This window comes from Hemiscyllium ocellatum, chromosome 49, assembly GCF_020745735.1.
Source record: "Hemiscyllium ocellatum isolate sHemOce1 chromosome 49, sHemOce1.pat.X.cur, whole genome shotgun sequence".
In the NCBI taxonomy this organism is placed as follows: Eukaryota; Metazoa; Chordata; class Chondrichthyes; order Orectolobiformes; family Hemiscylliidae; genus Hemiscyllium; species Hemiscyllium ocellatum.
Window position 1 is genome coordinate 8,853,106 of NC_083449.1, and position 103,071 is coordinate 8,956,176.

The following is a 103,071-nucleotide window of genomic DNA, read 5'->3' on the forward strand; positions in this document are numbered from 1 at the left end:
AAAGGCAGATCCCCCTCAAACTGCCTTTCTGCAGCCATTATACCATGTCTAATTAGCAACGCCACACCCCCTCCTTTTTTACCACCCTCCCTAATCTTACTGAAACATCTGTAACTAGGAACCTCTAACAACTATTCCTGTCCCTCTTCTATCCACGTTTCTGTGATGGCCACAACATCATAGTCCCAAGTACTAATCCACGCTTGAAGTTCACCCACCTTATTTCTAATACTTCTTGCGTTAAGTATACACATTTGAGCCCATCTCTGTGTCCACAAGTATTCCCTGTCAGTGCTATCTTCTCCACAGCCTCCCTACATTCTTGGACATCCTGAAAAACAGCTAACCTACTTGCTGGACTACAAGTCTGGATCCCATCCTCCTGCCAAATTAGTTTAAACCCCCCCAAAGAGTGCTAGCAAACCTACCTCCCAGGATATTGGTGCCATTCTGGTTCAGGTCCTGCTTGTACAGGTCCCACCTTCCCCAGAATGCAGTCCAATTGTCCAAATACCTGAAGCCCTCCCTCCTGCACCATCCTTGCAGCCACGTGTTCAACTGCACTCTCTCCCTTTTCCTTGCCTCACTGTCACGTGGACTGGCAACAACCCAGAGATGACGACTCTGTCCGTCCTAGCTTTTAGCTTCCAGCCTAACGCCCTGAGCTCCTGAATGACCTCCCCGACCCCTCTTCCTACCTATGTTGTTGGTGCCAATGTGCACCATGATTTCTGGCTGCAAACCCTCCCCCTTAAGGATTCTGAAGACACAGTCCGAGATATCTCGGACCCTGGCACCCGGGAGGCAACAAACCATCCGAGAGTCTCGTCCATGTCCACAGAACCGCCTGTCTATCCCTCTAACTATAAGAGTCTCCTATAACTAGCGCTCTCCTCCTTTCCCCCTTTCCCTTCTGAGCCTCAGAGCTGGACATCGTGCCAGTAACCCGGTCACTGCAACTTACCCCTGCTAGGCCGTCGTCCCCAACAGTATCCAAAGTGGTATACTTATTGTTGAGGGGAACGACCACAGGGGATTCCTGCATTGCCTGCTTCCTCCCCTTCCCACCTCTAACTGTTACCCAGCTACTTCTGTTCTCTGGCGTAACTACGTCCCTGTAGCTTCTATCTATCACCCCCTCAGCCTCTCGAATAATTCTCAGTTCATCCAACTCCAGCTCCAGTTCCCTAACGCGGTCTGTGAGGAGCTGGAGCTGGCTGCACTTCCGGCAGATGAAGTCAGCAGGAGCATCGATGGTCACCCCTACCTCAAACATCCTGCAGGAGGAACATTTCACTGCCTGCGCTGCCATAATTTTACACACAGTCTCCAAAACAAGAACACCAAGTAGCTTACCTTTTATTTTAGGTTAGAGGAGGAGAGAGGGTGGGAAACACTACACGTGTAGTGTCTCAGGTTCCTTCTCAACTCAAATATCAACTACTTAGCTTCCCGATCAGCTTTGCGCCCCGACCCCACCTCTGCCCAGCTCCCACCGCTCTCCGCTGTGAAAAGACCTTACTTGTTATGACCTTATGACCTCATGACTTCTTGATTATGGTTTGTTCTTGTTTTTGCAGAAGCGAGAAACAGATGCTTACACTACTGTTTGTACAGGCATATCTAGCTTAACCCCCTCCCCTCACAGCACCTTATTCTATTTGTCTGTAACATCTATCATTCTTTGCAGGCACATTTCAGCTAATACAAAAACAATTATGTACTTCCTTCACATAGTTTCCATTCTTGTTGACTCTGCTCTTGGCTGAAACAATTATACACTGGTGCGAGTTAATTTACCTTGCATAAGTAAATATGATTGCAGAAGTAACACTGCTTTACCTATATCCCACACATTGAAGAACGATTTAGATGTGTACTAGTAATCCAAGGCTAGACTCAGATTAAGTGGCCTTTGATGTTTCATCTGTAAATTGCTGCAGAAATAGGGGCTTGGATAAGGTGAATAGTCAAGATCGTTACCCTAGGGCAGGGAGTCCAAAACTAGAGGGCTTTGTGAGAGGGGAAAGATTTAAAAGCACCTTGAGGGGTAAGTTTTTCATACAGAGAGTGGTGCGTTTTTGGAATGAGCTGCCGGAGGAAGTAGTAGAAGTGGGTACAATAACAATCTTCAAGAGACATTTGGAAAGATACATGGATAGTAAAGATTTTGACGGATATGGGCCAAACACAAGCAAATATAGGTAGTTCTGTTTGGAGACTTGCTTAGCATTGATGTGTTAGGCCAAAGGATCTATTTCTGTTCTGTGACCTTACGACTGGGAGTGTGGAAACAGGCCCTTCGGCCCAACAAGCCCACACCGACCCACCACCCACCCATACCCCTACATTTACCCCTTACCTAACACTACGGGCAATTCACCTGACCCGCACATCTTTGGACTGTGGGAGGAAACCGGAGCACCCGGAGGAAACCCACGCAGACACGGGGAGAACGTGCAAACTCCACACAGTCAGTCGCCTGAGTCGGGAATTGAACCCGGGTCTACAGGCGCTGTGAGGCAGCAGTGCTAACCACTGTGCCACCGTGCCGCCCACAATGGTATTAGAGAACAGAGAGGTGGTTGCTTTTGACTGGCATGGATGATGATCAAAGTGAGGTGCGGGATGGGGACAGTGATGGCAACCCCCAGGATGTTGACAGTTGGTGGGTATGGGAACAATGACAGAAACCCCTAGGATGTTGACAGTGTTGGGGGTGTGGGGGTCAGTGATGGTAACTCCCAGGATTTTGACAATGTTAGAGTGGGGGTGGACTGTGACAGTAACCCCCAGAATGTTGACAGTAGGGCGGGGATCTGGAATGTGACGGTAACTTGCAGCATATTGAATGTGGTGTGGGGGCGGGGATAATGGCATTAACTCCCGGGATGTTGAAACTGCGGGAGGTGGGGACAGTGACAGTAATACCATTGAATATCAAGAGGGCAGTGATTGGATGGTGTTCCATTTGACCATCCATAGTTAACACAAATCTGTCGAAGTGTAGATTTTAGAACAGATGGAAACTTTGCAACGATGTGAAATCTCAGTTGTTTTATTTCTCCTTTCTGTCAGTTATTATCCGATCAAAGAAGATAACATCTGCGAAAAGAAAGACAATTTCAACATCCAATCTTTTATTTCCTCTTTGTCTTGTTTTGTTCCAGTTCCTGTTGCCAGGGTTTTCCTCACCCCCAGAGTCAATAAAATGGAGGTTCCGCTTGGAAATCGACTTGTTCGAGAGTGTGTATTGTGTCAAGGTACAGGACCGTACTTTCAATGGTACTTTCAAAGGTAAGCCTTAAATAATGCCAGCAGGAAATACAACTTGAGCTCAGACAGGAGAGAGCTGGCCATTGAATCCTTCCAGCCCCAGCACCAAGGCAGATACCAGTGCGTCGCGATCAACAGGGGTTGGAACGATATTTAATGTGACCAGGAATTCCATCAACCTCACAGAGCCAGGTAATTTATTCTTCATCTTTGATCTGCGCTCGTTCTTCACTGGGGTCCAGCTGAAGTCTTGGCATGAACACTCTAAAAAACTTGCTTCAGAAGCTCAGCAGGTCGGCAGCATCTGTGCGGGTAAGGGAGAGTGAGAGTAATATCCTTTGTCAGATAAGGGAGGCCTTCATAGCGAGAGGATTCAAGTCCAAGTGCAGGGATGTCTAGTTATAATTGAATAGGGTGAGACCAAACCCTGGAGAACTGAGTGCGCAGTTTGGGGTTTCCTTATTTGAGGAAGGATATTGTGCCTATGGAGGGAGTGCAGCAAAGGTTTCCCAGAATGATTCCTCAGATGGCAGGACTGACAGATGGAGAGAGACTGAAATGGTTAGGATGATATTCACTGGAGTTTAGAAGAATTAAGGGGGAATCTCATGGAAATTTGAACAAGGACGAGACAGAGTAAACATGGGGAGGGTGTTCCCGGTGATCGGGCGGAGAGTCCAGAACCAGGGAGTGACAGTCAAAAGGAAATGGAGTGGGACTGAGATGGGGAGAAATGTCTTCACGCAGAGAGTGGGGAGCCTGTAGACTTCTCTGCCACAGAAGGTAGTCAAGGCCAGAACACTGAATGTTGTTCAGGAAGGAGTTGGATAGAGTTGTTCGGTGCTAAAGGGAGAGTGCAGGGAGACGGGACTGTGTTGGGTGATCAGCCATGATCCCTTTGAATGGACGGAGCAGGCTGGAGGGGCCGAATGGCGTCCTCCAAATGGTATTTTTGATGTTTCTCTGTGAATGGCCCAGTTGCCGCTGATGGGTGGAGGACAAGGGAAGTTTTGCCTCAATAAATGCAGGCCGTGAAAATGAGGGACAGTCATTTCTAATCGACAATTGAGAGAGAGTGGGTGCAGAGCGATCTTTTGAGTTTAGCATCGAATAGTTTGGGTTGGATTGGTGGGATATTATTAATGAGAGAGGCTGCACAGAAAAAATGATGTTACTGCAATGGTGGGGGGTTGGGTGGAATTTTACAGACACGAGTGTTGGCAGGGGGTCAGGGCAACAGAACAGGAAACACTGGGGTTGGCGTTTGCTGAAGAGATGATGTTATTGACAGGAAATCCCTCTCTGAATCCAGCACAGGAGCACAGCCATGAGATGGCAATACTCATTATCCCACTGTTTCTGATCCTTTCTCTTCTCACATTGCTTCCCATTGAACTCCAGAATTGAAAACAAGGTGAGTGAGACTCTCTAGCAGGTAACACCAGTGATCGTTCCCCAATCGGCACTCTATGTGGGTTTCAAACTGACGTTGCTCACATAGTATATGGGTGTGTGTGTATGAGACAGTATGTGTGTGAGTGCGTTTGAGTGAGAATATAAAAGTGTACATGTGTGTGAGAGAAAGAGAGAGAGAGAGATACTTACACATACTTTCACGTGTGCGCACACACACACACACACTCTCAGTCACTTCTGCAGTGCACCTTGTCGACCACACTTGAGAAGCCGAACACCATCCAGGGACAACACAGGCCCTGCTTAATTGGCATCACATCCACTCCCTCCACTACCTGCGCTCAGTAGCAGCTACGAGATGTCCTTCAGATATTCACCAAAGATCCTCAGGCAGCACCTTCCAAACACACAACCACGTCCATCCAGAAGGACAAGCACAGCAGATACATGAGAATACCACCTCCTGCAAGTTTCCCTCTGAGCCACTCACCACCCCAACTTGGAAATACATCAGCCATTCATTTTGTGTTGCTGAGTCAACATCCTCTAGTTCCCTCTCTAATGGTATCATGGGTCTACCTACAGCACAGGGATTACAATGGTTCATGAAGGCAGCTCACGACTTGGCCCCTTGATAAGGAGCTAGGGATGGATAATAAATTCTCGGCCCAGCCGGTGATTTCCACATCGCTCAAGTGAATTATAAAAGAAATAAAGCACTATTTGGGAACGTGCTTTGTGAGGATATGGGCAGGCTGAACAAGAGGCAGACAAAAATTACTTGGGGAGACATACAAAGTAATGTGCTGTGTTCAGAGGAATGGTCAGCATAGATATAAACTAAAGGGTAAAATTGGAATAATTGTTGCTTGCGCATCAAAGAATCCAGATTAATTTGTTAGCAGGAGAAACTGAATATTTACAGTAAAACTTTCCTATGTTCTTTCTCTCTTATTTTTTCCAGCTGATTCTTCTGGCATGTTTGCGGTGGCACATGTAAATTAGTGAGGTAGTTAGCATCTTAGAATAGCGTTCAAACACTGTCCGAATGGGCTGAAAATCACTCTGGGGTGCAAACTCAGCAATTTTATATTGTTAGAGAAATTGGAGCAAATGAACCATTGTGTCTGACTCGTTTGCAAGTCAGCACAGCAGTTCAAATCGAGGACACATTCTCAATTTCTGTTAGACAGTGAACTGAGCACTGATCAGTCCCATTGGTGGTGAGGACATCCATCGTAGTTAGAAGAATTGAAAAAAGGCAACTTATCATCTGAATAGGAGAGGAAAGGTCAAAATGTCAGTGCAAAGGCTACAGCAGGTCACAAGGAAGACATTTATTGTGAACGGAATGGAGTATGAAAGTAGGTAATTGTTACTGCAACTGTACAAGGGTTTCCACATCCGGAGTACTCCAGATAGTTTTGGTACCCTTCTTAGAGGAGAGATGGAGTTGATTTGGAGGGAGTTCAAAGGAGATCACTGAATTGATTGCCAAGATGAAAGGTTAGTCTTATTAGAAGAGACTGGTACAATTTTGATCTCTTTACTTGAGGACAGATGCAGTTATCCTGGAGTTAGTTCAGAGGAGATTCACTCAATCATTTCCAGAGATGGAGGGTTTGTCTGAGATGAAAGATTGAGCTGTTTCTCTGGAGTTTGTAAGAGAGGAGATCTAACTGAAGGTTATAAGATGCTAAAGGGGGGATTGACAAGGAGTTGGAGAGAGGATGTTTGCTCATGTGGGAGTATCTAGAACGAGAGGTTATCATTTCAGGATAAGGGCCTAGGCAGACTGAAAACAGGGGGAATGAATTCTCTGAAATGAGGAGAGGGTTGTAAATCTGTGGGATCACTCCTCCCAACCCCTACCACTCAGGACACTGCGTCAGTTGGAGGAAGGGACATACAGTTTGTTAATCAGTGATGGGTCAAAGGGAGTGTTTGCAGAAAAGTGAAGTTGAGGCTGAGATGGGATCAGCTACAATTGTATGGAATAGTGGAACAGGTTTCTGATCGGCCAGATTGACTCAACCTGATCCTAGCCTGCGTGTTCTTGTGGAGTTATGTTATTAGTTAGTAGCAAAACTACTAGGAGGGAGAAAATGAAGTTTGATTAACAAAATAGCTTTTAATTCGTGAACATTGGAAAATAAAGACAAAAGTGATTTAACACAAATTTGATGAAGGATATTGGTTGAAAGAAACGAAAAGACAATCCAAAATATGGGGTAAAATTCTAAAGGAGGTGCAAGAGCAGAGGGAGTTGGGGGTATATATCCACAGATAAGTGAAGGCGACATAAAAGGGGGGAGAGCAGTGAATAAAACAATCAGCATCCTCAGCTTTATTAATAGGGGCATAGAGTCCGAGAACAAGGAGGTGATGCTGAAATTGTAAAAGACACTAGTGGACCTCAGCTGGAGTGTCAGAGAGAGGGGGAGTGATAACTGGTAGATGGTGGTTCAGCCTGCGGGTTACCATGCTTCTCACACAAGGGAAGGAGTGGAGGAGGACAGTCCTTCATGGTAATCTCAGTCAGCGGGAGATTCAAACCCACGCTGTCGATGTTACTCCACATTCCAAACTAGCCATCCAGCCAACTGAGCTAACCTGACACCCGACACAAAGCAGAGAGCAGAAAAGAAATTAATTCCAGTGACTGCACAAGTATTGAATATAGAATATTAGATCATATTGGAGATACATCTATGATCTGTTGGGTATTTCTTTGTATGTGTGTAACACCTTACCTTCACAGGCAACAGTAGCTGAATTTAGAAATACATTTGATAAAAGGAGTTGGCACTCTATTACCCAGGCTGGTTTTGTTCTGTTCTGGACACCTTACTTAAGGAAGGAGGTTCAAACCCTGGAGACAGTGTGAAGGAGATTTTCGAGAATGATCACAACGATGAGGGATTTTAGATTCCGGGAAAGGTTCAAGAGATTGAGCTTATTTTCTTTCGAGCAGAGAAGATGAAATGTTGACCTTCTTGAGATGTTGAAAGTTTGAACAATTCTACGGGAAAGCAAGTTATTGTTTCCCACTCATTGATCTGTTACTAACTGGCTGGTCAGAATTTCAAGATTGTCAGTGAGAGAGTGAGATGAGGAGAAATTTATTTAGGTTGTTGGATTTGGAATGTGCTGCTTGGGACAGTGGTGGAGACAGATTCATTAGGAGGTTCGAAAAGAGAACTGGATATAAATTTGAAAGGGATGATGGTAGAGGGCTACGGAGATAGGGCTGGAGAGTCGGACTAGCTGGGTAGCTCTTTCAGGAGCTGGTACAGACACAAATGGCATCTGTCCGTACAGTAAAATTTTATGATTATATGAATATACAAGTTCTGAGCCGCATTCCAGACAATTCCAGGAGGTCAGTCCTTGGGACCTTGGCTCAGTGACCTCGTTGCCAGGGGTTTTTGTACGCATACAGCAGCAAATTGTTGTCATGAGCGGGATTGGAACTTGGTTGGGTAATGATCTGGAAATACTTCATGGGAGGTGATGGAAGATCAAGCTGAGGGCACGAGTGAGAACAGACCTGCAAGAAATTTCAAATACACAGATCGGGTCAAGTCGATTGAACGGTGAGTATGATTCTGTGAGCTGCTAATCCTACACTGTCACATATTGGTCAGCGTTCATGCTGGTATTTATCTGACTGGGAAGATCCGCAAAAACAAATCTCTTCCTGGAAGTGTTGGAGGGAAGTTTGGGTTGTTTCCTTTACAACAGAGAAGGTTGATGGGGGAGGACATGACAGAGGTGTGTAAGATTGGTAGTGTTGTCGAGCAGAGCGCCCGAGGGTTTCAGGACTATAATTCTTTGGAGTTTGTGTCACAGGTAGACAGGGTGTTTGAGAAAGTGTTTAGAACACTTGCCTTCATTGCTCAGCCCATTGAGTGTTGGAGTTTGGACACCCTTTTGTGGTTGTACAGGACATTGGTGAAGCCTGTTCTGGTGTATTGTGTCCAGTTCTGGTTGCCCCGTTAGAGGAAGGACATTATTAAGGAGGAGAGGGTTCAGGAAAGATACATCAGGATGTTGTTTGGAATGGGGAGTTTGAGTTATAAGGAGAGGCTGGATGGACTGGAACTATTTTCACTGGATCGTAGAAGTTTGAGAGGTTTATGAAATCTTGATGGACATGGATGAGGTGAATGGCAGGTGTCATTTCCCTAGGATGGGGGACTTCAAGACCAGGGGACCTATTTTTCAGTTGAGAAGAGAAACATTTTTGAAAATGACATGATGGGTAACATTTTTTGACGAAGAGTGGTTCACATGTGGATTGAACTTTCAGAGGAAGTGGCGGATATGGGGTCAGTTACAATGTTTAAAAGACATTTAGATTAGTACAAGAATAGGAAGGGTTGGAGAAATAAGGGCCATGTGCAAACAAGTTGGACTGTTTAGTTTGAGATTATGAATGGCATGGATTAGTTGGACCGAAGGATCTGATTCCTTGCTGAGTGACTCTATGACTCTATTATGAGGGACATGGACAGGGAGGACAGGAAGCAGCTGTTTCCCTTAGTCGAAGGGTCAGTAACAAAGGGATATCATTTTAATGTGAAGGGTAAGAGGTTTAGAGAGGGATTTGAGGATTGTTTCACCCAGAGGGTGGTGGTGGTAGGGTTCTGGAATGTGTGAAAATAAAATATTTGGACTTTCAGTTTCTATTTGAAATCACTAATTGCTCCGGTGTGTGGAAATGCCACTTTGTAACTGCAGGTGGTTCCATGATTTATTAATGTGGAATATTCGTATTAAGGAGCAGGAGGAGGCCATGGAGGAGGCCCCTGAGCCTACTCCACCATTCAGTGCCTGATCTGTGACCTGACTCCATAGACCTGCCTTTGGCCCCTATGTCCTTCATAACTTTGCTGAACAAAAAACTTCTCTCTCAGATTTAAAACTAACAACTGATCCAGCAATGCCTGCTGTTGTGGAAGAGAGTTCCAATCCTCCCCCTGCCTCTGTGCGTATTAGTACTTCCGAACATCTCTCCTGAACAGTCTGGTCCTAATTGTCCGGCTATGCCCTCCCAATTTCTAGGATCCACAAGCAGTGGAACCGTGTAAATTCTGGACAGAACAGGCTAAATTTGTGTAATCTCTCCACGTAACTTAACCCCTGAAGCCCAGGTATCATTCTTGTGAACTCACGCTGTACTCCCTCCCAGGCCACTCTATCCTTCCGCAGGTGTAGTGCTCCAAGTGGGGTCTAACCAGGGTTTTGTATAGCTGCAGCATTCCTTCTGCATCCCTGTACTCCAGTCCTCTCGATATAAAGGCCAGCATTCCATTAGCTAGCTTCAGGCAATGAATGTCAGAAATAAAAAGAAACACAGAAATTGTTGGAAACATTCAGCAGGGACAAATTGTTTGCCACCTGGGAACTGTTGAAGACAACTGTCCATCCAATGCGTGTCTATCTACAGCACATGGACTGCAGCAGTTTAAGAAAGCAGCTCAACTCTACCTTCTCAACGGAACAACTAGGGATGAGTTGGGCAATAAACGCTGGGTGCAGTGGGTGATGCCCATGTGCCATGAGTGAATAATAATAAAAAAACATAATTTACCCCAGGGCCTCCACCTTCCCTATGTGAACTTGTCCTGAGAGGGGAGGTGCCAACTTTGTAGTGAATGTTGATGCACAATACCCATGAGTTTATTGATTCACCTGGTTCATGAACTGCTTTGAAAATGTCGATATATCGCCAAGAGCTTAGGTTTGTATTCCTGCTGGGTTGGGGCTGTGACCTAAATTATCACTCCATATTTAATTTTGAGGCATCGTTTGCTGTTGGTTTAACATTCTGATCTCTAACCTTTCGGTTCACTTTGCTTATTGTTTCTTGATTGTAGATGACTCCGAAATAGACAGCAGTTTGGTGAACTCAGTTTTCATCTCCAAACCAAGAAACGAAGGTACAGGATACAATATATATATACTTTTATAACATTTCTGGTTCAGTGAAAGATGGAGATTTTCTCTCGTTTATCTTAACCTTGAAAAACCCAGCCACCTTTAAACATCACTGGTGTTTCTCTTGCTCATGACATGGAGTGAAGGTCCATGAATCTTTTTACATCATTTGAATTTATTAATAATCAATAGTGTTGGCAATCGTCTAAATCGTAGAGATGTTCCATCTACGTCAACTAAATTAACAACAGGACAATGTTATTTGGAAGAGGAAACATTACACTGATGGCAAATTGATCTGACATCTTGTTGTGAGGGGATGCCCCAGTACAACAGCTTAATGTCTGAGAGTGGCCCCTTCTGGCCTTGGTCTTTGGGGCATGGAGCCATTCACTATAGGTCTAGCATCATTCACATGAGGAGCATTGCCATTTCATTTTCCTGAGTGTTTCTTTGATGATACAAAGATAGGTGGAAGGACAGGTAATGTTGAGGAAGCAGAGATGCTGCAGAAGGATTTGGACAGGCGAAGGGTGTGGGCAATGAAATGGTTGATGGAATGCAATGTGGGAAAGTGGGATATACTGCTGAGGCTGTATAAGGCTGTGGTCAGACCACATTTGGAACATTGTGAGCAGTTTTTGGCCCCCTGTTTAGGGAAGGATATGCTGAACTCGGAGGGGGTCTGCAAGAAAGATTCCAGGGATGAAGAACTTGTCATATGAGGAGAGGTTGAGGACTCTGAGTCTGGACTCGGTGGAGTTTAGAAGGATAAGGGAGAATCTGATTGAAACTTGGAGAATACTGCGAGTCCCGGATCGAGTGGACATGGAGAAGATGTTTCCACGAGATGGAGAGACTAGGACCCGAAGGCGCAGCCTCAGAGTGAAGGGAACTCCCTTTTGAACTGAGATGAGGAGGAATTTCTTCAGTCAAACAGTGGGGAATCTGTGGAAAACATTACTGCAGACGGCTGTCATTATGTCTTTAAGACAGAGATAGATAGGTTCTTGATCAGTAGGAGGATCAACCGTTACAGAGAGAAGGCAGGAGAATGGGAGTAACAAACATATTAGCCATGATGGAATGTCAGAGCAGACTTGATGGGTTGAATGGCTGCTATATTTTATGGTCTTTGCACTAAGTGACTAATAGATTGTGATGCATCACACAGTTTAGTCCCTCAGATTCAGAGCTTTCTGAGCACATGCTATGAGTTACCCACACTAAAAAGTGTTCAGGCAGCTGGACAACCAAGACAACATATGGGCTAGGAGCCCTCTGGAGCCTGCTTCCCCCATTCTATACAGCTGTGACTCACCTCATCCCAGTCTTAGCCCCAATTTCCTCCCCTCACTCCCTTTAACCCCTCACTGATTAACAATCTGTCAGTCCCTACCTTTAATTTATTTAGTTTCCCTGACGTGCCTCCACATATTCGGAGGGAGAGAGAGGTGAAGTCCCAGAGATTCCCAACCCCCTCTCCCATTTCTCAGCGTAGCTGTTTTCAATCTGTTCCATCCTCTTCTCCTGAAACAATGACCCTCTCGTTCTAAATTGTCCCACATGAGGAAACACCCTCCCTCTGTTTCCTTTGTCAATCCCACCCCCATATCCCTCAGTTGGATCTCCTCTCATTCCTCTAAACTCCAGAGAGTATTGGTCTTAACTAATCAATCTGTCTTTTGAAGATAAACCCCTCCTCTCTGAACATGAAATGTACAAAATCACATTGCAATTGGATGGTATCTTGGATGTAGAATACACATCACAAAGTGCGTTAGTCATAACTTCTGAGAGATCTACAGCCAAGGAAAAAGTCCATCGAATCTGTGCCGGTCAGAAATAACCACTTCACTATTCTCTCATCCCATTTCCCCAGCACCTGACCCTATAGCCCTGGCGTCACGAATGCACATCTAAACTCTCCTTCAATGTGATGAGTGTTTCATCTTCTCCCACCCTTACAGGCAGTGAGTTCCAGATTCCCACCACCTTCTGGGTAAACAAGATTTTCATCACATCCCCTCGAAACCTCCTGGCACTTACCTTCAATCTGTGCCCCTCCTCCACCTCTGTCAAGGGGTGAAAGTTCCTTCCGATCTTCACCCCTCATTGTTTTATACATCTTTCTCTTTCAAACTACTCTGCTGTAAGGTCAACAACCCCAGTCTGTCCAATCTCTCTCAGTAACTGAAACTCTCCAGCCCCCAAGGCAACCTGCTGGTAAATCTCCCTGTGCATCCTCTCAGTTCATTTAGATAAAATGCCTTTTCTTTTATTTATAGCTCACTCCAATGGTGCTTCAGGAAAGAAACACATAGGTTATTTTGTAGTGAAAAAGAAGGCCATTAATTTTTAATCAGCAAAGTTATGTTTTTAGCAGGCGGTTAATGTAAGTTCGCTATTGTCTCATTAGAGAGAGGGAGAGGTGTGGGGGAGAAAGAGAGAGTAAAAGCAACAACTGTTTATGGTTTAACCTGAGGGTCGCCACATCTAAGACACAGGGAACGATCATTCACAGCAATCTCAACCAGACCAGCAATTGAACTACAAGCTGTCAACGTGACTATATATTGTAAGCCAACTATAGAATCAGCTGAAGAAACCAATCCCTACTTGACCAAAGGCAAGAACATTAGGTGGCTCAGTGGCTGAATGGTTAGCATTGCTGTCTCACAGCACTAGGGACCCAGGAACAATTCCAGCCTCGGGGTGACTGTCTGTGTGGAATTTGCACATTGTCCCCTTCTCTCCATGGGTTTTCTCCGGGTGCTCCGGTTTCCTCCCAAAGTCCAAAGATGTGCAGTTTAGATAGATTGGCCATGCTAAGTTTGACCATAGTGTGAGGGATAAGCAGGCGAGGAGCGCTAGCCAATGCAAATGCAGTGTTACAGAGATATGGTAAGGGCAGTGTGTCTGGGTGGGATGCTAATCAGAGGGTCAGCATGAACTTGATGGGCTGAAAGGCTGACTTCCACACTGTAGGATTCTATGATATGCAGGTTAGGGGGATTGGATATGGTTAATGCAGGGTTACGGGGATCGGGTCAGGGTTTGTTTGGGATGCTGTTCACTGGCTTGGGGTGGACTGGATGGGCTGAATCCACACTGTATGGATTCTGGCGACATCAGTGTTTAGCACAAAGATGTGATGAAATTTATTCTGAAATTAATTTTGATGAGATTCATTTTCAGTTTCTGAAATAACGGGGAGCAAATTCCTATGTTTTCAGCTCCCCAGGGTATGCCCTGCAGATGTGAATTTGAATCTTGCTGTGGCAGGTGATGGATTTGGAATTTGATTTTAAACAAAAACAGATCTGGAGTTAAGACTCTAATGATGACTGTTGTCAGGAACAAACGACCATCTGGTTCAAAATTGAAGACAGAGATGATGAGAATTCTCTTCTCTGAGGGTTGAGTGTGTTTGGAACTCCTTGCCACAGAGATCTGTGTGTGGGGACAGGGAACAGGTTTAAAGCTGAGATAGATAGATTCTTGATCAGTTGGGGATTTGAGGGTTACATTTTAAGTGCAGGAAAGTGACCGTGAGGAATGGTGCATCAGCCATGTTGCTATTGAATGGCTGAGCAGGCTCGAGAGGCCAAATGGCCTTCTCCTGTTCCTGTCTGTGATGGTCCTTCAGGGAATGAAATCTGCTCACCTCACCCTGTCTGCTCTACACATGATTCCCAATCCTTTCCAAACTCACCTCCTTTTGGCTGAGCAAGTCGATTGGTTCAAGGACATTTCGGAATTGTATCCACTTCCCACCTTGACATAGATTACCGCATCCTGTTCAGAGTACAGAGAAATAACGTTTGTCAGGGTCAGTTTAGGCTTGTTGCAATCACAGGCTTTGCCAAGAGAAATTGGTCTGTATAATGACCCCAGATATTTACAGCTCCTCCAGTACATTCTGATTGTCTTTCAGGCAAAGGTTGTTCTTCTCATCCATTTTCATACAGCACAGAAACAGGCCCTTCAGCTCAACACGTCCAAGCTGACCAGGTTTCCCAAACTCAACTGGGCCCATTCGTCTTCATTTGGAGCATATTTCTCAGAACCGTTCTTATCCATGTACCTTTCCAAATGTCTTTGAAATGTAATTGTATCTGCCACCACCACTTCTTTTGGCAGCTCATTCCATATACGCACTGCCCTCTGTGTGATAAATTTGCCTTTCAGATCCCTTTTGAATCTGTCCCCTCTCACCTATGCCCACTTAGAACATAGAACAATACAGCACAGAACAGGCCCTTTGGCCCACGATGTTGTGCCGAACATTTGTCCTAGCTTAAGCACCTATCCATGTAACTATCCAATTGCCGCTTAAAGGTCACCAATGATTCTGACTCTGCCACTTCCACAGGCAGCGCATTCCATGCCCCCACCACTCTCTGGGTAAAGAACCTACCCCTGACGTCCTCCCTATAACCTTCCATCCTTCACCTTAACTTTTTGCCTCCTTGTAACACTCTGTTGTACCTGGGGAAAAAGTCTCTGACTGTCTATCTATTCCCCTGATCATCTTATAAACTGCTATCAAGTCACCCCTCATCCTTCGCCGTTCCAATGAGAAAAGGCCTAGCACTCTCAACCTATCCTCGTACGACCTATTCTCCATTCCAGGCAACATCCTGGTAAATCTCCTCTGCACCCTCTCCAAAGCTTCCACATCTTTCCTAAAGTGAGGCAACCAGAACTGCACACAGTAATCCAAATGTGGCCTTACCAAGGTCCTGTAAAGCTGCAACATCACCTCACGACTCTTGAATTCAATCCCTCTGCTAATGAACGCTAATACACCATAGGCCTTCTTACAAGCTCTATCCACCTGAGTGGCAACATTCAAAGAGCTATGAACATAGACCCCACCTCCACCTTACTAAGGTGCTCCTCTACCTTACTAAGAACCCTACCGTTAACCCTGTATTCCGCATTCTTATTTGTCCTTCCAAAATGGACAACCTCACACTTGACAGGGTTGAACTCCATCTGACACACTTCAGCTCAGCTCTGCATCATATCCAAGTCCCTTCGCAACCGACAACAGCCCTCCTCACTATCCACAACTCCACCTATCTTCGTATCGTCTGCAAATTTACTGACCCACCCTTCGACTCCCTCTTCCAAGTCATTAATAAAAACTACAAACAGCAGAGGACCCAGAACTGATCCCTGCGGAACTCCACTTGTAACTGGGCTCCAGGCTGAATATTTACCATCTACCACCACTCTCTGACTTCGACCGGTTCGCCAGTTCTCTATCCAACCGGCCAAATTTCCTATGCCTCCCGACTGAATAAATTGTATTTTGTCCCTGTGAGGACTATCCCATGTCTCCTGACTTCCACATGAGCCTACCATTGGGAACCTTATCAAATGCCTTACTAAAATCCATGTACACTACATCCACTGCTCTACCCTCATCCACATGCTTGGTCACCTCCTCAAAGAAATCAGTAAGACTTGTAAGGCAAGACCTACCCCTCACAAATCCGCGCTGGCTGTCCCTAATCAAGCAGTGTCTTTCCAGATACTCATAAATCCTATCCCTCAGTATCCTTTCCATTACTTTGCCTACCACCGAAGTAAGGCTAACTGGCCTGTAATTCCCTGGGTTATCCCTATTCCCTTTTTTGAACAGGGGCACAACATTAGTCACTCTCCAGTCCCCTGGTACCACCCCCGTTGACAGTGAAGACGAAAAGATCATTGCCAACGGCTCTGCAATTTCCTCTCTTGCTTCCCACATAATCCTAGGATATATCCCGTCAGGCCCGGGGGACTTGTCTATCCTCAAGTTGTTCAAAATGCCCAACACATCTTCCTTCCTAACAAGTATCTCCTTTAGCTTACCAGTCCATTTCATACTCTCCTCTTCAACAATACGGTCCCTCTCATTTGTAAATACTACTTGGTTTGGACACCCCTACCCTGGAGAAAAGTCCATAACTATTAACCTTATCTCTGCCCCTTATGATTTTATAACCTGTATAAGGTCACCCCGTCAGCCTCCAATGCTCCAGAGGAGAAAAGCTCCCCGCTTATGCAGCTTCTTGTTATAATTCAAACTCTGTATTTGTGGTCACATCTTTGTAAATATTTTCTATACCATTTCTAGCTTCAGAACATCCTTTCTACGGCAGGTTGACCAGAAGTGTACACAGTATTCTAAAAGTGGCCTCACTAAATCTTAGCACTGCTGCCTCACAGCATCAAGAGACCCGGGTTCAGTTCCCGCCGAATGTGGAGTTTGCACATTCTCCCCGTGTCTGCATGGGTTTCCTCTGGGTGCTCAGGTTTCCTCTCTCAGGCCAAAAATGTGCAGGTTAGGTGAATTGGCCATGCTAAATTGCCCATGGTGTTAGGTGAAGGGGTTAATGTAGGGGTGGGGTGCACTTCGGCAGGCCTGTGTGGACTTGTTGTGCCGAAGGGCCTGTTTCCATATTAAGTCATCTATAGCTGTAACATGATGCCCTAACTCCTGTTCTGACTTTGGAAGGCAAGCATGGCAAATGCTGCCTTCACCAGTGTCTTGCTGCAATGCCACATTCAAGGAACTATCCACCTACACCCTGAGTTCTGTTCATAAAAACACTTCCCAGACCTTGCGTTTTTTTCTCATTCAACTTTACCTGCCATTCCCTGGCCCAGTTGATCAAATTTCCATTGTACTCTTAGATAAGCTTCTCTGTCCACAATGACACCAATGTTGGTCCTGCTCCTATCTACTACGTTTCTGTGTTGACCTGTTTTCAGGCTGACCAAGCAGTGCAGCAACCACCCTGCATCACATACACCACCCTGAGGCACACAGATACAGGAAGGAATGAGGAACCAGGTCAAGAAGAAGAAGGAAACGTTAATGCCAACCTTCCACGTTCACAAATCGATCAGTAGCAATCCTACCTTCCAGCAAATAAGGAGGACAAAGAAGAGAATGCAGAGAAATGTCACATTTCTGTGACTAGGCTAGGCTTTGTCTCAACTCACTCAGCAAGATGTTAGTTCCAAAGATGGACTTGTTTTGAGAAACCGTCTGTTAATTGTCTCTCCCACAACCCTCAGGGTGTCAGTTTATCTCACTGTGGCACAATCTAACAGTCAATGGCAGAGATTTGAGATTTTATGCTGTTCCTTCCGAACTTGAGCATCCAGTTGATCTCCTGGTGAATGGGTCCAGGCAGACGTGCCAATGAATTGAATGTACTCTCCATGTTTTGTTTAAATTGTGTGATCTGGAAATAATTCAAGATGGGATTGATTTCCAGCCCTATCTTCATTGCCCTCTTCGTCACTGCCAATACATATCCAGCTCTCTTCTCATACCTCATATGGAATCTGCCATCTGGCTCTAGGCTGGATCTATGATCCCAGGCTGCACAATCCAAAATCCTAATAATTCTGAGGAAAGACATTTCTCCTCATCTCACTCCTCGCTCTCTTGCTGACAATTTTGAAATTGTAACCTTTAGTTACTGACATATCAGTAAGTGGTAACAAAATATTCCTCTTTCCCCTGGCAAACTTTTTCATAATTTTGATCACTTCCATAAGGTTCCCCTCTTAATCTTCTCTACTTCAAGGAAAAGGAGCCTGATGCCACTAATCCTTCTTTGTATGTAAAATTCTTCATTCCTGTTATCATTCCAGTAAATCTTCAATGAATGCTTTCCAATATTAATCTGTACTTGTCAATTTCTCCGATATCAATATGTGAATGCAGTTACCAATCCATGCTCCTCAATCTCTGCCTTGTTAATGTGAATTTAAATATCGATTCTACCTGTCAGACCCCGTTTGATGAATGTGAACACTGCAGGTACTAATATGTACCTGCGAGATTCTGCTCTGTGAATATGAGTGTCATTGTCAGAGTGTACTTGTCAGATTATGCTGTGTGAAACTGGGAGTGTAGTTGTAATTCTGTTCCTGTCACTTTTAGCTTTGTGAATGTAGTTATTAATCTGTCCCTGACAGATACTGAAATGCGAATGTGTGACTTGTTAACAGAAACTGACTGATGGAGACTGATAGTCACACATTTGCATCACAGTAACTGTGTCGTCATTATTTGTTTGTCTGTTTCAGCAACATGAATGAGTGTGTAGTTATCAGCCTGTACTTGTCAGGTTCTACTGTTGTGTATCAAAGTGGAAGCTAGTAATATTCTGTGTGTCCATGTGATGCAATCTATGATATTTGTTATGAGGGTGTTGAGACTGGATCTTAATCTTTTCTGCATTTTGTGATTTTTTTTAGTTGATTGTCAGTTGGTCGGGGTGAGTGGGGGAGAGAGGAGAAAGGGCGATAGCAGAAGGGAAACTGCTTTATTCTGAGAACCATTCTGACTTATGATTACACATTTCCTGTTTGGGGAGAGAGTCTGGGATCTGTGGTATCACTGAGACATTTAATTTTAATTTGTACCCAGACATTGTTGGTGTTTCTTTTGTAAAAGAGAGTTTTATTCTGCATGTCAGTCCATCTCTGTATGATGTTTTTTAGACCAACACAACAGCATGTTATCTCCTTTCTCATCAAAATCAGAATCACTGGTATGGTACAGCTTGGAAGCAGATCATTCAGCCCATTGTGTCTGTACTAGGACATTCTCTTATGCATCAGATCTGCAGTAAATATTGGGGAATGTGAACTTCATCGACTCATTGTCAGCGTCTGTATGAAAAGGACAACTTGACATCAGTTCTGCTGTCATTTGACTTTTAATAACTATAGTGCTAGTTTTGATGTTTCCCATAGTCTCAGGTCAAGTATATTTATTTCATTCATTTATCTCAGTTCATGTCTCCTGTAGTGGATGGGCGACAGCTGAAATTATTTAATTGTTAGTGTCTGAGGGAATCACATGCAAGTGAAAACGTAACACACTGCGACAGAAAGGATTCTTTTTTTTTTAGATTAGATTTACAGCGTGGAAACAGGCCCTTCGGCCCAACAAGTCCACACCGACCCACCGAAGCGAAACCCACCCGTACCCCTACATTTACCCCTTACCTAACACTATGGGCAATTTAGCATGGCCAATTCACCTGACCCGCACATCTTTGGACTGTGGGAGGAAACCGGAGCACCCGGAGGAAACCCACGCTGACACGGGGAGAACGTGCAAACTCCACACAGCCAGTCGCCTGAGTCGGGAATTGAACCCAGGTCTCAGGCGCTGTGAGGCAGCAGTGCTAACCACTGTGCCACCGATTCTGTGCTGCTCTTCAGAGTCAAGGTAGGAAACAATGAACCTTTTGTATCTTGTATAGTGCAGAATCTAACAAGCAGTAATGAGATGTAAAATGTTTGTATTCAGAATGCCGTTAGTTTTTGTTTCAGTGCATTTTGATGTACTTTTCTGAAAACTGCTGAACTAACAATCAATGTAAACTGAATCCATTTGCAATGAAATGAAAGGGTAACAAACAGTTCAACTGCATTGGAGCTGACTGACCATAATGTTCCTGGTACAGAAAAGACAATTGGCTAATTCACTTCTACTTTCTGATGTAGACAGAGCATTACCCTGCCCTGTAGTGTGATGATGCACCATTAACAGTACTCTTGTGTTACTCTATAGTAGGGAGGAGGAAAGGAAAAGGACTCTCGTCATGCAGTGCAGAATATGTAAACTGTCAAATTCAATTTATGGAATAATCAACACTGTTCAACTCTGCTTGAAAATAAAACAAGCAGTTTTACAAACTTACCAATTTTGGGGTTTTTTTCTCCTTTCTCCACTGCTTTGAAGGGTAGTTGTTAGATTCCATTGATGGATAGTGAAAATTGCAGCCAGATTTCATGCTTTTTTGTGATACATCAGAGGGAGGGGGAAGAGGAATGCAGAGCTCGTTGTAGATATTTGCAACTAATTTTGAAAGATGTACAAAATTATCTTAAAAAAGGTTTCTGGTTGGACTGAAACAGACAAAACAAAGTCTTCTATTACAATACGAAGAAATGGAGAATGATGTTGTGATAAAGATGGGGATGGCAGCTTCTCTGCTACCATGATACATTTATGCAAATAGGTGTTGGCTGATCAGGATGAAAATTGTTAGCTGGTTGTTTCTGATCAGATCAGACTCTAAAGTTTCAAAGGGCCTGATTCTGTGCTGTCAGCCTCTCACTCTCTGACAAAGGATCTGTGGGTAGAAATCATTTTGAATGTAATATTTTCTGTTACTTGCAATGATATTGGAACTGCAAGGTGCTTAGACTTTGTAATATGTGTCAGGATGGTGTAAGTCAGAGAGAGAGAGAGACAGACAGAGAGAGACAGACAGAGTCTGTGTGTTGGGGAGGGGTGGGGGGCAACGTTTGGTTACGTATCTACACAGTAATCATTCTATGTCAGGCTTTGACAGAGAATGTGCATGTGGAATTCATGTTATTTGATTGCTGTGTCCATATACATGACAAAAGATTAATTCTGTCATTCTTAATTCCTGAGAGCTGAAATGTTCCCTTCAATATAAATTTGAACTCCATACCTAGAGTCATAGAGATGTACAGCATGGAAACCGACCCTTCGGTCCAACCCATCCATGCCGATCAGATATCCCAACCCAGTCTAGTCCCATCTACAAGCACCTGGCCCATATCCCCCCAAAACCTTCCTATTCATATACCCATCCAAATGCCTCTTAAATGTTGCAATTGTACTAGCCTCCAGCACTTCCTCTGGCAGCTCATTCCATACCCGTATCATGCTCTGTGTGAAAAAGTTGCCCCTTAGGTCTCTTTTATATCTTTCCCCTCTCACCCTAATTCTATGTCCCCTAGTTCTGAACTCCCCGACCCCAGGGAGAAGGCTTTGCCTATTTACCCTATCCATGCCCATCATAATTTTGTAAACCTCTATAAGGTCACCCCCCAGCCTCCGATGCTCCAGGGAAAACAGCCCCAGCCTGTTCAGCCTCTCCATATAGCTCAAATCTTCCGACCCTGGCAACATCCTTGTAGATCTATTCTGAACCCTTTCAAGTTTCACAATATCGTTCTGATAGGAAGGAGACCAGAATTGCATGCACTATTCCAACAATGGCCTAACCAATGTCCTGTACAGCAGCAAAATGACGTCCCAACTCCTGTACTCAATACTCTGACCAATAAAAGAAACCATACCAAATGCTGCCTTCAGTATTCTATCTACCCGTGACTCCACTTTCAAGGAGCTATGAACCTCCAGTCCAAAGTCTCTTTGTTCAGCAACACTCCCTAGGACCTTACCATTAAGTGTATTAGTCCTGCTAAGGTTTGCTTTCCTAAAATGCAGCGCCTCACATTTATCTGAATTAAACTCCATGTGCCACTTTGGCCTATCTGGTCAAGATCCTGTTGTAATCTGAGCTAACCCACTTCACTGTCCACACACCTCAAATTTTGGTGTCAGCTGCAAACTTACTAATTGTATTTCTTATGCTCGCATCCAAATCATTTATGTAAATGACAAAAAGTAGAGGACATAGCACCGATCCTTGTGGCACTCCACAGGTCACAGGCCTCCAGACTGAAAAACAAGTCTCCACCACCACCCTCTGTCTTCTACCTTTGAGTCAGTTCTGTATTCAAATGGCTAGTTATCCCTGAATTCCATGAGATCTAACCTTGATAATCATTCTCCCATGGGGAACCTTGTCGAACGCCTTACTGAAGTCCATATAAATCACATCTAACGCTCTGCCATCATAAATCCTCTTTGCTACTTCCTCAAAAAACTCAATCAAGTTTGTGAGACATGATTTCCCACGGACAGAGCCATGTTGACTATCCCTAATCAGTCCTTGCCTTTCCAAATACATATACATCCTATACCTCAGAATTTCCTACAACATTGCATCCACCAAGTTCAGGCTCACTGCTCTATAGTTCCCTGGCTTGACCTTACCACCCTTCTTAAACAGTGGCACCATGCTAGCCAACCTCCAGTCTTCTGGCACGTCAACTGTGACTATTTCTTATACAAATATCTCAGCAATAGGTCCAACAATCACTTCTGTAGCTTCCCATAGGGTTCTCGGGTACACTTGATCAGGTCCTGGGGATTTATCCACCTTCATGCATTTCAAGACATCCAGCACTCCCTCCTCTGTAATCTGAACATCTTGCAAGATGTCACCATCTATTTCCCTACAGTCTACATCTTCCATATCCTTTTCCACATTAAATACTGATGCAAAATACTCATTTAGTATCTTCCCCCATTTTCTGCAGCTCCACACAAAGGCCTCCTTGCTGATGTTTGAGGGGCCCTATTCTCTCCCTAGTTACCCTTTTATCCTTAACGTATTTGTAAAAACCCTTTGGATTCTCCTTAATTCTATTTGCCAAAGCTATCTCATGTCCCCTTTTTGCCCTCCTGATTTCCCTCTAAAAGTATACTTTAAGGATTCACTTGATCTATCCTGTCTATACCTTTACATATGCTTCCTTAAAGGGGGAGAGGAGGAGAACGCTAGTTATTAGGAGACTCTCTAGTTAGAGGGACGGACAGGCGGTTCTGTGCACATGGGCGAGACTTTCGGATGGTTTGTTGCCTCCCGGGTGCCAGGGTCCGAGACGTCTCGGACCGTGTCTTCAGAATCCTTAAGGGGGAGGGTGTGCAACCAGAAGTCGTGGTACACATTGGCACCAACGACATAGGTAGGAAGAGGGGTGGGGAGGTCATTCAAGAGCTTAGGCAGTTAGGCTGGAAGCTAAAAGCTAGGACAGACAGAGTCGTCATCTCTGGGTTGTTGCCGGTGCCACGTGACAGTGAGGCAAGGAATAGGGAGAGAGTGCAGTTGAACACGTGGCTGCAAGGATGGTGTAGAAGGGAGGGCTTCAGGTATTTGGACAATTGAACTGCATTCTGGGGAAGGTGGGACCTGTACAAACAGGACGGGTTGCACCTAAAACCCGAAGGGCACCAATATCCTGGGGGGTAGGTTTGCTAGCACTCTTCGGGGGGGTTTAAACTAATTTGGCAAGGGGATGAGATCTAGACTTGTAGTCCAGCAAGTAAGCTAGCTGTTTGTCAGGATGTCCAAGAATGTAGGGAGGCTGTGGAGAAGGTAGCACTGACAGGGTATACTTGCGGACACAGAGATGGGCTCAAGTGCGTATACTTCAACGCAAGGAGTATCAGAAATAAGGTGGGTGAACTTAAGGCGTAGATCGGTACCTGGGACTACGATGTTGTGGCCATCACGGAAACGTGGATAGATGAGGGACAGGAATGGTTGTTGGAGGTTCCTGGTTACAGATGTTTCAGTAAGATTAGAGAGGGTGGTAAAAAAGGAGGGGGGGTGGCATTGCTAATTAGAAATGGTATAACGGCTGCAGAAAGGAAGTTTGAGGGGGATCTGCCTTTGGAGGTAGTATTGGCTGAAGTCAGAAATAGGAAAGGAGCAGTCACCTTTTGGGTGTTTACTATAGGCCCCCCAATAGCAGCAGAGATGTGGAGAAACAGATTGGGAAACAGATTTTGGAAAGGTGCAGAAGCCACAGGGTCGTAGTCATGGGCGACTTCAACTTCCCAAATATTGATTGGAAGCTCTTTAGATCAAGTAGATTGGATGGGGCGGTGTTTGTGCAGTGTGTCCAGGAAGTTTTTCTAACTCAGTATGTAGATTGTCCAACCAGAGGGGAGACCATATTGGATTTGGTACTCGGTAATGAACCGGGACAAGTGATGGGCTTATTAGTGGCTGAACATTTTGGTGATGGTGACCACAATTCTGTGACTTTCACCTTGGTTATGGAGAGAGATAGGTGCGCACAACAGGGTAGATTTTACAATTGGGGGAAGGGAAATTACGATGTTGTAAGACAGGATTTGAGGAGCATAAGTTGGGAGCATAGGTTGTCAGGGAAGGATGTGGTGGAAATGTGGAACTTTTTCAAGGAACAGATACGACGTGTCCTTGATATGTATGTACCTATCAGGCAGGAAAGAAATGGTCGTGTGAGGGAGCCTTGGTTGACGAGGGAGGTTGAATGTCTAGTAAAGAGGAAGAAGGAGGCTTACATAAGGTTGAGGAAACAGGGTTCAGACAGAGCAGTGGATAGGCTCTGATAGGATAGCCAGAAGGGACCTGAAGAAAGGGATTAGGAGAGCTAAGAGAGGGCATGAAAAATCCTTGGCGGATAGGATCAAGGATAACCCCAAGGCATTTTATGCGTATGTGAGAAACATGAGAATGACGAGAACGAGAGTAGGTCCGATCAAGAACAGTAGTGGGAGATTGTGTATTGAGTCGGAAGAGATAGGAGAGGTCTTGAATGAATACTTTTCTTCAGTATTTATGAACGAGAGGGACGGTATTGTTGAAGAGGAGAGTCTGAAACGGACTGGTAAGCTAGAAGAGATACTTGTTAGGAAGGAAGATGTGTTGGACATTTTGAACAACTTGAGGATAGACAAGTCCCCCGGGCCTGACAGGATATATCCTAGGATTATGTGGGAAGCAAGAGAGGAAATTGCAGTACCGTTGGCAATGATCTTTTCGTCTTCACTGTCAACGGGGGTGGTACCAGGGGACTGGAGAGTAGCGAATGTTGTGCCCCTGTTCAAAAAGGGAATAGGGATAAGCCCGGGAATTACAGGCCAGTTAGTCTTACTTCTGTGGTAGGCAAAGTAATGGAAAGGGTACTGAGGGATAGGATTTATGAGTATCTGGAAAGACACTGCTTGATTAGGGACAGCCAGCACGGATTTGTGAAGGGTAGGTCTTGCCTTACAAGTCTTATTGAATTCTTTGAGGAGGTGACCAAGCATGTGGATGAGGGTAGAGCAGTGGATGTAGTGTACATGGATTTTAGTAAGGCATTTGATAAGGTTCCCCATGGTAGGCTTATGCGGAAAGTCAGGAGGCATGGGATAGAGGGAAATTTGGCCAATTGGATAGAAAACTGGTTAACCGGTCGAAGTCAGAGAGTGGTGGTCGATGGTAAATATTCAGCCTGGAGCCCAGTTACAAGTGGAGTTCCGCAGGGATCAGTTCTGGGTCCTCTGCTGTTTGTAATTTTTATTAATGACTTGGATGAGGGAGTCGAAGGGTGGGTCAGTAAATTTGCAGATGATACGAAGATTGGTGGAGTTGTGGACAGTGAGGAGGGCGGTTGTTGGCTGCAAAGGGACTTAGATATGATGCAGAGCTGGGCTGAGGAGTGGCAGATGGAGTTCAACCCTGCCAAGTGTGAGGTTGTCCATTTTGGAAGAACACATAAGAATGCGGAATACAGGGTTAACGGTAGGGTTCTTAGTAAGGTGGAGGAACAGAGGGATCTTGGGGTCTATGTTCATAGCTCTTTGAAAGTTGCCACTCAGGTGGATAGAGCTTGTAAGAAGGCCTATGGTGTATTAGCGTTCATTAGCAGAGGGATTGAATTCAAGAGTCGTGAGGTGATGTTGCAGCTGTACAGGACTTTGGTTAGGCCACATTTGGAGTACTGTGTGCAGTTCTGGTCGCCTCACTTTAGGAAAGATGTGGAAGCTTTGGAGAGGGTGCAGAGAAGATTTACCAGGATGTTGCCTGGAATGGAGAATAGGTCGTACGAGGATAGGTTGAGAGTTCTCGGCCTTTTCTCGTTGGAACGGCGAAGGGTGAGGGGTGACTTGATAGAGGTTTATAAGATGATCAGAGGAATAGATAGAGTAGACAGTCAGAAACTTTTTCCCCGGGTACAACAGAGTGTTACAAGGGGACATAAATTTAAGGTGAAGGGTGGAAGGTATAGGGGAGATGTCAGGGGTGGGTTCTTTACCCAGAGAGTGGTGGGGGCATGGAATGCGCTGCCCGTGGGAGTGGTAGAGTCAGAATCATTGGCGACCTTTAAGCGGCAATTGGATAGGTACATGGATGGGTGCTTAATCTAGGATAGACGTTCGGCACAACATCGTGGGCCGAAGGGCCTGTTCTGTGCCGTATTGTTCTATGTTCTATGTTCCTTCTTTTTTTTAACAAAACCCTCAATTTCTTTTGTCATCCAGCATTCCCTATACCTACCAACCTTTCCTTTCACCCTAACAGGAATATAATTTCTCTGGATTCTCGTTATCTCATTTCTGAAGGCTTCCCATTTCCCAGCATTCTATTACCTGCGAATATCTGCCCCCAATCAGTTTTCAAAAGTTCTTGCCTAATACCATCAAAATTGGCCTTTCTCCAATTTAGAACTTCAACTTTTAGATCTGGTCTGTCCTTTTCCATCACTATTTTAAATCAAATAGAATTATGGTCGTGGCCCCAATGTGCTCCTCCACTGACACCTCAGTCACCTGCCCTGCCTTATTTCCCAAGAGTATGTCAAGTTTTGCACCTTCTCTAGTAGGTACTTAATATACTAAATCAGAAAATTGTCTTGTACAATTTCTTGTACTTCACAAATTCCTCCCCATTTAAACCCTTAACACTATGGCAGTCCCAGTCTATGTTTGGAAAGTTAAAAACCCCTACCATAACCACCCTATTATTCTTACAGATAGCTGAGATCTCCTTACAAGTTTGTTTCTCAATTTCTGTCTGACTATTAGGGGGTTCTATAATACAATCCCAATAAGGTAATCATCCTTTTCTTATTTCTCAGTTCCACCCAAATGAGTTCCCTGGATGTATTTCCAGGAATATCCTCCCTCAGCACAGCTTATCAGAAACGCCACTCCCCCTCCTCTCCTGCCTCCCTTTCTATCTTTCCTGTAGCATTTATATCCTGAAACATTAAGCTACAAACTTGCCCATCCCTGAGCCATGTTTCTGTAATGGCCATGATATCACAGTCCCAGGTTCCTAACCATGCCCTGAGTTCATCTGCCTTCTCGGTTAGGACCCTTGCATTGAAATAAATGCTGTTTAATTTATTAGTCCTACCTTGTCCCTGCCTGCCCTGACTGTTTGACTCGTTTCTGTTCTCAACTGTACCAGTCTCAGATTGAGCTCTTCCCTCACTATCTCCCTGGGTCCTACCTTAATAGTTTATATCCTCCTGAGCAGCTCCATCAAATCTCCCTGCCTGTATCTTAGTACCCTTCCAGTTTAGGTGAAATCCGTCCTTCTTGTACAGGTCACTTCTACCCCAAAAGAGATTAAAATAATCCAAATATGTGAACCCTTCTCCCATACACCAGCTCCTCAGCCATGCATTCATCTGCTCTATCCTCCTATTCCTGCCCCCACTAGTTCATAGCACTGGGAGTAACCCAGACATTACTACTCTCGAAGACTCCTTTTTAAATTCCTGCCTAACACTGTGTAATCTCCCTTCAGAATCTTAACCTTTTCCCTTCCTATGTCGTTGGTTCCAATGTGGACAATGACCTCTTGCTGGCCCCATTCCTCGGTGAGAACATTCTGCACCCTCTCAGACATCCTTGATCCTGGCACCAGGGAAGCAACACGCCATTATTCTTTTTCACTGCTGGCCACAGAAACATCTGTCTGTACCTCGGACTACAAAATCCCCCAATTGATCTCTTGGAAGCCGACGTACCCCTTGTTGCATTCGAGCCAGCCTCAATATCAGAAACTTGGCTGTTCGTGTTACATTCCCCTGAGAATCCATCACCCCCTACATTTTCCAAAACAGCATACCTGTTTGAAAGGGGTATGTGCACAAAATACTCCTCACTAGGTGCCTACCTCTCTTACCTTTCCTGGAGTTAACCCATCTATGTGACTGTATCTGAGACATCCTCCCCTTCCTATAACTGCCATCCATCACATAATGTTGCAAATTCCTCATCGCTTCTAACTTTCTCTCCAACTGATCCATTCGATCTGATAAGATTCACATCCAACAGCATTTATGCCAGATATAATCCGCAGTAACCCTTAAACTTTCTTTTAACTCCCACATCTGACAGGAAGTACATATCACTGGACTAAAGGCCACTTTTGCTCCTTCACAATCTACAGACCCAGAAAATAACACCGTCTTATTCCTCTAAACAAAACACTGCCACAAGTTAACTTAATAGTTATGGCTTATATTTTAAGTTTAATCAAGAGACATGTCTCCAAAAACATATAATCAAAAAATAAGCCACTCTAATCACTACTACAGCCTTTCTGTTGAATCCACTTAAAACAACAATTAACTTATCTGATTCTGTGCTGTGAACTTTGCCCAAAAAGGTTCCTCCAAGATTACTTGTGAAATTCACTGTTTGTTAATTTTCCCGGACGCACTCCGATGTCCAGCGATACATGAATTCAAAACAGCAAAAGCAGTAACTGTGTAGGTTCTCTCTCTCTCTCTCTCTCTCCTGCACCGTCCTCACCATGTGCTTCCTTAGTCTGTTCTTCTCCCTTTTAAAACTGCTGTTGTTTTGACATTTTTTCCCAAAGTTCCAAAACAATGCAACAGCAGATAAAACAGTAATTGCTGCTCCTGGAATTCGAGGAAATCACCTCCAACACCTCAATAAAGGAATAGCTGTTACAGCCAGAAATTTTTCCCGTCCTCCATCTTGGATTACTACTTTACAAATGGTTGCTGAAAGTAATCACATCAGCTATTTTTTTGCCTTGATTGTAACTTTAAATTATTGTTAATAAATGTAGACGATATAAAGACTGGTGGACTTGTGTAGAAGCTTGTCAAAGGATACAGCAGGATATGGCTGGAAAAATAGCAGATGGAGTTTAATCTGGCAAAGTGTAAGATGTTGGACTTTTGGGAGATCAAATGTTAAGGAAAGGTATACAGTAAATGGTTGGACTCTGAAAGTCATTGATGTACAAAAGGATCTTGGGGTTCAAGTCTCTAGCTCCCTGAAAGTGGCCAAGTAGATAGGGTGGTATCTAGAAGAAGGCGTATGGCATGCCTGTCCTATTGGTTGGAGCATTGAGTACAAAAGTCAGGATGTCATATTGCAGCTTTATAAGACTTTGGTTAGGTCATTGTGACAAAAGATTAATTCTGTCCTCCTCAGTTACCGATAGCTGAAATGTTTCCTTCAATATCTGTACTCACGATCTACTTCATATATGGTTGCTCAAACTAACAGCATTGTCGATTTGTTCACCTCTATTGTAACGTGAAAAGTATCCTTACTGAAGTTGAGAACCCATGAGGACAGCCTCAAATTGGGATCCTGTCATACTACACACACACTCACTCAGACACATACAGACACACCCATGCAGACCCTCTCTCATCCACACACTTCCCCTCATACACACACACCCCACACTACACCCATCACACTCATAACACACTTTATCAAGCATGCACACACAAACACACATGTTCACATATGTACTCACACTCACATGCTCTCTCTTTCACTCACTCACTCATCTCTGGGGTGAATTTGCATTTGCAGAATTATATTTGCAGATACATTCTATTTTGCTCAAAAAGAGCACAATCTGTAGGCAGTCAATCCATGTAATGTTTTATATATTCCTACTTTGGCAATAGAACTAGTCTGACTCAAAACTGGGACACAGATAGACTCTAACCTCACATATTTAATACATTGGCTGAGCTGAGCTGAGATGTCACCCTTTTTAAAATAAAACCTGAAGTCATCTTCAGAATGTGACTTAAAAGTAGTTCTGGGATGTATATATTAATGGAGTGAAACCTGCAACCCATTCTAAAAGATGAAAGACTTAACAATCCCGATTCGTTCAATATATCGTTTCAGTTGCATGACACTGTAATCTTTTGCTATAAATTCTGTGCCTCATGATCTTATTTCACAGCCACCCGATGAAGGAGCAGCGCTCTGAAAGCTAGTACTTCCAAATGAACCTGCTAGACTATAATCTGGTGTTGCGTGATTTTTCAATTGTGGTCGCCACATTCTAGGAAGGACATGGAGGATTAGAGAGGGTGCAGAAAAGGTTTGCCAGAATGTTGTCTAGAGGTTACAAGCTATAAAGAGAAGCTAGAAAAACCCAGGTATATTACTTCTGAGCAGCAGAGACTGAGGGTAGACTTAATAGAAGTCTATAAAATTTTGAGAAGAGTTGTAGCTCAGGTTGAGGTTTTAGACCTAGGTTTTCTCACTGAGCTGGAAGTTCCATTTTCAGATGTCTTGTCACCATATTAGGTAACATTATCAGTGAGCCTCCCGATGAAGCACTGGTGGTATGGTCCGCTTTCTATTTATGTGTCCACACATTGGACAAACAGGCAGAAAACTAGCCATAAAAAGACATAAGACCATAAGACATAGGAGTGGAAGTAAGGCCATTCGGCCCATCGAGTCCACTCCGCCATTCAATCATGGCTGATGGGCATTTCAACTCCACTTACCCACATTCTCCCCGTAGCCCTTAATTCCTTGTGACATCAAGAATTTATCAATCTCTGCCTTGAAGACATTTAGCGTCCCGGCCTCCACTGCACTCTGTGGCAATGAATTCAACAGGCCCACCACTCTCTGGCTGAAGAAATGTCTCCGCATTTCTGTTCTGAATTGACCCCCTCTAATTCTAAGGCTGTGTCCACGGGTCCTAGACTCCTCGCCTAACGGAAACAATTTCCTAGCATTCACCCTTTCCAAGCCATGTATTATCTTGTAAGTTTCTATTAGATCTCCCTTTAATCTTCTAAACTCCAATCAATACAATCCCAGGATCCTCAGCCATTCCTCATATGTTAGACCTACCATTTCAGGGATCATCTGTGTGAATCTCCGCTGGACACGCTCCAGTGCCAGTATGTCAGTCCTGAGGGGACCAAAACTGGACACAGTACTCCAAATGGGGCCTAACCAGAGCTTTATAAAGTCTCAGTAGCACAGCGGTGCTTTTATATTCCAACCCTCTTGAGATAAATGACAACATTGCATTTGCTTTCTTAATCACGGACTCAACCTGCATGTTTACCTTTAGAGAATCCTCGACTAGCACTCCCGGATCCCTTTGTACTTTGGCTTTATGAATTTTCTCACCATTTAGAAAGTAGTCCATGCTTTTATTCTTTTTTCCAAAGTGCAAGACCCTGCATTTGCTCACATTGACTTCCATCAGCCATTTCCTGGACCACTTTCCTAAACTGTCTAGATCCTTCTTCAGACTCCCCACTTCCTCAGTACTACCTGTCTGTCCACCTAACTTCGTATCATCGGCAAACTTCACTAGAATGCTCCCAGTCCCTTCATCCAGATCTTTAATATATGACGTGAACAGCTGCGGCCCCAACACTGAACCCTATGGGACACTGCTGGTCACCGGCTGCCATTCCGAAAAAGAACCTTTTATCCCAACTCTCTGCCTTCTGTCAGACAGCCAATCCTCAATCCATACCAGTAGCTCACCTCGAACACCATGGGCCCTCACCTTGCTCAGCAGCCTCCCGTGCAGCACCTTATCAAAGGCCTTTTGGAATTCTAGATAGACCACATCCACTGGGTTTCCCTGGTCTAACCTACTTGTCACCTCTTCAAAGAATTCCAACAGGTTTGTCAGGCATGACCTGGCCTTACTAAATCTATGTTGACTTGTACTAATCCGACCCTGCTCTTCCAAGAATTTAGAAACCTCATCCTTAATGATGGATTATAGAATTTTACCAACAACCGAGGTTAGGCTATAATTGGCCTATAATTTTCCATCTTTTTTCTTGATCCTTTTTTGAACAACAGCGATCTTCCAATCAACTGGGACTTTCCCTGACTCCAGTGACTTTTGAAAGATCTCAACCAATGCCTCCGCTATTTCTTCAGCCACCTTCCTCAGAACTCTAGGATGTAGCCCATCGGGGCCAGGAGATTTATCAATTTTAAGATCTTTTAGCTTTTCTAGCACTTCCTCTTTTGTAATGGCAACCATACTCAACTCAGCCCCCTGACTCCCTTTAACTGTTGGGATATTACTCATGTCTTCCACTGTGAAGACTGACGCAAAGTACTTATTAAGTTCTCCAGCTATTTCCTTATCTCCCATCACTAGGCTTCCAGCATCAGTTTAAAGTGGCCCAATGTTTACTTTTGCCTGTCGTTTGTTTCTTATATATTGAAAGAAACTTTTACTATCATTTCTAATATTACTGGATAGCCTACCTTCAGATTTGATCCTCTCCTTCCTTATTTCTCTCTTTGTTATCCTCTGTTTGTTTTTGTAGCCTTCCCAATCTTCTGATTTCCCAGTACTCTTGGCCACTTTATAGGATGTCTCTTTTTCTTTAATACATTTCCTGACTTCCTTTGTCAGCAATGGCTGTCTAATCCCTCCCCGGATAATCTTTCTTTTCTTGGGGATGAACCTCTGTACAGTGTCCTCAATTGTACCCACAAACTCCTACCAATTTTGCTCTACTGTCTTCCCTGCTAGGCTCTGCTTCCAGTATATTTTCGTCAGTTCCTCTCTCGTGCCCTCATAATTACGTGGGTTTCCTCTGGGTGTTCCGGTTTCCTCCCACAGTCCAAAAATGTGCAGGTTAGGTGAATTGGCCATTCCAAATTTCCTGTAGTGTTAGGTGCAGGGGTAAATGTAAGGGAATGGGTCTGGGTGGGTTGCGCTTCGGCGGGTCGGTGTGGACTTGTTGGGCCAAAGGGCCTGTTTCCACACTGTAAGTAATCTAATCTAATCTAATTACCTTTATTTAACTGTAACACCATTACATCCGATTTTGCCTTCTCTCTTTCAAACTGCAGACTGAACTCTACATGACCCACTTGCACTAGTATCCTTACATACAGATGAGGAAGGACACCACTTCGACTGGGACAACACATCCATCCTAGGAAAGGCCAAACAGAGACACACATGAGAATTCCAGAAGCATGGTATTCCAACCAGAACTCCATCAAACAGCACATTGACTTGGATCCAATTTATCACCCCCAGAGAAAATGAACAGGAAATGACATCACCACAGGAAATGCCCTCACAAACCAAGGAAACCTAAACACATAACTAAAAAGCGGGCCATACCAGCAGTGCTTCATCCAGAGGCTCACTGATGATATTACCTCCGTATGGCAATGCAACATCTGAAAACAAACTTTCCATTTCAGCCAGCAAACCTATATCCAGAAAACTATAAAATTAAGATGCGTGGTTAAGGTTGATGGTTCGAATCTTTTTCCAAGAGCTGAAATGTCTAAAACAAAGGGGCATGCATATAAGGTGAACGTTCAAGAGAGACCTAAGGTGCAGTTTCTTTTAATGTAAAGAGTGCTTGGAGTGGAACGCACTGCCAGGGGTGGTGATGGAGGCAGATACAATAAAGATATTGAAGGGACTTAAAAATAAGCAAATTAACATGCAAGAAATGGTGGGATATGGACCAAAGGGAGGCAGAAGGGATTAATTTCATTTGGTGTCAAGTTCGGCACACCATTGTGGGCTGAAGGACCCATTCCTGTGCTGTATTGGTCCAGTTCAGATTTAATGCAGTGTATATTTCAGATGAGGATTCATTCAAATTGATTGGAACTGGGTCGCAAGCATTGATAATATAGATAAAAAATACAAACTTCTATTTCCTTGATGGTGTTTGACTCTTGTTTTGAACGTATCTCTCTGGGAATGGAGCTCAATGTAAGTCTGACTCAATCCACTCTGTGACTGTGGAAAGGATGTTCTTCGCTCTGACAGCAGTAACATACCTGCTGTTTGTTCAAAGCAGCTGGTCACACTTGGCTCTGTACCGAGGGAATATTACATTATCTTGGTCCTTTGAGTACTTGCCTGGAGGAAGACAGAAGAGATACCTCCTGTAAATCAACATCAGCTGTGATTGGCAACATCACTGTAACATTCAGTTAATGATCATTAGGATTTTTTGTTTAAAGCCTGAAATTCCACTCCTGCTCTGATCTGCTCCTTGTCCACTTTTTCTGAAAATTCTAACACCAATTGAGTGAGATTCAGAAACTAAACAACACCCATACAGCTCCATGAATGGGGACACCTGATGCAAGTGGGTATGTGGATGTGTGAGTTTAGTTATTGATCTATACTTGTCAGTTCCTGCTCGGTGAATGTGTGGGTGTAATTATCAAACCATAACTTTTGCTATATGGTAAATAAATTTACATATTCACATAGCATTAACTGGTCTGGTCTCATTGATAACTAGAGAATCATAAAAATAATACAGCAGTGGGGAGGGGGGCCATTCAGCCCACCTTGTCCATGCCAACGCCAACTCACCCAGGTGTCCTTTCTCAACCCACCATCCTGCCACAGCCCGTAACCTTGCTGTTTATAACACTCGAGGTGCAGTTCCAGGAAATTTTTGTTCAAAAAAAATGTAAGATCTCTGCCTGCACCACCAAATCAGGCAGCAAATTCCAGATATCCACCACTCTCTACATTATGAAAAAAAAAAATTCTCATATCATCTAAACCTACATCCACTGAGCTTGAATCTGTGATCCCTGGTTTTTGAACTCTCTGTCAAAGTAAACAGGTTCCTCCTGTCTAATGTCTCCCTCTCACTAGTTAGTTAAAAGTCACACAACATCATGTTATGATGTTTGGGCAGCACGGTGACACAGTGGTTAGCACTGCTGCCTCACAGCGCAGAGACCCAGGTTCAATTCCCGCCTCAGGCGACTGACTGTGTGGAGTTTGCACGTTCTCCCCTTGTCTGCGTCGGTTTCCTCCGGGTGCTCCGGTTTCCTCCCACAGTCCAAAGATGTGCGGGTCCGGTGAATTGGCCATGCTAAATTGCCCGTAGTGTCAGATAAGGGGTAAATGTAGGGGTGTGGGTGGGCTGCACTTCAGCGGGTTGCTGTGGACTTGTTGGGCTGAAGGGCCTGTTTCCACACTGTAAGTAATCTAATGAATCAACAGGTTTATATGGAAGTGCAAGCTTTCAGAGTGCTGCTCCTTCATCAGGAAGCTCACTATTTAGTACTGTAGACCATCCCCCACCTGTATCCGTGGGGGACATGTTCCAGGACCTGCAGCGGAAACGCAAAACCGCAGATAGGTACAAAATCATTAATTTACATGGGAAATATGCCTTCCCGGCAGCCTACTTGTCCTTGGTTCTGGAGCATTTCTTTTTATACACTTGGACCATGGTAAACCGCAATAACCGTGAATACTGGGTCACCCTGTATTCCTTAATCGTGGCACCTTTGTTACAAGGAATACAACCCCAACCTCTCCAATCTCTCCTGATAGCTACAATTCTGGCAATATTCTAGTAAATCTCCTCTGCTTTCTCTTCACATCGATGATGTTCTTCCTGTAATGTGGTGACCCGACTGCACACAATACTCCTTTGTAGCCACCAGTGCCTCATACAGTTTCATTGTTATTTCCCTATTTTTGTGTTCACCCCTCTGCCAATGAGGGAGAGCATTCCATGTGCCTTCTTTACAACTCCATGTATCTTTAGGGACCTGTTCATTTACACACTCACTTCACCTGCCCCTCTCAGTATATTCCCATTTATTGTCTATTTCCATTTATTGTCTGACTTCCCAAAATGCATTTCCTGACACTTATCAGAGCTGAATTCCATCTGCTACTTTCCTGCCCACTCCAGCAAACCATCTATATAATTTGAGCTTACAGCTACCCTCCACACTATCCACTACACGGCCAATTTTTGTGTCGTCTGCAAATTTCACAAATTTGCCCATCAAATTCAACTCCAAATCATTAGTGGATAAAACAAACAGTTCTGGTCCCAACACGGAGTCATGCAGAGCTCCACTTCAAACAGCTTTCCATTCACAATGGCCATCATTGACCATTGTCCTGTCTTTCCTGTGACCAGCCAACTTTGGATCCAATTCAACACATTACCCGGTATCCCATGGACTTTTAGATTAGATTAGATTACTTACAGCGTGGAAACAGGCCCTTCGGCCCAACAAGTCCGCACCGACCCGCTGAAGTGCAACCCACCCATTCCCCTACATTTACCCCATCACCTAACACTATGGTGTAATTTAGCATGGCCAATTCACCTGACCTGCACATCTTTGTGACTGTGGGAGGAAACCCACGCAGACATGGGAGAATGTGCAAATTCCACACAGTCAGTCGCCTGAGTCGGGAATTGATCCAGGGTCTTTGGCGCTATGAGACAGCAGTGCTAACCACTGTGCCACCATGCCGCCCATTTCTTCAACCTGCTGTGATGCTGCTGCTCCTTTAACAGGCTTCAAAAAGTCGAAGTTGATGGGTTTGAAGGCCATTTTGATTAGAGCTAACATGTCATGCCTCAGGCAAAAGTCTCCCACATTTTTAAAAAGAACACTTATTCAATGAAAGGGGTGTATCCCAGTTTTCCCAGCTCAAGTTATCTCTGGTTTGATTTGGTCTTTAGCTGACTGGCTATTGACTGAAAGCAGTCAGGTAATTGAAAAAGCTGCTGAACCCAAAGAAGCAGATCCATGATAGTACTCTCTCTCTCTGACATCTCTCCTGTAAGACCCTGTGTTTGATTTTACCTTTTGTGCCAAGGGGTATTTATGGGGATTGTTGTAAATGTTGGGAACACCATCATTAAGTTGGTATAGTCTGTTGGGTTTTCAGATTTTTAAATTATTTAGTATTCTGTTCTCTTTTGTTTGTGTATCATTCGGTAAATTGGTAAATCAAACTCTTTTCTTTAAAATTACTAGTTTGACCAGCTGCATCCCTCCTGGAATATCTTTGTTACTCCCACTTAAAACAACTAGCAAAGTTAGGGTCTGGAAATATTTGGAGGGGGTCTGGCCTTTTCCATAACAGACTGAGAGCTGTTTGCAGAACTTATTCTGTAGTTCTGATTTGGGATTCGGGTTGTTGGACTCAAAGGCAGTAAATGGTAAATATTAGCGTCTTTTGTTCCGAGTGTTGAATTCAATTGGTTTAAACAACACTTGGAGAAAGTGAGGACGGCAGATGCTGGAGATCAGAGATGAAAGTGTGGTACTGGAAAAGCACAGCAGGTCAGGCAGCAGCTGAGGAGTAGGAGCAATGTTTTGGGCATCAGCCCTTCATCAGGATACAGTGTTTGGGATAGCAACGGCTCTTTGAGTCATCAAGTGTGTTCTGGGGGTGGAAAAAGTAACTTCAGATTTTTGCAAAAAGTGATTATTGCCAAGCTGCTGGAATTATCAGACAAGCTGGAACTTGACCTGCCTCCACCCATGAGGAAAAGAGCAATAATTACAGTAATAGCTCAACACGTAAATTTGCCAGAAATGCCATCATAATCTTTAGATAATGAAACAACTTGAGTTAGACGCAAAAGTCAAGGAAAGGGCAACAGAAACAAAACAGTTTGAATTACGATTAAAAGCAGAAAAGGGAGAAGAGGAAAGGAAGGAGAGGGAGTTTGAACTTTGGAAATTCAACAATTCACTTCCTGAAGTAATGAGAACTCGCGTGTAAGAGCAGAGAGTTAAAACAGCAAGACTGGCATCAGAAATGGCTGATGATTGAGTTGATCAATAAATCAAAATTGGGCTGCCAAAATCAATTTCAATCCATGAGGGATAATAATTGTGGATAAGAGAAATTCTCACATGGAAAGTAAAAAGTAGATCTCTGTGAAGATCACAAAGATAATTTACCACAGGGTAAAAAGAAAATCCTTGAAGGGGAAAGAGAAGTGAAAAAACTCTGGTGTTTTCAATAAAGTAGGCCACATGGAATCAGTATTAGCAGGTTAGGAAAAGCACTGAGAAGCCAGATGTAGGAAAACAAGATAAGCCAGTGAATTTTGTTGGAGTGGAAACAGAGAGCGCTGTGGAGACTAGAAAACTGCACCAGAATGTACAAACTGGTCGGAGGTTGTTTATGGAGGAAGTGCCAGATCTTCTTAAACCATACACTGTGAAGGTAAATTTTACTCATATAGGCCAGGAGCAGCAGGTGAAGAGGTAACAATATTAAGAGATATAAGGATCCTCTCAATCTGTGATGCTAAAAGATGAGGAGGACTACTGCCAGAAAAGGTACGAGTAATGGGAATTCACATTGAAATAAGAAATGCTGAGTTGTAAGAAGTGAGGTTAGAGTGTCTCGTGAAGAGGGCAGAAGTCATAGTAGGAGTACTGGACAAACTTTCAGCTCCAGGAATACAATTTGTCCTTGCTAATGATGTTGCTGATTCACTGGTGGGAGTGCTGCTGACTGTGGTTGAAAATCCAGGCAACTGAACTATTGCTGGATACATATCCTGGGATTTTTCCTGACTGTGTGGTAACGAGGTCACAAAGTCACCAGTTGAAACAGGAAAGATCAAAGAGTACAGATAAGGAAGTTGAAGGGAAATTAGCAGAGACCCTGTTTGATCAGATAGTTGAGACAAACCAGGAACAGATAGATAACAAAACAGACATCTTTAGCTCAGGTAAATTAACCGAGTTACAGCAGAGAGATGAAAATTTAAAGCAATTCTATCAAAAGGCATACACAAAACAAATCCAAATGTATCCCTGATTGTTGTTATCTTTAAAATGATGTCTTAATGAGGAAATGGAGAATATCACATTCAGGCAGATGAGAAATGGGCAGAATTTTATCAAGTCCTATTGCTAGTGTGTTATAGTAAGGACATGCTGCGAGTAGCGCATGAGCTACCTGCATAGATTGTCTGTTTGAAATTCACATTATTTAATTATCCTCTCTTTATGTGACTGCTCCTTGGATGCTGCCTGAACTGCTGTGCTTTTCCAGCACCACTCTAATCTAGACAGATAAACTCCATGTAAATATACTTCATCCCGGTTGGAGAGTTTGAGTTGTAGGCAGGGGCTGAATAGGCTGGAACTGTTTTCCCTGGAGAGTGACCTTATAAAAGTTTATAAAATCATAAGGTGCATGGAGAAGTGGTGGAGCCTGGTAAAATTACAACATTTAAAAGGCATCTGAGTGGGTACAATGAGAAAGCCTTAAAGCTTGTCCTTAAATACTTAGACTAAATGTAATATTGTATTACAGAACACAAGAAAATAAACAGGACAGGCAGGGAGGCATCAGGCCACAAAAGGGGGAACCTCAGATTTACAGAAGATTTTTAAAAAATCTGTTCTCACCATTCTCACAGGATGCTCTAAAGTAATTAAGAACATTTGCCTTAACATCAATGAATCTGTGTAAAAAGGACACAGACTGATAACATTCACAGATGTTAACTTACGAAATTAATGACAATGTTTGAACGTGATCTCGGAAACTCAGTGTTATCTCAGAAGCATGTCAAAAGCCTTGTAATAAACGGTCAGGTCCTATCAATTATAATGGATTCTGTGTGTGTGTGTGTGAGTGTGAGAGAGAGAGAGAGAGACAGAGAGATGAATGTTTTGAATTTATTTGCATTTTGGGACTTTATGATAATTTTGAGTAGCCATCGCTGATTATGAAATGCAAACTCTAAAATGTAATATTGATGAAGCTTTAACTTACTTGGTGTTCTTACACGCCATGACTGCCCCACTGTCAATTCGAACTCGTCAGATCTTCGATCTTCTTTGAATTTGCATCACAACCTTGAAAAGAAAGCATGTTTAATTTGAAACTAATGAATCATTTAAAATGTAACCTTTCAGCCTCAGGCACAGAATGATTTTGTGTTTAAGATAAAAAGCAGGAGTCTGCTCCCAGCTTAAAAATTAGTCTAAACCTATCATTGAAGAGATTCTGACACAATCTGTCACAAAGCCATTTTATGATCAAAGCTTGCCCTCCTAAGATGCTATTTTGTAAAACAACGATATCTGACATGCAAGCTGTGCAAGGTTACATTTTGACCTCTCCCACATAGTTTGGACTGATACCTCTTTATGATTGGGACTTACCTCACCAATACGCGCTGACTCGACTGGATCTGTTTTTCCCACCTGATGGATGGCTAAGGGCCTACAGGAGCGATCAGCTAAGCGCACATAGACCTGTTAAATAACTTCTTCCTTACAAAGTATTGCCTTTACACTGTCTGTCTAATTAAGGACATGCAGTGCTTTTTGTAAAAAGGAAGTCTATTTGAGATAGAAGAGTGGAGTAGCCTGCAAGGGCTCTTAAAGGAAGAGCTGGTATCCTATGTTTTAAAGGTTTTAGATGTCAATGTTACGTTGTAACAGTGATGCTATTGATAAATAAAGGGGAAGGCTAACAATGAACTAAACTGTTTGCAAGAAGTTTTTATTCCAGACTACCAAAGAGTACGATCTCCAGGACGAACCAAGAGATAGGTCTGAGTCCACAAGGGATTCCCTGGGCCATCTCAAATCTGTACTTTAACAATATGAATAGGAAAGGTTTAGAGAGGGATGGGCTAAGTGCTGGCAAATGGGACCAGATTATGTTACGATATCTGATTGGCATGGACAAGCTGGACCGAAGGGTCTGTTTCTATGCTCTCTGTCTCTATGACTCGATGACTGTTCAGTAACTCTTGCCCTGTCAGTGAGCACAGTTTCCTTCCATCTCTGTACTTCACTGATGGTAATTGAAACGATGCAACAATGTGGCCTATTTGTCTGTCTTCATTGTAACTTTGAAAATTCTGTTAATAACTGCAGATTTTAATGGTATTCCTGAATGAGGATCAACACTGGTGTGTGTAAACATCAATGGGCTACATACCTTCCGTTTATTAGAGACAGCTGGTCGCTATTTGCTTTGAACTGAGGAAGTATTACAGTGTCTTAGTCCCTCAGGTGTTTTTCTGGAGGAAGATACAGGGGTACCACTTGTAAATCAACATGAGGCTAGTCTGGCAATATTGAATTGTCACATTCATTGCATATTAATTAGAATGTATTTTTTTTATTTAAAGCCAACAACTTAACCAGAACCACTGATCTGGTTCCATTGTTGCCCTGAGCTGTTCCTTGTCTGGGGATTGTGTTTGTTTTTCATGTGATTCGATACCAGTTGAGGTGATGTTGGTGTGGGACTGGGGTGCAGAAAGTTACACACCAAGTGCTTCCAAAACAAAATCTGTTGGACTATAACCTGGTGTTGTGCGATTTTTAACTTTATTTCAGCTGAGTGAGATCCAGAAAGTGAGCAACAACTGCCCAGCACCATGAATGGGAGTACTCAATCACCAGGATGCTTACACAGTTCAATATCCAACTCCCCAACTACCTGCTGGAAAGAGGGAAAACGGCGATATTTGATTAGATTACTTAGTGTGGAAACAGGCACTTCGGCCCAACAATCTACACCGACCGTCCGAAGAACAACTCACCCAGACCCATTCCCCTACATTTACCCCATCACCTAACACTACGGGCAATTTAGCATAGCCAATTGACCTAACCTGCACATTTTTTCGGACTGTGGGAGAAAACCGGTGCACCCGGAGGAAACCCACGCAGGGAATGTGCAAACTCATGGGGAGAATGTGCAAACTCCACATGGAATTGAATTGAACCCGGGTCTCTGGCGCTGTGAGGCAGCAGTGCTAACCACTGTACCACCCACAAATTTCTAAATGTTTTTTTAACCAAGACCCCAGTGTATGTCCTTTTACAAGAGTATCACATTCCTACAGTTGGTCTACCCAATCTCAAGAAAAAGCGGGAAACAGCTTGAAATTAAAACAGGATTCAGAGGATTGCAAATCACAAGAATGTCCCACAGCAGCTTCTTCCCGCTCTGCCTCCCTCAGCAGGCCCACACACAGCCCGAGAAAGGCCTCTCTCTTCCCCCCAGCCCGCTCACTTCAAGTTCCGGGACCAGTTCCTGCTCCGCCCGGCCTCTTACAAACAGCCCCCGGCTCTCCCTGAACTCACCCCGAATCAATCCCGGTCTCGGAGCCCCCTCTGTGTCCCAGGCTCCCATCCCGATGTGCTGCTAGAAGGAGCCTGCAGTTCCCTCGCTTCCCTGGGCGCTGATCTCTCCATTGCGGTCTGTTTCAAACAAACCTCTTGCACTCACTGAGTAAATGCTCCTCAATGGCAGCGCGGGGGGAGGGTCTCACGCATGCGCTCCTCTGGTCAGGAACAGTCAGCTTTGGGGAGAAAAGATTTGGAGATGCCGGTGTTGGACTGGGGTGTACAAAGTTAAAAAAATCACACAACACCAGGTTATAGTCCAACAGGAAGCACACTAGCTTTCGGAGCGACAGTTGATTGTCACCTGACAATGACCTGATGAAGGAGCGTCGCTCCGAAAGCTAGTGTGCTTCCAATTAAACCTGTTGGACTATAACCTGCTGTTGTGTGATTTTTAACTTTGGGGAGAAAAGGTTCAGTCCCAGATACAGTTGGGGCTGGAGTGAGCTGGAGGCGGAGCTGGATGATCAAAGCCATTTCCCTGCTCTGTCTGTCACTCAGTTTCCTCTCCGGATCCGCCTCTCACTCTCTGTCAGCTCATTCTCAGCCAGGTCGGGTCGGGCTGTATAAAAAAGGAAGGGGAGGCAGCTCGGCTCTCATTCAGCAGCGATTGAAGTGAAGAAGCGTGATGTCTGGACGAGGCAAAGGCGGTAAAGGGCGGAGCGAAGCGGCACCGCAAAGTGCTCCGTGATAACATCCAGGGCATCACGAAACCAGCCATCCGGCGCCTGGCTCGCCGTGGCCGGGTCAAGCGTATCTCGGGCTTGATCTACGAGGAGACCCGCGGAGTGCTGAAGGTTTTCCTGGAGAATGTGATCCGGGATGCGGTCACCTACACTGAGCACGCCAAGCGCAAGACGGTCACCGCCATGGATGTGGTGTACGCTCTGAAACGTCAGGGCCGCACTCTCTATGGATTCGGTGGCTGAGGATAAAATGACCCTTTTCCAACGAAACCAAAGGCTCTTTTCAGAGCCACCCAAATCCTCCGATAGAGAGTGTGAGACCTGAGGGTGGGGAAGGCAGTACACAATGAGGGGATTGTTACTGTAGCCGGTTATTTCGCGTTTACCGCGACTTTTCAACTTTGTTGCTGTTTACCGTGGCGGTTGATTTTAAAATTGCAAGTATTTCTAGTGTTGACTATTCGGCCAATCGAGACCCTATTGTGGAACATGATTATTCCATGTAAAAATGCGCATCGTAACTTGTAATTGTAAGATGGAGCAACAGCATTAGGCTATTCTGTCCATCTAGCTTCTTCCGCCATCTCTGCCTGATATTTCTCAAACTTGCCGCACCCTTCGACCCTTTTTTTTGTGAATACCTATCCGTCTCAATCATATCAATGTGTACTTGGCTGTCCATGCCATGAATAACAATTTGATTTTATTTATTGTGGAACTCAGACATTAACGTTACATATTACGGTATTTACATTTCCCAGGCATAACACTCTGGGAGCCTGCGGCTGTGTTATGTGGCGCATTCTTACTCGTTCGGGCAGCGATTGTTTTCGGACAGGTAATCTGGCTGAAATAAAAAAATACTGATAAAATTACAGAATCACACTTTATCGGTGTACATTGTTTTAGCTTTTAAGATGTTTCAATCGGCGGTTTTTCGATTGATTCACCGCGGGTACACGTTCGGTTGCTTTTCCAGACAGAGCAGGAAGCGATAGGGGACATGAGTACTGTACTTAGATCGGAAGTTAGTTAAAAACAAAAACGGAGGCAGCAGCAGTGAATTTGCAACTGACGAGATCTTCATTCAGGGATTGCGGAAATATAGTAATTAGAAGAGTGATGTTCACATCAAATTTTGGTATTGGGCTAGATATTTCTGGGAAAAAAAAATCTCCTCATTGACTCCCTTTGCGATAACATGGCTTGTGGTGAAGAGGAAGGAGGGAAAGGGAAAATATGGCGCCAAGAGATCAACGGCTTATTTTTAACTTTGAAAATGCCCGCCATGAAGTATAAAAAAGCAGGAGGTTATACAGAGGAGAATGTATGTACACATTGATTGGTTTTTCGATTATAAAACTAAACTTCACACAATCTCACTTTACCACATCTCACCTTTTACAGCTGACAAATGACTGACTGCTGTTGAACACGCTCTCTCTCCAGAGGCTGGCGAAAATAAGAGTGGGTATGAACCGAGCAGAGAATAAATTGCAGAGGTGTATGGTGCAGAGACAGTGGGAGGATTCAGTTTATTGATGCAATTAAAAGGAAATGTGAAGCCAAACTCGATCGGGAACATCCGTGACACTATTCAAAACTCGAACATTGATCAAGCATAATGATCACTCAGACAGTAGCCGTGCGATGAGAAATAATGTCGTTCCAGACACCCTTACAATCGTATTCGATGATATTATCTTCCTCTGCTCCCACAATATCCAATAAAAACGAAATAGAAATTTAGTGATGTCAGGTACAACGGCCAGGGCTCTACATATTAAAAGGAAAGTAATTCAACCCGACAGAGATTACAGCTCCTTTCACAGATGCTGTGAGTGGCTCTTAAAAGAGCCTTTGGGTTGTCAGATTCAAGAATGGTCTCTTCACTTTTTAGCAGATCCAGCAGCGGAAGTTTTCTTGGGCAGCAGCACGGCCTGGATATTAGGCAGCACCCCGCCCTGAGCGATGGTCACCCCTCCCAGCAGCTTGTTGAGTTCCTCGTCGTTGCGCACGGCCAGCTGCAGGTGCCTGGGGATGATGCGGGTCTTCTTGTTGTCCCGGGCCGCGTTGCCAGCCAGCTCCAGGATTTCAGCCGTCAGATACTCCAGCACCGCAGCCAGATAGACCGGCGCTCCGGCACCCACACGCTCAGCATAGTTACCCTTTCTCAGGAGCCTGTGAACACGGCCCACCGGGAACTGCAGGCCAGCCCGGGACGATCGAGACTTCGCCTTGGCACGACCTTTCCCACCGCCCTTTCCTCTTCCAGACATGATTAGAAGCGCTTTCACAGAGAATGCTACACTCCGCCCACATTGCAGCCTCTTATACCTTCGGGAGGAATGGTGGGGCAGCCATTTCCGATTGGTCAGCATCTCCTAATGTTGTTCCAATCCCGAATCAAATCTGCTTCATTCCCCAATCCGGAGAGGAGGGCGGCAACGACAGGCGCCAAATCAACAACCGCTTTCTTTCCAATTTGAAAATCCCGCCAAATTCCAAACAAAGGAATATGTTTTACCTGAAAAATGAAGTACAAAAAACTGAGGAAGTTCAAAAAGCATTAATACTCATGTTAAGTTACTTTTGTTTACAAATGTGTACTTCACAGGGTCTTACTTTCCCTCATTTGCCCATCTCTGATCTTGAGAGTGGGTCATTTTCTAAACGTTGAGAAGCTGAAACAAAACAGGCCAAGCACTGCAGTCTGCAACATGTCTTTGCACATCCCGATATGCTCATAAACCAACACACAACATTCTTCCGCTTCAGCATCGAGAGCAAACACGGTTTTTAAGACGACATTTGAAAGCTATCCTTCATCGCCCTCGATCAGATTCAGCAAAAGCTCCACGTGTCAGCCCGGTAGCTGTGGCGTTCTCTGGGTTCGCTTTGAAAGTCTCTCACCGACAGCAAGAAGCTTTATATTGCATTGCGAAAAAAAACGGATCAAACCCGCGCATTGGAAATGTAAAGTAAATCAGAACGTAAAACGCATCGATCGTGGGACGGAAAGTCGTGGGCATTTGGCAGCCAGGAGTGAACAAGCAAGATGAAAAATGACTCACTGGCGCCTCGTCTGCTCTCTCCACCCCGCTCCCGCATAAAACATGTAGAACAACAAATTAAAATGCCTTATCAAGAATCACATGCGAACGAAAACAAACAATCCTCAAAGAAACGGTTAAGCTGTCTCAGGAAAATTGTGGGTGGCTCTTATAAGAGCCTTTGGGTTGTGGATGTGTTTTTTCAGTGCAGTGCGGTCCTTCACTTAGAGCTGGTGTACTTGGTCACCGCCTTTGTGCCCTCCGACACGGCGTGCTTGGCCAGCTCCCCAGGCAGCAGCAGCCGCACGGCGGTTTGGATCTCCCGGGAGCTGATGGTGCTGCGCTTGTTGTAATGGGCCAGGCGGGAAGCCTCCCCCGCGATGCGCTCGAAAATATCGTTGACGAACGAGTTCATGATGCTCATGGCCTTGGAGGAGATGCCGGTGTCGGGGTGAACCTGCTTCATCACTTTGTAGATGTAGATGGAGTAACTTTCTTTCCTGGTCCGCTTCCTCTTTCTGCCGCCCTTCGCTGGCGTCTTCTTAATGATTTTCTTCGCGCCCTTCTTGGACGCTTGCTGCGCTTTCTTCTCATCAGCCATAGCGCCCCTCACTTTCAGACACAGAATAAGGGAAAGCGGGCTCGGAGCTGCTCTTTATAGACTGACGGCGTCATCAATGCTAATGAGGGATGGGAGGAAAGCCCGGTTTCTGATTGGGTAGTTTACACAGACTCATTACTCAACATTGAGTCTCTCTGATTGGTTAGTGTGGGATCCAATGTGGATCTGTCACGAACTACAACAAAATGTGAGGTGGGAGAGTGATTCTGTTCCTGTCAGTCTGACTGAGGGACATTTGTTTTGTGTCTGTGACACAGAAAGTGACTGTGGTATTGGCTCGGTTTCTTTTTGCTTGTTGTTGTGATGATGTGTTTCTAGCTCCGTATGTCTGTTTCTGTTCCTCTGTATAGGGTAGAATTAACACAGAACTTGTCATTGTGTGAAAAAAAACTCTCATCCATTCGAAATTGTGATTTCATTTGTTGTCAAGTTACACAAACCACTGGAACCTGACTGTGAGTGTTTTCTAAACTTGGGGTTGATGCAACATATTTCTGAGACCTTGACTGATAACTGTGCTTTGCAAGTGTAACTGAACCACGTTGCTGCACTTTTCATTTAGACGTCTTGCAGTTTCATGTCGGAATTTATAACATTTCTCAGTCATATGCGAATACCTGTTATATATGTGTCACTTTAACTTCGTATCTGTCGAGTCCTAATTTACACATTTGGCATTAACTCAACATCATTCCACTGAGGCTGTAGTCCTCTGTGTAATAGTCAATTAGTGTTACTTCAAGACAGCTTTTATTCTGTAACCATCAAACACTGATGTATGCGGTAAAACGATGCACTATTTGCCAGCCACTTAGAAATATTCCTCCAATCTGTACCCCCAGGAGAAAGTGAGGATTGCAGATGCTGGGCTTATGCTTGAAACATCGATTCTCCTGCTTCTCGGATGCTGCTTGACATGCTGTGCTTTTCCAGCACTGCACTCTCAACTCCAATCTGAACCCTTCTGTTTCTGGGGTCTATTTTTGTAAACTCTATTTCACAGTCTTAACATGTCAGTATGTTATTGGACTGTAACTCAAACCTTCTGAAGTGTACCTTGTTGCTTTATGCTGTTGGTGTCAATTTTGAAAGTACCAGCTATCACTTTGTACAGGTAGGGCTCACTATCCTCCACTCCCATACCTTACGAATATCATCTTCTGCAAATTGAAGCTGAGTTTGTATTTATAACTGCAGCATTTTGATAAAGGATAATACTTTGTACATTGCAGATATTGTCAGTAACAATGTCACTGCTGATGTTACATTGTTTATGCCAGTTTCTAGCTAATTAATAGTTGCATTATATCTTAACAATTTATTGATTTGCAAGTGACTTAGTATTTCATTATGTAACTGCCAGTTTGTTGTTTCAAATCTTATATTTACTCAGTTTCAGTCAACCACTTGGCACGACAGACAGCAAATATCTCGACATCTCAAAGTTACTGATGAAATGGATGGTTTTTTTTTCACTCCATCCCTGATACGTCAGGGTAACTTATAACTAAATCGATCAGTATGTGATCTGTAAGCACACATATATCAGTAAGTTACAGATAAAGTGCATGGTGAATGATGCCTCACAATCCTGTCATGCAGATACAGTGTATATGCTGTAGTCATTAATTTCTTTCAATCTGTGTCACTTTAAATCTCAACGCAGAACACCATAAGAAGCATGAGACTTCTGTGACATTTCTATCTGTTTGCGTGTACTCTGTCATGAGAACAGATCACAAAGGCTTTAGCTACGGTCTTCATCTTATTTTGATGTTTACTGCCCGTAACCAAAGACTCCCTTATGTATCAAAAAAGATATATGGGTGAATTAGCATAAATTAAGCTGATAACCCAACCCGAACTGCTCTCTGTGGAACAGAAGGCCTCCTGTTCAAAACTGTGTCCCCTACTCTGGATTCTTTCATGAGCAGTGCCATCCTCCCAGCATCAACTCTGTCAACTCCCGTCAGATCTTTTTTTTGCTCTAAAGGTCATACGTTGTTCTTCAAAACTCCAATGAGAATATACCCAACCATTTCATACTTACAATGAGAGTCTATGTATCAATCTGCAGCTCTAAGCTTCTGCTATGTGAATATGTGAGTACAGGTATCACCCTCTCCCAGTAAGATTCTGCTATATGCATACTTGAATGAAGTTATCACCCTATACCTGTTGGATTCTACTGTGTGAATATGACAGTTTCTGGTCTGTAAATGTGATAGTTTAATCAATCATCCATGTCAATTTTGGCATTGTTAAAATGTGAACATAGTTATCAATGTCTACCCGCTATCTTCTGCTAAGTGAACATGTGAGGGTACATATTGAAATGTACCTGTTGCTTTCAGTGACAGGAATGCATGAGTGTGGTTATCAATCTTTCCCTGACAGTTTCTTCGATGTAAATGTATTGGCGTAGTTATCCATCTGTACTGATGAAGGGCTTTTAACCAAAGCGTCGATTCTCCTGCTCCTCGGATGCTTCCTGACCCGCTCTGCTTTTCCAGCACCATACTCCCGACTTAGTCCTCACTTTTGCCTATACATTTGGACCTGTCAGTTTCTGATCTGTGAATATGGAATTGTAGTTATTGATCTGTCCATCAGTTTCCGTAATATGAATATGACTGTCTAGTTATCTATCTCTCCCTATCAGTTTCTGTGATGTGATGATGACGGTCCAATTATCTATCTGCCCCTGTCAGATTCTGCTGTGTGAATATGAGAGTGTCATTACCTGTCAGTTTTTGCAACGTCAATGTGATTTCAGTTATCAATCTGCCCCATTAGGTTCTAGTTGAATGTAAAAATGTAGTAATCAATATATACCTGTGAGATTTTGCTCTGGGAATGTGGGTGTGTTATCAAAATGTACTTGTCAGTTTCTGCAATGCGAATGTGTTTGTGCAATCATCAATCTACCCCTGACAGCTTCAACTATATGAATGGATGACCACATCTGTACCTGAAAGGATCTGTACCTGTCAGTTTGTGTTCCGTGAATAAGTGAGTGTACTTATATATTTGTCTCTGTTTAACATGACACTTGCAGAAACTGCAGGAGCTCTATTTACTTCAAATCTCCGTTGCTCAACATGAATAAGGTTTCATCTATTGCCATCCATTTCAGAGTGGCATGGTGGCACAGTAGTGCCAGGAACACAGATTCAATTCCAGCCTTGGTTCATTATCTGTGTGCAGTTTGCATGTTCTGCCCGTGTCTCCATGAGTTTCCTCCGAGTGCTCTAGTTTCTTTGCATGGTCCAAACATGTGCAGGTTTGCGGATTAGCCATGGTAAATTGTCATGTAGTATTCAAGGATGTACAGTGTCAGTGGGTTAACTGTGGCAAACGTGGAGTTATGGGGATAGAGTAGGGTCTACATCTGGGTGGGATCTGCTTTGGAGAGTTGTGCAGGGAGTTGGGCCAAATGATCTCTCTCTTCACTGGAGAAATTCTACGTACTGTAAATAAAAGTGAGACTTTTTCTATCATTGTCAGTCTCAACAGTGTAAAGCACTTTGGATAATTTCCACAACTTGTATTCAATGGTACAGTTTATGATTGTAAGTTATGTTCTGCATCTGTATTTTGAATTTATTGTTCACATGATTATAACTAGATCACTTTATGAGAGCTTTCTCATTCTGTAACCAATAACCTCTGGGTATCTGTCCGAATGTGTACCTTTTCATGTCAATATTTGATTTTCCTCTGGACAGGTATTGGAAAGTGTAGGGGGTGATGGCTGTTCATGCTACATTCCCCTGAGAATCCAAGTTTCTGGTACTGAGACCGGCTCTTACGCAATGAGGGGTACGTCGGCTTCCAAGAGATCAATTGTGTTAGGGGATTCTGTAGTCCGAGGTACAGACAGATGTTTCTGTCGCCAGCAGCGTTAAAGCAGAATGATGAGTTGGTTCCCTGGTGACAGGATCAAGGATGTCTCAGAGAGTGTGCAGAATGTTCTCACGGGGGAATAGGGGACAGTAAGAGGTCATTGTCCACATTGGAACCAATGACATAGGAAGGGAAAAGGTTGAGATTCTGAAGGGAGATTACAGAGAGTTAGGCAGAAACTTAAAAAGGAGGTTACTCCCAGTGCTACAAGTTAGTGAGGGCAGGAATAGGAGGATAGAGCAGATGAATGCTTGGCTGAGGAGCTAGTGTATGGGGAAGGATTCACATTTTTGGATTACTGGAATGTCTTTTGGGGTAGAAGTGACCTGTACAAGAAGGATGGATTGCACCTAAATTGGAAGGGGACTAATATACTGGAAGGGAAATTTCCTTGAGCCGCTCGGGAGGATTTAAACTCGGGTGGGGGGGGGTGGGAAGAGGTGGGAATGGGAGGTGGGAACCACGGAAGTAGTGAGGAAAGAGATCAGTCAGAGACTGGTACAGTTGAGAACAGAAGCGAGTCAAACAGTCAGGGCAGGCAGGGACAAGGTAGGACTAATGAATTAAACTGCATTTACTTCAAAGCAAGAGGCCTAACAGGGAAGGCAGATGAACGCAGGGCATGGTTAGGAACATGGGACTGGGATATCATAGCAATTACAGAAACATGGCTCAGGGATGTTCCACGACACAAATGCTACAGGAAGCTAGAAAGGGAGGCAAGAGAGGAGGGGTAGTGGCATTTATGATAAGGGATAGTTGTGCTGAGGGAGGATATTCCTGGAAATACATCCAGGGAACTTATTTGGGTGGAACTGAGAAATAAGAAAGGGATAATCACCTTGTTGGAATTGTATTATGGATCCCCTTACAGGCAGAGGGAAATGGAGAAAGAAACTTGTATGGAGATCTCAGCTATCTGTTAGAATAATAGGGTGGTTATGATAGGAAATTTTAACTTTCCAAACATAGACTGGGTCTGCCATAGTGTTAAGGGTTTAGATGTATAGCAATTTGTTAAGTGCGTACAAGAAAATCTTCTGATTCAGTATGTGGATGTAGAGAACGTGCAAAACTTGCTCTACTCTTTGGAAATAAGGCAGGGCAGGTGACTGAAGTGTCAGTGGGGGAGCACTTTGTGGCCAGCGACCATAATTCTATTAAGTTTAAAATAATGAAAGAAAAGGATCGACCAGATCTAAAAGTTGAAGTTCTAAATTGGAGAAAGGCCAATTTTGACAGTATTAGGCAAGAACTTTCGAAAACTGATTGGAGGCAGATAAAGGGATGGCTGGAAAATGGGAAGCCTTCAAAAATGAGATGATAGGAATCCAGAGAAAGTATATCCCTGTCCTGGTGAAAGGAAAGGTTGGAAGGTATAGTGAATGCTGAATGACTAAAGTAATTGAGGGTTTGGTTAAGAAAAAGAAGGAAGCATATGTCAGGTGTAGATAGGATAGATCAAGTGAATTCTGAGAAGAGTATAAAGGAAATAGGAGTATACTTAGGAGGGAAAGATTTAAAAGAGACTTAAGGGACAACCTTTTCACACAGAGGGTGGTACAGGTATGGAATGAGCTGCCAGAGGAAATGGTGGAGGCTGGTAGAATTGCAACATTTAAGAGGTGTTTGGATGGGTATATGAATAGGAAGGGTTTGGAGAGATATGGGCCGGGTGCTGGCAGGTGGGACTAGATTGGGTTGGGATATCTGGTCGGCATGGACGGGTTGGAGTAAAGGGTCTGTTTCCATGCTGTACACCTCTATGACTCTATGAGACATAAGGGCAGTTTTATTCATAATCAAAGAGAGTGGTGGCAGTGGAATGCACTGCCAGGGGTGGAGATGATGGCAGATACAATAAGGGTATTGAAAGGGCTTTTAGGTATCAAATGAATAAGTAAGAAATGGAGGGTTATGACCAAGACCAGGCAGAAGAGATTAATTGCATTTTGGCGGCATGTTCGGCACAACATCATGGGTTGAAGGACCCTTTCCTGTCCTGCACTGTTCGATGTTCAGATTATAATGCAGTGTATATTTTGGATGAGGATTAATTCAAGTTGATTGAAACTGGGTAGGTTGCATTTAGAATATAGATTAAAAAATATAAACTTCTATTTCCTTGTTGTTGTTTGACTCTTGGTTTGAACATATCTCTCTGGGAATTGAGCTCAATGTGAACCTGACTCAATCCACTCTGTGACTGTGGAAAGATGTTCTTCGCTCTGATAGCGGTAACATACTGGCTGTTTGTTCAAAGCAGCTGGTCACACTTGGCTCTATACCGTGGGAATATTACATTGTCTTGGTCCTTTGAGTACTTGCCAGGAGGAAGACAGAAGAGATACCTGCTGTAAATCAACATCAGTTGTGATTGGCAACATCAATGTAACATTCAGTTCCTCACCCTTAAGGTTCCTTTATTTAAAGCCAGCAATTTAAACAGAACCACGGGTCTGATTCCGCTCCTGCCCTGAACTGTTACTTGTCCATTTTTTCTTAAAATTCTAAGCCCAAAGGAATGAGAACCAGAAATGAAACAACACCCATACAGCTCCATAAATGGGGTCTACCTGATGCAAGTGGGTATGTGGATATGTGAGTTTAGTTATGGATCTATACCTGTCAGTTCCTGCTTGGAGAATGTGTGGGTATAGTTATCAAACTGTAACATTCATCATATGGTCAATATATTTGCATATTCACACTGCAAAGACTTGCAGGGTCCAATTGATAACTATTGAATCATAAGAATAATACAGCACAGAGGGGGCTATTCAGCCCATCTTGTTCATGCCAACCCAAAGACCCCCAGAGGTCCTTTCTCATCCCATCTTCTTGCCGCAGCCCCTAGCCTTGCAGTTAACGGAAATTGAGGTGCAGTTCCAGGGATTTTTGTTTAAAAGAGTTTAGGGTCTCTGCCTGCACCGCCAAATCAGGCAGTGAATTCCAGACACCCACACATAAAAAACATCTTCCTCACACATCATGTAATCCTACACCAATTTGCTTGAATCAATGATCCCTGGTATTTGAACTCACTGCCAAAGGAAGCAAGTTCCTCCTGTGTACTCTAGTCTCTCCCTCTCACTATTTCGTGAAAAATCACACAACACCAGGTTATAGTTCAACAGGTTTATTTGGAAGCATGAGCTTTCGGAGCTCTGCTTATTCATTAGTAGCTCACTATTTAATATCCACTATTTAATATTTCTTAATCATAGCACCTCTGTTCCTAAGAATATAACCCAAATCTTTCCAATCTCTCCCAATAGCTACAATTCACCAGCCCTGGCAACATTCCAGTAAATCTCCTCTGCACTCTCTCCAGAGCAATGACGTCCTTCCTGTGATGTGGTGGCTCGACTGCACACAATACTCCAGTTGTAGCCTCACCAGTGCCTTATATGATTTCATTGTTATATCCCTACTTTTGTATTTCATCCCTCTGCCCAAGAGAGCATTCCATGTGCCTTCTTTACAACCCCACCTATCTTTAGGGACCCATGCACAAGCACAACAAGATCTCTCACTTACCCTGCCCCCTCAGTATATCCCCATTTATTATCGATTCCCGTTTACTGTTTGATTTCGCAAAATGCATTCCCTGACACTTATCAGAGCTGAACTCCATCTGCTACTTTCCTGCCCACTCCACCAAACCATCTATAATACTTTTGGAGCTGACAGCTATCTTCTACACTATCCACTAAATGGCCATTTTTTGTGTCATCTACAAATTTCACAAATCTGCCCACCACATTCAAGTCCAAATCCTTAATGTATAAAACAAACAGTAGAGGTCCCAACACTGAGCCATGCAGAGCATCACTTGAAACAACTTTCCATTCACAAGAGCAGCCATCAACCATTACCACTTGTTTCCTGTTACTAAGCCAACTTTGCATCCAATTTACCACATTACCCTGTATCCCATGGCTTTTACTTTTTGAACCAGTCTGCTATGATGATGCTGCTCCTTTAACAAGCCTGTAAAAGACACAGGCTCCGAAAAGTCTGACTTGATGGGTTTTAGGAACATTTCAATTATAGCTAACAGGTCATGCCTCAGGCAAAAGGCTTCCACATTTTGAAAAAGAACACTTGTACAGTGAAAGGGGAATGTCCCAGTTTTCCCAGCTCAGCTTTTCTCTGGTTTGATTTGGTTTTTGGCTGTCTGGCAATTGACTGAAAGCAGTCAGACAGTTGAAAAAGCTGCTGAACCCAAAGAAGCGGGTCCATGCTTGTACTCACTCTCTCTGACATCTCTCCTGTAAGACCCTGTGTTTGATTTTATCTTTTTGTGCCAAAGGGTGTTTTTGGGAAGTATTGTAAGTATTGGGAACCGCATCATTATGTTGGTATAATCTGTTAGGTTTTCAGATATGTTAACTTATTTAGTATTCTGTTGTCTTTTAAGGTATAGGAGCATTTGTTTGTGTTTCATTTGATAATCTTGTAAATCAGTTCTGTTTTGTTTAAAAGTATGTGGTTTGACCAGCTACATCACTCCTGGAATAACTGAGTTACACCTGTTTAAAACAACTAGCAAAGTTTCGGGTCCGGGCTACTTGAAATGTTTTGAGGGGGTCTGGCCTGGTCCATACCAGTTCGGGGGCTCTTTGCAGGATTTCTGTAGTCCTGATTTGGGATTCGGGTTGTTGGACTTGAAGGAAGCGAGTGGTAGATGTCAGTGCCTTTTGTTCCGGGTTTTGAATTCAGTTGGTTTAAGCTATGCTTAGAAAAGCTTTGACTCTTTCAGTCATCAAGAGTTTTCTGCAGGTGGAAGAAGTGATTTGGGCCTTTTACAAAAGGTGATTAAGGGTAAGCTGCTGGAAACAACAGACAATCTGGGATCGAGTCTGTGTCCTTCCATGAGGAAAGGAGAGATAATTACAGCGGTAACTCAGCATTTACATTTGTTGGAAACACCATCAGAATCTTTAGAGATGGCTAACATTCAATGAAAATTGCAGCAACTTGAGTTAGAGGCAAAAGATAAGGAAAGGGCAACAAAAATGAACTCTTTTGAATTCTGATTAAATGCAGAAGAGAGAGCGAAGGAAGTGAGAAAAAAGGAGAGAAAGGAAAGGAAGTAAGAGAGGGAGTTTGAACTTTGGAAATTGGCATTTAGACAGGAGTTCAAAAAGTCACTTCCTGAAGTAATGAGAATTCATGTGGAAGAACAGAGAGTTAAAACAGCAAGATTGGCAGCTGAAACGGCTGATGGTTATGAGTTGATCAAAGTTTGGCTTCTCAAACCAATTTCAATCCATGAGAGGTAGAAGTTGAGGATAAGAGAAATCCTCACATGGAAAGGAAATGCTGGATCACAGTGAAGGTTGGAAGGATGACTTATCACAGGGTAAAAAAGGAAACCCTTGAAGGGGAAAGAGAAATTAAAAAGCTCTGGTATTTTCCTTGCAATAAAGTAGGCTACGCGAAATCAGTGTTGGTGGGTTAGGAGCAACACTGGGAAACCAGTTGTAGGAAACAGGATAAGGCAGTGAATTTTGTTGGGGTGGTAACAGAAAGCACAGAGGAGGCTAGAAAGCTAACGAGAATGTACAAGCTAGTCGGAGGTGCCAGATCTTCTTAAGCCATCCACCTCTGAAGGTAGCGATTACTCACATAGGCCAGGAGGATCAGGTAAAATGGTTACAATATTAAGAGATAGAAATATCCTCTCAATCTGTGATGCTGAAAGATGAGGAGATATGTACCTCTGAAGGACAATTGCCAGAAAAGGTACGAGTAACGGGAATTCATGTTGACACAAGAAATGCTTAATTGCGAGAAGTGAGGTTAGAGTGTCCAGTGAAGAGTGGAGAAGTTGTGGTAGGAGTATTGGACAAACTCTCAGCTCCGGGAATACAATTTGTCCTTGCTAATGATATTGTTGATTCACCGGTAGGAGTGCTGCCTATTGTTGTTGAAAAGCCAGTGAAAACTCAGGCAACTGAATTTTGCTGGACATATATCCTGGGATTTTTCCTGATTGTGTGGTGACAAAGTGACTAGTTGAAATAGGAGAGATCAAAGAGTACAGATAAGAAAGTTGAAGGGAAATTAGCAGAGACCCTGTTTGATTAGATGGTTGAAACAAACTGGGAAGACATAGCTGAGATAAATTAAGCACGTTACAGCAGAAAGATGAAAATTTAAAGCAATTGTACCAAAAGGCCAACACAGAAAAAGAATCTGAATATATCCCAGCGTATTATTATCTTAAAAATGATGTCATAATGAGGAAATGGAGACCATCACATATTCACGCTGATGAGAAATGGGCAGAAGTGTATGAAGTTGTATTGCCAGTGGGTTATAGAGGGAGGTGTTGGGAGTAGCGCATGAGCTACCACTCGGAGGTCATTTAGGAGTGAGACTTTGTTTGGAAATCACATTATTTAATTGTCATCTCTGTCAGTGATGACTATTCAGTAAAAAATTGATGCTGTCCTCAGTCACAGATAAACTCCATGTAAATGTGCTTCATCTGGGTTGGAGGATTTGAGTTAGCGGGAGAATGGGCGGCACGGTGGCTAGCGCTGCTGCCTCACAGTGCCAGAGACCTGGGTTCAATTCCCGCCTCAGGCGACTGTGTGGAGTTTGCACAGTTTCCTCCGGGCGCTCCGGTTTCCTCCCACAGTCCAAAAATGTGCAGGTTAGGTGAATTAGCCAAGCCAAAATTGCCGTAGTGTTAGGTAAAGGGATAAATATCAGAGAATGGGTCTGGGTGGGTTGCACTTTGGCGAGTCGGTGTGGACTTGTTGGGCTGAAGAGCCTATTTCCACACTGTAACTAAGCTAATCTAAGCTGAATAGGCTGGAGCTGTTTTCCCTGGAGAGGGACCTTTATAGAGGTCCATAAAATCATAAGCAGCATGGATAAGTAGTGGAGGCTGGTACAACTACAACATTTAAAAGGCACCTGAATGGGTATGTGAATAGGAAAGGTTTAGAGGGATATGGGCCATGTGCTGGGAAATGGGACTAGATTGGGTTAGAATATCAGAGAGGGTATCACAGCTACAGAAGCTTCCATTGTTGAGGAAGATCGGCCTACTGGGTGGAAATTAGGAACAGCAAGGGAGCAGTCACCTCTTTAGGGGTTTACTACAGGCCCCCCAATAGCAACAGAGAGATGGAAGAAAGCATAGGTCGGCAGATTTTGGAAAAGTGTGGACGTAGTAGGGTTGTCGTAATGGGTGACTTTAACTTTCCCAATATTGACTGGAACCTCCTTCGAGCAGAAGATTTGAATGGAGCTGTTTTTGTAAGGTGTGTTCAGGAGGGTTTCCTAACTCAGTACGTTGACAGGCCGACGAGGGGAGAGGCCATTCTAGACTCAGCGCTCGTAAATTAGCCGGGGCAGGTATCAGATCTTGTGGTGGGAGAGCATTTTGGTGATAGTGACCACAACTGCCTCACATTCTACATAGCTATGGATTAGGCAAAATGGGAGGATATTTAATTGGGGAAGAGGAAACTATGATGCGATTAGACATGAGTTAGGAAGCATGGATTGGGAGGAACTGTTCCATGGTAAAGGCACTATAGACATGTGGAGACTGTTTAAGGAACAGTTGTTGCAAGTGATGAATAAATATGTCCCTCTGAGACAGAAGTGGTAAGATAAAGGAACCTTGGATGACGAGAGCGGTGGAGCTACTCATCAAAAGGAAAAAGGTGGAGGAAACTAGGATCAAGTTCAGCTCTACAGGATTACAGGCAGGTGAGGATCCTTCCTCACCTGCTCAAAAATCGCCTGAGGAGAGCCAGGAGGGGGCACGAGAAAGGTTTGGCAGAACGGATTAGGGAGAACACAAAGGTATTTTACACTTATGTGAGGAATAAGAGAATGGTCAAAGAAAGAGTAGGGCCGATCGGGGATAGCATAAGGAATTTATATGTGGAGTCTGAGGAGGTAGGGGAAGCTCTAAATGAGATTTTTCCTTCTGTCTTTACGAAAGAAATGAACTTTGTAGTGAATGAAACCTTTGAAGAGGTGTGCATGCTGAAATAGATAGAGATAGAGGAAGCTGATGTGCTGAAAATTTTGTCAAACATTACGATTGACAAGTCGCCAGGCCCAGACCTGATTTGTCCTTGGCTGCTTTGGGAAACGAGAAATGTAATTGCTTTGCCACTTGCGAAGATCTTTTCATCCTCGCTTTCCACTGGAGTCATACCTGAGGACTGGAGAGAGGCAAATGTAATTCCTCTCTTCAAGAAACGTAATAGGGAAATCCCCGGCAATTGCAGACTAGTAAGTCTCACGTCTGTTGTCTGCAAGGTGTTAGAAAGGATTCTGAGGGATAGGACTTATGACCATCTGGAAGAGCATGGCTTGATTAAATGCAGTCAACACGGCTTTGTGAGGGGCAGGTCATGCCTCACAAACCTTATCGAGTTCTTTGAGGATGTGACTAGAAAAGTTTGAGGGCCGAGCTGTGGATGGACTTCAGCAAGGCATTTGATAAGATTCCCCATGGTAGGCTCATTCAGAAGGTCAGGAGGAATGGGATTCAGGGGAACATAGCTGGTCTGGATACAGAATTGGCTGGCCAACAGAAGACAGCGAGTGGTAGTAGAAGGAAAATATTCTGCCTGGAAGTCTGTGGTGAGTGGTGTTCCACAGGGCTCTGTCCTTGGGCCTCTATTGTTTGTAATTTTTATTAATGACTTAGATGAGGGGATTGAAGGATGGTCAGCAGGTTTGCAGATGACACAAAGGTTGGAGGTGTCGTTGACAGTGTAGAGGGCTGTTGTAGGCTGCAGTGCGGCATTGGCAGGATGCAGAGATGGGCTGAGAGGTGGCAGATGGAGGTCAACCTGGATAAATGCGAGGTGATGCATTTTGGAAGGTTGAATTTGAAAGCTGAGTACAGGATTAAGGATTGTTGGCAGTGTGGAGGAACAGAGGGATCTTGGTGTGCAGGTACATAGATCCCTTAAAATGGCCACCCAAGTGGACAGGATTGTTAAGAAAGCATATGGTGTTTTGGCTTTCATTCACAGGGGTATTGAGTTTAAGAGTCATGAGATCTTGTTGCAGTTCTATAAAATTTTGGAGACCAGTTCTGGACGCCTTATTATAAGAAAGATGTGGACGCTTTGGAGAGAGTTCAGAGGAGGTTTACCAGGATGCTGCCTGGACTGGAGGACTTATCTTATGAGGAGAGGTTGACTGAGCTCAGACTTTTTTCAGTGGAGAAAAGGAGGAGGAGAGGGGACCTAATTGAGGTACAGGAGATAATGAGAGTCGATAGCCAGAGACGATTTCACAGGGCAGAAATGACTAACAGGAGGGGTCATAGTTTTAAGCTGGTTGGAGGAAAGTATAGAGGGGATGTCAGAGGCGGGTTCTTTACACAGAGTTGTGAGAGCATGGAATGCATTGCCAGCAGCAGTTGTGGAGGCAGGGCCATTGGGGACACTTAAGAGACTCCTGGACATGCATATGGTCACAGAAATTTGAGGGTGTATACATGAGGATCAGTGGTCGGCACAACATCGTGGGCTGAAGGGCCTGTTCTGTGCTCTGTTCCATCTATGTTCTATGATATCTGATCGGCATAGACGAATTGGACCGAAGGGTCTGTTTCCGTGCTGTACACCTCTATGACGCGATGGCTGTGAATAATAACACTTATTGGAAATGGGGTGATGTGCACTGAGAATGGAGAGAGAGAAACTGTTGATGAACACAGTTTCCCTCCATCTCTGTACTTAGCAGCTATCTCACGGATGGTTGTTGAAACTATGTAACAGTATGATCTATTTGTTTATCTTCATTACAACTTTGAAAATGTTCTTATTAAATGCAGATTTTAATACTGTCCCTGAGTGTCTATTTTGGATGAGGATTCAGTTTGTCTATCGTCAAAACTGGTGTAAATGTCAATGGGTTACATACCTGCTGTTTGCTCAAGGCAGCTGGTCACACTTCGCTTCGAACTGAGGAAGTATTACAGAGTCTTAGTCCCTCAGGTATTTGTCTGAAGGAAGATAGAGAGACACCACCTGTAAATCAACGTGAAGCGAGTCTGGCAATATTGTTCAATGTCACATTCATTGCATATTCATTAGGATAAGCCAGCAACTTAAACAGAACCATGGATCGGATTCCATTGTTGCACTGAGCTGCTCTTTGTCTGCAGATTGTGTTTGTTTTTCATATGATTCGATACCAATTCAGTGAGATGGAGAAACTGAGCAACAATTGCATAGCTCCATGAATGGGACTACTCACCACCGGAATGCTGACACAGTTCAATATCTAACTCCCAATACGCTATTTCAACAGGAGAATCCCATTCCTACAATCGGTCTGCGATTCCGCTATTGACTGTACAATCTCAACAAACAGTGGGAGACAATGAAATCTCAACAGAGTTTAGAGGATTGTAAACCACAAGAATGTCCAACAGCAGCTTCTTCCCGGTAAAAGCAATGACTGTAGATGCTAGGAACCAGATTCTGGATTAGTGGTGCTGGAAGAGCACAGCAGTTCAGGCAGCATCGCCCGCTCTGCCTCCCTCAGCAGGCCCACACACAGCCCGAGAAAGGCCTCTCTCTTCCCCCCAGCCCGCTCACTCCAAGTTCCGGGACCAGTTCCTGCTCCGCTCGGCCTCTTACAAACAGCCCCCGGTTCTCCCTGAACTCACCCCGAATCAATCCCGGTCTCGGAGCCCCCTCTGTGTCCCAGGCTCCCATCCCGATGTGCTGCTGGAAGGAGCCTGCTGTTCCCTCGCTTCCCTGGGCGCTGATCTCTCCATTGCGGTCTGTTTCAAACAAACCTCTTACACTCACTGAGTAAATGCTCCTCAATGGCCGCGCTGGGGAAGGGTCTCACGCATGCGCTCCTCTGGTCAGGAACAGTCAGCTTTGGGGAGAAAAGGTTCAGTCCCAGATACAGTTGGGGCTGGAGTGAGCTGGATGATCACAGCCATTTCCCCGCTCTGTCCGTCACTCAGTTTCCTTTGAATTCTGAATTAACACAGAACTTATCACTGTGTGAAAAAAACTCATCCGTTTGAAATTATGACTACAATTGGTGTCAAGTTACACAATCCACTGGAACCTGATTGTGAGTGTTTTCTGCGCTTGGGGTTGATGCAACTCATTCTCAAGTGCACGGACTTGAAGAGAAAATGAAAATAAAAAGTTTCTGTGTCATACTTTCCTTGAGTCAAGAGCTGAGTCACGTCTTGACTCTGGGATGAATATATTTCTGAGAACTTGATTGATAACTGTGGGCCCAGAGAATTCCCTTAGCCATCTGAGGAAATCTGCTTGGTGAATGTCATAGAGAGGTACAACACTGAAACAATCCTTCGGTCCAACTTGTCCATGCCAACTAGATATCCCAACCCAATCTAGTCCCACCTGGCAGCACCCAGCCCATATCCCTCCAAATACTTCCTATTCATATACCCATCTCGATGCCTTTTAATTGCTGCAATTATACTAGGCTCCACCACTTCCTTCTGGCAGGTCATTCCATACAAATACCACCCTCTGCATGAAAACGTGCCCCTTAGGTCTCTTCTATATCTTTTCCCAATCACCCTAAACCTATGCCCTCTAGTTCTGGAGTCCCCCACCCCAGGGAAAAGACTTTGCCTATTTATCCTATCCATGCCCCTCAATATTTTATAAACCTCTATAATGTCACCCCTCAGCCAGCGATGCTCCTAGCCTATTCAACCTCTCCCGATAGCTCAAACCCTCCAAACCTGGCAACATCCTTGTAAATCTTTTCTGAACCCTTTCAAGATTCACAACATCATTCCGATAGGAAGGAGACCAGAATTGCATGCAATATTCCAACAGTGGCCTAACCAATGTCATGTCCAGCTACAAGGTGACCTCCCAACAACTGTACTGAATACTGAATGTGTTTGGGTAATTGTCAATGTAAGTCTGCCAGATTCTGCTATGTGAGTATGAGAACTTACTTTTTAACAATCCCTGGCAGTTTTTGCTTCATGAATGTTTTGTTCAGTTAAGACCCCTTCCCGGTTAGGCTCTGTAATGTGAACATGTGTGCATTTATCAATACTTGCATGACAGATTTTCTTTTGTGAACATGTGAATGTGGTTATCAATTTTCCCTGGTAGTTTCAGCTCTGTGAGTATGAAAATGTAGTTATTAATCTCAATGAAAACCAAAAGAACTGCAGATGCTGGAAATCAGAAACTAAAACAAATTGCTGGAACATCTCAGCAGGTCGGACAGAGTCTGCGGACAGAAATCAGAGTTAAAATTTCCAGTCTAGTAACCCTTCCTGTGAAGAGATGGTAGCCAGGAAAATATTAGATTTTCTGCAGAAGATAGGGTGTGTTGAAGGGTAAGGGAGTAAATGGTGGATGGATATAGAACCAAAGAGAGGGAAGAACAGTTGAACAGAAACTAGTGGATCACAGTCAGAAGAGGATGGTAATAGCTATTAATAGAGACTGTTAGTGAGTTTTGGTGTACAAGAGAAGACCCTATGATAACACTGCGTGGTGAGGGGGGCTTTGGGTAATGATACGGGAGAGCTCTAGCTCTAAAGATGTAGAATTCAATATTGAGTCCAGAAGGCCGTCGAGTTCCCAAGCAGAAAATGAGGTGCAGTTCTTCCAGCTTGCACTGAACTTTGCTGGAGCACTGCAGCAAGCCTGAGACAGAGATGTTGGCCAGGGTACAGGGTGGTGTGTTGAAGTGGCATGCAACTAGAAGCTCAGGGACATTTTGTTCTGGACAGAATGTAGGTGTTCTGCACAGTGGACACCCAATCTACACTCAGTTTTGCCAGCATACAGAAGACCAAATGTTAGCTCAGAAAATCCACACAATCAGTTCTGAGGATGGGTCACTAGACCTCAAATGCTAAGTCTGATTTCCCTCCACAAATGCTGCCAAACCTGTGGATTTTCCAGCAATTTTTGTTATTAATTTCTACCTGTCAGTTTCTGTGCTGTAAACATGAGTGTCATTATCAAACTGTACATGTCAATGTATGCGATTTGAAACAGGGAGTGTTATTAATCTGTTCCAATAAGTTTTGATGATGAGAATGTAGTTATCAGTCTTCCTCTGAGATGTCCTGCCATGTGCATGTGTGTATGATTGTCCAATCTGTCCCTGTTATATTCTGCTCTGGGTATCTCAGGATGGAGTTATGAATCTGTATCTGTCAGCATCTTATTTATAAATGTCTAAATGTATTAACCAGACTGTAGCTGCCAATGTTTGCTAAGTGAATGTGTTAGTTTAGTTGTGTATGTAAGTGTGTGTGTGTATCTATTTATATATCATTCTCTCCCTTTCAGTTTCTGCAGAGTGAATATGTGAGAGCAGCTATCAATCTACACCTGTCAGTTTCTGTTGTGTCCACATGGGTGTTTTGGAATTGATCTATACTTGTCAGTTTCTGCTGTGTGACTGTGAGAGTCAAGTACTCAATCAGTGCCAACTACTTTCAACTCTTTGTTGAAAGTTGCTTAATTCTCTGGCAGCCAATAATATTCTAAGAGTCCAATCATCACCAGGAATCTATGGTTGATTGTCAGGAAAACCCATCTGGTTCACTAATGTCCTGTAAGGAAACTGCCATCCTTGTGTCTCCAGACCCTCAGCAATGTGGTTGACTCATAACTATCACTGAGCAGTTTAGGGATGGGCAATAAATACTGGCCTAGCCAGTGATGCCCTCATCCCATGAATGAATTTAGGAAAAAGAATCCTCGGTGACTGAGATTCATTCTGTGATAGTAGTTTTTAAGGGTGTTGTGATTGGGCCTTAATCTCTTCTGCATTTTGTGATTTATGACAGAGTCACAGAATTGATACAGCCATTCAGCCATTATGTTTGCACTGGGACATTCTGTTGTTCATCTGTTCTCCATACTAATTTCCACTAACTGTTGGGTGTCTGAACTTCATCTACTCACTGCCAGTATCTCAAGGTAAATGCTAATGTGAGATTAGTTCTGCAGTATTCTGCCATTGAATAACTGTAGTGCCAGTTTGGTTTTGTATGCAACAGCATCAGGTGGAGTGTGTGAATCTCATTCTTTTTACACGTTGAGTTGTATTTGTTTGGTCTGAGTGTTGGATAAACTCAAGCAATATTCACTAACACTGTGTTTGAGGGATTAATGTTGGTTCAATGCTTACCTTTTGCCATGAATCTGAATGTCATTGTTTTCAGATTTTTTTTCATTTTGTGTATGCAGGAGTCTTTATCAGTTGCTGCTGGACACTTTAAATAGTAACATCTAACACTAACTGAAGCGATTAATGGTTTGGTGAGTCAATTTATAACTGTCTATATTTGGAAATACCTGGGCCTAAATTTCATTCTTTTTTCCCTTTGAATGTGAGTGTGGATAAAGTGTGTTTGCATCAGCACCAGGCCAAGAATGAGAACTGAATTCAATCGATCAGTCTCTGATACTTGAAACCAATATGGTGCTTATTCTTGGTTATTGTATTTCACAGTGGTTCAGTGTCGTCTAAATTGAAACATGTCACTTTTTAAAAATTATTTAAACTTCTGCTATTTGACACGGATGACGTTTTATCCATTTCCACTGGAGTCAGCTCCCGTCAGTGAAAGTGGATGTGTTTCTATATCTGCTAAAATTTGCTCTTGTACATGTAGTTGGGTAATGTCCACAGCCTATGTTCTTTAGTTTTGGAGCCTATAGGATTCATGGACAGGTGAACATGCAACACATTGCAGCAGAAAAGCATCTGTGCTTTTTTTCAGAATCAAGGGGAGAAAAGCAATAGACTTTTGTAATTCCTATAGTGCAGGAACACTGGGGATATCAAGGTCTGGTTATCAGGATGCTATCAATTTTGGATTGTGACATATTTTAACCAATGAATTAATGATCAGTATTAACCAAATCAATGTGCAACTAAGTGAATATTTCAACTGCATTGCAGCTGACTGAAGACAATGCTCCTTGTGCAGAAAAGAGAATTGGCCAATTCTATTTTATTTACCAATCTGGACAGGATCTGGTGCAAGCCAATAGCAGTATTCTTGTGTTGCTCTCTGGTAGGTGGGGGAAAACAAAAGATCTTTTATTTTCCACTATCGGTGAAGAATATTTAAGCAGTCAAATTCAATTTACTGAACAAACAACTCTTGGTGGTTAAAATAAAGGAGCAGCTTGACAAACCTATCAATTCTAGCTTTTTCTTTCCTTCTGCACTGCTTTAAATAGTAATGATCTGATTCCATTGACTCCTTGACAAAACCATATCCTGATTCCTTAATTATTTTTGTAGTTTAATGAAGATCTCAGTCAAGATGAATGCAGGGTACTTCATAGATTTCTTGAAACAAATTTTGAAAGACACACAGAACGAGAAAAACTTTCTTCCTGGATTGAAATAAAACTCCTACAAAATGATGAAATGGAGAATGGCATTATGACACAGTTGGGGATGTCAACTTCTCTGCTCCCATGAAAGACCTATGGAAATGGAATACTCATTGAGTTAACAATTCTAATCCCTTTCAATCAACTGTGTTGTTATAGACTGTTTTTGATTAATGCAGACTTAATCATTTGAATAGACGTATTCTGTGCAGTCAATCTCTTTGACTTGAGATTTGAGAGTAGAAATCAGTTTGATGAAACGTTTTCTGCTAGTTGCCGTGTATATGGATCTTCATCACTGTTAGACATAGTAATTTGTATTTCATGATGGTGTACGAATTTGCAACTATTGTAAATCAGTTAGTAGCTCTGTGTGAGATAGAATGGTGTGTGCACGCGTGCAAGCACACATATGGGGGTGGGATGGAGCTGGTGGTTGTGGGTGTGTACACACGTGATGAGCACTCTCTTGACATCAGGCTTTGGCCCAGAGATTCATTTGGAATTTACATAGTTTAATTGTTGTGTCTTTTCCAGGTGGGCAGGACGGTGGCACAGTTGTTGTGGGCAGCACGGTGGCACAGTGGTTAGCACTGCTGCCTCACAGCGCCAGAGACCCAGGTTAAATTCCTTCCTCAGGCGATTGACTGTGTGGAGTTTGCACATTCTCTCCGTGTCTGCGTGGGTTTCCTCCGGGTGCTCCGGTTTCCTCCCGCAGTCCAAAAAATGTGCAGGTTAGGTGAATTGGCCGTGCTAAATTGCCCGTAGTGTTAGGTGTAGGGGAATGGGTCTGGGTGGGTGCGCTTTGACAGGTCGGTGTGGACTTGTTGGGCCGAAGGGCCTGTTTCCTCGCTGTAAGTAATCTAATCTAATGATTTATCAAAAATGTAATTTTGACTTTCTCAGTTACTGAAAATATCAAAGTTGTCTTCTGCATCTGCACTCAATATCTTCTTCATCTATTCCTGTTGTAACAATGTGACAGCATGACTTGTTCGTTCACCTTGATTGTAACTTTAAAACTGCCATTACTATACGTGGACTAATGTAATTCCTGAAAGTATATTTCATATGAGGATACAACCTATCCCTCTTCTGATGTTGCAAATGATAATTAGCTGTGCATAATGGAATTTATTGGAACTGAGCTTTTCAGCATTGAGTATAAAGAGAATTTTTAAAAAATATTTCATCAGTTGTGTCTGACTTGGATTGAATGCATACTTCTGGAAATTGAGCTCAATGTGTGTCTGACTCAATCCACTCTGACTGTGGAAAGGATGTTCTCTAATCTGATAACTGTAACATACCTGCTGGTTGGTAGAAGCAGGTGGTCATACTTGGCTTTGTACTGAGAAAATATTACATCATCTTAGTCCATCAAACATTTGCCTGGAGGAAGAAAAGAGATATCATTTCTGAGCAGAAAGACATCAACTGATCAACACAACATTCAGGTCATGATCATGATACTTCTGTTTTTAAACAAAGCAAGGACTGATTACGAAGCAACACTGATCTCCCAATCTTTTTCTGTTTACGAAATTCTGAAACAATTTACTCAGATGAAAGAAAACTAACCAAATATAGAATGATTACACAGTTCAATGTTCAGCTCCCCAAAAAACACTAACTGTTGAAGGAAAAACAACGGGCACTTTTATCACATTTAAATCCCAAACAGCGGGAAACAAAATTGTGGTCTGTGCTTCCATTATTCACCGCCCAACATCAACAAACAGCGGGAAACAGAAGCCTAACAGAATTCCCATCAGTGTTCAGGGGATTAAGAACCACAAGAATGTCCCACAGCGGCTTCTTCCCGCTCTGCCTCCCTCAGCGGGCCCACACACAGCCCGAGAAAGGCCTCTCTCTTCCCCCCAGCCCGCTCACTCCAAGTTCCGGGACCAGTTCCTGCTCCGCTCGGCCTCTTACAAACAGCCCCCGGTTCTCCCTGAACTCACCCCGAATCAATCCCGGTCTCGGAACCACCTCTGTTTTATTTTAGATAAGATTACTTTTTAGATTAGATTCGATTACTTACAGTGTGGAAACACGGCCCATGCCCTGTGCTCCCCCATTCAATAACATCACGTCTGATCTTATGTTAACTGTGGTATTTAATCCTGCTGACCCTCATCCACAAATATTAATTCCCTTAAGAAAGGAGCATAAGTGGAAAATAGTAACACAAATGCAATAAGTGGAACACTCTTACTAAGGCAGATTGTAACTGTTGGAGACAGTCTTACATCACAGTGTTAGTCCCTGTTTCTGGTTCAGGAGGCGTGTGCAAAAATCAGGCCTGGAGCAGGGGTGTGCAATAACGTCTCTGGGCTTCGATTTAGTGTATAGTGGACAACAGATGTTAGTGTCAGGTATACTGCAGACAGAAACCTTGTGATGTATTGTATGCCACAACGAGGGACCCCAGGTGTTTTTGGGTATTCACTCTGGGGACATGGACGTCGCTGGCTGAGCTTCGCCTTTATTCCCCTTTGAGCAGGCGGTGGTGACCACCTTCTGGAACACCTGTTGTCCATGTGCTGCCCACAATGCCATGAGCAGGGAATTCCAGGGTCTTGATCAAGCGACAGTGAAGGAAATGGGATCTATTTTCAAGTGATTATGGTGTGTGGCTCAGAGAGAAACTTGTCCTCTATCAAGGTGATGTCTCCCTACATCAACTGTATTTAACTTTTCTGAGTTTGGAAAGTTTTATAATTTACAAAGTATTACTTTTGTAAACTTAACAAAACTTTAGGTTCTGAGAGATAACATTTCATCCCAAGAATAGACATGCAATATGGGAAGAAAATAAACAGACAAACATAAAGCCTGGGAACAATTTAGAATTCAGGGCAGAGGAGATGACTTGGGGATTGCAGAGAGAGAGAAACTCAGAGATCTTTGTAGAGAGAGCAGGAGAACTTCTTCAAGGTAGCATCTTTAGAAGAGGATTCACAGTAAGCTTAAAATCAACTTTAGAGACATCAGTTTCCACATTTCCCCTCACCCCACCTTACACCAGTTCCAACCTACCAGCTCAGCAGCATCCTCATGACCTGTCCTACCTGCCAATCTCCCTTCACGTCTATCTGCTCCACCCTCCTCTCTGACCCATAACCTTCATCCTCACATCCATCCATCTATTAAACTCTTAACTACCTTTTCTCCAGCCCCACCCCACTCCCATTTATCTCTCCATCCTGAAGGGTCACAGCACCACTCTAATCTGGACTCTGATCTCCAACATCTGCAGTCCTCACTTTCACCACAATTTAGAATTCAGCAAACGATGAGATAAAGGGCATTGATTAAGAAAGAGAAAATGAGGACTGGAGTAAGCTTGCAGATGTCTTGAAAAAGAAACGAACTGTTAAAGTACTGATAAATATGTAAGGAGTGAATGGGAAAAAAAAACATGGGTTGGTGACCACAAAGATAGGTCTCTTACGATCAAAAAGAGGCAGTCCATATGATGGAGCAAAAATGGCTATCCATCCAAATATGTAACTGTTGTTCGCTGATCACAAAGAACGACACCAATGATGCACCAGGAATGTTGGGGAACAGTTCAGAGAGAGGGAAAAACTGAAACAAATCAATATTGTTTGGAAAATTGTGTTGGGACAATGGATAAGATTGAAGCTGGGAAATAGCAGGGCTTGGTCATCCACATCCCAGAGGACTTAACATAGGGGTCACAGAAATAGAGAATGGCCATGTTCCAAGACATTTACAATCTGTGGAAAATATTGCAGTTAGCTAATGTGACCAATCTATTTGAAAAGCAAGTTAGACATAATCTGGGAATTATAGGCCACTCAGCCTGCAGGGAAAACAATACTTGCAGAGTGTCAGCGGGCAAAAAAGATTGAGACCAAACAGTCAGCATGGATTCGAAATGCCTGTTCCTGTGTCATAATGTTCTATGTTCTCAGCTTGGCAAATCTGCTGGAGTAGAGGTGATAAGCAGATGGCATCATTCGGATATTTCTTTGGACAAAATAAAACAAAATAAAGAACATGGTGTTGAGATGGATTTAAAAAAACTGGCTGTCTGAAAGAAAACATGTAGAGGGAATAAATGGATCATTTTTTCAATGGCAGGCAATGACTAGGAGTCATGGCAAGAATCATGATTAGAATCCTACTCTTCACAATATAGTCACAATGATTTAGAAGAGGAAACTAAATGTAATATTTCCAGATTGACAGATGACATAAAACTAAGCCAGATGGTGAGCTGTAAAATAAAATGCATTGTGTCTGTGTTGAGAAGTCAATGAGCAAAAGCAATGTAATGTGGATAAATGTAAAGTTTTTAGTAAGGTCAGAGTTGATAAAAAATAAAACTAGAAAAGTACAACATCAGAGGAGCAGCAAAGTCAATGTTTTATTTGCAAGTACAAATAAATCATAAACATAGACAGACTACTGGCGTGAAAGTCATCTCTTGAACATTATGCAAATAGTAAGCGCATTCTTGAGAGGGAGATTAGGAAATCAAAGAGGGGGATACCAGATAGTCTTGCCAGGTAAGGTTAAGCATAATTCAATGAGCTTCTACAAGATCATTCAAAGCAAGTTAACAATGAGGGAGAGAAAGAGAGTAGGGCACCTTAAAGATGAAAGAGGTAATTGTTGTTTTCGGAGCCTTTTCCCCCCGAAAAGGAATGCAAACTCAGCAGGCAGGCAAAACTCAGGCAAGTGGAGGTTTATTCATGCAAAACTCAGTTAATGCAGGGACAAAGGATCCTCTCCAGAAACCAGCCCTGAAAGGAGATCATGACACACTGAATTTTTAACATAAAGCAGTATTTTATAAATTTGCTGATAACAATCGCATACAACCTGATCATTTTGATCCTCCCTCATTATAAACTTACTCGTGGCAGTGGGCAATTCAGCTCTTCCTAAATGCAATTCAAGATAACGGAAAGTACAGGGACTGAGTGATTCATTTATAAGACGATAATTAAAGACAGGGGACCAAAACATCTACAAGCAATAAAAATAATGTACTCCGAGCACTTAAAATTATGTTGTATCAATATTGCATGATAAACTTTTCACGCTCCTTGTGCTATGGCTCTAACGGTGAACGGTCGAGGAAAGGTTTTATATTAGATCTCACACAGTAACAGTAGTGTCAAGCAAGGCAGGGACTGACACCGATATCAGTTAAAGGTAATTCAATCAGACAGACGGGAGCGGTTAGCTCCTTTCACAGATGCTGTGAGTGGCTCTTAAAAGAGCCTTTGGGTTGTCAGATTCAAGAATGGTCTCTTCACTTTTTAGCAGATCCAGTAGCGGAAGTTTTCTTGGGCAGCAGCACGGCCTGGATATTAGGCAGCACCCCGCCCTGAGCGATGGTCACCCCTCCCAGCAGCTTGTTGAGCTCCTCGTCGTTGCGCACGGCCAGCTGCAGGTGCCTGGGGATGATGCGGGTCTTCTTGTTGTCCCGGGCCGCGTTCCCGGCCAGCTCCAGGATTTCAGCCGTCAGATACTCCAGCACCGCAGCCAGATAGACCGGCGCTCCGGCACCCACACGCTCAGCATAGTTACCCTTTCTCAGGAGCCTGTGAACACGGCCCACCGGGAACTGCAGGCCAGCCCGGGACGACCGAGACTTCGCCTTGGCGCGACCTTTCCCACCGCCCTTTCCTCTTCCAGACATGGTCACAACTTCACAAGCACTTTCACAGAATGCTACACTCCGCCCACATTGCGGCCTCTTATACCTTCGGGAGGAATGGTGGGGCGGCCGTTTCTGATTGGTCCCATTGTTCAGCCCCGCCTAATGTTGTTTCAATCCCCAATCAGATATCTGCCTCATTCCCCAATCCGGAGAGGGCCCAGGGAGGAGGGCGGGAAGTACCGGCGCCAAATCATCAACCGCTTTTTTACAATTTGAAAAGCCCGCCAATATGTACCGAAAAGTAGAGAGTTTAAACACAGAAGAATACACGAATACTCGACCTAATTTACTTCTACGTTAAAACCCTTTCCCTCGCCTCCTGGAAGCTGCCCATTTTTGATCCTGAATGGAATCTTCTGAACATTAAACACAAGCGGAAACAAAAAAGGCGCCAAACCCTGCACTCTGCAACTAATCATTTATTTCACATTTCAACAGCATCCCGATATACTGATAAAACATGATTACCTTCTCCCGAGTTAGTGCATTAACAGTGAACACGATCGTTAGAGACTATTTTAAAGTTACCCTCCCTTTTGCACACGATCATAGATCGAAAAAAAACTCCACATTTACTCTGCCACTTCTGCAGCTGTTCTAGTTTTATTTCGGTGTATTTTGCATCTGGACAATACCCGTGCGGAGATTTAGAAATGAAAAGTAAACAAAGTAAAATCGCACTCAGAGAGAAACTATTTACTTTGCTTGCCGGCTGGTACTGGGGGCACTTTGTTTTCCGGGGGTGAAACGCAAGGTTCGTGCCCCATCGGGGCTTGTAACTCCTGAACTGATCGAATAACAAAGAGTAACACGGACACGTACAAGCAGCGGAAAAATGACTCCGTGGCGTTTAACATGATCTCTCTCACCAGGCTGGGACTACTGGATATACATGAGAATACATACAACAGAGAATAAGGCGCGGACCGGGTCAGCTGTCACTCATTGCTTTATATAACATTTATAACAAATAAACATAGGACATTACAACGCAGTGCAAGCTCTTCGGCCCTCGATATTGCGCCGCCCTGTCATACTAATCTGAAGCCCATCCCACCTACACTATTCCATGAACGTCCATATGGCTGTCCAATGACGACTTAAATGCACTTAAACTTGGCGGATCTACTACCGTTGCAGGCAAAGCATTCCATACTATTTTCTGAATAAAGAAACTACCTCTGACATCTGTCTTATACCTATCTCGCCTCACTTTCAAGTTGTGTCCCCTCGTGTTTCTGATTATCTAACTCTCTGATTATCTTCTATGTCTCTATTAAGTCACCTCTCAACCTTCTCTCTAATGAGAACAGCCTCAAGGGCCTCAGCCTTTCTTCGTGAGACATTCCTTCCATACCAGGTAACATTGTAATAAATCACCTCTGCACCCTTTCCAAAGCTTCCACATCCTTCTTTACACAATACTCCAAGTGTGGCCTTACCAGAGCTTTGTACAGTGCAGCATAACCTCCTGGTTCCGGAACTCAATCCCTGTATTAATAGAGGCCAAAGCACTGTATGCCTTTTTAACAACCCTGTCAAACTGGGTGGCAACTTTCAGGGATCTGTGTACATGGACACCGAGATCTCTTTGCTCATCTGCACCCCCAAGAATCTTACCATTAGCCCAGTACTTTGCATTCTGATTACTCCATCCAAAGTGTATCACCTCACAGTTGTCCACATTAAACTCCACTTGCCACCTCTCAGCGCAGCTCTGCATCCTATCTATGTCTCTCTGCAACCTACTACACCCTTCGTCACTATCCACAACTCCACCGACCCTAATGTTGTCTGCAAATTTACTAACCCACCCTTCTAAGCCCTCATCCAGGTCATTTATAAAAATGACCGACAGCAGTGGACCCAACACCGACCCTTGCGGTACTCCACTAGTAACTGGACACCAAGATGAACATGTTCTATCAACTACAACCCTCTGTTTTCTTTCAGCAAGCCACCTACTGATCCAAACTACTATGTCTCCTACAATTGCATTCTTCCACATTTTGTGTAATAGCCTACTGTGGGGAACCTTATCGAATGCCTTACTGAAATCCATATAACCACATCAACTGGTTTACTCTCATCTACTTGTTTAGTCACTTTGTCAAAAAACTCAATAAGATTCATTAGGCACGACCTACCCTTTAGAAAACCATGCTGACTGTCCCTGATCAGATTATTCTTTTCTAGATGGTTATAAATCCTATCTCTTATAACTTATTCCAGCACTTTACCACCAACTGAAGTGAGACTCACTGGTCTATAATGACCAGGGCTGTCTCTACTACCCTTTTGAACAAGGGAACCACATTTGCTATCCTCCAGTCCTCAGGCACTATTCCTATAGACAATGATGATTTGAAGATCAATGCCAAAGGCTCAGCAATCTCTTCCCTTGCTTCCCAGAGAATGCTAGGATAGATCCCATCCTGCCCAAGGGACTTGTCTATTTTCACACTCTGCAGTATTTCTAATACCTCTTCCGAGTGAACCTCAATCTCTTCTCATCTAGATGAAAGTATCTCTGTATTGTCCATGCCAACATTTTCATTTTCTATAGTGAACACTGTCGATAAATATTTATTTAGTGCTTCCCCTATCTCCTCTGACTCCACACAGAACTTCCCACTATTATCCTTGATTGGCCCTAATTTAACTCTCATCATTCTTTTATTCCTGACATACCTATGGAAAGCCTTAGGGTTAACCCTGATCCTATCCGACAACAACTTCTCATGTCTCCTCCTGGCTCTTCTGAGCTCTCTTTTTTAGGTCTTTCCTGATTTCCTTGTAACCCTCAAATGCCCTGAGTTTTCACATTTTGTCCTAACATAAGCCTTCTTCTTGACCAGGGGTTCCACTTCCCTAGTAAACCACGGCTCACACGTTCCCTGCCTGACAGGTACATGCTTATCTAGGATACACAGGAGCTTTTCCTTGAATAAGCTCCACATTTTTAATGTGCTCATCCCCTGCAGTTTCCTTCCCCATTCTAAGCTTCCTAAATCTTTCCTAATTGCATCATAATTTCCCTTCCCCCAGCTGTAACTCCTGCTCGGTGGAGTACACCTATCGTTTTCCATCACCAAAGTAAACATAACAGAATTGTGATTGCTGTCTCTAAAGTGTTCACCTACTTCCAAATCTAACACCTGGCCAGGCTCGTTACCCAGTACTAAATTTAAAGTGGCTTTGCCCCTTGCAGGCCTGTCTACATACTGTGTCAGGAAGCCCTCCTGCACAAACTGGACAAAAACTAACCCATCTATAGTACTCGTACTGTATTTATCCCAGTCAATATTTGGATAGTTGAAGTCACCCATGACAATTATCCTGCCTCTCTCACTCCTATCGAGAATTGTCTTTGCTATCCTTTCCTCTACATCTCTGGGACTATTCGGAGGACTATAGAAAACTCCCAGCATGGTGACTTCTCCTTTCCTGTTTCTAACCTCAGCCCATACTACCTCAGTTAACGAGTCCCCAAACATTTTTTCCATAACTATAATATTGTCCCTGATCACAATGCCACACCTCCCCTCTATTACCATCTTCTCTGTTCTTACTGAAACATCTGAATCCTGGAACTTGCAACAGCCATTCCTGTCCCTGCTCTATCCATGTCTCCGGAATGGCCACAACATCGAAGTCCCAGGTTCCAACCCATGCTGCCAGTTCACCCACTTTATTTCGGATGCTCCTCGTGTTGAAGTACACACACTTCAAACCAGGTTCTCGCTTGCCAGTGTCAGATACTTGATTTTGGAACTCCCTACTCTCATCCTCTACTGTACCTGTCCTACAGTTTTGGTTCCCATTCCCCTGCTTTATTAATTTAAATCCACCTTAATAGCTTTAGCGAATTTCCCACCCAGGATATTTGTACCCCTCTGGTTTAGATGAAGACCATCCTGCTTGTAGAGGTCCCACCTACCCCAAAAAGCTCAAATTATCCAAAAACCCGAAAGCCTCCCTCCTGCACCATCCCTGTAGCCACATGTTCAACTCCTTTCTCTCCCTATTCCTCACCTCGGCAGCACGTGCAGCAAACCAGAGAAAACAACCCTGTTTTTTTTAGATTAGATTAGGTTACTTACAGTGTGGAAACAGGTCCTTCGGCCCAACAAGTCCACACCGACCCGCCGAAGCGCAACCCACCCATACCCCTACATTTACCCCTTACCTAACACTATGGGCAATTTAGCATGGCCAATTCACCTGACCCGCACATCTTTGGACTGTGGGAGGAAACCGGAGCACCTGGAGGAAACCCACGCAGACACGGGGAGAACGTGCAAACACCACACAGTCAGTCGCCTGAGTCGGGAAATGAACCCGGGTCTCAGGTGGTGTGAGGCAGCAGTGCTAACTGCTGTGCCACCGTGCTGCCCACTAAGCTTGTCCTAGCTCCAAGCTTCCATCCTTGCTCCCTGAATTTCTGCCTCAAGTCCCCATCTCTCTTCCGACGTATGTCGTTGGTGCCAATGTGGACCACGAGTTGGGGCTGATCACCCTCCCCCCAAAGGATCCCAAAAACACAATATCAGAGATGTCACGGACCCTGGCACTCGTGAGGCAACACACCAACCATGAGTCAATCTCGTCCCCATAGAACCTCCTATCTGTCTCTGTAACTATCGAGTCCCCAGTGACTACTGCTCTGCTCTTCTTCCCCTTCCCTTCTGAGCAGCAGGTGCCCCACTGCCTTCCCCCGGTAAGTCATCTCCCCCACTATCAACATTATCCAAAATGGTATACTTATTGTTGAGGGGAATGGCCACAGGGGATCCCTGCACGGCCTGCCGGTTCCCTTTCTGCCCACTAAGAGTCACCCATCTGTCTTTTTCTTTTATCTGGGCAATGTCTACCTCTCTGTAAGTCCTCGCAGAAACATTAATAGGACATGCCCAAAAGCATAATGGTCTCGCTGTTTCAGTGAAGTTGTAGGTGGCTCTTAAAAGAGCCTTTGGGTTGTGGATGTGTGTTTGTTTCAGTGCAGTGCGGTCCTTCACTTGGAGCTGGTGTACTTGGTCACCGCCTTTGTGCCCTCCGACACGGCGTGCTTGGCCAGCTCCCCGGGCAGCAGCAGCCGCACGGCGGTCTGGATCTCCCGGGAGCTGATGGTGCTGCGCTTGTTGTAATGGGCCAGGCGGGAAGCTTCCCCCGCGATCCGCTCGAAAATATCGTTAACGAACGAGTTCATGATGCTCATGGCCTTGGAGGAGATGCCGGTGTCGGGGTGAACCTGCTTCATCACTTTGTAGATGTAGATGGAATAACTTTCTTTTCTGGACCGCCTCCTTTTCTTGCCCCCCCCTCCCCCCTCTCACCGCTTTCTTCGCTCGCTTCTTGACAACTTGATCCTTGTTCTCATCAGCCATAACGACGCTCACTTTCAGCCACAGAATAAGGGAAAGCGGGTTCGGAGCTCACTCTTTGCAGACTGAAGATGTCATCAATGCTAATGAAGGATGGGGAAAGCCTGCCTTCTGATTGGCTACTTTATAAGCATGGTAACATCACTCTGATTGGTTACTTTGGGACTCAATGTGGATCTGTCAGGATCTGCAATATTATCGGAAACACAAACCGAAAGTTTGTGAAGGGATCAAATTCCGAGCTCACTCTAAAGTGTGAGATTCTAATTGTAAAGTATTCTGCATCTTTTGATAATGGTTTTCTTTTCTCTTCCATTTTAAAATGGCATCATATTTGTTGTCAAGTGAGAAAATGCACTGCAATCCGACAGGCAGTGCGTTTTACTCCTGGGAATGATGGAACTACTTGACAAATGCATCGTGAAGGAGGAAAATGGGAGTTTAGGAATGTTCTCTGTTGCTTGTTCTACACTCTCTGAAGATGAAGGACACTCTACCATCTTCTATTCTGCAAAATCCCTTCAGTTATCTTTTCCCCTATTCTTCAAATCTCCAATGAGTATCAGCCAAAGTATCCCTACATTACTCAGAAGAGCTGCCAGTGTGTGTATCATTGTCAGTTCTATTCCGATTACCTCAATGACTAAAGGGAACTGACCTGTGCCTTTTGCTTTCTGCTGACAACATGAGTTTTACTCCCTGACTGTTTGGCTCCTCAATCAGTGTCAGCAGCCTCCTGCCAATATTTCAGTTCCTGAAATCTTACTTTGCACTACATTAGAATACATATTATTTGGTGCATTTCAGTTTCTAGTAGAACTTTTCTTCATTATGAACTTTGCTACGTGGATTTTCTCTGAACTTTATTTGAACACAAGTCATTTGTACTGACTCTGAACTGGTCACTGTTACTTAAGGATTATTTTGAACATGATACTTGTGCGAATTTCAATTGTGACAATCTTATGTTATTTGTTTTATCACTGTGATTCCCTGCTTACACTGTGAGATAGTGTTGTTCAGAATTTCAGGTTGGTCAAGGGTGAGTTTACCTCTCGTTATTGGCTGTGTAAAACAGGAGTGCGGTTTTGATTTGCCCATGTGAGCTTTTGGGAGGTGAATGATTCTTACTCTCTCACACTCTGTCCCTGTCAGTTTCTGCCATCTGAATGTGTGAGTGCAGTCATCAGTCTGTACCTTTCCGTTCTTCCACAATGATTACGTTAGTATAATTATCACAACCCCAGAATGTCTCTGGTGTGAGAATGTGGAAGGGTATTTACTATTGCAGTGCCGATCAGTCTTTGCTATGAGACTGTTTGACTGGCTTTATCAATCTGTACCTGTTTCTTTCTGCTCAATGAATTTGTCTGTGTAATTATCAATCTCCCAATGTCAGTCTCTGCTATGTGAATGTGGGAGTGCTTTTAGCAGTATTACCTTATCCATTTCTCTGTTGGGAATATGTCAATGTGGTTATCAACATGTACCTGTCAGCTTCTGTTTTGTGAGTGTCTCAGTTTAGTTAAGCTTTTCCACACAGGTTGTGATGTGTGAATATGGCAGTCTAGTCATCAATCTGTATCTGTCTGTTCTTCCACAGTCATTATGTTTGTGCAATTATCAGTCTATCCTTAAGGTCTCTGCTGTGAGAATGCATAATTGTAGTTATCAATCTGTCCCTGTCAGTGTTTGCTCTGTGAATGTGAGAGTGTATTTACTCATTGGTCCCTGACAGTTTCTGCTATGTAAATGGGGGTTTTGCTATCCATGTCTTTATGTTCATTTCTGTTATGTGAATGTTTGATTGGCATTATCAATCTGTACCTGTCAGTTTCTGCTCAGTGAATATGTCTGTGTAATGAATAGTCTATTCCAATCAATCTCTGCTACGAGTCTGTGTGAATGCTTTTATCAGTCTCACCTTGTCAGTTTCTGTGTTGTAAACACGGTCATCAATCTTTACCTGACATTTTCTGGTTTGTGAATATGAGAGTTTGGTTATCAATCTGTACCTGTCAGCGTCTGCTTTATGAATATCTACATTTGGCTTAATCTGTTCATGAATGTTTCTCTGGTGTGCATATGGCAGTGTAGTTATCTATCTGTATCAGTCTGTTTCTGTTATGTGAATATGAGGGCAGTTATCAGTTAGAGTGATTGTGTTGCTTTAAAATGTGCATTTTGTCCTGTCCACAGAAGTTAACATACAACGCAATAAAAAAGAAATTTGAATAACTTAATTCTACTGGAATACTTAACAGAACAATGGATACAGTATCACTTCCTAATTAACTGTTCCAATACAGTAATATCCCATAAACATCCTTGGCAAAAGACAAATTCAATAAAATATATAGTCTCACATCCGACTCCAGTAGCAGAAAGAGAATCTGCAGCTTCTGACTGTAACTGAGTGGAAGAAAACTAGCTTTCCTGTCTTCAAGACACCGACAATTTTGCTGAAAGCCAAAACTAAAAATGTCATTCTGTGAGAGCTTGACCACACCCATTCAGGCTGCTTCTGTTGTTCCAACTTTAAAAGGAGCCTCAAACTGTTTACTTGAGTGCAGACTTCTTGACACTTCTTCCATAAAACCTCTCTTCAACAAGAAAGAAAGAACAAAATAAATATCTTCAAGCCACAATATCATCAAGCCTTCCACCCCTCTTAAAAATCATAAGAGATGGTCTAATTTTTAAAAATTCCTTAGCCTTACACTATTAGTAAACAATACGTACACATTTCGTTGACTAAGCATTCAAACACTCACTACCACAGTTCACGTTTTCCTGCTATGTAACATTTCCAGCTTTTTTCATCAAAGTCGCAACAACACCTTGGCAATTAGGTTCTCTCACCCTGCCATGTGTGTAATTTACAAATTGAATGGCTGTGATAGTAAGCTTCATCTGAACAGTCTGTAATTTTTGTTCTTAAATGTCCCCAAAAACAATAAACTCAAGTCTCCTTCACAAACACAAAGTATTTCTGTTGTGGTTCTGTTCGCCGAGCTGGGAGTTTTTCTTGCAAACATTTCATCCCCTTTCTAGGTGACATCTTCAGTGCTTGGGAGCCTCCTGTGAAGCGCTTCTGTGCTGATTCCTCCGGCATTTATACTGGTTTGAATCTGCCGCTTCCGGTTGTCAGTTGCTGTCCGCTGCAGTGGCCGGTATATAGGGTCTAGGTCGATGTGTCTGTTGACTGAATTCGTGGATGAGTGCCATGCTTCTAGGAATTCCCTGGCTGTTCTCTGTTTCGCCTGTCCTATAATAGTGGTGTTGTCCCAATCGAATTCATGTTGTTTGTCATCGGAGTGTACGGCTACTAGGGATGGCTGGTCGTGTTGTTTCGTGGCCAGTTGGTGTTCATGGATGTGGGTTGTTAGCTGTCTTCCTGTCTGTCCTATGTAGTGTTTTGTGCAGTCCTTGCATGGGATTTTGTACACTATTATAGGACAGGCCAAACAGAAAACAGCCTGGGAATTCCTAGAAGCATGGCACTCATCCACAAATTCGATCAACAGACACATCGACCTAGACCCTATATACCGGCCACTGCAGCGGACAGCAACTGACAACCGGAAGCGGCAGATTCAAACCACTATAAATGCCGGAGGAATCAGCACAGAAGCGCTTCACAGGAGGCTCCCAAGCACTGAAGATGTCACCTAGAAAGGGGATGAAATGTTTGCAAAAAAACCTCCCAGCTCGGCGAACAGAACCACAACAACGAGCACCCGAGCTACAAATCTTCTCACAAACTTTGAACAAAGTATTTCTGTTGATGAGTCTTCAGCTTTCTGTAAAGATGCCCAATAGGCATGAAACTTTGCTCTCGTGGCTCGGTGTCTCTGCCTTAAATTTGCTCTTCAAGAACAAAAAGACAAATACCTGTTAAAGCCACAGTCTCAATCTCTCATTTCCTGCATTGTGGAAATGCAAATTCATTTATTGACCTGTGCCTGTCCATTCTTGTCACATGAACATGTAAATGTTGTCATTAATGTGTCCCTGTCAGTTATCGCAATTCAGGCGTGTGACTGTTGTTATAAATCTACCCTCTCAGTTTCTGCTGCGTGAATGTGAGTTTAGTTATCAAACTGTAACTGCCAGTTCATGTTCTGTGAAATGGGAGTGTTGTCAACTTGTTCCTGTCATTTTCTGCCTGTGGGAGTGCACTTATTAATCTTTCTAGGACAGTTACTATTGTGTAAAAGTATGAGTGCACTTACCTATCTGTCTGTGTCAGTTTCTGACATCTAAATGTAATTTTCACTATCCTAACATACCTGTCAGTTCTTCTTTTAGCTCTGGGAATGAGAGTGTCACCTTCAGTTTCTACCTGACAGCAGTTGGGTTTGGTTATTCATCTGTCATGCCACTTTCTGACAGGTAAACATTTGAGCACAGTTATTCATTTGTACATGGTACTTTCTTATATCTGAGTATGAGTGTAGTTGTCAACCCATTCCCCTTGGTATGTGCAATGAAAATAAGAGAGTGTGTGTCACTTTCTGTCATGCGAACATCTGAGTGTTATGAATCTATCCATGACAGTGCCTGCAAAAGATAATGTGCGTGTGTGTAAGTAACTGCCCTGTTAATACGTGTGTCGTTTTTGCTTGTTTCTGCAAAGTGAACGAGTGAACAAAAGTATCAATGCATACTCGTCAGTTACTATTTGGTAAAGGATATATCTCTCTGGTAGCCACTAATATTCTCTGTGAGGGTGTGATTCGTTATGTGATACCTTTTATGAGGGTGATTGTAGGCAGATCTGTTTCAGTTAGTGAGTGCATATTTTGGACAAGAATTCAGACATTTGAGTTTCAAAATTGTGCAAATATCAATGAGCTGTGAATGGTGAATTTGTTCAAACTAGATACATGTGCATTGTGAACTGTGAGAAAGAAACAAACTGACATTTTCTCAATTGTTTGAACATCTCTATCTCAAACTGAGCTCAATGTGTAGCTGACTCAATTCGCTCTAACAGTGGAAAGAATGTTCTTCGCTCTGACAGCAGTAACATACCTGCTGTTTGTTAGAAACAGCTGGTCACACTTGGCTCTGTACAGAAGGAATATGACATTGTTTGATCCTTCAAGTATTTGCCTGGAGGAAGACAGAAGTGAAATCTCCTGTAAATCACCATCAGCCAAGTTTGACCATTTTTAACTGATCAATGCAACATTCTGTTAATAATCATGAGGATATTGTATTTAAAGCCAGGAATTCAAACAGAACAACATGTCAGATTCTACTCTTGTTCCATGTCTGGTGATGTTTCTTTTTGTTAATTCAATGCCAATTGACTGAGGTCTAGAAACTACCAATAACTGTACAGCTCCATGAATGGGACTATCCAATGCAAGTGGGTCTGTGAATGAGTTTAGTTATTGAACTATTCATGTCAATTCCTACTTTGTGAATAACAACCACACTCTCACACTCTGTCCTTCTAAGCCTTGCATAAATTACTTATGTATTCAAATAGCAGTGACTCAGCAGTAGATTGATATAGAACTATATATTCATTGAAATGACATTGCACATAAGAGGGCCATTTGGCCTATCTTGTCCATTCCAACCCAAAGACACCAAATGGCCATTTAATCCCATCTTCCTGCTAAAAGCCCATAACCCTGCAGCTGAGAGCACTGCCTATTTCTACAACCTGAATTTATTTTTCAATTTGTTCCTGCCGGCCTCTGTTTCATGGATATGTCAACATAGCTATCAATTTGGACCTGTCAATTTTTCATGTATAAATATTTGAATGGAGTTATCCATCTCTACTTGAAAATGTCAAAATACAGTTATAAATATATAGTTGTCAGTCTCTACAATGTGAATGTGTGAGTTTATTGAGCAGTCTCTCCCTGTTAGTTTCTGCTCTGTTAATCTGGGAGTGTCAGTAATAACCTGTACCTGTCAGTTTCTGGTTTGTTAATAGATTAATGCAATTATCAACATATACCTGCCAGTTTCAGTCAGTGTGCATGTGAGAGTGCTGTTATCAATCTGTACCTGTCAGATTTTGCTGTGTGAATGTGACTGTCATTTTCAGTTCCTGTCAATTCTGTTATGTGAACAAGAGATTGTCAATCAATGTGTCGCTGTCAGATGCTGCAATGAGAATGTGTGACTGTAGTTATCAATCTGTCTATGTTACTTTCTGCTATAAGCATACAGGCGTGTAGTTATCAATCTGTATCTAACAGTTTCTGCTCAGTGTCTGTGGATGTATTTATCAATCTATTGCTGTCAGTGTTTGCAATGTGAAAGTAAATTGATCAATCTTTCCTCATTAGTTTCTGTTCTCTGAATCAAAGTGTTTAATTATCAATGAGTAACTGTCAGTTTTTGGCTTTGTGAATGTTTAAATGCATTTATCATTCTGTACCTATCAGACTCTGCTTTTAGTTTTTCTGAGGGTTTAGTTTAATCTGTCCCTGTCAGAATCTGTAAATGTAGTTACCAATCCATACCTGTCAGTTTTTCTGGCTGAATATATGTGTGTGAAAATGTCAGTCTACGCCTGACTAATTCCGTTGTGTGAATATAAGAAATTCGGAAGCAATGCTTCCTGTCAGTCTCTGCAATGTAAATATGTGAGTGTATTTATCAATATTTCCCTGTCAGGTTCTGCTGGTGAGACAGTGTTGTGATCAATACATTCTGCTGTATGAATATTTGAGTGTCTTTATCAAATTATACTTGTCAGAAAATTTTCTCTGCATATACAGAAGTTTAGCAGTCAGTTTCGTCAATGTGAATATGTGAGCACGGGTTTGAATCTATGTCTATCTGTTTCTGCCAAGTCAATGTGAGAGCGCAGTTTTCAATCTCTACCTGTCAGATTCTGTGTGAAATTGAGTGTACTTATCAAACTGTTTCTGAGAGTTTATGTTTAGTGAAAGTGGAAGTGTTGTTATCAAATTGTACTTTTCTGTTATGTGACTAGAAGAGTGTAATTTCCAATCTGTCCCTGTCATTGTCTCCTCCATATATCCGAGGAAGTAATTAAATTATACCTGCCAGTTTTTGCAATACGAATGAGAGTGTACATCTCAACCAATATCTGGCAGTATGAGCTATGAGAACGAGAGTGTTGCTATCAGTCTGTACCTTTCAGTTCCTGTTATTTCAACATGTGAGTTTAGTTATCAATCTGTACCAGTCAGTTTCTGCTTGGTGAATATGTGAGAGCATGTATCAATCATTCCTTGTCAGTATCAGTGTTGTGAATATGTGAATGAGGTTATCAATTTGTAAACCTATCAGTTTCTGACATGTACATATGGAAATATACCTGTCAGATTCTCTTGTGAATATGGTGCAGTTGCTTTGTGAACATTCAAATATAATCATTAATACGGACATGTCAATTTCCACTATGTGAATGCATATGTGTATTTCCTAACCTACCCCTGTGAGTTTCTGCTGTCTGTCTATGAGAGTGTTGACATGAACATGTAGCTGTAAGTTTCTGGTTTGGTAATGTTTGAATGTCTTTATCAAAATGTATGTCAGTTTCTGTAATGTGAATGTGTTAGTCCAATTCTGAATTTATGACTGTAACTTTCTGTCCTGTGAATATGTAGGTGGTGGTTATCATCTGTACCTGTTAGTTTCTGCTTCATAAATGAATGAGGGTAGTTGTCCATCTGTTCTTGTCAGTTTGTGCTGTGAATATGTCAGTGTAGTTATCAGTCTGCATCTGTCAATTTCTGCTAGGTGAATGAGAGAGCATAGTTCCTAATATGTACCTGTGAGATTCTGATCTGTTATGTTTGAGTATCTTTATTAAACTGTACATGACAGTGTGTTTATCCATCTGTGAACTTGGAAGCGTAGTAATAAATTTTTACCTGTTTGGTTATGCTGTGGGAAAGTTCTTGTCAGTTTCCCCCAAGTGAGTGTAGTTATCCATCTGTGCTTGTCAGTTTCTGCTATCTGAACCACCCCGTGGCTCAACACTTTAACTCTCCCTCCCATTCCACCAAGGACATGCAGGTCCTTGGACTCCTCCATCGCCAGAACATAACAACACGACGGTTGGAGGAAGAGCGCCTCATCTTCCGCTGGGAACCCTCCAACCACAAGGGATGAACTCAGATTTCTCCAGTTTCCTCATTTCCCCTCCCCCCACCTTGTCTCAGTCGATTTCTTCGAACTCAGCACCGCCCTCCTAATCTGCAATTTTCTTCCTGACCTCTCCGCCCCCACCCCACTCCAGCCTATCACCCTCACCTTGACCTCCTTCCACCTATCACATCTCCATCACCCCTCCCCCAAGTCCCTCCTCCCTACCTTTTATCTTAGCCTCCTGAACACATTTTCCTCATTCCTGATGAAGGGCTTTTGCCCGAAACGTTGAATTCCCTGTTCCTTGGATGCTGCCTGACCTGCTGTGCTTTAACCAGCAACACATTTTCAGCATCAATCTGTAACCAGTCAGTTTCTGCAGGAGGAATATTCTTATATAATGCGGCACATTATACGGCACAGTGGCTCAATGGTTGGCTCTGTTGCCTCACAGCGCCAGTGACTCTGATTCGATTCCAGCCTCGGGCAAGTGTCTGCGTGGATTTTGCACCCCGTGTCTGTGTGGGTTCCCTCTGGGTGCCCCGGTTTCCTCCCACAGTCCAAAGAACAGGTTAGGTAAATTGGCCATGCTAAATTGCCCATCGTGTTCAGGGATGTGTGGGTTAGGTGCATTACTCTGGGATAAATGTAGAGTGATAAGGGAATGGTTCTGGTTGAGATAATCTTCAGAGTGTCGGTGTGGACTTGCCAGGCTGAAGGTCCTGTTTCAAAACTGTATGGATTCTAATTCTAACTAAAAGACTATACCTGAAAATTTCTGCTAGATGAATTATTAAATATAAATTGATTAGTTATTAATCACTCCCCATCAGTTTCTGATCTGATAATGTATGAATGCAATTATCAATCTGAATCTGCTATTATTTGTAATAAGAATATGGGAGTACAGTTACTGTTCTATGCCTGGAGACATAGGAGTGGAGGCTAGGAAACTTGGGGAAATATATATTGATATCTTGAAAAATATTTGATATCAGTGCACATGCCAAAAGAGGAGATGTTAGAGATGTTAAAAAAGACATAAAAGGTGTATCAAACTCTCAGACCTGATCAAGTATATCCCTTGATGTTGTAGGAATCTGTTAAGGTAATTTGAATAAATGATATTGTTTTCTTACTTTTTTTAGAATATCTCATAGAGACGGTCAATCTATCCCGATCAGTTATTGCAAATATGAATGGGTGGTTATAAATCTGTACCTGTCAGTTTCGATGTGAATATGTGGGTGCAGTTATCCATCTCAGTTTCTGCAATGTGAATGAGAGTATAATTATCAGTCTCTAGCTGTCAGCTTCTCTAATATCTATATGTGATGTTAGTTATGGAGCTGAACCTCTGTTAGTTTCTGTCATATGAATGTGTGAGTGTCATCATCAATCTGTCCCAGTTAGTTACTGCAATGTGAATGGGCGAGAGCAAATATCAAGCTGTAACGGTTTCTGCCATGTGAATATGAGTTGAATATGAGAGTGCAGTTGTCAGGCTTTGTTTGTCAAACTGAGTATTGTTATCTATATATACTTGTCAGATTCTGCTGTGCTTTATGCAATATGAAACTGAGTGTTATTGCTAATCTGTTCCTGACAGTTTCTGCTTTGTGGATATGATACATTTGTTATCAAACTTTCTCTGTCAGTAACTACCTCTGTCAGTCACTACAATGTGAATGTCAGGGTGTATTTACTAATTTGTTCCTATCAGTTTCAGCTCTGTGTATGTAACTGTGCAGTTATTAATCTGTAACTCTCAGTGTCTGCCATGTGAATGTGAGGGCATTTATCCTATCAGCTTCTGTGTTGTGAATATATGAACGTGCTCACCAATTTATACCTGACAGTTCTGATATGTAAATATTGTCCTCAATTTCTCCTTGTTGATTTCTCCTATATGTGTTACAGTGTTCAGTTAGCAAACTGTACATGAACTTTACTGGAAAGTGAACATCAGAATATAGTTACCAATCTGACTGCTCTGTAAATGTATAAGTGCAGTCATCAAACTGTACATGCCAGCTTCTACTCTGTGACTCCGAATATAGATATTAATCTTTGCCTGTCAATTTCAGCTATGTGAATGTGTGAGTGCACTAATCAATATGTACCTGTTAGTTTCTGCTCAGTGCACTTGTTGTGTCATGGATTGTGTAATGGAAAATTAAAGGGTTTTCCAACTCCGGTAGTGCAGACTCAAACTGGCAGGAATGATACCATGGGCTGTTCTTCAGGATGTCATCAGTTTTTCCTCATTGCATAGCTACATACTTTTGTGAATAATGTTGAGAAATGGAAAGGTGTTACATTCCTTTGGGTAGTGTCAAAAGGAAAGGGGAACAAACTAATAAATTGTATTGTAGCCGACTGACCACAATGCTACAAGAAAGTGAATTGGCTAGTTCACTTCATTATACTATTGAGTGTTACATAATCCTGCTCTGTGGTGTGATGGTGCAAGCCATTAGCAGTACTCCCCTGATGCTCTATGGATCAATGAGGAAAGCAAAAAGACTTGTTTTTGTCATACAGTGGAGAAGATTTAAATCATTCAGGCAAATTTATTGAACGTGGTTGATCTCTTCTTGCAAAACAAAGAGAATTTACAAGATTGGCTAAATTTCTTTGTTGAATTAAAGGGTGATTACTTGATTATATTGTTAAATTGACGATATGACATTCGATTTTCTTGCTTTTTGTGATATTTCATAGGGTGGGGAATTTGGGATTCTTTGTAGAAGATTAAAGTGAATTTGGAGACCAAGTTACACATTTTTTAATAAAAAAATTAATACTGGGCAGTGTGAAAATGTAATTTCTATCCCTGCAAGGTGAATATGTTGAGAATGATGCTGAGATCAAGGTGGGGTTGGCAGGTTCTCTGCTGCCATTACGCACTTATTGAAATGGAATGCCAGCTGAATGGGATTTAATTGCTTGTTTTTGTGTAAACATCTTGTATATATTCATTTCTGTTTCCTACAGTGTAAATGTGTGTACATTGCTGTTAGTCTCTCTATATTGTGTGTTGATATGGTGGTTCAATCTGAATTTGTACCTTTGTATCTGTGTGCGTGTTCTCAGTAATGATTCACTACTTGTCACATATGGCTGTTGAAACAATGAAGTATGTTGTCATTGTTTATCTGGTTTGTGACATTTAAAATGCCCTTATTAAATGTAAACTTGATTTAGTACACCAATTGCCTACTTTAAACAATCAATCAATCAGTCAGCTACAAACATGTTGTGAATGTTCATGGCCTGTGAATCATATTCATTGAAACCAGGAAGATGTCTATGGAGAATGCAGAGAAAAAAAAGAAACTTGCCTTACCACAGTTGTGTCTGACGGTTTGTTTGGACATATCGCTGGAAATTGAGGTCAAACTAAGCCTGATCCAATCGGCTCTGTGCCTGAGGAAAGGATGTTCTCTGCTTTGACAGGGGTAACATACCTGCTGTTTGTTAGAAGCAGCTGGTCACACTTGGCTTTGTACTGAGGAAATATGACATTGTCCTCATCATTCAAATATTCGCTTGGCAGAAGAGAGAAGATTTTTCAGCTGTAAATGAACAAAAGCCAAGTAAGGGAAGATTAAACTGATCAGTGTGGCAGTCAGTTAATAATCATTAGGGTATTTTCAAACCTAGCAATTCAAACAGAACCAGGTTTCGATTCCACTCTTTCCCTCAGTCGCTCCTGGTCTCCGTTTCTTTTATTTGCAACTTTGTGACAAATAAGTGAGATCCAGAACTAACATCTGCACACCTCCATGAACAGGAATTCATGAAGCAGCTGCAATGATGACATACATCAATAGCAAGCTGAGAATGCACTAAATGTTGAAGGAAAGAACGAGGAACGCTATGTCTAATGCTTTACTCGAAACTTCAAATCCGTTCGTCCTTTATAGGATTGTCACAAAATTATGGTCTGTGCGTCCATTATTCACCGCCCAACATCAACAAACAGCGTGAAACAGAAGCCAAACAGAATTTCCATCAGTGTTTAGGGGATTTAGAACCACAAGAATGACCCACAGCAGCTTCTTCCCGCTCTGCCTCCCACAGCAGGCCCACACACAGCCCGAGAAAGGCCTCTCTCTTCCCCCCAGCCCGCTCACTCCAAGTTCCGGGACCAGTTCCTGCTCCGCTCGGCCTCTTACAAACAGCCCCCGGTTCTCCCTGAACTCACCCCGAATCAATCCCGGTCTCGGAGCCCCCTCTGTGTCCCAGGCTCCCATCCCGATGTGCTGCTGGAAGGAGCCTGCTGTTCCCTCGCTTCCCTGGGCGCTGATCTCTCCATTGCGGTCTGTTTCAAACAAACCTCTTACACTCACTGAGTAAATGCCCCTCAATGGGGTAAAAACAATGACTGCAGATGCTGGAAACCAGATTCTGGATTAGTGGTGCTGGAAGAGCAGTTCAGGCAGCATCCAAGGTGCAGTAAAATCGACGTTTCGGGCAAAAGCTCTTCATCAGGAATAAAGCTCTGCTCTTCCAGCACCACCAATTCAGAAATGCCCCTCACTGGCAGCGCTGGAGGAGGACCTCACGCATGCGCTCCTCTCGACAGGACCCGGTCAGCTTTGGGGAAGGAGCAGCATCGCGCATGCGCCGCTTCAGGTTGCCAGAATAAATCATTCACAATAAACCGACAGTGACAGCAGCAATGCTAACCCCAGACCCAGTATCGGGGATCAGGGTCAAAGCACAAATATTACTTCCAAAAAAAGGAGAGACTAAATGAGCTTGGATTGTTTTTTTTTCTAGACCAGAGATGACTGAGGTGGTGGCACATGATTGTGGTGTGAAAGATTATGAGGCGTATGGAGAGGGTGTATGTAGAGAAACTGTTTCCCTTGTTAGAACGATCAATCACAAGTGGTGATTGGGTTATAATATGGTAAAGGATAAGGATTCTCACTATGGTGTAGGGTAAGGGTTAAATATATTGAGGGAAAATCTCTCACTCAGCATGTGGTGGAAAACCGGAAGATACTGTTTGGGAAGGCAGTGGAGCCCAGAAACCTTAACTTTAGTATTTGCTTTAGTATTTGTCATACCATTTAAGGATATGGGACAAGTGCGGGAAATTAGCAAACCATCAGTGGTAGTTATTGTGGATGCAGACACAATGCCTGAAGGGCTTTTCTGTGCTGTATGAGTATACGCATGTCAGCTTTTGCTCTGTGTATCTCAGGGTGCAGTTATTAATTTGTACCTGTCAGTCTTTGGTTTCTGACTATGTAATTGCATTTATCATAAGACACCTGTCAAGTATATGTGAGATTCTGGATTAGTGGTGCTGGAAGAGTACAGCAGTTCAGGCAGCATCCAAGGAGCAGTAAAATCGACGTTTCGGGCAAAAGCCCTTCATCAGGAATACAGGCAGAGAGTCTGAAGGGTGGAGAGATAAGGCTTTCTGCCTGTATTCCTGATGAAAGGCTTTTGCCCGAAATGTCGATTTTACTGCTCATCGGATGCTGTCCGAACTGCTGTGTTCTTCCAGTACCACTAATCCAGAATCTGGTTTCCAGCATCTGCAGTCATTGTTTTCACCAAGTATATGTGAGAGTCTAGTTATCAACCTGTAACTTTCAGGTTGTAGAGTCATACAGCTTTGATCCAACTAGTCCACACTGTCCAGATAACCTAAACTAATCAAATCTCATTTGCTAGCATGGAGTCATAGAGATGTATAGCATGGAAACTGACCCTTCGGTCCAACCCATCCATGCCGACCAAATATCCCAACCCAATCTAGTACCATCTGCCAGCACCCGGCCCATATCCCTCCAAACCCTTCCTATTCATATACCCATCCAAATGCCTCTTAAATGTTACAATTATACCAGCCTCCACCACTTCCTCTGGCAAAGTGTAGGTCTCTTTTACATCTTTCCACTCTCTCCCTAAACCTAAACCCAGGGAAAAGACTTAGTCTATTTATCCTATCCATACCCCTCATGGTTTTATGAGGCTCTATAAGGTCACCCCTCAACCTCTGACACTACAAGGAAGCCCCAGCCTGTTCAGCCTCTCCCTCTAAATCAAATCCTCCAACCCTGGAAACATCCTTTTAAGTCGGTGGCACAGTGGTCAGCACTGCTGCCTCACAGCGCCAGAGACCCGGATTCGCTTCCCACCTCGGGCAACTGTCTGTGTGGAGTTTGCACATTCTGCGTGGGTTTCCTCCGGGTGCTCCGGTTTCCTCCCACAATCACAAAAATGTGCAGGTTAGGTGAATTGGCCATGCTAAATTGCCCGTAGTGTTAGGTGAAGGGGTAAATGTAGGGGTATGGATCTGGATGGATTGTTCTTTGGAGGGTCGGTGTGGACTTGTTGGGCCGAAGAGCCTGTTTCCACACTAAGTAATCTAATCAAGTCTCTTCTGAACCCTTTCAAGTTTCACGATAGGAAAGAGACCAGAATTGCACACAATATTTCAACAGCGGCCTAACCAATGTCCTGCACAGCCGCAAAATGATCTCCTAACTCCTGTACTCAATACACTGACCAATTAAAGAAAGCATACCAAACGCCTTCTTCACTATCCTATTTACCTGTGACTCCACTTTCAAGGAGCTATGAACCTGCATTCCAAGGTTCAGCAACACTCCCTAGGGCCTTACTATTAAGTGTATAACTCCTGCTAAGTTTGCTTTCCCAAAATATAGCACCTTGCATTTATCTGAATTAAACTTCATCTGCCAATTCTCAGCCATTGGCCCATATGGTCACGGTTCTGTTGTAATCTGAGTTAACCTTCTTCGCTGTCCACTACATAGAACATAGAAAAGTACAGCATACAACAGGCCCTTAGGCCCATGATGTTATGTCGAGACTTAATCCTAATGTAAAATATAGTGTAGGAGTTGGGATGACATCTGGTGGCTGTACATGACATTAGTGATGACACTTTTATGAAATTGCGTACAATGGTCATCACCCTTCTCCAGGCAATGCTGCAGAAAAGATTTACAAGGATGTTATAGCGATATAGAGATCCCTCAGCCCAACATGTCCATGATGTCCAACAAACACCAAACTGCATTCATCCTATTTATCTGCACTTGGCCCATAGCTGACTATGCCCTAGTTTCTTAAGAGCACATCCAGATGCTGCTTAAATGCTGTGAGATATTCCATCTCACACTCAGGCAACACAATTCAAACTGTACCCACCATCTACATCAAGCTATTTTTCTCTAAACTGCTTTCCCCACAACTTCAACTTTTGCCCTCTGGTCTCAGACACATCTGCCAAGGGGAGAAAGATTCTCACAATCTACTCTGTCTGCATCATTAAAATTTTGTATATTTCAGTCAGATCCTCCCTCAAACTCCTCTGCTCCAAGGAAAGCAAACCCAGCTCATGTGGTCTCCCCTTTTGACAGAGACTTTCCAACCCACTGCATCATCTTAAGCCAATCACATCCTTCTAATTGTGTGGCAATCAGAACTGCACACGGTATTTGACCTGTTTTATAAAGTTGGAATATGACTTCCTTGCTTTTATATTCAACAGCGCCGAAAAGCATTCTGTATGTCGCCTTCAGTAGTCTGTCTGCCTGTGCTGACAAATTCTGGGATCTATAGACTTGTACACCAAGGTCCCTTTGGTCCTCAGTACTCCCTCGGGACCAATCCTTCATTGTGTAATTCTTTCCCTTATTAGAACTCCCAAAATGCATTACTTCACATTTCTCAGGATTAAATTCCATCTGCCATTGCTCTGCCCAATGTCCTCATACCGTAGCCTGAGACCATCCCCCTCGCTGTCGACAACGCCACCAACTTTCATGTCACAGAACAAAGAACAATACAGCACAGGAACAGGTCCTTTGCACACCAAGACTGCACTAAAATATTTAACACTTCCACATGAAAACTTCATCAGCAGGCTTAATAAATATATTTTCTATATTCACATCCAATTGTTAATATGTACTTAACAAGCAGCAAGGGTCCCAGCACTGATCCCTGTGGTTCACTGCTGGTCACAGGCTTCCAGTCACAAACGCAACCCTCCAACATTATAGTTTGCATCCTATCTGCAAGCTAATTTCAGCTCCAGTGCGCTTAAGACTCCAAGACCCAAGCTCGGACCAGTCTTTTATATGGGACTTTGGCCTTGTCAAAGGCTATTGGGGTGGCCTGTACCTGGCTAGAAGTGAGTGGCTCATGTCTGTTAACACAAACTGGCTGAGAAGTGGAAAGTAGAATTAAACAGCAGGATGTAAAACAGAATGGCAAGCAGAAACTAAGATGTACAGCCTACTCACTCAGTAAGGCAGAATGATACCATTGAACAAGCCACTCCAAGGACCCAGCCTGTTCCCATTCAAAATAGTTCTGACAAGCAGACCGAAGGTCCGATAAATGAGTAACTCCAGCCATGTTAAATGAAAGAGTAATTGTCCCAGTTAATGAACAGATACCAGGTGCTAGTTACGGCCCATTAATGCCCTAAAACAGCTGAGGGTGCAACAGCTAAAGTTATCTTATAGTACTCAGTTTCTTGAAATAAGTTTGAATATTAAGGAAAAGGTTCTCATAAAGAGTCTTACCATCATCACTGTCGTTTTCAGCACAAAAAACAGGTGCATAATACCAAAGCATAAAGAGGAAAAGAAGCATTTAAACCTGGAAGTGAAGGTTAGCTAGCTTTAGGTAATGCCTTCTCTTATGCCCAGAACAAAATAGATTGCTCACAGCCTATTAATCAGAGTGCTAACTTTACACTTTGTAGCTAACTTTTTATAACAAGTTTTAAAATTACAAGTCGATGGCAAGTAAGTCAAAACAAACTCTCCTTTGATTTTTCTTCATATGTTCCCCATTGCCCTAATTATATCAGGGGAGCAATTGAACTTGATAAAATGGAATACAATGAATAACAACATTCAAGCTGTCCTGAGAGACAAGCTAGCCTGAGAGAAACCCAAAGGTGTATCGCAAATAACTTTGGAATGTGAATGAATAGAGTGAATAGAAAGATCGCAAAACTTCGAGATTAGTTTCCGTGAAACTGAGAGGTCAAGGATACTGGGATTGTCCAAAGAAATTCCCACCATTGATTCGGTGTCTCATTGAATAGGCTATGCAAAATAAGATCATTGTTATCAAGTTTCTGATTGTTATCATAACATTTATAAAAAATATTGCATTTTTTTGTAAAATCAGAGTGTGTCATGGAGCTCTGTTCTGAGGCCCGTCTCTGAGGACGATCTTTTAGCCCTCTGCCTGCGCTAACCGGTTTCTGGTTGAATAAACACCTACCACTTGCCTGAATCCTGCCTGCTTACCTGCTGAGTCTTTCATCTCCAGTCGGAGGTTATGCTCTGACAAAGGCCTTACAGAAGTCCATGTAAACCACATCAACTGCACTATTCTCATCAGTATGTTTCATTGCCAGGATTGGAGGGTTTCAGTTATAGAGTCATAGTGTGGAAACGGTGTGGAAATGGACCCTTCGGTCCAACCAGTCCATGTCGACCAGATATCCCAACCCAATCTTGTCCCACCTGCCAGCACCCAGCCCATATCACTCCAAACCCTTCTTATTCATATACCTCAAATGCCTCTTAAATGTAGCAATTGTACCAGCCTCCACCACTTCCTCTGGCAGCTCATTCCATACCCGTGCCACCCTGTGTGTGAAAAAGTTGCCCCTGAGGTCTCTCTTATATCTTTCCCCTCTCACCCTAAACCTATGGAAGGAAGACGGACAGAGGTGACAGGTCATGAGGACAGTGCTGAGCTGGAAGTCTGGAACTAAGGTAAGGTGAGGAATGGGAAATGAGGAAACTGGTGAAGTCCACATCAATGCCATGGAGTTGGAGGGTCCTGAGGCAGAAGATGAGGTGTTCTTCCTCCAGGCGTCGGGTGGTAAGGGAATGGTGATGGACGAGGCCCAGGACCTACATTCCTCAGCAGTGGGAGGGGCAGTTGAAGTGTTGGGCCATGGTGCGGTGTGGTTGGTAGTGTAGGTGTCTCGGAGATATTCTCTGAAGCGCTCTGCAAGTTGGTGTCTTGTCTCCCCAATGTCGAGGAGATTGCATTGAGAGCAGTGGATACAGTAAATGACGTGTGGAAGTGCAGATGAATCTTTGATGGATGTGGAAGTCTCCTTTGGGTCCTTGGGTGGAGGTGAACGGGGGAGGTGTGGGCGCAGGTTTTGCAACTCCTCCAGTGGCAGGGGAAGGTGTCGGGATGGAAGGGTGTTGTTGGGGGGCATACCAGGGCAGGACATATACTGTTCATAGTACAAGTCTAGGGACTGTTTCCAAACAAAGAGACCTTGGTGTGGAGGTTGATTGTTCCTTGAATGTGGCAGTGCACCTAGACACGATGGCGAAGGTGGTGTTTCGCATGCTTGCCTTCACTGAATAGAGCTCTGTCGACAGCAGTTGGGGCATCATGTTACAGCTCTACAGGATGTTGGCAAGGCCACTTTTGGAATATTGTACAATTCTGGTCAGCCTGCTGTAGAAATTTCTTCAGCTGGAAAGGGCACAGAAAAGATTGACAAAGATGTTACCAAGATTGCAGGGTTTCAATTATAAGGAGAAGCTGCATGAGCTGGGAGCTTTTCTCCCCTGGAGAGTTGGAAGCTGAGGGGTGGCCTTATGGACTTTATAAAATCATGAGAGGAAAATAGGTATGGTCTTTTCCCCAAGGTAGGGGTGTCCAAAACTAGTGGGAATAGGTTTAAGGTTAGTGGTGAAAGATTAAAAAGGGACCTGACAGGCAAACTTCTCACACAGAGGACAGTGCATATATGGAATGAGCTGCCAGAGGAAGTGGTGGAGGCAGGTACAATTACAACATTTAAAAGACATTTGGAAAGGTCCGTGGATAAGAAAGGTTTAGAGAGATATAGGCCAAATGCAGACAAATGGGACTAGTTGATTTTGGGAAACCTTGTCAGCATGGGTGAGTTGGGCTGAAGGGCCTGTTTCCGTGCTGTATGACTCTTTGAAAATGCATGAAAGACAACCAGTGTACAGCAGGAGCTATGAATATTTGGGTTCATTACACAGACCAATTTCTCTTAGCAAGGCATGTGATTGGAGCAAGTCTAAAACTGACCCTGACAAATGTTATTTCTCTGTAGTCTGAACAGGATGTGGCCATCTCTGTCAAAGTGGGAAGTGGATGCAATTCCAAAATGTCCTTGAACCACTCGACCTGCTCAGCCAGAAGGCCAGAAAGAGTTTGCACAGGGTTAGGAGTCACGCACAGAGCAGAGTGGGTAAGGAGGGCAGATTTCATTCCCTAAAGGACAATCACAAACAGGAACAGGACAAGGCCATTCAATCCCTCGAGCCTGCTCAGCCATTCAATAGCATCGTGGCTGAGGTCCCATTCCTCACGCTCATTTTCCCGCAGTTAAGATGTCATCCTCAATTCCCCGCTTAAAAATGTGTTGCTGGAAAAGCACAGCAGTCAGGCAGCAAAGGGGCAGGAGAATCGACGTTTCGGGCACAACTCCCTGACTGATCAAGAATCTTCATTTAGATATGTACCGTTGGTAAAATGTCTTTTCTTTTATTTACAGCTCACTCCAATAGTGCATCAGAGAGGAAACATACAAGTTATTTTGCAGTGAAAAAGAGGGCAGTTAATTTTTAATCAGCAGAGTTATGTTTTTAGCAAGTGGTTCATGTTAGTCACCATTGTCTAGGGTGTAGGTTTGCTCGCTGAGTTGTAGGTTTTATATCCAGACGTTTCATTACCTGGCCAGATAACATCATCAGTGGTGACCTCCGAGTGAAGTGAAGCTGTTGTCTCCTGCTGTCTATTTATGTTTGTCCTGGATGGGGTTCCTGGGATTTGTGGTGATGTCATTTCCTGCTCATTTTCGGAGGGATTGATAGATGGTATCTCGATCTATGTTTGTTTATGGCATTGTGGTTGGAGTGCCAGGCCTCTAGGAATTCTCTGGCATGTCTTTGCTTAGCTTGTCCCAGAATAGATGTGTTGTCCCAGTTGGATTGGTGGTTATTTTCATCCATGTGTAGGGCTACGAGGGAGAGAGGGTCGTGTCTTTTTGTGGCTAGCTGGTGTTCGTGTATCCTGGTGGCTAATTTTCTTCCTGTTTGTCCTACGTAGTGTTTGTGGCAGTCTTTGCATGGAATTTTGTAGATGACGTTGGTTTTGTCCATGGGTGGTATGGGTCTTTTAAGTTTATTAGTGTGCGTTTGAGAGTGTTGGTTGCTTTGTGTGCTACTAGGATTCTGTGGGGTCTTAGTAGTCTGGCTGTCATTTCTGAAACTTCTTTGATGTATGGTAAGGTTGTTAGGGTTTCTGGCTGTGTTTGGTCTGCTTGTCGTGGTTTGTTCTTGAGGAATCTGCAGACTGGATTTTTTGAGTATCCGCTCTTCTTGAATACGTTGTATAGGTAGTTCTCCGCTGTTTTCCGAAGTTCGTCTGTGCTGCAGCGTGTGGTGGCTCGTTGGAATAGTGTTCTGATACAGCTTCATTTGTGTGTGTTGGGATCAATGCTGATGTAGTTGAGTATTTGGTCAGTGTTTGTCGGTTTTCTGTATACGAGGTTTGTAGTTCTCCGTTGTCCTTTCTTTCGACTGTGACGTCCAGGAATGCGAGTCTGTTGTCGGTGTCTTCCTCCTTGGTGAACTTTATGCCTGTGAGGGTGCCTCATCTGGAGTTGATGACTGTTGTCAGGAACAAACAATCATCTGGTTCAAAATTGAAGACTGAGGTGAGGAGGAGTTTCTTCTCTGAGGGTTGCGTGTCATTGGAATTCCTTGCCACAGAGAGCTGTGTGGGGGGACAGGGAGCAGGTTTAAGGCTGGAATAGATACATAGATTCTTGATCAGTCAGGGAATTGAGGGTTGCATGTTCAGTGCAAGAATGGGGCATCAGCCACAATGCTATTGAATGGATGAGCAGGCACGAGGGGCCGAATGGCCTTCTCCTGTTCCTGTCTGTGATGGTCCTTAAGGGAATGAAATCTGACCTCCTTACCCGCTCTGCTCTGCACTTGATTCCTAACCTAAAATATCGAGGTGGTTGTTTCTGACCAGCACAGACTCAATGGGCCTTTTTTTCTGGGTTGCAGACTTCTCGGAAATTATGACTAACTCACTTTGAGATGTGTAAACTACATCCAAGATACCATCTCGTGTGATTTTGTACATTTCATGGTCAGAGAAGACGGGTTTGTTGTCGAAAGAGATTTAGCAGTTAAGGCCAATATGCTCTGGAGTTTAGAGGAATAAGGGAGATCCAACTGAGGGATATAGGGTGGTAGAGGAGGTGGGATTGACAAAGGAGACAGAGACGATGTTTCGTCAGGTTAGAACGAGAGGGTCAATGTTTCAGGAGAAGGGGGTGGGACAGATTGAAACGAGAGATGTTGAGAAATGGCTTCTCTCCAAGGCAAGGGGGTAAGAATCTCTGGGAATTCACTTCCCAGTATGGGGGTGCATGTTGGGACACTGAAGAAGTTGAAGGAGGGGACAGACAGATTGTTAATCAGTGAGGTATTAAAGGGAACAGGGGCAGGAAACTGCAGTGAAGCTGGGATGAGATCAGCCTCAGCTGTGTAGAATGGGGGAAACGGTCCTGTGGGCTCCTAGCCCGTATGTTGTGTAGGTCGCCCAGCTGCCAGAACACTTTTTAATTTCACTGGCTGATAGCACATGCTCAGAAAGCTCTGAATCTGAGGGCCTAAACTGTGTGATGCATCACAGTCTATTAGTCTCGTAGTAACCAAGACCATAAGATATAGCAGGCATTCGGCCCATCAAGTCTGCTCCACCATTCCGTCATGGCCGATATGTTTGTTAACCCCATTTTCCTGCCTTCTCTCTGTAACAGTTGATCCTCCTACTGATCAAGAACCTATCTCCGTCTTAAAGACATGACAACCCTCTGCAGTAATGAGTTCCACAGATTCCCCACTGTCTGGCTGAAGAAATTCCTCATCTCCGATCTAAAGGGAGTTCCCTTCACTCTGCGTCTGTGCCTTTGGATTTTAGTCTCTCTACTCATGGAAACATCTTCTCTATGTCCACTCTATCCGGGCCTCTCAGTGTTCTCCAACTTTCAACAAGTTGCACCCTCACCCTTCTTAACGAGGGCGGCACAGTGGCACAGTGGTTAGGGCGGCACGGTGGCACAGTGGTTAGGGCGGCACGGTGGCACAGTGGTTAGCACTGCTGCCTCACAGCACCAGAGACCCGGGTTCAATTCCCGACTCAGGCGACTGACTGTGTGGAGTTTGCACGTTTTCCCTGTGTCTGCGTGGGTTTCCTCCGGGTGCTCCGGTTTCCTCCCACAGTCCAAAGATGTGTAGGTGAGGTGAATTGGCTATGCTAAATTGCCCATAGTGTTAGGTAAAGGGTTAATGTAGGGGTATGGGTGGGTTGCGCTTCGGCGGGTCGGTGTGGACTTGTTGGGCCGAAGGGCCTGTTTCCACACTGTAAGTCTAATCTAAAAAAAACGAGTCCAGACCAATATTCCTCAAACTCTCCTCATATGACAAGCTCTTCATCCCTGGGACTTTTCTTGTAAATCCTTCTGCAGCCTTACCCCTTCCTCAATACTACCTGTGCTTCCACTGATCGTCGTGTCATCAAAGAAACACTCGGCAATGAAATGAAACACTCCTCATGTGAATGATGCTAGACCCAGATCAAATGGCTCCTTGCCCCCAAAGACCAACGCCAGAAGGGACCATTCTCAAACAATAAGCTGTTGTACTGGGGCAATCAACAGATTGATGTCCCAGGGCCTAAAATGTAGGAATTCCCTGAAAACAAGATGCAAGGTAAAGCAATTAGCCGTCAGTGTAATGTTCCCTCTTCCAATTCACATTGCTCTATTGTTAATTTAGTTGACATAAATGGAACATCTCTATGATTTAGATGATTGCAAACACTATCGACGATCAATAAATTCAAACGTAAAAAGATTCAAAAAGCTTGGGCAGACCTTTACTCCATGCTGTAAGCAAGAGAAACACTAGCAATGTTTAAAAGTGGCTGGGTTTTTGAGAGTTAAGATAAACCAAAGAAAATCTCCACTTTCATTGAACCAGAAATGTTATAAAGTGTATATATGTTATATTCTTTACTAGCCTTTCTTGGTTTTGAGATGATGAAAACGGAGTACACCAAATTGCCATCTGTTTCGGAGTCATCTATAATCAAAAAACAGGAAGCAAAGTGAACCAAAAGATTAGAGATTAGAAAGTTAAAATAGCTGCAAATGATACCTCAAAGTTAAATACGGACTGATAATTAAGGTCAAAGCCCCAACCCAACAGTAATATAAACCCAAGCTCTTGGCTATATAGCAACATTTTCAAAGCAGTTCACGAACCAGGTGACTCAATAACATCGAATGTGTATTTTACATCAACATTCACGACAAAGTTTGCGCTTACCCTCCCAGAACAAGCTCACATAGGGAAGCTGGAGGCCCTGGGTAATTTACAACCTTTTTTATTATTAATCACTCATGACATATGGGCATCACCCACTGGACCCTGTGTTTATTGCCCAACTCATCCTTAGTTGCCTACTTGGTAAAGTAGGGATAAGCTGCTTTCTTGAACTGTAGCTGAAAATGTGTTGCTGGAAAAGTGCAGCAGGTCAGACAGCATCCAAGGAGCAGGAGAGACGACGTTTCGGGCATGAGCCCTTCTTCAGGAATCCTGAAGAAGGGCTCATGCCCGAAACGTCAACTCTCCTGCTCCTTGGATGCTGCCTGACCTGCTGCGCTTTTCCAGCAACACATTTTCAGCTCTGATCTGCAGTCCTCACTTTCTTCTTGAACTGTATCCCTGTGTTCTTCACTGAAGAGTACCACACAGCTCAAAACTAAAGAGTCAGAAGAAAAGATGGAAAGTTGTCTTCAACAGCAGTCGGACAGTCCCTCGGTGACACATAATATCTGTCCCTGCTAAGTTTCTTCAACAATTTCTGTACTACTTTGCCTGAAGAAAGCTAATGGAGTGCTGGCCTTTATATCGAGAGGACTGGAGTACAGGGATGCAGAAGGGATGCTGCAGTTATACAAAACCCTGGTTAGACGCCACTTGGAGCAGATCTGGGCACCACACCTGAGGAAGGATAGATTGGCCTGGGAATACAGCGTGAGTTTACAAGATTGATACCTGGGCTTCAGGGGTTAAGTTATGAGGAGAGATTACACAAATTAAGCCTGTTGTGTCCAAAATTTACAGGGCTTAGGGACAATCTGAACGAAGATATTGACAGGAGAAGACAGGATATAGTAATTGAAAATGTTTCCACTGGTTGGGGATCCTTGAACTAGGGAGGGCATAGCTGGAGAATTTGGGCCAGACTGTTCAGGAGAGATGTTAGGAAGTACTACTATGCACAGAGGTTGGGAGAGGTTTGGAACTCTCTTCTACAAACAGCACGCATTGCTGGATCAGTTAGTTTTAAATCTGAGATTTTTTTTGTTGTTCAACAAAGTTATTAAAGGGGATAGAGGCCACAGGCAGGTCTATGGAGTCAGGACACAGATCTGCCATTGAATGGTGGAACAGGATCAAAGGGCTGAATGGCTTCCTCCTCCTCCTTTATACAAATATTCCACATTAACAAATCATGGAACCCCCAGCAGTTACCAAGTGGCATTCCCACACACCGGAGCAATTAGTGATTTCAAATAGAAACTGAAAGTCCAAATATTTTATTTTCACACATTCCAGATCCCGACCATCTGGTGGGTGAAACAATCCTCAAATCGCTCTCGAAACCTCTTGCCCTTAACTTTAAAATAATGTCCCCCCTTGTTACTGACCCTTTGACTAAGGGTAACAGCTGCTTCCTGTCCCCCTGTCCATGTCTCTCATAATAGCATCGTAGAGTCATACAGAAAGGAAACAGACCCTTCAGTCCAACTAGTCCATGCCGTCCATAATCTCAACCTAAACTAGTCCCACTTGTTTGCACTTGGCCCATATCTCTCCAAACCTTTCCTGTTCTTGTACTTCTCTAAATGTCTTTTAAACATTGTCCTTGTGTCCACCACTTCATCTGGAATTTAAATCCCCACTTGAACTAGTAGCCATTAAAAAAAGTTGCCCATCATTTTGTTTTTAAAAATGTTTCTCCTCTCACCTGCAAAATATGTCCACTGATCTTGAAGTCCCCCATCCTTGGGAAAAGACACCTGCCATTCACCTCATCTATGCCCATGATGATTTCATAAACCTCCATACCCCTCAAACTTCTGTGGTCTGGTTAAAATAGTCCCAGCCCATCCAGCCTCTCTTTATAACTCGATCGCTCCATTCCTAATGACACACTGATATATCTTTTCTGAACCTTCTCCAGCTTAATAATTTCCTTCCCATAACAGGGCAACCAAAACTGGACACAATATACCAGAACAGGCTTCACCAGTGTCCTGTACAACCACAACATGGTGTTCGAATTCCAACACTCAATGAGCTGAGCAATAAAGGCAAGTGTTCTAAACACCTTCTCAAACACCCTGTCTACCTGTGACCCAAACACCAAAGAACTATGTACCTGAACCCGTGGGTCTCTCTGCTGTACAAGACTACCAATCTTACAGACCTCTATCATGACCCCTCCACCATCAACCTTCTCTTTGTTGAGGATACAACCCAAACTTCCTTCCATCGCTTCCAGAGATTTGTTTTTGTTGATCTTCCCAATCAGATGAATACCAGCATGAACGCTGACCAATAAGTGATAATGTAGGATCAGCAGCTCACAGATTCACATTCACCATTCAATAGACTTGACCCAATCTCTGCATATTCAAAATTTCTTGCAGGTCTGTCCTCACTCATGCCCTCAGCTCGATTTCCCATCACCTCCCTTGGAGTGAAATATTTCC

General features: G+C 43.5%; 4 protein-coding genes, 1 long non-coding RNA gene and 1 pseudogene across 9 annotated transcripts; 1 reads left to right on the plus strand and 5 right to left on the minus strand.

The window, feature by feature from the left end:
• Positions 1-3,069: 3,069 nt before the first annotated feature.
• Positions 3,070-42,656, minus strand: LOC132837245 (uncharacterized). Of its 4 annotated transcripts, none has more exons than XR_009647460.1 (6): positions 42,296-42,656; positions 39,960-40,042; positions 34,205-34,286; positions 20,364-20,457; positions 14,351-14,433; positions 3,070-3,580 (listed from the first exon to the last, which is right to left on the minus strand). It is a non-coding gene; the product is annotated as an uncharacterized LOC132837245 (long non-coding RNA). The 4 variants fall into 4 exon arrangements; XR_009647458.1 differs by having other exon boundaries at positions 20,364-20,521; XR_009647461.1 differs by lacking the exon at positions 42,296-42,656 and adding an exon at positions 41,139-41,223 and having other exon boundaries at positions 20,364-20,521.
• Positions 42,657-42,965: 309 nt separating this feature from the next.
• On the plus strand, positions 42,966-43,865 carry LOC132837221 (histone H4-like; annotated as a pseudogene).
• LOC132837151 (histone H2A-like) lies at positions 43,744-45,311 on the minus strand. Its single transcript, XM_060856860.1, has 2 exons — positions 44,422-45,311; positions 43,744-43,870 (listed from the first exon to the last, which is right to left on the minus strand). Exon 1 carries the CDS (start codon positions 45,300-45,302, stop codon positions 44,913-44,915), a length of 390 nt encoding a protein of 129 aa, XP_060712843.1. The 5' UTR covers positions 45,303-45,311; the 3' UTR covers positions 43,744-43,870; positions 44,422-44,912.
• An 856-nt stretch (positions 45,312-46,167) lies between these two features.
• Positions 46,168-52,566, minus strand: LOC132837171 (histone H2B 1/2-like). 2 transcript variants are annotated; one of them, XM_060856882.1, is made up of 2 exons: positions 52,554-52,566; positions 46,168-46,649 (listed from the first exon to the last, which is right to left on the minus strand). In XM_060856882.1, the coding sequence occupies exons 1-2, from the start codon at positions 52,564-52,566 to the stop codon at positions 46,297-46,299; spliced, it is 366 nt and encodes a 121-aa protein (XP_060712865.1). In that variant the 3' UTR covers positions 46,168-46,296. The 2 variants fall into 2 exon arrangements, with proteins under 2 accessions (XP_060712865.1, XP_060712864.1); XM_060856881.1 differs by lacking the exon at positions 52,554-52,566 and having other exon boundaries at positions 46,168-46,678.
• Positions 52,567-70,484: 17,918 nt separating this feature from the next.
• On the minus strand, positions 70,485-71,691 carry LOC132837155 (histone H2A-like). The gene has a single exon (XM_060856864.1). It carries the CDS (start codon positions 71,677-71,679, stop codon positions 71,290-71,292), a length of 390 nt encoding a protein of 129 aa, XP_060712847.1. The 5' UTR covers positions 71,680-71,691; the 3' UTR covers positions 70,485-71,289.
• Positions 71,692-76,714: 5,023 nt separating this feature from the next.
• On the minus strand, positions 76,715-77,017 carry LOC132837325 (histone H2B type 1-B; the record flags this gene model as incomplete). The annotated part of the gene is made up of 1 exon (XM_060856993.1): positions 76,715-77,017. A coding segment is annotated over one exon (303 nt), but the record flags the coding sequence as incomplete, so codon positions are not given.
• Between the last annotated feature and the right edge of the window lie 26,054 nt (positions 77,018-103,071).

Excerpts from the sequence above, each read along its gene's own strand:
- LOC132837151 (XM_060856860.1), bottom strand. The coding sequence starts at position 45,302 with ATGTCTGGAAGAGGAAAGGGCGGTGGGAAAGGTCGTGCCAAGGCGAAG.
- LOC132837171 (XM_060856881.1), bottom strand. The coding sequence starts at position 46,677 with ATGGCTGATGAGAAGAAAGCGCAGCAAGCGTCCAAGAAGGGCGCGAAG.
- LOC132837155 (XM_060856864.1), bottom strand. The coding sequence starts at position 71,679 with ATGTCTGGAAGAGGAAAGGGCGGTGGGAAAGGTCGCGCCAAGGCGAAG.